The sequence below is a fragment of the Pan troglodytes genome, chromosome 7, assembly GCF_028858775.2.
Source record: "Pan troglodytes isolate AG18354 chromosome 7, NHGRI_mPanTro3-v2.0_pri, whole genome shotgun sequence".
Taxonomy (NCBI): domain Eukaryota; kingdom Metazoa; phylum Chordata; class Mammalia; order Primates; family Hominidae; genus Pan; species Pan troglodytes.
The window spans coordinates 103,962,098-104,079,474 of NC_072405.2; the positions used below are offsets into that span (position 1 = coordinate 103,962,098).

The window sequence follows — 117,377 nt, forward strand, 5'->3', positions numbered from 1 at the left end:
GCCCCCAGTTTCTATATCAAGGGATGGAGTTCTGCATGTGCTCAAAAGTTACATTAAACGTGCTCAGAAGTTACGTTGGAGCAAAATCTCATCAAAGTTTTGTTTGGAGACTACATCTGGTTATAGATTACAGAGGCATAATCATTAATCCTGTCACACGTTATCTTACGTACAGGAAGAGGCAAGAGCTAGGATCACTGACTGTATCTTTTTAAAAAATGAAGTGATTCAAGCAACAGATGTGAAAACCTGTGCTCTATCCTACTTATTGTCTTCAGGGCATTCTTCTGGAGGACTGCGTTCAGTCACTGAGTCAGGGCCTTTGTGAAATTTCGCTGGCAACAGAATGAGCAAACATGGTTTCTTCCGTTTCCTACTTTGTCTCGCATACATGATTTCCTATGCTCAAACCTGGCAGGAAAGTTTTTTTATTTTTTCAGTCTTTGAGCTATAGTAATCCTTCACTGGGTTTTAAGTCAGTGGGGTTTTTTGACATCAAATTGTTAAACTACAAGTCATGTTTCCTTTAACGTGAAAATTACCTAGTCTGAATAAATTCTGATGTAACTATAACTCGACAAATTATGATATTTTCAACTTACGATGGGTTTATTGCGGGGAGGGGGCAGCCCTATCGTAAGTAGAGGAACTCTATACACGTTTGAAAATATCGCTGGGTTCCAGGGTTAACCGGTCTCTAACCCATTCTTTACTGGACCTGCCAACTTCGCGCAGGGTTGGTAACCTAGCAACCAAGCAACACGAGCAGTGAGTTCCGGTACCCGGACTTGGGTTGTCCAATCAGCTCAGCGAAGCCGCCGCAGAGGCTGATGGGGGGCTGGAGCCTGTGAGGCTTCCAGCGTCGGTACCATGGCGACGCGCGGTGGGGCTGGGGTGGCAATGGCGGCTTGGTCCCTCTTATCCGCCCGGGCCTTGACCGCGTTCCTTCTGTTGTTCCTCCCTCGCTTCTTACAGGCCCAGACCTTCTCTTTCCCTTTCCAGCAGCCGGAGAAGTGCGACAACAACCAGTACTTTGATATCTCCGCCCTCTCGTGTGTTCCTTGTGGAGCTAACCAGAGGCAAGATGCCCGAGGTAAGACGGTTTGCGGTGGGCCCTGGCAAAAGTAACACTCCCGCCTTGGTCGGCCCCTAGTCCCTGTAAATGGAGTTTCACCATGTTGATCAGGCTAGTCTCGAACTTCTGACCTCAGGTGATCCACCCGCCTCCGCCTCCCAAATTGCTGGGATTACAGGCGTGAGCCACCGCGCCTGGCCCGAATACATGTATATTGTTTAGTGACGTAGAAATGTAAAATTTCCAGCAGCAGTTAAGTAGTTTAATAGTTTAGTTATACTTGCACTTAAAATGGTAGCAGCATAATACCAGCTGTGTGCCAGTGTAAGACCTCTACGTATAATAACTAATTTTGTACTCATACTAACCCTGTGAGGTAGGTACCAATTTTTTTTCTCCATTTTATTGTAGAGGAAGCCAAGGCAGAGAGTTTAGTAACTTGTTCAAGGTCATGCAACTGAGTAGGATTACTACGATTGGAACTCAAGAAGTGTATTTCTGGATTTGAACCCAGGCAGTACTGCCTCCAGAATCCTGCTGTTAATCACTATACTGCTTCTCAAGATCTTCAGACTTTTTAAAAGTTTCACTATCTTGGAACTTTATTTTTATTTATCAAGGATAAAATTGGCTTTTTTTTTTTTTTTTTAGGAACTTCATGTGTATGTCTACCAGGATTTCAGATGATCTCTAATAATGGAGGACCTGCTATTATTTGTAAAAAGTGCCCAGAAAACATGGTGCGCATAATTTATTTTAAAATAACTTACCTGTAAAAAGTAGTAAGTTAAATATCTTTATTTTTCAAAATATAATTTAATGTTTAATGTTTCCCCACAGACTTTAAAATTACTATGCTAATTTTATTTTTACTAGAGTAAGTTTTGGGAGATCAGCGAAATTTCATGCAAACTTGGAGAAAACAGAAATGTATTTCTTTTAAAATCTGAAATCCAAAAACCACAAAGCTGTAAAAATTTAAGTTTTTGTTTTTACTCGTAGAATAACTCGGTTATGAAGAAAATTAGATGAATAAGGCATATATAGAGCAGTCTGGGATGTGTGCAATTTGGGATGTGTATATTCTTTTGACTGATGCAAGTGGAGTTGTCTTAGACCTACCATGTCAACAGTTTATATGATTATTGATGTTCATAATGATATCTAAGGTGTAATTATTTCATGAAATACCAATTGCATTAATAGATTAAATAATGTCTGTTTCTGTTTTGTTAGTAATTTCATTGTATCGTAATTTTTGAAAAATTAGTAAATAGTTACTATATATAATTCTCAACATAAATATATTTTTCAATCATGTTGGATAATTAAAAGTCTGTGTAACAGTTGTGACATTTACAGTAATGTTTCTTCTCATTGTCATATAAAAAATATTAATTCTGGGAATTTAATATGAAGTTATCAATTGTCCCAATTTATAGCTATCTGTATTACTTGTAAGTCTGATTACCATTTTTTATATTACCATTTATTTTATATCTTTATAATAGATTATAATAGATTACCATTTATTTTATATCTTTGCAAATATTGATCCTAGCTGAATTACCCATGATAAAAAGCTGCTAATAAAAAGTGGTCTCGCAGCAGATTTCTTTTTCAGTGACATTGTTTAAGTTATTGTAATTTTTAAATTGTCCTATATAGGCCAGGCACGGTGGCTCATGCCTGTAATCCCAGCAGTTTGGGAGGCTGAGCCTGGTGGATCATGAGCTCAGGAGTTTGAGACCAGCCTGGCCAATATGGTGAAACCCCATCTCTACTAAAAATACAAAAATGAGCTGGCTGTGGTGGCACGTGCCTGTAGTCCCAGCTGCTTGGGAGGCTGAGGCAAGAGAATCGCTTGAACTCAGGAGGCAGAGGTTGCAGTGAGCCAAGATTGCACCATTGCACTCCAGCCTGGGTGACAGAGCGAGACTCTGTCTCAAAAAAATAAATAAAATATAAATAAATAAATAAATAAATAAATTGTCCTGTATAAATGTATTGCCAAATATAGGAGTATTTCTTGATAAATTCGGTCTTTTCAACCAAAATTTAAAATAATTTGTGGCATTATTTTTGTTCTTTATAAACTTTGGTTACATCTGTGTTTGTAATTATTGTGTTTTTTGCCCCAGGCTTTTCCTAAACCATATGATATAATAAGCCCAATTTTGAATGCTGTCATACTTTATCAAAAACCTTTACTAGGCCGGGCACGGTGGCTCACGCCTGTAATCCCAGCACTTTGGGAGGCTGAGGCAGGTGGATCACGAGGTCAAGAGATCAAGACCATCCTGGCAAATGTGGTGAAACCCCATCTCTACTAAAAATACAAAAATTAGCTGGACGTGGTGGCACGTGCCTGTAGTCCCAGCTACTCGGGAGGCTGAGGCAGGAGAATTGTTTGAACCTGGGAGGCAGAGCTTGCAGTGAGCCGAGATTGTGCCACTGCACTCCAGCCTGGCAACAGAGCAAAGACTCTGTCTCAAAAAAAAAAAAACCTTTACTAGTACAAGCCATAAATGGATAGAAGAAAATATTCTCATAAATCAATTTTAACAACTATGTGTATAATTTATATTTCATAAAATTTACCCATTTTGAATCATAAATGAATTTTTTTTTTTTTTGAAAGAGAGTATTACTGTTGCCCAGGCTGGAGTGCAGTGGCACGATCTCAGCTCACTGCAACCTCCACCTTTCTGGTTCAAGCCATTCTGGTGCCTCAGCCTCCCAAGTAGGATTATAGGCATACACCACCACGCCCAGCTAATTTTTGTATTTTTAGTAGAGACGAGGTTTCACCACATTGGCCAGGCTGGCCTCAAACTTTGGCCTCAAGTGATCCACCCACCTTGGCCTCCCAAAGTGCTGGAATTACAGACGTGAGCCACTGTGCCTGGACTAAATTTTTTATGTATTTGAATTTTTAAAAATTAGAATAGAGTTTTAGAACAGGTAAGATTAACCTATTAACTGACCGTTGATTCAATCTTTTTGTGTTGTGTTGTGTTTTATATTTGTAAATGGAAAAACGAAATGACAAATAATTATGAAACAGGCATCCATTTGAATTAAAGATCCTGAAGAAGAGAGAACTATTATCCAGAGTTAATCCTTTAATAGTTTTCAGGACATAGTGATAATATAGAGCTTCATTTTGGAATATAAGCATGAATTATCTCTCCAGGGAATTTTTATGTGGCTCATATATGTATGATTTATTTGAATATTCACTGTAGTTACATACTCTTATGGCATTTTGAACTTACATGATTAGAAGAAGAAAGTTAATTAAAAAAGAGAAAAGCATTTTTTTTCTTTTAATTTAGAAAGGTGTTACAGAAGATGGCTGGAACTGCATTTCTTGCCCTAGTGACTTAACTGCCGAAGGAAAATGTCACTGTCCCATTGGCCATATTTTAGGTAAGAATTAGATTCCTTATAAAGAAGTAGTGATAAATCTTCATTCTTGTTTTTGTTTTTATTTGAAAAGGGCACTAATTTAAATAGTTAAGTGATTACTTAATATTTTTGCAGTGGCTCAAGCAATTCTCCTGCCTCAGCTTCCTGAGTAGCTAGGACTGCACACATAACACCACTGCAGCTGGCTAATTTTTAAATTTTTTGTAGAGACTGGGTCTCGTTATGTTGCTCAGCCTGGTCTTGAACTCCTGGCCTCGAGAGATCTTCCTGCCTCAGCCTCCTAAAGTGCTGGGATTATAGGCATCAGTCACTGTGTCCAGCCCTTAATAGTGTTTATAAAAATTATTTTTGTACAAATTTAGTGATACTTAAAACATCAGCAGGCATTGAGAAGAAAATACAAAGTTTTGTCTGAGTTTTTTAAAACTCTTAATATTGTAGGATTAGATGGTTATTTCCTTAACATAACATGACAAAATATGTCTCAACTCAAAAGCCAACTTGATGCTTAATAGGGAAAAAGCGTAAGCATTCCTATTAATGTCAGGACCTGGAAAAGGATGCAAACTATGCACTTAAGTAAGAGAAAAAAAATATTTATCATTGGAAAAGAAAAGGTAGGCCGTTGTTAATCCCAGCACTTTGGAAGGCTAAGGCAGGTGTATTGCTTGAGCTCAAGAGTTTGAGACCAGTCTGGGCAACATGGTGAAACCGCATCTCTACAAATAAAAAAAAAATTATTTGGTTACGGTGGCATGCACCTGTAGTCCCAGCTACTCGAGAGGCAAAGGTGGGAAGATCGCTTGAGCCTGGAAGGTCAAGGCTACAGTGAGCTGAGATGGCGCCACTGCACTCCAGCCTGAGCGACAGGGTAAGACCCTGTCTCATGAAAAAAAAAAAAAAAAAAAAGTAAAATATCATTGTTTACAGATGATTTGATTGTATGTTTAAAACACCCAACAGAATGACTAAAAATTATTATAAACAGTGATGGAAGAAAATACCTCATATACAGTAGCAACAAAAAAGAAAAAATAAGTAGGCATATCCTTTTTTTTAATTTTAATTTTTATTTTTGTTTTGTTTTTTTGAGACAGAGTTTTCCCTGTTGTTGCCCAGGCTAGAGTGCAATGGTGTGATCTTGGCTCACTGCAACCTCCCTCTCAGGTTCAAGTGATTCTCCTGCCTCAGCCTCCGGAGTAGTTGGGATTATAGGCATGTGCCACCACACCTGGCTAATTTTATATTTTTAGTGGCTAACAGGGTTTCTCCATGTTGGTCAGGCTGGTTTTGAACTTCCGACCTCAGGTGATCTGCCTGCCTCAGCCTCCCAAAGTGCTGGGATTACAGGCTTGAGCCACCGCACCTGACCTTGGCATATACTTTAGAAGGAATGTACAACATAATTAATTGAAGAAATTCGTGAGTATTACTGAGGGATATGAAGGCAGGCTTTTATAAGTGAAAATGCATTCTTTATTTTTGGATGGGAAGATTAAATATTAGAAAGATGCCAACTCTTCTACCAGTCTGTATATTTTAAAGGACCCTAATAAATTCTATCAGGATATTATTTGTTTGTTTTGGGGTAATATACAAATAGAGTCTGAAGTTTAACAGGAAAGTTATATGAAAAGCTAAGAAAATTCTGGGAAGGGAAAGAAGGAACTACCCCATCAGATAATATGCATGTTATATAGCTACTATAATCACATATATGACAGGCTTATGGATACACAGACTGATTGATGGAACTTAAAACAGGCAATCAGAATAGTTTCAATTCATATGGGAATTTGGTATGTGAAAAAAGTGGCATTTCATATAAGTGGGGATAAAACTGATTAATGGTGCTGGGAAAACTGAGAAAACACCCAGGTTGGGTTTCTACCTTATTTCTGAGAAAATTAAACTCCAAATGAGTCAAATACTAAATATGAATATATGAAAGTTCTTAAAGAAAATGCAGGAAAAATTTGTATAGTTTTGGTGTAACAGGCCTAAGTATGACCAAAAATACTCAGTCACTTTGGAGGCCTAGGTGGGACGATTACTTGAGCCATGGAGTTCCTGACCAGCCTGGGCAATATAGAGAGACTCTGTGTCTACAAAAAAAAAAGAAAAAAAGAAAAACCACAGGAGAAAAAATTGGTAAATTTATAAAATGCCATAAAAATTATAATACCAAAAACCAAACTACAAACTAAAGAAAAATATTAATGCATATAATAGACAGAGGTCGAAGTTCTTCAATAAATGTAAAGCTCCTACAGATAAATAAAAGTAAGATGAATAACCCAATTTTTAAAATAGCCAAGAGTCATAAATAAAGTTCACATAGAAAAAAATATTTTAACATGAGAAAAAAATGTTCAACTTTACTCAGAGTAAGAAAATGTACATTAAAGCTAAAATGAGATTTTATTTTTAACCTACCAGATTTTATTATAAAATTTTTTCGACCAGGCACAGTGGCTCACGCTTGTAATCCAGCACTTTGGGAGGCCGAGGCAGGTGGATCACCTGAGTTCAGGAGTTCAAGACCAGCCTGACGAATGTAGTCACTATTAAAAACTCAAAATTAGCCCGGCATGGTGGCACATGCCTGTAATCCCAGTTTCTTGGAGGCTGAGGCAGGAGAATTGCTTGAACCCAGGAGGTGGAGGTTGCAGTGAGCCAAGATCACGCCATTGCACTCCAGCCTGGGCAACAAGAGTGAAACTCCATCTCAAAATAAAAAAGAAACTTTTTCAACTTTGACAATGTATTTATAAGGATACAGGGAAATAGTTATTCCTGTATTAATGGGAAAAATTTTAAGTTGGTGCAACCTCTGTGGAAAGCAAATTTATGGTGTTTATCAAAATTAAAAATACAGATTATCTTTGCCTGGAAAGCTCTCATCTAGAAATTTCTCATTTGGATACACTTAACTGTATGCCTGAAGAAGTGTTGAATGTTTTTTTCTTGCAACATTATTCCTAAGACAAAAGATTATAAACAAAATAAGATTCTATCAAGATGAGATAAATCAATTAAATTATGATATAGTCATACAATGGTATGGAATGCAATTGTGGAAAAATAAAGAGGCAGTTCTACACATAGTGCTATGGAAAGAAATCTAAGATATATTGAGTAAAAAAGCAAGATATGGAATAATTTATTCATTCATCTACAAATATTTATTGAGTACCTGCTATTTATCAGCACTATTTTATGTATTTGGTATTCCACTATTTAGCTTTTTAAAGACCATTATATATGCATATGTGCTTGTATATGCACAGGTTATTTCTGAAAAGACTCATAAGAAACTGTTAACAATGCTGCCTCCTGAGTGAAGAACTGAGTGCCTGGGAATAGTGGGAAAGAGACTTAATTTTCATTTTAAATCTTTTTTTGCTTGGTGCAGTGTTTCACGCCTGTAATCGCAGCACTTTGGGAAGCCGAGGCGGGTGGATCACCTGAGGTTAGAAGTTCAAGACCACCCTGGCCAACATGGTGAAACCCTGTCTCTACTAAAAATAGAAAAATTAGCTGGGCGTGGTGGCAGGTGCCTGTAGTCCCAGCTACTTGGGACACTGAGGCAGGAGAATCACTTGAATCTGGGAGGTGGAGGTTACAGTGAGTGAGATCACGCCACTGCGCTCCAGCCTGGATGACAAGAGCGAAACTCTCTCAAAAAATAAAATAAAATAAATCCTTTTGTGCCTTTTATTTTTATATTTCATATATTACCCAAAGATTAATTTTTAAATTATCTTTACCTTTTTTTTTTTACTTTTTAACAATTTTTTTTTTTGTGGTGATGGGGGTCTTACTATATATCTCAAGCTGGTCTTGAACTCCTGACCTCAAGCAGTCCTCCTGCCTTGACCTCTCAATGTGTTGGGATTACAGGTGTGAGCCACCATGCCTGGTCTTATTTTTTCAGAGACGTGGTCTTGTTATGTTACCCAGGCTGGATTCAAACTCCTGGGCTTAAGCAATCTACTGCACCCAGCTTCTTAGTAGTTTCATTGGCACTGTTGCCTCCATTGAAAATATTAACTTGATTCTCACGGTATTTGGGGGGTGTATTCTTAGGGATGGGACTAATGAAAGTTTTATGAGTTGGATGGCAATATGAAATTTATTACACTTCATGATGTACTAATTTTGGTGTGTGTGTCTCTGTGTGTGCACATTCAGAATTTTTTTCCCTGTTTTATTATAAGGATCTACATTATATAGCCACAGGAAACATAAGTGGTATGTTTGCATAAATGTTTCATACACAAATATTGTTCTAGCATACTTTTTTCAGTTAACGGTATGCTCTGATGCTCTGTTAGATTTACCTGATTCTTTTTGTTTGTTTGTTTTTTGAAACAGGGTCTCACTCTTGCCCAGGCTGGAGTGTAGTGGTGTGATCTCAGCTCACTGCATCCTCCACCTACCAGGTTCAAGTGATTCTCATGCCTCAGACACTTGAGTAGCTGGGATTACAGGCATGTGCCACCACGCCCAGCTAATTTTGTATTTTTTTTTTTTAGTAGAGACAAGGTTTTGCCATATTGGCCAGGCTGGTCTTGAACTCCTGGCCTCATGTGATCCACCCACCTTAGCCTCCCAAAGGGCTGGGATTACAGGCATAAGCCTCCTCACCTGGCCTTACCTGATTCTTTTTAATATATTCCATAGTATTTTGTAGCATGGATGTACCATCATTCTGCTATTTTAAATATTCGTGTTGTTTCTAACAAATAATGCCTCAGTGAATATCCTTATATACATGTTCAAGTGTTTCTGTAAGTTAGGTATCTAAAAACAAAATTGTGGTGTTATAAGGATGTGAATTTGAAACTTTAATAGATACTACTAAAAGCCTTCTAAGTTGCAGAAACTTATCAGTAATCTATGAAAATACTTGCTTCCCCATCCTAGTGTGACAGAAATGTATAGATAAGAGGTAAGAAAATTTTTGAGGAAAAAAATACTGACTTAATTGTTACGATGACTTGGAAAATGATTTTCTATATTTTACTATGTGAGAATAGGGAAGGCATCACTTCTCTTTTTTTTTGGAGGCATGAACGGGTACGAAGGGATCACTTCTCTACACTTTATTATGGAGATACTTGTTATGCCTTTAATGCAAATAAAGTGTTTTGAGAATTAATAGAATAATAGTTACAATTGGGTTTTGTTAAATATTTTCTGAATATGTAGAAGCTTATATGTTTACTATGAGTTACATCTTTATTTTGTTTCTAAACTGTTTAGTGGAAAGAGACATTAATGGAACATTGTTGTCTCAAGCAACTTGTGAGCTCTGTGATGGAAATGAAAACTCTTTTATGGTAGTAAATGCTTTAGGAGACAGGTAAGCAGTGTGATGGGGGCTAACTTCATTAATATCATCTTATATTAGTGTATAATTTGTACTTTTAAGAGTGTTTTCCTATCATATCACTTAGTTTTCACAATAACCCAAGGAAGGATAGAAGTAGACATTAACAGATACAGAAGCTGAGGCCCAGAGCGTGAGACACACTAGGGTTCAAATTTTGGTCCAGTCTGTTAGTTGTCTGACCTTGGATAGCTCACTACTTCACAATCCCTTGTCTTTAGAATGGTAATGTTACCACCCACTTCATAGGCTGTAATGGCTCAGAAATAATAAGTAATAAAGTAAATAGATACAGTTCTTAGTATAGTGCTACATAGTAACCACTGTACAGGGTAGCTATTTTTGTTTGTTGTTACATAATTTGTATATAATCTGTAATATAATTATGTGCTAAGTACTGTACTAAAGCCCTTATGTATTATAATGTTACATAGAAAAACATAAATGTATGCTAATAATAGCCCAGGTACCCTGATTTATAGTCCCATTTTCTGTTGCTTCCTGTTCCCCCTTTGTGCATGTGTTTGTGAAACACACACACACACACACACACCCCTGCCTGCCTATATACTTCCCTCTAATTTAAGCACATTATACCAATTTCAGCATCTTTAATTTATTAGAGGCCTACATCATGACTTCCCTCCAGGCACAGTTTTTTCTTTAGTTTCCAAGTTTAATATGGAAAATAGTTGAGCAGCTTTTCTGAGGGCTACTTAGTGTTGGATCATCTTTTCTCTAAGGCTGACCTGAGTTATGGCATCCAAATACCGATTTTTTTTGCCCAATATTTCCCCAAGCCTAGTGTGTTTTATGTCATGCCCCAGCCCGACTCCTACCTGCTCTATTTTGCAAGTGATGAATACCCATATATTCACTCATCACTGTCCTCATTGGAGCAGTACCCTCCCTCCCTCTATCTCATTCATTAATGAAAAATATGAAGTATTTTTCTAAAATAAACAAAGATGGTAAATAGAATTTATTTAAAAGTGTTGGCTGTAGGTTTGATAGGAGCTAGAGATACATTTCTCTTCAGGTTATGCTACCTTTTTACTTTGTGGCACATAAAATAAGGAAAGTATATTTGATATAACTAATTGTAAAAATTGGGCTTCATTTATATGAGTTTGTTGCTCTCTTGTTAGTTGAGTGACTTAATTATCTTTCATATTCAGAATTATTCATTATGTACATTCCATGTAGTTAAAAAATGCTCTTCTATTATTGATTAGTTTTACTTACTTTATACTTTGTAACACAGAATGGCCTAAAACTATTCAAATCAGTGTTATTTTAAATTTGTTTAACATATTTACATAATTGCTTACTGAATGAATCTACTCTAATCCATTGTTTAGAAAGACAGCTTTTCTATTAGGTTTAGTATAATTTATTAACATTTTAAAAATTATTTTTGTTATATTGAACAGGTGCGTCCGATGTGAGCCAACATTTGTTAATACCAGCAGGTCCTGTGCATGTTCAGAACCTAACATTTTAGTAAGGCTAACCAAATTGATAAAGTATATATATTTTTAATTCAATTGCTTATGCCTTTTCATAAGCTTCTATTTTTTCCCTCATTTATTTATGAAGACAGGGGGATTATGTTTCAGCAGCACAGGGAATTTTCCTCTACGTAGAATTTCAGCTGCACGTTATGGAGAAGTTGTGAGTATGTTTCAGTTTTTTTGTTCTGTTGTTAAAAAACTTTCTACATTTCATCCATTAGTAATTTCAGGCTAGAATGAGAAACCCTTTTGTGTAAATCATTTTAAGACAGAAAAAAATCAATCTAAGAAACATTAGTCTAATAATTCAGCAGTATAATTTCTAAGTACAGTACTCAGTCTGTACCGTAGCCTGTTTGTTTTTCAGTGCGCTACAGAATGTTTACACCAGAAATATCTGGTATATGTTCTGTATAGGATGCAGTATAATACATTTAAGGGCACCAGAAACGCTAGATTTGAACCCTGGATTTGCAAGTCATTAGTTTGGTATCCTTGGACCTTGAGAAGATTTCAAAACTTCATTTTATTGTCTGTAAGTTGGACATAATAAAAATACCTTTACCACAGTGCCTGTACATGGTAATCATTAGAGAAATCAGGATTATTCTTATTTGGCCAGATTTTTCCTTTTTTTTTTATTTTATTTTTGTTTGAGATGGAGTCTCGCTCTGTTGCCCAGGCTGGAGTGCTGTGGTGCAGTCTCGGCTCACTGCAACCTCCGCCTCCCAGGTTCAAGCGATTCTCCTGCCTCAGCGAGTAGCTGGGATTTCAGGCACCTGCCACTACACCCGGCTAATTTTTTGTATTTTCAGTAGAGATGGGATTTCACTGTGTTGGCCAGGCTGGTCTTGAACTCCTGACCTTGTGACCCACCCACCTTGGCCTCCCAAAGTGCTGGGATTACATGCATGAGCCACTGCGCCCAGCCAATTGTTTCTTATTTTGTGGATGAGAGCATTGAGGCCTAGAGTTAGAGCTTTGGCAGCAGATGCTGGTGATAACCACTTCTAGGGTATAAAATGGAAAGTAAGTAGATGAATTGGAACTAAAGAGGTAACAAATCCAAGAGAATAAGAGTTAGATGACTAGGAGTTACAATAGGAATTAATGAATGAACATTGAAGATGCTTAGTATGCCAGAGTTTGGGGTGGACAGGGTGTGATCTAGTTGTTAATATCATTATTGTTAATATTATTATTGAATATAAGAGTGATTAAGAGGACTGTGAGGATAGCAATGATGAGGGTGGGATCTAGGATCTTGATGAATCAGGCAAAAATTCCTCTACTCAGTGTAGTCTTGTGAGGAAGACAGGCAAGTACCAAGTAGTTACCAGACAACAAAATAAAAGCTAAAATACATAGGTAGCTCTGGGATTATCCCAAAATTGGCTCATCTGTAACAAGATACATGTCTTCTGGGGCATTCTTCTCCAGATTGGAGTGAATATCTGTATATGATTATTAAATTTGCAGGCCTTTAATTTTCCTTTTTTCCTTTTTCAAATAATTTAAGTTGAAATAATTTTGCTGAAAGTCCCAACAATGACTCTTTGTTCTTTCTGGTCTGAGATCCCCAATCATTTAATGGTCATGTCCCTTTAGCTTCCTCCGATCTGGAACTAGGTCCTCAGTGTTTTCCTGTCTTTCATGAATGCAACAGTTTTGAATATTACAGGCCTTACCATCCTACAGATACTTTCCTCACACTTTGTACCTGCTTAGATGAAAGCCACAAAAAAGATGTCATGTTCTTTTCAGTGGACTGCATCACATCCAGGGGCACACAGTGTCTACCTGTGCCACCACTGATGCTGTTAACCTTGATCACCTGCTTTAAAGTCACCATGACTACCATAAAGTTACCATTTTCCATTTGTAATTGATTAGTATTTTGTGAGGAGTATTTCTGAGATTACACTTCCTCACTAACCCTTAACTCACTAGCATTAGTCTCCATTGTTGAACCACTACTGTGATGGTTGCCAAAGGTTAATTTTGGATTTCCATCCACATTTGATTACTTCCATATTTATTAATTGACATTCTATTGTAAGGAAGAACTATCTCTTCTTCCCCATTTATACACTTATTTTTTTAAATTAATGTCCATGTGGATTTGTGGGTTCCTAATTTATTCAGTTAGTTATAATCCAGCATACTCATTATTTGTTTTGATGCTCAAATTGTCCTATATCTGGCCAATAAAAGTCCCTTCAAGTTGGCTCCTGCGTGGTTTTTTTTTTTTTTTTGACATGTCCCCATCATTCTTTGAACATTTGCTTACTTTATGGTACAACAAGATTTCTAGGCTAATCTAGGCTAATCTTGTAATTTTCCTGCCTCAGACCTGGAATCAGCCATTTCTTTTTTCTTTTTTTTTTGAGACAGAGTTTCACTCTTGTTGCCCAGGCTGGAGTGCAATGGCGCAATCTTAGCTCACCGCAACCTCCACCTCCCGGGTTCAAGTGGTTTCCCTGCCTCCGCCTCCCAAGTAGCTGGGATTACAGGTATGCACCACCACACCTGGCTAATTTTTGTATTTTTAGTAGAGACAGAGTTTCTCCATATTGGTCAGGCTGGTCTCGAACTCCCCACCTCAAATGATCTACCCACCTAAGCCTCCCAAAGTGCTGGGATTACAGGCATGAGCCACCACACCCGACTGGAATCAGCCATTTCTTTAATCAGTTTTGTAGGATAAATATTTAGAAACCAAGATTAACACACTTAGTATGTCCTCTCACCAAACGTAGCTAGGAAATATACACATACATACATACACACATCTATGACTATTTCTGTGTCTGTGTATATATATTAAAAGGGCTGGGCGTGGTGGCTAACACCTGTAATCACAGCACTTTGGGAGGCCGAGGCAGGTGGATCACTTGAGGTCAGGAGTTTGAGACCAGTCTCGCCAATATGGTAAAACCTCATCTCTACTAAAAATACAAAAATTGTCTGGGTGTGGTGGTGCCCTCTGTAATCCCAGCTTCTCAAGAGGCTAAGACGGGAGAATCACTGGAACCTGGTAGGTGGAGGTTGCAGTGAGCCAAGATCACGCCACTGCACTCCAGCCTGGGCAACAGAACAAGACTCTGTCTCAAAAAAATAAAATAAAATAAAATACCTCATACTGATCCCTTTAATTCTTAAGCAATACTTCAGGGTTCTTTCTAACCTTTCCCTTTGATAAGTTTTAAGTATCTTCTCCAGGAGTGAGGAATCTGGGGTTCATTATCCTCAATTTATTTATATGCTCAATGTGACCAATCTTCCAACCCCTTCACTTTCTATTCCACCTCCACATTCTCCCTCCTCTGCTAGCACCATGCAGTTGACCCATTATAGACTTCTTTGATAGGTGGGTAGGGAGGAACTGTTCCATCCTTAATGTTCTGATTCAGTTAATGTATTTCATTTAAACATACCAGATTTTTTTTAAAATTAAAAATAATAAAACTAAATTAAAAAAAAAAAAAAACCACCTCGACCCTTCCCAAAACTTTCCTGGTCCCACACGCAGACACTGCAACCGTGACCAGAGGATGGGGCACTGGGAACAGGAACGACACCACTGCCCAGCCTGGGGCACCTGAGGGACAACCTGGAGCACTCCAGGAGCACTGCAAAGGTCTAGCAGAACCAACACTGGCGCGGGCAGGGAAGGGCAGCCTGATGGGCTCGTGGGGCAGCTCCCACCACCTTGAAGAAGGGCTGCCTGCAAGGCAACGGCCATAGGAGGCGAGCAAGGGGTACCTGCTGCCTCAGAGGACCCCCCAGTCCTGCTGATGCCATGAGGCAGAGGGTGGAGGAAGCGAGGTCAGCCGGATTCCATATCCCTGCATCCCACATACTGCCCAAGGGCAGGGAGGAGAGGTGAGGGGCCCATAGGAATGAGAAGAGCGGTTCCATTTGCCATGAATGTCTGTCCCTCATCTGTTGTGGCTCAGACCTGGCCAGGGAGAGCATGACATCACCACAGCAATTGTGTACTAAACATACCAGTTCTGAACACTGATTCTTTCCTAAGGACAGATTTGGAATTCCTGATTTAAAGTCATGTTGCAACTGCTTTTCAGACTGGTTCCGTGTAGCCAGTGTATAAAACGTGTAAGCAAAATCTAGTTAAGATGGTTTGACTACCCTTGCCTAGTCTCAGTTTGCAAGAATAAGAACTCAGTTTTATCCATGTACTTGTAAGTCAGTCAGATTCTAAGGGCTTGTTTAAAGTAATTAAACTCAGACGAGATTAGATTAATTGGTAAACCAGAATACATGTTTATTAGTTTATGTTGAGACTGTAATTGCCAATTAGACTGAAATATTTGTATTGACTCCATAACATACATTCTTCCTAATTGGAAAAGTCTACTTTGAACGTTAAGGTTGGAAGTTTTCTTAGAGAACAAAATTGGTACATAATTCTGTTTGTATAATTTTATAACAAGGCATCCAATCCTACTCATCCTACTCTTGGAATATACTTGCCAATCAGAAAAAAATTTTCACATACATGAGTTAGTGTCTCCCCATTCCCTTTCCCTCAAATACATTAATAGTGAAATAGCTTCATGGTTTTTGGTTTTCCTAACTTTTATTTTGAAACATTTCAAAATTGCAGAAAAGCTGAAAGAATTAGACAATGACTATGCCTATGTCTTTCACCTGGTTTAAAGAATTATTAATGTTTTGCCACATTTGCTTTATCTCTCTGTATATATGTAAATATATACGCAAACACAATGTTTTTTTCCCCTGAGCCATTTGAAAATAAGTTGTAGACATAATGACATTGCACTCCAAATACTTTAGGGTGGATCTCCAAAGAATAAGGCATTTTCCTAGAATCACACCCAAGGAATTTAAAATTAACATAATAGAATTAACTGATATCCATTCATACCCAAATTTTCCCAGTTGTTCAAAAATGTTCTTTATTCTCCCTTCCTTTTTTGGGGGAAGGGATACCTAGGATCCAATCAAGGATCTCACACTGCAGTTAGTCTTTCTAGTGTCCTTTAATCTAGAACATATCCCTGCTTCACTTTGCTTTTGTGGTTTTTCCCCTCTGTATTTTTCTGATTGTTTTCTCATGATTAGACTCAGTGAAACATATTTTCGCAAGATATTATATAGATGTTGTATACAGCTCATTGCATCACAACAAGAGGTATGTAATGTCTGTCAGGTTGTCCAGTTATTGGTGATAGTAAATTTGATTGCTAGGCTGGACGCGGTGGCTCACTCCTTTAATCCCAGCACTTTGGGAGGCCGAGGCATGTAGATCACCTGAGGTCAGAAGTTCAAGACCAGCCTGGCCAACATGGTGAAACCCCATCTCTACTGAAAATACAAAAATTAGCTGGGCGTGGCGGCAGGCTCCTGTAACTCCAGCTACTCAGGAGGCTGAGGCAGGAGAATCGCTTGAACCCAGGAGACAGAGGTTGCAGTGAGCCAAGATCGCGCCATTGCACTCCATCCTGGGCAACAAGCGAAATTCCGTCTCAAAAAAAAAAAAAAATTGATTTCTTGGTCATAGTTGTGTCTGCCACTTCTCTCCATTGTAAAGGTACTGTGATTAATACATTAGTCTGAGACTATGTAAATATCCATTTTAGCAATTAATGAATCTTGCCTGTATCAGTTATTAAACTGGTCATTTCTAATAACAATTCTATTATTCCCTCTAGATTTATTAGCTAGCAATTTTCTGTAGAAGCACTTTACTTTTTCTCTGTGCTTTTTTTCTTTAAAAAAAGCTTTATTATGAACTGTAGAATCTTTGTTTACTCATTGTGTTATAATCTGTTAACTTTTTTTATTCTTCTTTTCGAAGTTCAAGTTGTACCAAATTTGAACTTCCTTTCAGCATAGCTCCTGTGTTGTTTTGACGTGACTTTAGACTTTAGGGATTTCTTTGGTTTCTCTATACCATGTTCCAGACTCACCTTGTATAATTATATTTTTAATAGTTCCATAATATTCTGGCTTATGCACTAAAATTTGTATAATGGTATCTCCAGAGAATATTTAGGTTTTCAGTTATTAACTATATTGCTGTCAACCATTTTATGCACATAAATATGTTTTCCCATTTAGAGGGATTATTGCTTTAAGATAAATTTCCTAAGTGTTCCTAAATTTCTGGGTTAGAGTATATGGATATTGCTTTATAAAAGTATCATGCAACTTTCACACTATCAGTGGCATTGTATGTGGCTCCATTTTACATGCATTTGTCAGTACTGTTGTGTTGCATTTCATTTTTTACCAGTTTGTGTGCATGTGTTCCTCAGCCTTCTATGCATATTTTTTCTTACAAAATAATTTTTGCTTATTAAATATACACAAATAGTACCTCATAGTTTTATTATAGATGTCTCTGATCACTGTGGTGCCATGTTCATATAATTTAGTTATATCACTTACGTGTGTGCCCAGACAATTTTCTCTGAATGGTGCTTCTTAGTTTCTCATATTTTAGCAAGATGTACAGATAAGCTTTAAAGTAATGTTTTTTAGCCAGAGGTTTGTTATCTGTAGCCTTCAAAACCGATGTAATTGCCTTGGTCTCATCTGGAGATACTGATTCGTTTTTGTTTGGGATGAAGCCAGGCATTTTTTGTTTTTAGAAAGTTCTGCAGGTGATTGTGATGTCCACCATTGTTTGAGAACCACCACTTTGGAGATTTGAAATTATTTCCCCCCAATTTTTTTTATTGCTTGCCAATTTGGTACAGTATTTATAATAATTATAAACCAGTAAATATTAACCACTCAATACTAAGTCAGGATCTGTTATTTTTTCTTTTGTTTGCCACTTTATTTTTTATGTTAGTGAAATAGGCATGTAGTATTTTTTGATTACAGACACATTTTGTCTCGTTATATCTTTTGCCTAAGTGTGATTATTTTGTAATGCGGTCCTATTTATAATAACTGACATTGGTTAAAATCAATTCTTGTATTCCTATTAGTAACTGTTTTTCTACTAACATTGTGAAAGTAATGTGAGACATTTCCCATTCAACAATATGCATATTGGAGTCATTTGAACTTAAAAATAAAATGTATCTTTTTGTTTACAGGGCATGTCTTTAACTTCAGAATGGTTTGCAAAGTATTTGCAATCATCAGCAGCTGCATGTTGGGTAAGTTTGAATTTTTTAAATAAATTTCATTTTATTTTGAAGAATTATACCATTTATTTACCCAGATAATAAAAGTTTTATTTCTAAGTAGCTATAGCTTCTTGGTCATAATCTTATAAGAAGAATAAACTCTTTCTTGTGGGCTGAAAGAGAATACATGAAGAAGATGTTATTTAGTATACACAAATTGAATTTCTCCAAGCTTTTTTTAGCTGAAACGGAGTGTTAGGGGAAACTGACTGTCACTTAGTAAATGTTTATTGATGACCTACTGTGTGCCAGGCCCAATTCTTAAATCAGGTTAGATATTTCAGAAAAAGAAAAAAACAGTCCTTCATGGAGTTACAGCCTAAGTAAATGTCAGGTTGTGCTAAGTGCTATGAAGGCAAATAGTTAAGAGTAAAGTACATAGATGGGGTGGGGGGTGCTATTTTATATAGTGATCAGGACAGACATCTCTGAGAGGGTTATAGTTGAGCAAAGAACTGAAAAAAGTGAGAGTGAGCCATGTAAACATCAAGGAGAAGAGTGTTCTAAGCAGAAACCATAGCAGGAGCAAAGATCTCAAAGCAGTTTACTGGCTTATTCATGCTTAAGAGAGAAGGAGGAGGCTGGAGTAGCTGGAGCAGAGTGAGCAGGGAAAGTGGAGTGGAGATGAGGTCAGGGATGTAGGGAGTGGCTATGGCAAGGCCCTGGAGCTTATTTTAAGGGAGATAGAAGGATTTCATGCAAAGGAAGACATGATAGAACTTCAGTTCTTGAAAGGATCATTGTAGCATGGAGAATAGAATTTGTTGGGGTAAGGGACCATTTAGGAGAGTATTACAGTAATCTGAGTGAGAGATAGTGGACCATTGCACAAGGGTGGTCCTGCAGAAATGAGAGAAGCATTTACCTTCAGCTATGCTTTGAAGATTTAGCTGACAGAATTTACTCATGAGCTGGATAAGGGGCAAGAGAGAAAAAAAGTTCAAAGTTTTTCACATGAATAACTGTAAAAATGGAATTGCCTTTTCCTAATAGGGAAAACTGAGAAAGATGGTTGACAGGCAAACTCAACAAATGATCTCATTTTGTTGTTTATAAAGCAGATTACTTAAACAAAATGGATTAGATTTTATGTGTAAGATCTAACATACAAATTATTGTTCTTTCAAATATAGTCTAGTAGGTTTTTTAATGTCATGCTATGAGTTTTTCCTTAGTTCTTCTTTCAGTTTCTTGTCTTTATATTTTAACCTAAAATTTACAATTAAAATGTTTGTGTTATTTCTCTTCCCAAGTGGAAAGTTTATTTTCTCCTTAAGCCAGAGGGAAGGTTTTAACAAGCAAAAGAATAATAAAAAAAATTATTAGTAAAATAGGTTAAAAAAAATTTTTTTTTTTTTGAGACGGAGCCTCACCCTGTTGCACAGGCTGGAGTGCACAATCTCGACTCACTGCAACCTCCGCCTCCTGGGCTCAAGAGATCCTCCTGCCTCAGCCTCCTGGGTAGCTAGGACTACAGGGGCATGCCACCACACTCAGCTAATTTTTCTATTTTTAGTAGAGACAGGGTTTCACCACATAGGACAGGCTGCTCTCAAACTCCTGACCTCAAGTGATCTGCCTGCCTTGACCTCGCAAAGTGCTGGGATTACAGGCGTGAGCCACCATGCCCGGCCTAGAATAGGCAAAATGAAAACAAAATAAACTTTTTTTTCTTTTTATTTATTTCTTTTTTGTATTATACTTTAAGTTCTAGGGTACATGTGCACAACATGCAGGTTTGTTACATAGGTATACATATGCCATGTTGCTGTGCTGCACCCATTAACTCGTCATTTACATTAGGTATTTATCCTAATGCTATCCCTCGCCCAGTCCCCCACCCAAAGACAGGCCCCAGTGTGTGATGTTCCCTGCCCTGTGTCCCACCTATGAGAGAGAACACAGAGTGTTTAGTTTTCTGTCCTTGTGATAGTTTACTCAGAATGATGGTTTCCAGCTTCATCCATGTCCCTGCAAAGGACATGAACTCATCCTTTTTTATGGCTGCTTAGTATTCCATGGTGTATAATATGCCACATTTTCTTAATCCAGTCTATCATTGATGGACATTTGGGTTGGTTCCAAGTCTTTGCTATTGTGAATAGTGCCGCAATAAACATACATGTGCATGTGTCTTTATAGTAGCATGATTTATAATCCTTTGGGTATATACCCAGTAATGGGATTGCTGGGTCAAATGGTATTTCTAGTTCTAGATCCTTGAGGAATTGCCACACTGTCTTCCACAATGGTTGAACTAGTTTACACTCCCATCAGTGTAAAAGCATTCCTATTTCTCCATGTCCTTTCCAGCATCTGTTGTTTCCTGACTTTTTAATGATCACCATTTTAACTGGTGTGAGATGCTATCTCTTTGTGGTTTTGATTTACATTTCTCTGATGACCAGTGATGATGAGCATTTTTTCATGTGTCTGTTGGCTGCATAAATGTCTTCTGTTGAGAAGTGTCTGTTCATATCCTTTGCCCACTTTTTGATGGGGTTGTTTTTTTCTTGTAAATTTGTTTAAGTTCTTTGTAGATTCTGGATATTAGCCCTTTGTCAGATGGGTTATTGCAAAAAATTTCTCCCATTGTGTAGGTTGTGTGTTCACTCTGATGATAGTTTCTTTTGCTGTGCAGAAGCTCTTTAGTTTAATTAGATCCAATTTGTCTATTTTGGCTTTTGTTGCCATTGCTTTTGGTGTTTTAGTCATGAAGTCCTTGCCTGTGCCTATGTCCTGAATGGTATTGCCTAGGTTTTCTTCTAGGGTTTTTATGGTTTTAGGTCTAACATTTAAGTCTTTAAACCATCTTGAATTAATTTTTGTATAAGGTGTAAGGAAGGTGTCCAGTTTCAGCTTTCTACATATGGCTAGCCAGTTTTCCCAGCACCATTTATTAAATAGGGAATCCTTTCCCCATTTCTTGTTTTTGTCAGGTTTGTCAAGGATCAGATGGTTGTAGATGTGTGGTATTATTTCTGAGGCCTCTGTTCTGTTCCATTGGTCTATGTATCTGTTTTGGTACCAGAACCATGCTGTTTTGGTTACTGTAGCCTTGTAATACAGTTTGAAGTCAGGTAGCATGATGCCTCCAGCTTTGTTCTTTTTGTGTAGGATTGTCTTGGCAATGCAGGCTCTTTTTTGGTTCCACAGGAACTTTAAAGTAGTTTTTTCCAATTCTGTGAAGAAAGTCATTGGTAGCTTGATGGGGATGGCATTGAATCTATAAGTTACCTGGGGCAGTAGGGCCATTTTCACGATATTGATTCTTCCTATCCATGAGCATGGAGTGCACTTCCATTTGTTTGTGTCCTCTATTTCATTGAGCAGTGGTTTGTAATTCTCCTTGAAGAGGTCCTTCACATCCCTTGTAAGTTGGATTCCTAGGTATTTTATTCTCTTTGTAGGAATTGTGAATGGGAGTTCACTCATGATTTGGCTCTCTTTTTGTCTGTTATTGGTGTACAGGATTGCTTGTGATTTTTGCACATTGATTTTGTATCCTAAGACTGCTGAAGTTGCTTATCAGCTTAAGGAGATTTGGGGCTGAGACAATGGGGTTTTCTAAATATGCAGTCATGTCATCTGCAAACAGGGACAATTTCACTTCTTCTTTTCCTAATTGAATACCCTTTATTTCTTTCTCTTGCCTGATTGCCCTGGCCAGAACTTCCAACACTATGTTGAATAGGAGTGGTGAGAGAGGGCATCCCTGTCTTGTGCCAGTTTTCAAAGGGAATGCTTCCAGTTTTTGCCCATTCAGTATGATATTGGCTGTAGGTTCGTCATAAATAGCTCTTATTATTTTGAGATATGTTCCATCAATACTTAGTTTATTGAGAGTTTTTAGCATGAAGGGCTGTTGAATTTTATCGAAGGTCTGTTTTGCATCTGTTGAGGTAATCATGTGGTTTTTGTCATTGGTTCTGTTTATGTGGTGGATTACGTTTATTGATTTGCATGTGTTGAACCAGCCTAGCATCCCAGGGATGAAGTCAGCTTGATCGTGTTGGATAAGCTTTTTGATGTGTTGCTGGATTTGGTTTGCCAGTATTTCATTGAGGATTTTTGCATCGATGTTCATCAGGGATATCGGTCTAAAATTCTCTTTTTTTGTTGTATCTCTGCCAGGCTTTGGTATCAGGATGATGCTGGCCTCATAAAATGAGTTAGGGAGGATTCCCTCTTTTTCTATTGATTGAAATAGTTTCAGAAGGAATGATACCAGCTCCTCTTATACCTCTGGTAGAATTCGGCTGTGAATCCATCTGGTCCTGGACTTTTTTTGGTTGGTAGGCTATTGATTATTGCCTCAATTTCAGACGCTGTTGTTGGTCTATTCAGAGATTCAACTTCTTCCTGGTTTAGTCTTGGGAGGGTGTATGTGTCGAGGAATTTATCCATTTCTTCTCGATTTTCTAGTTTATTTGTATAGAGGTGTTTATAGTATTCTCTGATAGTAGTTTGTATTTCTGTGGGATCGGTGGTGATATCGCCTTTATCATTTTTTATTGCGTCTATTTGATTCTTCTCTCTTTTCCTCTTTATTAGTCTCGCTAGCGGTCTATCAATTTTGTTGATCCTTTCAAAAAACCAGCTCCTGGATTCCTTGATTTTTTGAAGGGTTTTTTGTGTCTCTATCTCTTTCAGTTCTCCTCTGGTCTTAGTTATTTCCTGCTTTCTGCTCTCTTTTGAATTTGTTTGCTCTTGCTTCTTTACTTCTTTTAACTGTGGTGTTAACAGTGTCGATTTTAGATCTTTCCTGCTTTCTCATGTGGGCATTTAGTGCTGTAAATTTCCCTCTACACACTGCTTTAAATGTGTCCCAGAGATTCTGGTACATTGTATCTTTGTTCTCATTGATTTCAAAGAACATCTTTATTTCTGCCTTCATTTCATTATTTACCCAGTAGTCATTCAGGAGCAAGTTGTTCAGTTTCCATGTCGTTGTGTGGTTTTGAGTGAGTTTCTTAACCCTGAGTTCTAATTTGATTGCACTGTGGTCTGAGAGACAGTTTGTTGTGATTTCTGTTCTTTTGCATTTGCTGAGGAGTGCTTTATTTCCAAGTATGTGGTCAATTTGGGAATAAGTGCGAGGTGGTGCTGAGAAGAATGTATATTCTGTTGATTTGGGGTGGAGAGTTCTGTAGGTGTCTATTAGGTCCACTTGGTGCAGAGCTGAGTTCAAGTCCTGGATATTCTTGTTAACCTTCTGTCTTGTTGATCTGTCTAATGTTGACAGTGGGGTGTTAAAGTCTCCCATTATTATTGTGTGGGAGTCTAAGTTTCTTTGTAGGTCTCTAAGGACTTGCTTTATGAATCTGGGTACTCCTGTATTGGGTGCATATATATTTAGGATAGTTAGCTCTTCTTGTTGAATTGATCCCTTTACCATTATGTAATGCCCTTCTTTGCCTCTTTTGATCTTTGTTGGTTTAAAGTCTATTTTATCAGAGACTAGGATTGCAATGCCTGCTTTCTTTTGCTTTCCATTTGCTTGGTATATCTTCCTCCATCCGTTTATTTTGAGCCTATGTGTGTCTTTGCGCGTGACATGGGTCTCCTGAATACAGCACATTGATGGGTCTTTACTCTTTATCCAGTTTGCCAGTCTGTGTCTTTTAATTGGAGCATTTAGCCCATTTACATTTAAGGAGTAATATTGGTATGTGTGAATTTGATCCTGTCATTATGATGTTAGCTGGTTATTTTGCCCATTAGTTGATGCGGTTTCTTCCTAGCATCGATGATCTTTACAATTTGGCATGTTTTTGCAGTGGCTGGTACTGATTGTTCCTTCCCATGTTTAGTGCTTCCTTCAGGAGCTTATGTAAGGCAGGCCTGGTGGTGACACAATCTCTCAACCTTTGCTTGTCTGTAAAGGATTTTATTTCTCCTTCACTTATGAAGCTTAGTTTGGCTGGATATGAAATTCTGGGTTGAAAATTCTTTTCTTTAAGAATGTTGAATATTGGCCCCCACTCTCTTCTGGCTGTAGAGTTCCTGCCAAGAAATCTGCTGTTAGTCTGATGGGCTTCCCTTTGTGGGTAACCCAACCTTTCTCTCTGGCTGCCCTGAATATTTTTTCCTTCAGTTTAACCTTGGTGAATCTGACAATTATGTGTCTTGGGGTTCCTCTTCTCAAGGAGTATCTTTGTTTTGTTCTCTGTATTTCCTGAATTTGAATGTTGGCCTGCCTTGCTAGGTTGGGGAAGTTCTCCTGGATAATATCCTGAAGAGTGTCTTCCAACTTGGTTCCATTTTCCCCATCACTTTCAGGTACACCAATCAAACATAGATTTGGTCTTTTCACATAGTCCCATATTTCTTGGAGGCTTTCCTCATTTCTTTTTAGTCTTTTTTCTCTAACCTTGTCGTCTCGCTTTATTTCATTAATTTGATCTTCAATTACTGATACCCTTCCTTCCACTTGACCAAATCGGCTACTGAAGCTTGTGCATGCATCACATAGTTCTTGTGCCATGGTTTTTAGCTCCATCAGGTCATTTAAGGTCTTCTCTACACTGTTTATTCTAGTTAGCCATTTGTCTAATCTTTTTTCAAGGTTTTTAGCTTCCTTCCGACGGGTTCGAACATCCTCCTTTAGCTCAGAGAAGTTTGTTATTACCGACCTTCTGAAGCCTACTTCTGTCAGTTTGTCAAAGTCATTCTCCATCCAGCTTTGTTCTGTTGCTGGTGAGGAGCTGCGTTCCTTTGGAGGAGAGGAGGCACTCTGGTTTTTAGAATTTTCAGCTTTTCTGCTCTGGTTTCTCCCCATCTTTATGGTTTTACCTACCTTTGGTCTTTGATGTTGGTGACCTACAGATGGGGTTTTGATGTGGATGGGGTTTTGATGTTGATGTCCTTTTTGTTGATGTTGATGCTATTCCTTTCTATTTGTTAGTTTTCCTTCTAACAGGTCCCTCAGCTGCAGGTCTGTTGGAGTTTGCTAGAGGTCCACTCCAGACCCTGTTTTCCTGGATATTACCAGCGGAGGTTGTAGAACAGCAAATATTGCTGCCTGATCCTTCCTCTGGAAGCTTCGTCCCAGAGGGGCACCCACCTGTATGAGGTGTCTGTCGGCCCCTACTGGGAGGTGTCTCCCAGTTAGGCTACACAGGGTCAGGGATCCACTTGAGGAGGCAGTCTGTCCGTTCTCTGAGCTCAAACGCTGTGCTGGGAGAACCACTGCTCTCTTCAGAGCTGTCAGACAGGGATGTTTAACTCTGCAGAAGTTTCTGGTGCCTTTTGTTCAGCTACGCCCTGCTGCCAGAGGTGGAGTCAACAGAGACAGCAGGCCTTGCTGAACTGCGGTGGGCTCCACCCATTTGGTGCTTCCCCGGCTGCTTTGTTTTCCTACTCAAGCCTCAGCAATGGCAGACACCCCTCCCCCTGCCAGCCTGCTGCCTCGCAAGTGAGCAAGGCTCTGTAGGCGTGGGACCTGCCGAGCCAGGCGTGGGATGTAATCTGGTGTGCCGTTTGCTAAGACCATTGGAAAAGCGCAGTGTTTAGGCGGAGGTGTCCCATTTTTCCAGGTACAGTCTGTCACGGCTTCCCTTGGCTAGGAAAGGGAAATCCCCCAACCCCTTGCGCTTCCTGGGTGAGGTGATGCCCCACCCTGCTTCAGCTTGCCCTCCATGGGCTGCACCCACTGTCCAACCAGTCCCAGTGAGATGAACCAGGTATCTCAGTTGGAAATGCAGAAATCACCTGTCTTCTGCGTTGATTACGCTGGGAGCTGCAGACCGGAGCTGTTCCTACTCGGCCATCTTGGAACAGACCTGCACAAAGTAAAATTTTTATATCAACTTTTGCATAGACTGTTCAGGTTCATGTTACTTTTCTTTGCCATTGTTCTGTTGTAGGTATATGCCAATCTAACATCTTGTCAAGCTCTTGGAAATATGTGTGTGATGAACATGAATTCTTATGACTTTGCCACATTTGATGCATGTGGACTATTTCAGTTTATCTTTGAAAATACTGCTGGACTGAGCACTGTTCATTCTATTTCATTTTGGTAAGGATATTTTGATTGATGAAATGTTATTTTGACTGAATTCAGTGCAGTTATTAATATATTCACAAATACTAATAATAAGAAATATTTATTCTCCATTATTAAAACAGTTGTAACTGTTTTTAGGAGACAGAATCTTCCTTGGCTGTTTTATGGAGACCAGTTAGGATTAGCACCTCAAGTGCTCAGTTCTACCTCTCTTCCTACAAATTTCAGTTTTAAAGGAGAAAACCAGGTAAAAGTGTCTAATATCATTAGAGGATAACTACATTTTGATTTATAATTTTAAAAGGTAATAAAGTTACAATTCTTGCCTTTTTAGGTTGTTGGTACAAACTCAGTTACTAAACTAAATATAAATGTCAACAACTCATAAGAACTAAATAGTATAGAGTTTAGCTGTCTTACTGAATATGTGGATACTTCTGGATTGTGTGGTTATGGCAAGAAGTTGTACTTGTAGGGTTGGGAAGAGCAGTTTTCATCACCAAATGCAAAAAATCTCTGTCCTGTTTTTTCCACACCTTAAAGAATTGCTTCCAAAGATTGACTGGGGCTCTGTGACATTGCTCAGCACTTCACAGGGCCAAATTCCTACCTGTAACTTTTTGACCTTCCAGAATGAGGAGATACTATTCTCCCACACTGCCTCCTATTTAACAGGTTCGAAAGGAGGCTATCTGTCACTAGTGCTGCCTCTCAATTCTAGAATAATAATTTTCATGCAAAAAACCAGTCCAATTCTTTCAGGTCTATTTAGTCATAGAAATAGATTAATTGAGCCTCAAAATAAAGATAATTGAATGTAATTTTTCAACAAAAAAGATCAGTCAACAATGAAAATTTCTTTATAGGATATTGTATTACTTTCAGAGTATTTGACCTGATTTTGCTCTTGTTTTCTTTAATCAGAATACAAAACTGAAGTTTGTTGCTGCTTCCTATGATATAAGAGGAAATTTTCTCAAGTGGCAAACTTTAGAAGGAGGTGTTTTACAGGTAAGCATGATTCTAGTTAAAGAATTAATAACGTGCATTATTTTTGCCTGAGACAAAGCCAAGAGGAAAAGATTATTGTATGAATAAAGCATCAGTTACATACTACAGTTGATTTTTTTTCTGATGCTTTAAATTAGAATTTCTTAAGTTTTTTGTTTGTTTGTTTTTGTTTTTGTTTTTTTTCTTTTTTTTTGAGATGGAGTCTCGCTTTCTTAACCAGGCTGGAGTGCAGTGGCGCGATCTCAGCTCACTACAAGCTCCGCCTCGCGGGTTCACGCCATTCTCCTGCCTCAGCTGGGAGCTGGAACTACAGGCGACTGCCACCACGTCCGGCTAATTTTTATGTACTTTTAGTAGAGACGGGGTTTCACCATGTTAGCCAGGATGGTCTTGATCTCCTGACCTCGTGATCCGCCCTTCTTGGCCTCCCAAAGCGCTGGGATTGCAGGCATGAGCCACCATGCCTGGCTAAGTTTTATTTCTTTAAAGTTATGACTTTCATTTATAACAGATGTTCCCTTAACTTTTCATATCCTTGATACATTAAATAAGTATTATGTAGAGCATATATCCATGTTCGGGTTTGAGAACTCTTGAGTATAAGAATAGAAAACATTTGTGAGAGATATTTATCTGTTGTATTATTTTGCTGTAGCTTTGTCCAGACACAGAGACAAGGCTAAATGCTGCTTATTCATTTGGAACAACCTACCAACAAAATGTAAGTTTGAACAATATTAGTCTATATTTTAGCTTTATTTTTCAAAATATCATATCAGCAGTAATTGGAATAATACTTAAATTTTTGAGATTGGAAATTTTTTTTTCTTGGTTTTTTTTTTTTTTTTTTTTTGAGATGAAGTTGTGCTCTTGTTGCCCAGGCTGGAGTGCAGTGGTGCAATCTTAGTTCACCACAACCTCCGCCTCCCAGGTTCAAGTGATTCTCCTGCCTCAGCCTCTCGAGTAGCTGGAATTACAGACATGTGCCACCACGCCCAGCTAATTTTTTGTATTTTTAGTAAAGACAGGGTTTCTCCATGTTGATCAGGCTGATCTTGAACTCCCCACCTCAGATGATCTGCCCTCGTCAGCCTCCCAAAGTGCTGAGATTACAGGCATGAGCCACCGTGCCTGGCCGGAAATGTTTTTAATAGTGATGAATAATTTCACTATTTAATATAATTTTTTATTACCTGGGTACATAAAAGCTTAATTTAAGTGGCATAAACAGAGCACCTTGTTATCTATAGAGTTTTTTGTTTTTTGAGACAGAGTCTCGCTCTGTTGCCCAGGCTGGAGTGCAGTGGTGCAATCTCAGCTCACTGCAATCTCTGCCTCCTGGGTTCAAGCAATTCTCGTGCCTCAACCACCTGAGTAGCTGGGACAACAGGCATGTACCACCACACCCAGCTAATTCTTGTGTTTTGCATAGAGATGGGGTTTTGCCATGTTGACCAGGCTTGTCTCAAACTCCTGACCTCAACTGATCCACCAGCCTTGGCCTCCCAAAGTGCTGGGATTACAGGTGTGAGCCACCTCGTCCGGCCTAGAGTCTTAAACATCATATAATATTACATCTTCATAATAAATTGTTTATCTGCTTCTAGGCTTATAGGTCTTAAAAAGTAATGCTTACTTCTGAGCATTTTGAAATAAAGTAAAAATACTACTTTTTTAAAATGACTAATAAAAAGTTACTCCCTTCTTCTACCCCCTCATAACAAATAAAAATAATTCCCTCATCGTCTTCCATTCTTTTCTTTCTCCTTCCTTCTCTGACTTTCCTTACTTTGATACCTATTTTGAAATTACATTATCTTACTAAGGAATATTATGAGCCATTCAATACTTGAAAAACATGCATGTATTAGTCCGTTCTCACGCTGCTAATAAAAACACATCCGAGACTGGGTAATTTACAAAGGAAATAGGTTTAATTGACTCACAGTTCACCATGGCTGAGGAGGCCTCAGGAAACTTAACAATCATGGTGGAAGGGAAGCAAACATGTCCTTTTTCACATGGTGACAGGAAGAGAAGTACTGAGCAAAAGGGGGAAAAGCCCCTCATAAAACCATCAGATCTCATGAGAACTCACTCACTATCATGAGAACAGCATGAGGGTAACTGCCCCTATGATTCAATCACCTCCCTCCGGGTCCTTCCCATGACACATGGGGATTATGGGAACTACAGTTCAAGATGAGATTTGGGTGGGGACACAGCCAAACCATATCAATTCATTAGTCTGTAAAAGTACATCTTGATAAAGTTCCACGCACAACCATAGAACAAAACCATAACAAAAAACACCATTATGGAAAGTAGATTGGAAGAATCTACTAACAGTGGTTACCTCTGGATAGTGGGGTTAGAAATTATTTTTTTCTTTTTTATAATTTCCAAATTTTCTACCATGAACATGAATTTACTTCTTTTGTCAGAAATGATTTACACGTTGTTGTTGCTGTTGTTGTTAAAATAAATGTTATTGTGCTTCTAACATCGGCCAGAAAGATCAACACTTATGTAATGCCTATCTCTGTGTGCTCAGCATTTTATCGTTATTATCCCATTTGATTCATAAAATAACTATATGAGATACATAGTATCTGTGCTTCACAGATGAGGAAATTATGCCATGTAATTAGGTAATTTACTCAAAGACTTGTGTCACATAAACTGTGGAGCCAATGTTCCATCATCAGGTTTAAAAAGCATTTTTATTTCTTTGAACCTGGCTAACTCTCAAGTCCTTCATAGCCTAGTGGGCAAAACAGTTATATAGACAAAGAATTGCAAAGAATGTGATAAGTGTCATTCTATAGGTATGTACAAGGTACTGATTCCTGGGGAAGTATAGAAAGGCTTCACAAAGTAAGTGATACTTGGATTTGTATAATGAATATGAGTTTTCCAGAAGAACACAGTGGGGAAGGAAATATCAGACAGAAATCACATTTGTAATGACAGAGAGACATACAGTAGTATGGCATATTTAGAAACTACAAGTAGATTAGTATGAATGGACCACCATAGACTGATAGGGAGTAATGAGAGATAAGCCTGGCTTGGTTAATGGAAGCCAGATCATAGACATCATTGTACAGCAGGAGAAAAAATTGGGAATTTATCCCGTAGGACAGTAGTTTTAAACCTTTTCACTGATGTACCCTTAATATTGAGAATGAAGGTATACCTCCTTCATCTGAGTTGAAGCTCAAGAAGTTCTCAAAATTCTCAAAGCAGTACTTTACTGTTAGTGTTTTTGGTCCTTATAAAATAATCATAGTATTCATGTTTTGGAAGACAAATGAAAATGCATATAAACAAGGTAGTATAAAGACATTTTGCAAAACTAGAAAAACACTCTGAAGATAATAAATATGCTTGCTAATTTTCAATTGTGATCTTTTATTTTATTTTTTACTTTTTAGTACTTTAAGTTGCTGTTTTATGTGCTTTTATTTTTAATTTTACTTTTCAGTGTGAGATTCCTATCTCTAAGATCTTAATTGACTTTCCCACTCCTATATTTTATGATGTGTACCTTGAATATACTGATGAAAATCAACATCAATATATTTTGGCTGTGCCTGTGTTAAACCTAAATCTTCAACATAATAAGATATTTGTGAACCAAGGTAAGACATCCATACATACCACTCTTTTCCCTGAGCAGAAATCAATAAATAAGTTAACCTACATGATAATTTAATAAACCACTGATTATAAGAAAGGTCATGAATTCTCTCTTATATGGTTCTATACAGTGTGCCAAAAAATGAAACAATAAATTGCTGGTGGACTTAGAAACTATTGCTAATTTTATTGCCAGACATATTGTTAAGAAATTATACTGTTGCTGAGGGTATATCCTGAGAAACATTAGTAGAACCGTAAATTGGGGCTTTTTCGTCAAGCTGTCCCGAATATGCTTTTTTGGACAAATTAGTTTCTTTTGTTGTTATTCATGTTATAAAATTCTGCTTTTTCAGGTAATTTGCAGGGGAAAGCCTTCCAAATTTATGAAAAGTTCAATCAGAAGACATTCAAGTCCAAGGCACGGTGGCTCACGCCTATAATCGCAGCACTTTGGGAGGCCAAGACGAGAGAATTGCTTGAGCCTAGAAATTGAAGACCAACCTAGGCAACATAATTAGAACTGGTTGCTACAAAAAAAAATTTAGCTTGGTGTGATGGTGCACCCTTGTAGTCCCAGCTACTCTGGAGGCTGAGGTGGGAGGATCACTTGAGCCCAGGAGGTTGAGAATGCATGCAGTGAGCCATGATCATGCTATTGCACTATAGCCTGGTCAACAGAGTGAGACCCTATCTAAAAAAAACAAAAGAAGACATTCACATGAGTTAGAGAACGCCATTGTCAGGTGTTTCTTATACTAGTAGCTTTTTGCAGCCATCTTATCTAAAACAATAATTTTATGTTTTAAATTTGTGCAGTAAACTTTTTTCTTTTTATAATAAAAGACAGCAACTCTGGAAAGTGGCTTCTAACTCGGCGCATTTTCTTAGTGGATGCAGTAAGTGGACGAGAAAATGACTTAGGAACTCAGCCAAGAGTAATTCGAGTTGCTACTCAAATATCACTGAGGTAAACAAATGTCTAATGATATTATTTATGGGAAAATATCATAATGGAAGTGTTTGCCAGTCATTAGTAGATGAAAACAATAAGGACAACTGAATTGGAACAGTTGGTCGGGTTATTTTAGGTGTATGTGTAGATTGGCATAGACCAGTAAAAGTGAATAGCCAAGGGGGAAAACTATAACAGAAGAGTGTGAGGAGTTAGGTCAAAATGCACATTATAGGTCCCACTCTAGACCTGCTGAATTAGAATGGGTTGCGAATAGCTAAGTAAATACCAGTGAGCTGAAATTGGTGTTTCAGAAAGAGCTTGCCAGATGATTGTTAATATTTAGGATTCCCCTGTCCTCATTTCTTTCAGTGGCTGTTGTTCTAGGTTTACCCAGATTAATTTTCAACACCTCCCTCTTCCTAGGATAATCTCATTATGATCCTACGTTAGGATAGTACCTCGCCACTTAAATTTCTCTTTCTTTTCCAGTGTGAGATCTCTAAAATCTTAGTGACTTTCCCACTATAATATTTTATGATGTGTACCTTGAATACACTGATGAAAATCAACACCATCATCTCACAGTAGTTTGGTACTTTGAAGTACTTCAATATACTTATTTTTCAGTTATTTCATTTTGATTCTCATAATCTTATAAACAGTGCAGAAACTTTGTTATTTATCATGCTGAAATCCAAATGTACTGTCTTTTCAGCATTTCTTCAGTCTGCTAATATGGTGTTCCTAGTAAAAATGAAAATGCACCTAGTCAGACTTGATGTGTTCTTGATGAAACCATGCTGGCCCCTAGTGATTGGCACTTTCCTTTTTGAATTCACAAACTGTGCAGTACTAATGCATCGAATTTGGCAAAATGAACCTCACTTTGTGCCATAACCATATTACAGCTGACACTTTTTTTTTAATTTAAAAATTTATTTATTTGTTTATCTTGAGACGGGGTCTTGCTATGTTGCCCAGACTGGTCTTGAACTCCTGGGCTCAAGCAGTCTTCCCGCCTTGGCCTCCCAAAGTGCTGGGATTACAGGCATGAGCCACTGCACCTGGCTTGACACATATTATTTTGTTAAGAATTCATCTTTCTCTTTTGAAAATCAAGATCTTATCTGCCTTTCTTTAGGCTTCATGTAGCACTGTACTTTTGATTATTCCTCAAAGATAGTTTATAGTGCTTCAGTGATTTCATTTGTAAACTTCACAGGACTTGGATTGAGCTTCTAATTTATCTCAGATGGTACATTTTTGGTTTGCTTTTTCTTTAATCTTACACCATCAGATGGTATATTTTAATGTTCAAGTCTTGATCACTGAAGATAGCTTTTGTTGTCATCATTAGTTTATGTGTAACCTTCCTTAGTCCTTGTTAACTACTTGGTTCTGAGATCATCAGACAATTCATATTAAATTCAAAAGAAATGGTAAGTTAAATGCATGTTTAAAGGCCCGGATATACTGATTACTATAAATGCATTTTCTTTTAAATAGCGTCCACCTTGTACCCAACACAATAAATGGAAACATCTACCCTCCCTTAATCACCATTGCCTACAGTGACATTGATATCAAAGATGCCAACAGCCAGTCTGTGAAGGTGAGTTCCTGACTTATCAGTGCCCTTGTATGTATAAATAGAGTATAATACTGATTCAGTTTACATTTTGGTCAAAAGACAGTCTTTTTTTTTTTTAAGTTCTAAATAAACCTTTCTCTACATATAGTCAAGTCTTAATTATTTTTTACTAATAATGGTAAGAGGTGAGTTCTTATGGATCCTGAGTATAAAAAAGTAAGAATGGATTATGTTTTTCAGTAGAAGCCTCACCAGCAGTTGAGTATCCTTGTTAGGGATCCTGGGATATGCTGAGATGTTCAATGTCTGCTCCTGTTCTTTTTGGCCACCTTGCTTTTGTTAAGATTTTGTGGGTCACGCACAGTGGCTCATGCCTGTAATCCCAGTACTTTGGGAGGCTAAGGCGGGCAGATCATGAAGCCAGGAATTCGAGACCAGCCTGACCACCATGGTGAAACCCTGTCTTTACAAAAATACAAAAATTAGCCAGGCGTGGTGGCGCACATCTGTAATCCCAGCTACTCAGGAGGCTGAGGCAGGAGGATCACTTGAACCCGGGAGGCGAAGGTGTAGTGAGCCAAGATCGCGCCACTGCACTCCAGCCTGGGCGAAAGAGCAAGACTCCATCTCAAAATAAATAAATAAATAAAGATTTTGTGTCTTTGCCCAATTAAGCCAGGAACTCAGACTTTACAGTGGGCATATGTGTGCTCACCAATCTATGACCCACTTAATAGAGACATACTTCAACAGGCAGAAAGAGATGATGATTATCAGCTTTATAACTAGTATTGCTAACATGAACTAGAGGATGTAGTTTGGACCTGCAGCCAAATAGGTTTCCCACTACTTCACCAACTAAATTAAACTTAACTACAGGACAGAAGGCCTCTCCTGCCTGGGAGGGCCTACGTATGGAAGCGAGACCTCTTAGGCTGCACTGCAGAGAATGAGCCTAAAGAAGGTTGAGCCACACATGCTCAGTTCCTCTTCTCAACTTCTCCAGTCAGATAAAGCATCCCTGCTTTGAGGAGGGGTAAATGAGAGAGGGATAGAGGTAAAAAAAAAACAGAGGTAATTCTTCTGTACTTTTTCCTCCTAGAGATTAAGTGGCTATTCTCTTCTTTCTCTAAAAACATGAGAAGTAGAGCATAAGCATTTCTTACCTCCAAACTCTGTAAGAGCTTTGAATTTCTACTATTTTACTTCTGTATTTTAATATTCTAGTTCCTTCAGCCAGTGCTTTTGGCCTCTTTGTTGTGCTTGTACTTGTACTTGACTGCTATTAGATTCAAACTTTAATTAAGCAAAAATACACATGTAGTATAACTTTTAAAGACTTTCCATCCTCATTTGTATTACCTAATCCAATGCTAAAATTAGTTTCCGTTGACTGAGCTTGTATACACTGTAATGAGAGGAGAAGAAAATCCAAAACATGCTTGGTAACAACAAAAGACTGCCTGGTTTAAAACTTCCTGGAGTGATATTATGGGTAATCAAGAATATATTTATTTTCAGCTTGACCAACATAGTGAAACCCTGTCTCTACTAAAAATACAAAATTAGCCAGGCATGGTGGCGCTTGCCTGTAATCCCAGCTGCTTGGGAAGCTGAGGCAGGAGAATCACTTGAACCCAAGAGGCGGAGGTTGCAGTGAGCCAAGAGCACGCCATTGCACTCCAGCCTGGGCAACAAGAGTGAAACTCTGTCTCAAAAAAATATACATATATATATATATTTTTTTAATGTAAAACACTTCTGAGTTTTTTTCTTTAAATATTATTCTTGTCCAAAATAATTCTAAACTAAGCCTTGATAAATTGAAAAATAACAAATAGAAAAAAGTTAAGTCTGCTGGTCGTAGTGGCTCATGCCTGCAATCCCAGCAGTATGGGAGGCTGAGGCAGGCAGATCAGTTGAGGTCAGGAGTTAGAGACCAGCCTGGCCAACACGGTGAAACCCTGTCTGCTAAAAATACAACAACAAAAAAAATTATCTGGGCATGGTGGCGGGTACCTGTAATCCCAGCTACTTGGGAGGCTGAGGCAGGAGAATCGCTTGAACCTGGGATGTAGAGATGGCAGTAAACCAAGATTGCACCACTGCACACCAGAGTGAGACTCTGTCTCAAAAGAAAAAAAAAAAGTTAAGTCATGAAACTACATTGATGAAGTCCACCTCAAATTATTCTAATTATAAAATATACAATTCTTTCATCATTTCTTAATTTCTCATGGCAGCTGTTGCAAAATTTTACATCAGTTGTAAACATCCAGCTATGTCTCTGCTCTTTATCTGGTCTTGAGCAGATCAGGACCATCTAATATGAATTCCTTAAGATTTCCTCTTTAATGTTTCAGAATCTCTGATTCATTGTCCTTCCCATTTCTTGTTCCTGTTTCTAAGAAAGAAGGTCCCTTCCTCTCTTCCTAAACTAATCTTCTATCTAAACTCATTTACAGTACCTTTTCCAATATCCTGTTCCATCCCTAATGTCTTATTCAGCCAAGTCTCTCTGCAAGTCTCTTTCCTTTGCTTATAAAAACTCTCAGATTGCCTTATCTTAAAAACAAACTAAAACAACCAACTAAACAAACAAACATTTTACTCAGTTCTGCCAGCTGCCCAGCTTGCTATTGTATCTCTTCTTCATTTCCCAACCATTTATTCTTTCATCATTTGCAGTCTGGCTCTTGCCATTTACTTCTTTGAAAACCTCTTTCATGAAAGTCAGCAATGATTTCCACATATAGTGGCTTTCTTTACCTTGACATTTATACAACATTTGACACTGTACTCAACCTCCTCCTCCTTCTTGAAACTCCCTATTCCATGACCATGGTAAGACTTAGGTATCTTCCTCTCCTACCCCTCACAGTCCTCTTCTCTGACCCTTTACTAGGTTCTTCTTTCTCTTGTCTCTTAATGTAGTGGTATCTTTAAGATTTTGTTCAGACCTTTGATTAATCTGTGGTTTAGCAACTGGTGGTTTACCCAATTGCTAAATTCCTGATGCACAAGTTTAGTCAAATTCCTCAGTTACAGAAGTCTATCAGAAAATGAAATATGATTAGTTTGTGCATGAATTTAACTTATCTCCTAATGAGCCCCTTTTTTAATGTGTGTGAAAGGATATTTAAAGCAGCACAAGTAATTCTCAAAAGCATATCTATTTACGTGTAAGTTAAAGGTCAACTCTAGTAATATTGATAGTTAAAAACTATAGTGTTTATGGTAAAACCCAGCTACAAATGTATTTTTATAACAAAAGTAAGTTTGTATCATATAATTTCAGTATAGCTAATTTGTTTTGTTTTAAATATCAGGTTTCTTTCTCAGTCACATATGAAATGGATCATGGAGAAGCACATGTCCAGACAGATGTAAGTTTATTTTAACCTTTTAAAATATATACAGTGTATTTTATAATTAAATAATTTCAGATGTGCAAGAAAGTTGCTAAAACAAATTTGCCAGCTATTCTTTCCCCAGACTCCCCTAATGTTAGCATACAAAACCTTAGTACAATGATCATAATCTGGAAATTAATATTGATGTAGTCCTATTAACTAAACTACATACCATTTGAATTTCACTATTGAATTTTTTTCTGTTTCAGGACCCAATCTAGGGTCACATATTGCTTTTAGCTGTCATATCTCGTTAGTGTTTTACAATGTGTGACAGATTCTTAGTCTTTCTTTGTCTTTCATGACCCTAACACTTCTGAAGAGTACTGGTCCATTATTTTGGCCCTCAATTTGGGTTTGTCTGGTATTTTCCCATGATCAAATTGAGTTCATATAGTTTTGGCAAAGATGCCACCAAAGTGATGCTATAATAATAAATAAAAATAAGTATCTCATGGGGGAGATTCTTTGAAATTATGCAAACATCCTGCTTCTTCTTATTCTCCCCCTCTCATTTTTTTTTTTGAGACGGAGTTTTGCACTTGTTGCCCAGGCTGGAGTGCAATGGCACGATCTTGGCTCACCGCAACCTCTGCCTCCTGGGTTCAAGCGATTCTCCTGTCTCAGCCTCCTGAATATCTGGGATCACAGGCATGTGTCACCACACCCAGCTAATTTTTGTATTTTTAGTAGAGATGGGGTTTCTCCATGTTGGTCAGGCTGGTCTCGAACTCCCAACCTCAGGTGATCCACTTGCCTCAGCCTCCCAAAGTGCTGGGAATACAGGGGTAAGCCACCATGCCCAGCCGGCCCTCTAATTTTATTTTATTTTATTTTAAATGGAGTCTCACTCTGTCGCCCAGTCTGGAGTGCAGTGGCGCTATCTCGGCCCACTGCAACCTTCACCTAGCTGGTTTAAGCAATTCCCCTGCCTCAGCCTCCCTAGTAGCTGGGATTACAGGCACACACCACCACGCCCAGCTAATTTTTTAATATTTTTAGTAGAGACAGGGTTTCACCATATTGGCCAGACTGGTCTCGAACTCCTGACCTCAGGCAATCCACCCGTCTCGGCCTCCCAAAATGCTGGGATTACAGGCATGAGCCATGGTGCCCGGCCCTCTAATTTTATTAAATAGCATCCATTGATGATTTTGCCTGCAGAAAGTTTCACTGTGGTATTTGCCTGATGGTGATTTTCTGTTTCCCTAATTACTTTTTTATTTATTAATTTGGAACTTTACTATAAGGAGAAACTCTCCCTTTGCTCACATTATTTATTCAATTATTTATTTTTAAATCAGTGTGAACTCATATTTATTTTATTCTAGTAATTATAATATATTATTATTTGTTTTCTTGTTCAAATTGTCCCAGATTTGGCCATTACAAGTTCCTCCAACTTGACTCCTGTGTCCTTTCTTTTTTTTTTTTTTTGAGATGGAGTCTCACTCTGTCGCCCAGGCTGGAGTGCAGTGGCGCGATCTTGGTGGCTCACTGCAAGCTCCGCTCCCAGGTTCATGCCATTCTCCTGCCTCAGCCTCCCCAGTAGCTGGGACTACAGGCACCCACCACCATGCCCAGCTAATTTTTTGTATTTTTAGTAGAGACGGGTTTCACCGTGTTAGCCAGGATGGTCTTGATCTCCTGACCTCATGATCCGCCTGCCTCGGCCTCCCAAAGTGCTGGGATTACAGACGTAAGCCACTGTGCCCGGCTGACTCCTGTGTCCTTTCAACATTTCCCACCCCACCATTTTTTTGAGCACTTCCTTACTTTCTGTTCACAGTGTTTTTGAACACCGATGACAGAAATTACATAAATTCTCAATTGTTCTTTTGTTTTTTAGATTGCTTTGGGTGTATTGGGTGGGCTAGCTGTTTTAGCATCTCTTTTGAAGACAGCAGGATGGAAGAGGCGCATTGGGAGTCCCATGATTGATTTACAGGTATAATCTCAGGAGTTTTTTAAGAATATTTTTATCTTTGGACCATTCTGGATCCTTCTCATAAGACACAGCTAGAGGATAAGTAAAAAAGTTGCATTGAATTTTTCTGGGATATGTAATTAGGATAAGTATTGCTGGGTCATATGGTATATGTGTACCTCATTTTCTTCCCACCATACTGTATGCCAGTCTGTATTCCCACCAGCAATGCTCTTCTTATTTCTGCACATACTTGGCAACACTTGATATTTTTCCAACCTTTTCATTTTTTGCCAACCTCATGGCATATAGTAGTATGTCATTGTTGATTTCATTTTCATTTCTCTGTACTCTTCATATACATTTTAATCGTCTGGGTTTCTCCTTCTGTGAACTGCCTGTTTATATCCCTTGCCCATTTCTCTATTATGTTTCCAGTTTTTATTGTTTATTTGAAGAATTTTTTTTTGTATTTTCTAAATAGTAACCCCTTTTTGGTTTCTGATGTTGAAATATATGACCAAATAAATATGTGACCCATCTGTTATTTTTATCCATGTAGTCCTTTGTTTAACAGAAACTTTCAGGTTTGTTTTTGTTTTCATTTTTGTTTTTTTGTTGTTGTTGTTTTTTTGAGACGGAGTCTCACTCTCGCCGAGGCTGGAGTGCAGAGGCACAATCTTGGTTCACTTGCAACCTCTGCCTCCCGGGTTCAAGCAATTCTCCTGCCTCAGCCTCCTGAGTAGCTGGAATTACAGGCGCACACCACCATGCCTGGCTAATTTTTGTATTTTTAGTAGAGACGGGGTTTCACCATGTTGTTCAGGCTGGTCTTGAACTCCTGGCCTCATGATCCGCCCACCTCAGCCTCCCAAAGTGCTGGGATTACAGGCATGAGCCACCACGCCTGGCCAGAAACTTTTGGTTTTGATATCATCATATCTGAATATTTTTTCATGTTATGATACGTGCTTTTGGGATCTTGTTTAGGAAAACCGTCCCTATATCAAGATCACAAAGATAGTCCACATTTTATTCTATTAACTTTATACTTTCACTTCATGGTTAACCTTTTATTTTTATTAAACACTTAAAAAATATTTACCATGTACCAGGCACTTTTTAAAGCTTTATGTATGTAATTTTCTTAATCCGCACAGTAGCTCTTTGAAGTTAGGTTATTATTATTGTTTGCATTTTACACGTGATGAAATTGAGGTAAAGGTTAAATTTTATACTCACTTGATTTTTGCAACTCAGTAATAGGTATTTCCGTTTTGCTGATGAAGAACATGAGACAGGTTACATGGTAGCTTTAACCAAAGTATCTTTCTGATTCCAAAGCCAGTGAGCTAAGGAATCAGCAGGGGTACTTGATTTACTACTTGGGATAGTCCAGAAAGGCTTCCCAGAGAAATGAACTTTAAGTGGGATTATCTGTTCATTCCACAATAGTCACTGAGGCTGTATTGTCTAAGTGTCTGGCACTCTACCAGGAGCTGGAGAATGTGTTAGTGAGCAAAGACAGACATAGTCTGTGCTCTCAGAAATCATGAGAGCTTACCAGAGAGAGGAAGAGAAGAATATTTGGTAAAACAATGCCCATTTTATTCCAGAAAGTATTTGAGATGAACGTATGGAGTGGTTAGTCATTGACTACATGGCTGGAACTGGCAGATGAGGCTAAAAAGTTAATTTTGGCCCATATTGTGAAAGACCTTGTGGATCAGGAATTTATATTGCAGTGAGGAGTTGTTCATTTTTAACAAGGGGAGTGACACAATCCAATTTACATCTTAGAAAACTAACTCTGGTGGTAGTGTGGAGGAGATATTAGAGGGGAGGATTCCCAACTAAGAGAAAATTAGGAAGCAGTTCAATTTTCTTAGATAGTGAAAGATGAGAAGAGTTGAAAGAAGAGGCTACCAGGAATGGCCAGAAAGGTAAGGAGCCAAAAGGTAGCAAGGAGGAGGAAGCAGGTGGTCTTTATAGCTGGATCATATGGGGATATGTGAAACAAGGCTTCAGGCTTAAGAAATGGAGTGGATGATGTATAAAAGTGGTAGTGTTACTAAAAGTGGTGTATACATGGAGTCTTAAACAGCTGTAATTCTTTTTTTTTAATTGCAGACAGTTGTGAAATTCTTGGTGTACTATGCTGGTGATCTAGCCAATGTTTTCTTTATCATCACAGTGGGAACAGGTCTTTACTGGCTTATTTTCTTCAAAGTGAGTGAGTTTCTGAATTTTCCCCAACTGCCAATATCTGAATAGTTGAAAAGCTTTCTTTATAAAGGAACTATTTTTATTTGAGAGAATTTTTGATCAACAGTATTAAGAAAAGTTCCCAACTCCCCATTCCTTGAGTGTGCTGAGCTTATCGATTACATCACTATCTTCCTCTTTTATGCTTTCTTTGGTTTATAAATTGTGCTTAGTAAAAACCTTGTTCAATTGGAAGACTTAGGTGGGAGGATCCTGTGAGTCTAGAATCAAGTCCTGCCCGGGCAGCATACTGAGACCCTCCTTTCCCAAAAAAAACAAAAACAAAAAACAAACAAACAAAACTGTGTGTGATAATATTTAATCAAGTAATTTTTATTATAGGCACAGAAGTCTGTGTCTGTTTTGCTGCCAATGCCAGTTCAGGAAGAACGTTTTGTCACTTATGTTGGATGTGCCTTTGCTCTGAAGGTAAGTTTTAAAGGACAGGTTACCAAATTTAAAAGGCCTGCTAATGAACTAACAAGTCTTTAAAATTAAAATGCTTTCAAAAATCTTTGGCGTGAAATTCACTTTGGTTTTGAAAGAAAGCATTAATTATTTTATGTGGTAAATTTACTTTTATTTATAGTAGATGCTCAGTCTGAAACTCTGCCTTAAATATTTTTTTCAAAGAAGCCATAAATTTGTATGGCTTATTTGATAAAATGATATTTCAGTATATAACTTTCTTTAAAGTCTGATGATACATTCACAATGGGACAAAATGTCTTCAGGCATGAATTTTGTCTCCATTAATCAAGGGTAAAAGGTACCACTCTGGATAAAGTGTTGAGATCTTAAAAGTTGTTTTGTCTGTCTCCAGATTCCTTTGCTCCTTTCTTCCTATGGCCCCCCAATCCCCAACTCAGTGTTCTCCATCAATGTAGGTGAATCTCTTTATATGCCTCTTGGTAGTCCTTATCCTATTTTACTGTGAGTGTTAAGTGTCTGCTTTTTCCACTGACTGGGAGCTTCTTGAGGTGAAGTATCTCATACTTAGATTTTTATCCTTTATTTGATGAATAATGCAGCAACTAGAAAGAATGCCTCAGTTTAAACATATTGCTTCTATAAATAAGAAAGATGTGTTTCAACAGCACATTCTTTAAAAATCAGAAATCTGAATAGCAGAAATAGAAAAAAAAGACAGAACATTCGAAAACTTTAATTAGGAAAAACAAACTATAGTTGAAAATATCTTTACTTATAAAGAAGTCAGCTGATCTACAAAACAAAGTGTGCTTCTAGAATCTTTGGGAAAGAGTCAATTATATAAGTCCCTATGTGAGGAGGAGGAAAAATGTCTCCTCTTTTCATATTCCTATTTTAAAGAAAGAAAAAGGGAAGGTAAATTAAGATGTATATGAAAATTCTGTGAATTTGATGATTCCAGGTTATCTGATGAGCTTCTAATGATTCCTTAGTGGTATTATAACTTCATGTGAATTCACTCATAAAATTATATGTTCTTGTGATAACAGTATGTTTCTTAAAGAGTCAATATTGGTTTTATAAGCAGGCTTAACGCTGGTACTTTTTCAGGTGTTTTATTATATGTCATTCTCAGGCACTACAATTTTTGCATAAGCTCATATCCCAGATTACAATAGATGTATTCTTTATTGATTGGGAGCGACCTAAAGGAAAGGTTCTTAAAGCTGTTGAAGGTAATTGAAATAAAAAATATTTGTACCAAAATTCTTTTGCTACCCTTGCAGAGCAAAGGAGGTAAAACTCTTTTACTCATTTTATTTTCCTGACCAGGTGAGGGTGGTGTACGAAGTGCCACTGTTCCTGTAAGCATATGGAGAACATATTTTGTAGCAAATGAATGGAATGAAATTCAGACTGTGAGAAAAATTAATTCACTCTTTCAAGTACTTACTGTCCTCTTCTTTTTGGAGGTATAAACTGTTTGATGTGATTATATGCGACTTACATGTACCTTATAAATATTAAACTAATATAATTCCAACTAAGTTTTCATGACAGTGGAAGATTTCTCTAAAGGTTGAAATATTGTTGTGAAGCCATTAAAAAGGAGTGCCTTTATGTTATGTATTTTACCACAATTCTTTTTTTAAGTTTATCATCTTAAGCATTTTTAAGTGTAGAGTTTAATAGTGTTAAGTTGGCCAGGCACAGTGGCTCATGCCTGTAATCCCAACACTTTGGGAGGCTGAGGCAGGCGGATCACCTGAGGTTGGAAGTTCAAGACCAGCCTGGCCAACATGGAGAAACCCCGTCTCTACCAAAAAATACAAAATTAGCCGGGCATGGCGGCACATGCCTATAATCCCAGCTGCTCGGGAGGCTGAGGCAGGAGAATTGCTTGAACCCGGGAGGCGGAGGTTACAGTTAGCCGAGATTGCACCATTGAACTCCAGCCTGGGCAGAAAGAGCAAAACTCCATCTCAGAAAAAAACAAACAAACAAAAAGTAGTGTTACGTACATTCACATTGCCATGCAAAATCATCATCACCATTCATCTTAGAACTCTTCATCTTGCAAAACTGAAACTCTATACCCCTTAAACAACTCTGTACCCATTCCCTGCTACACCTAACCCCAGGCAACCACCATTCTATAATACTTTCTGTCTCTGTGTGTTTGACTGCTCTAGGTGTGAGGAGTAGCTTTAAAACCACTGGTTTGTATCAGAATCCCTTGGGGATCTTTTGTAAAATACTTATGCTCAGGCTTACCCTTAGAGACTATGTGTTGATTTAGTAGCTTTGAGGTAACTCCAGGTATCTATATTTTGAAAAAGCTCCCTACCCCCGATCCATATTCTCCCCTGCATTAGAATCACTATTATAAGTTTGATATTTTTCAACAAATTTTTATTGAACACTTACTGTAGACTATGTTCTGTGCTAAGAGCTGGGGCTAAACTGAACAAAACACAACATGTTTGTGATACATTTGCAGTTATTTCATGGATTTGGTTGGAATTATTAAAGGAAGTATTCAGTACTGAGTATAAGACTGAACATGGAAACGGTTTATATGGGAATAGGTTTTCTCAGGAATTATCTGCTTAATTAAGATTGAATATAAATCATTAACTCTTAGGTCTGTCTGTCTGCCTTCCCTCTTTTTTCTTCTTTCTTTCCATTCTCTTTCCCCTTTCCCTTCCTTTCCTTTTATAAAACTAGTAGAAGAATGTTTGTATCCCTAGGGCTTTAAAATAATATGAACAAGACTTCCAAAGTTCACTTGAAGTGGTATTTTGGTTTTTCTTAAATGGACAGATAAAAATTACATTTGTTTATAGTTTACAATACAGTGTTTTGATATATGTATTCATTGTGGAATGGCTAAATCAAGCTAGTTTATCTGTTACCTCACATACTTCTTTTCTTTTTGTACTAAAGTAGTGTGTGTGTGCGTGTGTGTGTGTGTGTTTGTGTGTGTGTGTGTTTAAGAGTTTCCTCAGCTTTAAAAGGTGTTACATGAAAAAGTTTTATGGTCAAGTAAGTTTGGAAAATATTGGATTCAGTATAATCATGTAGCACCTTTTACTGTAAAACTTCTCAGAGCCTTTATTCTACAAGGGTGGGAGGCATGGAGGTGAGTGTAATGGATGGACCAAAAGTATTTAAACATAGATTCTTTTTTCAAGAACTTATGTCCTTTAGAAGACATTTTGTAATATACTGTTTTAAAGTATAAAAATGTTTAGTACAGTGCCTGGCACATGTCAAATACTCATGAAATACTACTTGTTGGTTTCACTCATTGGTAGTTTACTGATGAAAGTTTTATCCTTTTAATTAAATTTTTAGTCTTGTCAGTGTGTATGACAATAAGGTTATATTTGGCCCTTAGTCATATTGAGAAGAATGCCAAATGAGCTAACTAAATATTGTGTAATAAATACTTTGTAGTTAAAATACTGTATAATAATTATTTTTATCTGGATTTTCTACTGTTTATACAAACTTAGATATTTTAGTTTTTCAAGGTGAGTAGGGAGAGGTTTTCTATTTTCAGTCTAGAGTAGTTTTCTTTATCCATGTCCGTTTAAATTATTACTTTTCCTTTTTACTCCAGGTTGTGGGATTCAAGAACTTAGCATTAATGGACTCATCTTCTAGTCTTTCTAGAAACCCACCTAGCTACATAGCTCCTTATAGCTGCATTTTGAGATATGCAGTGTCTGCTGCTCTTTGGCTAGCCATTGGAATTATACAGGTAAGGAATTATACAGGTAATATTACTTCTAAGTAACATTGCTTCTTTATAACTCTGCCTAATTACTGATTATCATCAAACATTGACCACATCCTTCTTTCTGTAGCAGAAAGAAGGTGACAAGAACAATAGCTAATGGTCAGTTCTTTTTTTTTTTTTTTTTCGAAACAGAGTCTCGCTCTGTCACCCAGGCTCGAGTGCAGTGGCATGATCTTGGTTCACTGCAGCCTCTGCCTTCTGGGTTCAAGCAATTCTCCCACCTCAACCTCCTGAGTAGCTGGGACTGTAGGCTCCCACCACTACATCCAGATAATTCTTTTTGTATTTTTAGTAGAGATGGGTTTTTACCATGTTGGTCAGGCTGGTCTTGAACTCCTGACCTCAGGTGATCCATCCTCCTCACCCTCCCAAAGTTCTGAGATTACAGGCATGAGCCATTGCACCCAGCCAGTAGTCAATTCTTATATTGTATTAGTCACTGTGCTAATTAATTACTGTTGGTCCATCACTTCTTGGCCTTTAGGCTAAGATCGAGTGTAATTACTGTTGATCCTCAAATAGTTCAACCCCATGTTGAACTGTTTGACTGAACTCATTGAGAGTAGAAAATACAGTGTTCACAGAATGCAAATTCTGCATCTGTAGAGGGCCAACTTTCTGTATAGATGGGTTCCAGCAGGACTGAATATGGGACTTGAATATGGGTGGATTTTGGTATACTTGGGGGTTCTGGACTCAATCCCAACATACTATAAGGACAATTGTAATTGCTTTATACCTAATAATGTCTTAATCTTTATAATAGCCCTCGGAGATAAGCTCTGTTATTATCCTCATTTTATAGATGAGGAAACTGAGACCCAGGAAGGCTTTAAAAATTGCCTGAAGTCATGTGACTAGTAACTGACAGAACTGGAATTGGAACTCAGGCAGCCTGATTTCAGAGTTCACGTTCTTGTCAATAGTGGGGCTCTGAAGGGCCTTTGAGAGTCCTCAGCTTTATAGTAATAGGACAGACTCTTTGTTTAGTTTATATGTAAATACAGGGACAGATAAGCTACCCTAAATATGTTCTTTTCTTTTGAAACATAACTTATTGTTTACATTTATTTATATCATGAAACCTCACTCAGATTGCTCGTACCCCTTGTGGAGTTTTTCTTGAAATATTTATTAAAATGACTGAAAGTAAAAATAAGTCTTTTTAGCCTCAGGTCCCATGTATCTAGTAGAGGCCATAAAGAAAAAAAAAAGACAAAAGGAAGAAAAGAAAAAGAAAGAAGCAGCAGCAAGCATCTAACTTTCAGATACTCATAAACAGAGTCCTTCTGTTTACTTTAAAATTTCCTTAACTTTTATAATCAGCACATGAAGATAGGACCTCTAGAGAGCAGTTTTAACTTCCTATAGCTGGCTAATAGCTATCTACCTAAAACAGCCTATTTTTAAGGATCTTTTGAGATTTTTGTTTGTTTGGTTTTTGTTTTTAGAGACAGTCTTCCCCTGTCTCCCAGTCTGGAGTACAGTGATGGAATCATAGTTCACTGCAGCCTCAACCTCCCAGGCTCAAGCAATCCTCCTGCCTCAGCCTCCTGATAGCTGGGACTATAGGCACATGCCACCACACCCAGCAATTTTTTTTGTTTGTTTTTTTTGAGACAGAGTTTCACTCTTGTTGCCCAGGCTGTAGTGCAGTGGCGTGATCTCAGCTCACTGTAACCTTCGCTTCCCAGGTTCAAGCGATTCTCCTGCCTCAGCCTCCCAAGAAGCTGGGATTACAGGCACCTGCCACCAGGCCCAGCTAATTTTTGTGTTTTTAGTAGAGACGGGGTTTTACCATGTTGGCCAGGCTGGTCATAAACTCCTGAGCCCAAGCTATCCTGCCATCTCAACCTCCCAAAGTGCCAGGGTTGCACGTGTGAGCCAGATTGAAATATTTTTAAGGGAGCTTATTCTTAGAGAATTAGGTCCAGGTGGTGGTATTCAGTAATCTGTGGATTAACTTTTTAAATATATACTTATTTTAAATTGATGAGACTTACTCAAACTTGAAACTACAGGGATAGAGTTAGTAAAGGACAGCTGACAACCAGAAAAAGAAGACAAACATATTAGAATTGGAAACAAGATAGAATCAAAAGAGTATAGGGTTTGATGTTTATCATCAATGTTAAGGAAATATTTTGTACAATATACCGATATATTTTGTGAGTATATCAGATTCATCTGGATGTAGAGAGTCTAAAGCAATATCATCTGAAGCTTTTCATATTTGGTTGAATATAACACAACCAAAATCAAAATAAGAGTGACTGAAATCAAAGAGAACCTTGTCTTTCCCATGAAAAAGATAAGCAGAGTCCAAAGTTCAGGGCTGGAGTGGAATGGTGGCTTAGTGCTACTGTCAGGACCCAGAAGCCTGTCCTTCTGCCCAGCCACAAGGGACTTCCATCTCCACAGTCCCTTCATGGTCCATAATAGCCAATGAAGTTACAGGAGGGAATTGAAGTAGGTAAGCTCACCTTTTCTTTAAGAGCCTTTTCAGAGGTGCCTTTCAACATCTTCTTGGCTAGAACTTAATTGCATGGCCACACCTAGCTGCACTAGACTCTTTCAGCTGGGCAGCAGTATATCCTGCTCAAGGAAGGGATCTGTTACTAAAGAGAAAGGATTGTTGGGACAGCACCTAGCAATCTCAGACACCACCATCTAACTTCATTCTTTGCTTCTCACTTTGCCATCAGCTGGATAGTAAAGCATTTCTCTCCATGGTAATATTCTAAAATGATCAGTGTTTATATATTTGTCAAGAATCCTTAAGGGTTCCTTTAACAACCTGTTACAGTTTCATAAATTTGTCTAAACTCTCCTTGATTCTAATAATTGTTCACTCCTTTTATTTCCTTAAACCCAGCCTCTTCAGCTTTTAAGTGGTGTCTTTTAATTTTTAAACCTTGAATATTGCCGTTTTTCACATCCTTTAAAGAGGTTTAAAATATGTATATAGAGTATGTAGGAAAACATTTTCAGCAGTCGGCTGGTGTAGATTCATTTATCTATTCATCCACATATTTGAGTGCATTTTATGTACTGGATGCTGTGCTGAGCTTATGGATCTGCTGTTACAGGAACAAATGACAGATTGTGCCAAGTGCTGTGAAGAGAATCAGCAGGGACATGAGATACAGAGTAAATAGAAGGGAGGGGAGTGGAAGATAGGAATGGGGGACAGTGGGGACAGCTTTAAATAGGGGAGTTAGGAAATTTTATCTTTTCCTGAAACATGTCTAAAAAGATGTACCATGTAAAATTTTTATTTATAAAATTTCTGTTTCTAGTATTAAATCTAAGAAAACACAGGAAACCATTCCATATGAATTTTTAATACTTTGTAGTCAGAATACTAGATATATGCTTTTTATGTGCTGTTCTGGCAGAGAAAATTAATTTGAAAAGTAGAGCATTTTCTCATGTCTTGAAATTTAGATGAGCAAAATTGCAAACCCAAACATAAATCTGACCATCGATGCATTGATATATCCTACATTTTTAAAAGACTTTTTCTTTCTTCCCACGTGTTTGTCATAGCTTGTTTTAATGACACACAACAGTTTTCAGAACTCAAAATAGGCTCCCTCAATGACTCAACACAATTCTAAAATCCTCCTCCCTTTGACAGAAGAGTCAGAAATGACAAGTAGGACTTTATCACATAGGAACTGTTAAAGGCCACTGTGCTTTTGGTTGGAACTTTTTTTTCTTAATATGCTACACTGTGGCTGTAAAAGAAAATTAAAATCCTAAAAGCTAATAAGCATAAACTTGACTTAATGTTTCAGGTCGTGTTCTTTGCTGTCTTTTATGAGAGATTTATAGAAGATAAAATTCGACAGTTCGTTGATTTATGCTCTATGAGTAATGTAAGTACTTTCTGACTTCATCTTGCAACTGTTACTTTCCCTTTTTAAAGGTCATGAGTTTGTTAAGAGAGACTTTAAAAGTGATTTGGTATGATTGAATTTTTGGGCCAATTTTCCACTGGTTGTTAATTCCAGAGATAATTATAATGAGTTACAAGTTAATACTTAAACTGCCTTAGTTTTTTCATTTTTTCATTTTTTTTTTTGAAACGGTCTTGCTCCGTCACCCAGGCTGGAGTGCAGTGGCACCATCTTGGCTCACTGCAACCTCTGGCTCTCAGGTTCAAGCAATTCTCATACCTCAACCTCCTGAGTAGCTGGGATTACAGGTGTGCACCACTATGCTGGGCTAATTTTTTTTTTTTGTATTTTTGGTATAGATGGGGTTTCCCCATGTTGGCCAGGCTGGTCTTGAACTCCTGACCTCAGGTGATCCAGCCTCCCCAAGTGCTGGGATTACAGGTGTGAGCCACTGTGCCCAGCCTGTTTTTTTCATCTTTATTTGCAGTTTCTTAATTATGAATTTCTTATGCTACCAAGTAGTTCATTCATTCCAGTACCCCTGAAAATTGTTTGTATGTCAACCCTGTTTCTTCTTTTCTTTTCTTTTCTTTTCTCTTTTCTTTTTTTTTTTTTTTTTTGAGAAAAGGTCTCGCACTGTAACCCAGGCTGGACTACAGTCGTGCAGTCGTAGCTTACTGCAACCTTGACCTCCTGAGTTCAAGCAGTCCTCCCACCTCAGCTTCCCAAGTAGCTGGGACCACAGGTGTGCACCACCAACACTCAGCTAATTTTTTTTTTTTTTTTTTTGTAGAGATAGAGTTTCCCTATGTTGCCCAGACTTGTTTCTCCCTTTCTTGGAAAATATCTTCAATCTCTTTTTCAAACATTTAAAAAAAAAAAAACGCAAACCTTATTATCCTTCATTACTTTATTATCCTCTTTATATATTTCCCAAGAATACAATCTTCATTATTTTGGGAAAAAGAAAGCAATTTTAAGGAAAACTTAATTTTTTATTGTTTTGCAGATGAGTTGCTAATTGCTTCTTTTTATTCTCTTTTTATAGATATCAGTGTTTCTGTTATCCCACAAATGTTTTGGATATTACATTCATGGTAGATCAGTACATGGGCATGCAGATACTAATATGGAAGAAATGAATATGAACCTTAAAAGAGAAGCGGTATGAAAATGTTTTACATCTTTTTGTTTTTAAGTTGAGAAGTGGATTCTTATAAATGCTGGATTTGTTTAAAAAAAAAAAACAGTCTTCATTGATAACTTTTTTTTCTTTTTGAGATGGAGTCTCCCTCTGTCACCCAGGCTGGAGTGCAGTGGTGCAATCTCGGCTCACTGCAGCCTCTGCCTTCTGGGTTCAAGTGATCCTCCCGTCTCAGCTTCCTGAGCAGCTGGGACTGCAGGCGTCTGCCACTACACCCGGCTAATTTTGTATTTTTAGTAGAGACGAGGTTTCACCATGTTGGCCAGGCTGGTCTTGAATCCTGACCTCAGGTGATCCACCCACCTTGGCCTCCCAAAGTGCTAGGATTACAGGCTTGAGTCACCGCGCACCTGGCCTATTTATCACTTTGATAGTTGCTAAGGACTGCCAGGCATGGTGGCTCACGCCTGTAATCCCAGCACTTTGGGAGGCCGAGGCGGGCAGATCACGAGGTCAGGAGATTGAGACCATCTTGACTAACACAGTGAAACCCTGTCTCTACTAAAAATACAAAAAAATTAGCCGGGCATGGTCGCGGGCACCTGTAGTCCCAGCTACTTGGGAGGCTGAGGCAGAATGGCATGAACCTGGGAGGTGGAGCTTGCAGTGAGCCGAGATTGCGCCACCGCACTCCAGCTTGGGCGACAGAGCGAGACTCCTTCTCAAAAAAAAAAAAAAAGGGAAAGTTGCTAGGGACCAACTCACCCTGAACATTCATAAAGGGAAAGAATCTAATTTTAATTTTATCTTGTAGTTTCTGTATGAACTGTATCACAGTAACCAAATAATTCATGAGGGAAAGTTCCTCCTTATAGAAGAAAGTAGAAGGAATTCTAAGTTAGAAAAATTACCATTTTGCAATGACTAATGGATTGATGAATGTAAGCTGCCATTATCAGTGGATGCTAAACGATTAAGTGATTGTTGACAGGGAACTTTATAATGAGGGATCAGGTTGACGTAATTTAGACACACTGTAAATAAAAATAAGGAAAACTGACATAAACACTTCCTGCCGTGATGCAGTAGGAAGTATATAATTTCACCAATGAAGTATTTTTGCCTAAAAAACTGAATCTGAGTATAATCAACCCTCTAGCTCTAATCACCAGTTTATAGGAAATACAAGCGATAAAGGGACAAATTAAATAGCACCATAGGAAGTAACTAGCCAGGTCTGGAGTATAGGCTGCCTCACAGGATAAATGACTCAGTGTCTCCAGACAAATCAATGACATGAAAAGAAAAGGAAGGATGATGGTGGCAGTGTACGAACTATTACATTATAAGAAAGGTTTGAAAAACAAACCAATCTGGTACAATGTGTGGACTTTATTTGGATCCTGATTCAGACAAACCAACTATTAAAAAAATCTGGGAGATTTTTAGTGGACTAAATGTTAAGGAATAACTAATTTTGTTAGGTATGAAAATGGCATGATAGTTATTTATTTTAAAGTCCTTATTAGAAATACATACAAAGCATTTACAGATGAAATGACATGGTCTGGGTTTTACTTTAAAATACTCTAAGAAAAAAGAAAATTTGGGAGGATAGATGAAACAAAATTGATAAAATATTAGTAATTGCTGAAGCTAGGTAATGAGTGGTTTACTATTCTCTCTACTATGTACATTTGGAAAACTTCCATAATAAAATTTTTTAAATAATAAGATGTGCTTAAGTGGAAAAACCAAGAGGATTTAGTGATTAAGGGGCCATACCTGTGACTTGTAAGAATTTGACACATGATAATGGCATTTCAGAGAAGAATTTATTTAATACATTGAACTGGATCACTTGATTAAACAATAGAAATTACCTTGTGATTAAAAAGTTAAATGTAAAACATGAAGCCATGAGAACCTAGAAAAGAATATTTCAGACTGGGAGATGATATTCTAAGGATAAAGAATAGAAATCATCAAAAAGGGAATATTAATTGATGTTACTTTATTAATATAATACATTTGCATATCAAGCAATTATAAAAGTGAATTAGAGTAAAATACTTTTAACAAATATGACAAAGAAATTGATAAGAATATTGAAAGTTATGCAAATCAAGAAAACACTAAATTAAAATCTCAATGGAAAAATGACCAATAGATACTAATAAAGCTCTAAAAATATTTTAACTCAAAATCAAAGAACTGAATATAAAAATAATGATTTTCCCCTCTTCAAATTAGCAAACTTTTTTTGAAAAGCTAATACTTAATAGCATCAAGGACACAGTGAAATGGGCAACCACAAAGCTACTGATGGCAGGTTGAATTTATGCAGACCTTCTGGAAAGTGTTTGGGCAATGTATATACCAAGAGCTTTTTAAGGTTCATAATCTTTGATTCACTGATTTTATGAATGTTAACTCAAGGAAAAATTAACAATATGAACAGCTACTTAAATTCAGGATCTTTATCACAGAGGTTATTTGTAAGGGGAAAAGTATGTAAAAATTGGAGAATATTAAATAAATTGGTTTACCTTTGCGGTGAAATCTTAAGTAGATGGTAAAATCATATTTTGTAGAATATTTGATGACATGGAGAATTGCTCAGGCTATAACGTTAAGTGAAAAAGGAGTCATTGTGATCCCAATTTTATGCTATTTATATGTACATGCCTTATAAAAAAGACTGGAAATGAAATTCCTTAAGATATCTATATTTCTGGGTGTTGAGATTTTAGGTAATATTTTTCTTTTCTTTTTTGTATTTCTCTTTATTTTGTAAATTTTCTGCAATGGCATGAATGTTTTTAATCAAGAAAAAAAATTTTTAAATAGAGAAGTTCACTACATGTATTCTTCCTTTAAGTGTATAGAAAGCCAAGTGCCATATTATGTTTTCGGGTTAGATTTAGACAAAGAAGGAAAATATTAACCTGTGGAGTAGGTAGACAGGCTTTATGAAGGCCAGAGAACTTGAGTCGAACCTTGAAGCATCAATCAAATCAAAATTTTTTTTACATATTTGTGGTTGTCAGTATCCAAGTTGTGTCAGGGAAACCCAAAATGGATATGGATATCTGGTTCATAACATTAACTGTTTGGTCATGTATCACTATGTTTTATTGGAATTAATTAAGGAAGCATCTTAAAAATGTTTAGAAAACAAAAAAGATCATTTGCAATTATAAGACTAGTTAACTCCAAAGCAAGACCTTTCAGCATACATTAAAAGAGCAATAAGGTCAATTATAAAGGAAGCTAAGAATATCAATATACAATAAACATATATATGTCTTTATATCATCTCCTTTACTCTGTTCTACTTAAATATATATATATGCTCTACCTAAAAATATATATATGCTCTACTTAAATATATAAATATATGTGATAAATATATAAATATATATATACCTATTATGGATTATATATATTATCTTATATATATTATAGACAATATAGACAATAAATATATATATTTATTATAGATATATATTTACCTACTATATATAATATTTATATATTATATATAAATCTATTTCTCTATTATAGATATATATTTATCTATTATATATTATATATAAATATATATATCTATTATATATTATATATAAATATATATATTTATCTATTATATATTATATATAAATATATATATTTATCTATTATATATTATATATAAATATATATATTTATTATAGATATTTATCTATAATAGATCTATTATAGATCTATTATAGATATTTATCTATAATAGATCTATTATAGATGAATATATATATTTATAATCTATATATATCTATAATAGATCTATTATAGATAAATATATATATATATTTAAGTAGAGCAAAGGAGATGATATAAAGACCTGCAAGGGAGTATGAATTAGAATAAAGTAGAAATTAGCAAAATCTGGGAACCTTGGATAATGGTAGAATCTGTTTCTCAAATACAGTTTCAGTGAATTTCACTTAGCACCTGAATCTTGTAATATGTGATAACAGCTAAAAAAAAGTTCTGTATTTTCTTTTTGAGGCAGGAAATTTTTTATAATTTTGATCTTAACTTAAATTCTTTAACTTTTCAGGAAAATTTGTGTAGCCAGAGAGGTTTGGTACCCAACACAGATGGTCAGACTTTTGAGATTGCAATTTCTAACCAGATGAGACAGCATTATGACAGAATTCATGAGACACTAATAAGGGTTTGTATAAAGTACAGTTCAGATATATTCTGTCAATATTTCATGTTTTTTAGATACCAAGAACATAACACTTTGTATTCATTTCTCTTTTTTACATTAGAAAAATGGTCCTTCTAGACTACTGAGTTCATCAGCAAGTACTTTTGAGCAGAGTATAAAAGCATATCATATGATGAATAAATTTCTTGGCTCCTTCATTGACCATGTATGTATGTCAACATTTATATTTAAGCTGGGATCAAATGCAATTTTTAAAAAGTTAAGTGGGAATGTCAGTTATTTCTTCAAGTCAACCAAGTCAGTAAACTTAGAACCCCCACCTTAAGACCTTCCCTTTTTTTGTCTGTCACATTCAATACTTAGGAATAATATATTTTTAAAAGACATTTCTAGCCATTAACAAACTATGGCTTAGGGATAGAATTAGGTTACGCAAAAGTAAAATGAAATTTTATGTGTCTGTTAACATAATCATGATTCCCTTAAACTATGTCTGCACTGGAATTTTGTTAGCCAGTTACCAAAATATTACTGTATTATTCATTATTGAAATCCTTGTGTTATGCTATGATTGTATTTCTAAAAAGCATTTTATAAATTGATTTTCAGTATATCTAGCCCTAAATACTACTAAGGACATTTAAAATTTAAAACATTCCTGTAGAGAATTTTGTTACAGGTTTCAATGTAGTAAATTCAGTCTTTTTGAAGAACAGATTTTCTTTATATACTATTCATTTTTCATTTTCTCTCCTGCTGATTTTACATTAATTGCAAAGCATTTATTTCACTACTGTTTGTGAAATGATGCTGTCTTTTTCTTTATTAGGTTCATAAGGAAATGGATTACTTTATAAAAGATAAGTTGCTTCTTGAAAGAATTCTTGGAATGGAATTCATGGAACCAATGGAAAAAAGCATCTTTTACAATGGTATCTTCTAAATCCCTTTGTAGAACTTGATAACTGTTTTCAAAGTTTGAGAAAAAAGTGCTTGTAGATATTTTTCTTTTTTTCTTTTTTTTTTTTTTTTAGACGGCGTCTTGCTCTGTTGCCCAGGCTGGAGTGCAGTGGCACGATCTCAGCTTACTGCAAGCTCCGCCTCCCGGGTTCATGCCATTCTCCTGCCTCAGCTTCCCAAGTAGCTGGGACTACAGGCGCCCGCCATCACGCCCAGCTAATTTTTTTTGTATTTTTAGTAGAGACGGGTTTCGCCGTGTTAGCCAGGATGGTCTTGATCTCTTGACCTCGTGATCCGCCCACCTCGGCCTCCCAAAGTGCTGGGATTACAGGCATGAGCCACCGCCCCCAGCTGATATTTTTCTTTTGGTTTAATAATTTTTTGGCTAGGTGCGGTGGCTCATGCCTGTAATCCCAGCACTTTGGGAGGCCGAGGCAGGTGGATCACCTGAGGTCAGGGGTTCCAGACCAGCCTGGCCAACATGGTGAAACCCGTCTTTACTAAAAATACAAAACTTAGCCAGGCATGGTGGCAGGCACATATAGTCCCAGTTACTTGGGAGGCTGAGGCAGGAGAATGGCTTGAACCTGGGAGGCAGAGGTTGCAGTGAGCTGGGATCACTCCATTGCACTCCAGCCTGGGCGACAAGAGTGAAACTCTGTTTCAAATAATAATAATAATTTTACATAAAAACAAAGGAAACGTAATGAACTCAGTTAACCTCATGAATTCTTTTCTGTGTTCTATTTTATTATGTCGTGTAGCAGGAAACAAATACATACAAGATTCTATAAGAAAGTATTCAGGTGAATTTCAGAATCAACAGTCCACATGGAAGAGATAGTAAAACAAATAAAATTCAGATTTTATTGGACTGTTTGTTTAATGCCAAACTATGAAACACTTAAAAGAATAACATTTGTGATTAATCTTTAACATTTAATTTTTTATCTTATCCAAGTTTGTAAAAATCACTATTATTTGTGACAGGAGTAGTGATTAAAACTGGTTTCATATTAAAAAGATAGTATACATGTCATTTGTAGTATGACTGATAACCTATTGTATGAGTAAGAATGGAAGTGGTATAACCAGTGCCCTGGCCTAGATATCATTTACCCATATGTTATTGCATGCCAGATACTGTGTCAGTCTGAGATACACAGACGAATGATCCCTACCTTGGGTATCTTGTTTAACAGACTATAGAAGACAGACATGTGAATAAGTAGGGTGGTACTGGCACAGAAGTCTGTGCAGGCACAGGTTATGCCAGGGACAGAAGGGAGCATAGAAAATCTAACCAGATATGAGGTAAAGCCAGAAGAGGCAACCTGGAGAAGTTTGAACTGGATTTTAAAAAATCAGTAGCTGTTTGTCAATCAAGAGGATCAAGGTAAGAGAAAGAGGCAAAGACATTCATGCAGACAGGGAAAAGGGGATTCAAAAACAGTGCGCAAAGTGCATTATGCACTTACAAACTTTATAAAGTCTGATATGAAGTGGGACACAGTGGAAGAGAGTACTTGAAAGATAAAGAAGGCAGAGACCAAATTCCAAAGTCCTTGCCTGATACACTAAGGAATTTCACTCTATCCTGTAAACCTGTTGTTTCCAAAAAAATTTTTTTTTATTTTTTTGCCCCACAAGATGTATATAAGTTGATCACGGAGGTGTGAAAAGAAAATATTAAAATGTCTATTTGTATATTTGCAGTTTAATCACCCTTAATCTATTTTTAAGTTTATATTATATAGAGTAGTAATTAATAAAATATTTCTATTATATCTATTACGGGTTGCATGCTCAACATCTTATTCTGATAGAGATGCATGATCAAAATGATTTAGAAACCACTGCTAGTGAGCGCCGAGATCGCACCACTGCACTTCAGCCTGGAGGACAGAGCAAGACTCCGTCTCAAAAAAAAAGAAGAAACCACTGCGAATGGGGCCAGGTGCGGTGGCTCATGCCTGTAATCCTAGCACTTTGGGAGGCCGAGGCAGGTGGATCACCTGAGGTCAGGAGTTCGAGACCAGCTTGGCCAATATGGTGAAACCCTGTCTCTATTAAAAATACAAAATTAGCCGGGCATGGTGGTGCATGCCTGTAATCCCACCTACTTGGGAAGCTGAGGCAGGAGAATCGCTTGAACCCAGGAAGCGGAGGTTGCGGTGAGCTGAGATCGCACCACTGCACTCCAACCTGGGCAACAAGAGCAAAACTCTGTCTCAAAAAAAAAAAAAAAAAGTAAAGAAAAAGAAACCACTGCCAATGAACATGGATATCATTGAAGGGTGCTAAGCAGATCTGATTTGTAAATTGGAAGAATTACTCTGTCAGTAGGTTACAAGTTGAGTTGAATAGATGGAAAATTGTAACAGCATAATTTAGACATTAGGATTATAGCTTTCCTCCAGGGCATAGTGGCTCACATCTGTAATACCAGCCCTTTGGGAGGCCAAGGCAGGCGGTCACTTGACCCCAGCAGTTCGAGGCTGCAGTGAGTTATGATCATGCCATAGCACTACAGCCTGGGTGGCAGAGCAAGACCCTGTCTCTGTAAAACAAAAACAAACAAACAAAAATATTGTAGCTGTCAAAGTCTTCTGGTCTTGGATTCAAAACCTGACTCTACCATTTACTGGCTTTGTGAACTTTGAGAAACTTGCCTAGCATTTCTGAACTTTAGTGCCTTCTTTGTAAAATTGGTTACAATCCTCTAAAAGTTTTGTGGGGTTATTATGTGTTAATATAAAGAACCCAGTAAAGTATCTGTTATGGGTAGGCACTCAGAAAGGAAATGTTATTATTGTTATTATTTTTTTTGTTTGAGATGGAGTTTCACTCTTGTTGCCCAGGCTGGAGCACAATGGTGCAATCTTGGCTCACTACAACCTCTGCCTCCCAGGTTCAAGCGATTCTCCTGCCTCAGCCTCCCAGGTAGCTGGGATTACAGGCGTGTGCCACCACACCTGGCTAATTTTTGTATTTTTAGTAGAGGCGGGGTTTCACCATGTTGGTCAGGCTGGTCTTGAACCCCTGACCTCATGTGATCCACCCGCCTCAGCCTCCCAAAGTGCTGGGATTACAGGCATGAGTCACCGTGTCTGGCCCTATTATTTTTAATAATACAATCATCACCTTCTTTCTTCCTTCTTCCTGCTTTTTTCTTCCTTTCTCCTTTGTTCCTTCTCCTGCAGTCTTCCTTCCTCTTCCTCCTATCTTCCTCTTCTTTCTAAGTATGTTCTTCCATTTCTCTATCTGCTTTTTTTTGGAGATGGAGTCTCGCTCTGTTGTCTAGGCTGGAGTGCAGTGGCACAATCTCGGCTCACTGCAACCTCCGCCTCCCAGGTTCAAGCAATTCTCCTGCCTCAGCTACCCAAGTAGCTGGGATTACAGGCACCTGCCACCACACCTGGCTAATTTTTGTATTTTTAGTAGAGATGGAGTTTCACCATATTGGCCAGGCTGGCCTCGAACTCCTGACCTCAAGAGATCTGCCCACCTCGGCCTCCCAAAGTGCTGGGATTACAGGTGTGAGCCACTGCGCCCGATCTCACTACCTTCGTCTTCATCAAGAGATGATGAGACTATGAGCTAAGGCAGTAGCAGTGGGGCTAGAGAAGAAGAAAGGATTGCCAGAAATGTTAAGAGAAAAGAGTAGTCAAAAATTATCCAGACTTCTGGCTGTGTGATTAAGTGGGTGGTGGTGCTTTTCAATAACAGAGGCAATACAGAGGGAGGATCAGGTTTTGAGGGAAAGAGGATGAATTTAGTTTTCAGTATGTTGCATCTTGAGGTACTTCAGGACATCTAGGAAGAGGTATCCAGTAGGCATTAAATATAAGGGACCAGGTTGTAGGAGAAAGTAGAAGCACACAATAAATTGAGGAGTTGCTATCATACGAAGTCATTGCTGGAGCAATGTTAGTAGAAAATCACCGAGAGAGCATGTAAAACAGGTTTTTTAAGATTATATATGCAAGTGTAATGTGCATATTTTGTAAGGATATAACATAGATCAGTGAATTTTCACAAACTGAATATACCCCTGTAACTAGTACCCTTTCAAGAGAGAACATTACCAGCACTCCACATGCCCTCTTGTATAAAGCAGATGTTCCTAACTGGGTGTCCATGGGCTGCTTCAGTGGTTCTCTGGATTTCCCTGAAATTGTTTAATTGTTTGCAAGAGTTGTATATGTATACTTTTTTTTTTTTTTTTTTTTTTGAGACGTAGTATTGCTCTGTTGCCCAGGCTGGAGTGCAGTGGCACGATCTCTGCTCACTGCAAGCTCCGCCTCCCAGGTTCATGCTATTCTCCTGCCTCAGCCTCCTGAGTAGCTGGGACTACAGGCGCCCGCCACCATGCGCGGCTAATTTTTTGTATTTTTAGTGGAGACGGGGTTTCACCGTGTTAGCCAGGATGGTCTTGATCTCCTGATCGTGATCTGCCCGCCTCGGCCTCCCAAGTTTATGTATACTTTTTTTTTTTTTTCCTAATGGAAGGATCTATAGCTTTCATCGGGCTTTTGTTTTTTTGTTTTTTTTAGAGACAGGTTCTTGCTCTGTTGCCCAGGCTAGAGTGCAGTGGTGCAATCATATTAATAGCTTGCTATAACCTCAAACTCCTTGGTTCATGCAGTCCTCCCATCTCAGCTTCCCAAATAGCTAAGACTACAGGTGTGCACCAGCAGACCCACCAGACCTAGCTTTTCTTTCTTTCTTTTTTTTTTTTTTTTTTTGTAGAGATGGAGTCTGACTATGTTGCCTAGGCTGGTCTTGAACTCCTGGCCTCAAGCAGTCCTCCTGCCTCAGCCTCCCAAAGTGCTGGAATTACAGGCATGAGCCACTGTGCCCGGCCTCATCATAATCTTTTTAAAAGGGTGTTCACATCCCAATAAGGATGAAACTCGCTGGTGGAGTGAGAAGAGGTCTTAGAGCAAAACCTCAGCGGGACTATTTGAGATAAATTCTTGAACTCTTGAACACTATGTACTTACTCTATGCGTTGCTGGTTTTTTCTCTGATTTACTGTATCTTAGGGAATGTTTGTAAGACTAATTTAGCTTTTAGTTGTATAAAGAAATAGAGAAAGGCTATTTATTAAATGGTCTTTGAAACTTACACTACTAGCAATTACCAACCATTGGTCCTAATGTTAAAATTGCTTTTTAGGAGTTTTTATGAGTTTTTTAACTAACCTCTTTTAGATGAATAAATCTTAAAATGTTTGTTTATTTTTGTGTAAGCCATGAAGTATTGTATACAGTATGTTTCTAATATGCTGTTTTTAAACATCTAGATTTTGTCACCAGAAGTTTATCACAGACTTGTTCCTTTTTTAAATTTCTAATTTATATTTTCTAAATTTTTTTAATAGATGAAGGTTATTCTTTCAGCAGTGTCCTGTATTATGGCAATGAAGCTACTCTTCTTATTTTTGATCTGCTGTTCTTCTGTGTTGTGGATTTGGCTTGCCAAAATTTTATTTTAGCATCCTTCCTTACATATCTACAACAAGAGGTAAACTTTTAAAATTTTTCTACATTTTCCTTCATTTTCTTGAGAGAAATATGTTAGAAGTAGATATTTTCATAGCAGAGAGTAACAATGTCTACTTTTACTACAATTTTGTAAAGGTTTAGAATATGACTAACCCCACCAAAAGAAGGAATAACATTTCAACCAACTGTACTCTGTCCTTTAGGGTCAATGAAATACTGGGGTCTAGTGGAGGGCATAAGTTGCTTGATTATACATGGAAGAGGAATCCTATAGGAAGACACTTAACTGCTAGTCTCCTAGATGCTACAAGTGAACAGTAATTAGAGTCCCATCCACCCTCTCCAGATGTTAAGTAACAAAAAAACAAGCACTGGAGAGCTAGCTCAGGGCTCAGCACCAAAGGGAAGCCCCCTTTAGCTTGCAGCTTTGACACCTCCCCCACCTGTGTGGATAAAAAGCAACTTCATGTATGAGTGTGGACCCGGAAATAGAGATTTCAAGAAATGGCAAATCTGTTCTTGAAATGGTGTTATTATCAACTAAATATTCTCCACTATGTCAAAGAAGTATATATAAGTAAGATGCAATTTATTAGTCCTTGACAGTGATCTAGAATTGTGAAGAAATTCTATCTCTAGTGAGTAGATTCTTTTGATGTTTCCGTAGTTTTAGACTTAGAAGAAAGTTGCCTTTCTATATATTTTAAAGTGTATTTCTGTGAACATGAGAGAATTTGTATTATTAATTCATAAGAATTTACTCTAACTGGGAACATACTATGAAACTATGAAAGAAATTATCATCTTGAAATAATTTTATGTATCACCATGGGATTCAGATACCTGATATATGAAAATAGTTGAGAGAATTAGCTAATTTAATCTAGATATTTTAATCGACGTGCATATTTAATTTTGTTTATATTTCTTTTCATTCTGAATTGTTTTAATTTTCCAGATTTTTAGATATATCCGTAATACAGTAGGACAAAAGAATTTGGCATCCAAAACATTGGTGGATCAAAGATTTTTGATTTAACTTCCTGAATAAATAAAGACTCAGTATAATCATGGCCAAAAAAAAGTCATGATATCAGGTTAGTTTGCCATATTTTTTAAAACTTATAATGCAGACTATTCTGGTTTTGTTTTTTATTTGCAGAAAGATTTATTTTTATAACTTGGGAATATATAACCTGATATAATAGAAAATACTGTTTTCCCATTGTGTGTAGTATTTAATGCAGTAAATAATAAATTAATACTGACAGTGAGGCCAAAAAAAATCTAAATGTTGCTTTCAGCATAATACTTTTTAATGATAATTAAAACAGTCCCCATCATTTGTCTCTGTAGATTATTTTATAAACTGAGAGCTGCCTGAATCTTCTCACATTGACAAAGTAATTTGATTCCAAGTTTAAGACTAGTTTTCAGTTTGATATTTTCATGTTTTGTGTGCTTATGGTTAAATAAATGTTGAAAGATATTTTCAAGTTTACTTAGAAATTTTAAATTGTATTATTGCTGATTCAATTTGCATCATTCTAATTGCTCATCCTATTTAGCAGTGGATTAATTCACTGTTGGGTTAATATGCATCTCATGAAATGATATCTTTTCATTCCTTTGTATACCTGTATTAGGTCAGTATACGCTTTCCATGAAATATATTTGCATTTCTAATATAGTTTACATTTATTAAGTTATAACGTATGACATTTTTCCCAATGTCATTTTTTATACATTTTAATTACTTAATGTTTTAAGAGTTCTCTTCCAGAGTTTTGCTTTTCAATTACGTTTAAAGACTGTAAATAACAAACAGTAAGGCTGGGCGCTGTGGCTTACGCCTGTAATCCCAGCACTTTGGAAGGCCAAGGCACGTGGATCACTTTAGGTCAGGAGTTCAAGAACAGCCTGGCCAACATGGAAAACCCCATCTCTACAAAAAATACAAAAATTAGTTGGATGTGGTGGCCTGTAATCCCAGCTATTTGGGAGGCTGAGGCACGAGAATTGCTTGAAACCAGGAGGTGGAGGCTGTAGTGAGCCAGATAGCACCACTGCACTCCAGCCAGGATGACAGAGCAAGACCCTGTCTCAGAAAAAACAAAAACAAAACACTGTAAATGTATCATGTTTCTCACTGCTTTCTATGTTAATGCTGTGTAAATACTTAAAATGGAATACTGTATAAATATTATTTATATTTTCTCAGATGAAAATATATACTAAAACATTTGGTATTTCTGTTTTCTGTTTCATTAATGTATATCTGATGGAGTAGCATTTAGGAATATAACATTATTGGGGCAGAGGTCCCAGCCATTGCCAAAGTTGAATCTTTTACATTTCCCTGAATCTTGAGGATGACTGAAAAGGAAGTCTTTGAAACTGCAGTTTCTGAAGGATCACAGTACAGGAATGCCTTTATAAAAGCTGCAGAGATAAATACATGTACTTGTATGGCATGGATATTTAAAACCACTCACTCAGAAGCATATGAAAGAAATTCAACCATCATTCAACATAGAAGAAGTTAATTTTAGTGCAAAAGTTTTTAAGTATTAAATTTCACAATAAGGGATCAATTGGCTTACTTGCTGATAAATTAAAACAGAGAAAACATTTAAAATCATTCTAAATTAATTTTGTATGATATTTTTATTTTGGCTAGGTGCATAAAAATGTGTTCAGATTTTCATACACTGTCGACTCCTTTGTTCACATTGTCACAATTTACATTTCCTGATCATGTGCATAATTATTCACTAGATTCATTACCCTTTGTCTATTTCTGTAGTACCCAATCACTATACTTTGACTCTTATATCCCTGATTTTACTGATTTTCTAGAAACATTTGATTTCTCTTCATTTCATAATGAAACAAAACCTAGAGAGGTTCTTTATAAGCTGTTGTGTACTTTGTATGCTCCTTAGAAACATACAGGCCCCTAAAATACTTCTGTAGACCAGTGCCTCTGTTATGGGAGATTTGTAAATGCTTCCTTCTCTGGCATTGCTGTCCTAACTGCCTTTTCAGAAGGCTTTGCTGATTACCTACATTGAGGAACATTCAAAATGATCATTAACTCAGCACTTGCAAGCATGAAGCATGTATTTTTTTTTGTAAATATTGACAAATATAAGCTGAGGGGAAATAACTGTAAATCAAGGAGCAGTGAGGAGTGTGGCTTAATGGAAAGTGCTCCAAATTTAGCAAAAGAAGCCCTGGATTCAAATTAGAATTTTGCCCATCACTTATAAGCTTTGGTATCTTGAACTAAGTCATTTGCCATCATTGAGCTTCATTCTACATCTCTGCAATGAAAATAATATCCTTTGCTTACCACTTGTTGTAAGGATTAGTTTCGTGTGTGTGTGTGTGTGAGACAGAGAGAGAGAGATGGGGTCTCACTCTTATCACCCAGGTTGGAATGCAGTGGCACGATTTTGGCCCACTCTAACCTCTGCCTCCTAGGCTCAAGCAGTCCTCCACCTCAGCCTCCCAAGTAGCTGGAACAACAGGTGTGCACCACCACGCCCAGCCAATTTTTTGTATTTTTTTTGTAGAGACAAGGGTTCACCATGTTGCCCAGGCTAGTCTTGAACTCCTGATCGAGAGATTCACCCACCTCGGCCTCCAAAAGTGCTGGGATTACAGGTGTGAGCCACTACACCTGGCCAGGATTAGTTTCTTAAAATGTGCTTTTAACATTGAGTAAACTATGAATGCTGGAATTTTTATTTTTAGTTTAAAATATCTGCCCCAAAATATATTTTTTCTTGCTAATAAATTAATAATATGATATTAAAACTCAGATTACTGATCTCAATAACTGACCAATGAAAATTCTGAGCCTGCCTTCTTCCTCAGCCACCCCCAGCTCTGCCAGGAAGAGGCCCAGATAGAGGTCACCGATAGATGTAAAACATAAAAGAAGACAACACCCCTGTGGGAGACACAGTTTGTGATAGAGGGTGGAGAGAACAGGAAGAGTGGAGTATTGTCTCTGGGAGGGAGGGTTTTTTTCATTTGCTCATTCATTCCAACAATGTTTCTACCTCTTCCCACTCCCCAGCCCCTCAGAAGGGTCTTATAATTTGTAAGAGAAAGAGGTAAATTAACCAGTAATTACAGCAATATGAAACGTGCTGCAGTACCGGGGTGTGATATAAGGAAAGCTCTTAACTGTACTTCTGGGTCATCAGGGCTTTGACCTCAGAGAAGTGGATTTGATCTAAGATTTTAAGATAAACAAAAAAAAACAAGTGCAACCAAAGCATGGAACAGTATGTGCTCAGAGACAAAGCAGCACATGGCAGTTTGGGGCACTACGGGCAGTTTGAATCAGAGTACATGTACTGTTTATATTTTAAAAGTTGTCTGTATAAGATGTTTTGTCATTTTAAGAAACCTTCCCTTCTGGGGAGTGATTGTCCCTCCTGGGGCTCCCCAGTTCTTTTACACAGCAAAGAACTCAGGTGGGAGCATACCTTTGATATACAAACTATAGACCTGAGCCACACCTCCTCTGTCTGGCCCTGAAACCCTAGGAGGCAATGTTCCTCTTCCTTAAATCATCCCAGGACCAGGTAACGGGCAACTAGGGATAGTCTCTGTAGTTTAGAGCACACTGAAATTATTCCAACGAGCCGATCCCAAACTGTTGACCCCACCCTGCCTTGCCATTTCCTCAGAAACTCCAGTAAGCACCTAGGCTCTGCCCTGGCTCCTGGTGCTCCTGCCTCCTGACTGGTGCTTTCCCCCATGGCTGTGCATGGTGTGCCGTGCCATCTGTTTCTAGGACCTGTGAGTGTAAGAAACTTTCCTGTCTCCCCTTGTCATTCCTCACTCATCACTACATAAAAGGACACAGAACAGTATGTTTGGGGGCTTTGGAGGGTGATGAGGTTGGAAAGGAAAACAGGAGTCACATCATTAAAGGTTTTTATGTTGGGCCACATCTCCATCACGTGCATGGAGTGTTTAACCAAGTTGGAGATAAGTGTTCCTGCTCTCTGTTCCTTGGCTGCATGTTGTGGTTTGCAAGAAAATACATTGCCCCACTGCCCATAAGAGAGGCACCAAGGGTAGTAGTTGAGAGCACAGACCCTGGAGCCAGATTGGCCTGTGTTCAAGTCCCGGCTGCACCACTTACTGGCTGTGCAATTTGGGCAAGTCATGATTAAATTGTCTCATCTGTAAAAGAGATAAATAGTACCTACCTCAAAGACTTATTGGGAAGATTAAATGAGTTGTTGTGTACAGTGCTTAGAAAAGTGCCTGGCACATAGTAAATGCTATGTGAATATAAGCTGTGTAGTAGTAGTAATAGTAGTAGTAGTTCCCATTAATATTTAGTGCAGAAAGAGAGAACCAGATTAGACCCACTAGAGACTACATTAAGACACTGTCTGATTGCTGGGTGTGCTAGAAGTAGCAATAGACAAACTGCCTGCCACACAGTTGTCTATGGGTTTTAAAAAATAACTGCTTCTGTTATTTTTATAATAATCATTGCTTCCATTGTAATTATTATTGTTACAAGGAATACATGGCTGTGGCCCAAGGATAAATAAATAATCACAGATGATCAGTAGAATGAAGTCCAGGGACAAGTCCACAGGTGTGTGGATATGTATATACACACACATGACAAGGGTAGCATGCAGTGCAGTAAGGGAAAGGTGTTTTTTAGATGTGCCATTGAATATCCCAGTGGAAAAAATGCATACCTCTATGTCACACTTACACAAAAATCAATTTCAGGTAGATGCTAAATTTAAATGTGAAAGGGTAAATGGTAAAGTTTCTAGAAGATAAAAGGGGAATGTATTCATGACTTTCATGTAGGTCTTTTAGTTTTTTATTTTGTTTTGAGACAGGGTCACTCTCTGTTGCCCAGGTTTGAGTGCAGTGGCACAATCATGGCTCACTGTAGACTCGACCTCCCAGGCTCAAACGATCCTCCCACCTCAGCCTCCAGAGTAGTTGGGATTACAGTCACATGCCTCCATGCTTGGATAATTTTAAATTTTTTTGTAGAGACAGAGTCTCATTATGTTGCCCAGGCTGGACTCAGAGACTCCTAGCCTCAAGCGATCCTCCACCCTCATTCTCCCAAAGCACTAGGATTACACACCTGTGTGTGAGCCATTGCACCTAGCCTGCCAAGACTTCTTAAGACCCCAAAAAGCCTAGGCATGGTGACTCATGCCTGTAATCCCAGCACCTTGGGAGGCCAAGGCGGGTGGATCACTTGATCTCAGGAGTTCAAGACAAGCCTGGGCAACATGGTGAAACCCTGTCTCTACCAAAAATACAAAAAATTAGCCAGGTATGGTGGCATGTGCCTGTAGTCCCAGCTACTCAGGAGGGAGGATCACTTGAGCCCAGGGAGGTGGAAATTGTAGTAAACCGAGATCACACCATTGAACTCCAGCCTGGGTGACACAGTGAGACCCTGTCTGTCTCAAAATAAGACCCAAAAAAGATGAACCATAAAATAAAAGATTGGTAAATTGGACTTTACAATTTGTGGTAAATTTATACTTTTGTAAATTTATATGTGTAAATTTGGAATTTACATTAAAATCAGGAACACTGTACATCAGAAGACCCCATTATAAGAATGAAAAGGCAAACCTCAATCTGAGAAAAAAAATTGCAAACAGATTAGACAAAGCACTCCTGTCATGAATAAAGAACTCATCACATCAATAAGGAAGACAGGCAACACAATAGAAAAATGAGCAAGGCTCAAGTAGCCATCCCTCAAAAGAAGGTTTCCAAATGACCAATAAACACCTGTGAAAAGTGCTCAACCTTGTTAGTCATAAGAATGCAAAATAAAACCGTGTGATACCACTACAAAACCAACAAAATGGCTAAAACTTAAAAACTTAAAATACCATGTGTGGGCAAGAATGTGTGAAGCAAAAGAACTTTCATACTGTTTACTGTGTAAAGTGAGGGGATTCGCGTTAATCTGTAACTTTTGGTTGGACTATCCTGAATCTTAAAGACAGGAAGACTCAAGTTTGTATTTGACCAAACCCATGGCTGACAGCAGATGGCAGTGGAGTGCACAGTAACCTTTTCAGGACCAGGCTGGGGCCCTTCTGACTGTAGCTCAAAGGTAGGTGTGCTCACAGGACGGCGGAGGCAAGAGGAACGCCATTCTCCCCATCTTCCACTTCACTCTTTGTCCCCCTCCTAACTTCTGTCGTCTCTCCCTTTACTGCACCAGAGTGCTGGGCAGCTCAGATGACTACAGTGCATTCTAAATCTAGTGCTGAGTTTTTAAAACCCAGGTTAGGGAATTGAATGCTAAAATAAAGATGATATACTTTCATCTATCTCCTAGGGAATAGGATCACAAAACAGGTCATGCTTCAGAAAAAATTTAAGAATGAATTATCTAATTATTCAGGAATCTTCCTTCATTTTAATGAAATACATATTACATTAAAATCTCTTTAAAAATCAAACTCTTATCTAAAGTATATAATGCCCTTTTTCTATATACAATTTCCCCAAATGGGACACTAGGTGCTAAGGATATGGAGGTAGATAAGACATTGCCTCTACTTTTACAGAGCTTATAGTTAAAAGACAGAACAACAAATCAATAAAAGCATAGTAAGTACTGTGTTCTTATCCTATTGCTTCTGTAACAAATTACCAAAATTGAGTGGCTTAAAGCAACATAAAAGTATCATCTTACAATTCTGGGCGGCAGAAGTCTGAAATGGGTTTCACTGCACTGAAGTCAACTTGTCAGCCTGGCTGGGTTTCTTCTGGAGGCTCTAAGGAAGACCCCCTCTTTGACTTGGAAGGACTTCTGTGATTACATTGGGCCCACTGGATAATTCAGGATAATTTTCCCCATTTCAAGATCCTTAGCTTAATCACATTGGTGAAGTCCCCTTTGCAGTGTAAAGTAACATATTTATAGGCTCTGGGGATTAGGACCTGGATTTTTTTTGTGTGTGTGTGGGTGGGTAGGGGTGTGTGGGGGCGTTATTTTGCCTAATATAGAACACTATCTATCTGTAGGGTACAAGAACATAAAACTAGCATACTTAGGATAGTTTGGGTAGTCTGGAAAGGCCTGTGAAAGGGATACTTTAACTGAGACAAAGCAAGAGCAGAAGCTGGCCAGGACTATAGGATGGTAATGAGGCTGAAATTTTCCAGATAGAAGGAACAGCATGTGCAAAGGCCCTGATGTGGGGGCATCCTTGTCTACAGTGGGTCTAGATTGACCATTTGACAGAATTGACCAGATTCGAAAAGGGATTTACTTAGAGTCAAGAATATAGTTTCAAAATTAGAAGAAAATTAAGTGCCTTATTCCATTTTATTTGGGTTTTCAGTTTTTCCCATTACAGCAAACAGAACAAGATCTTGTCTTTTTTTTTTTTTTTTTTTTTTTAGCTAGCTGAATGTCTTTCAATCCACTGAACAGTTCTCATTTTTTAGAGCCTCTCTCAAAGCCATCATTACACACAGTTTTCAAAGGATTGTTACCTATGAGGGTGACAGACCAAGCTCAGAACACAAAGCCAAAGTCAATGATCTAATCCTGTTTGGGAAAGGTCTGCTCCTTGCTGGGGTCAGCTGTTATTCTGATCTTGTTTTCATGTTGGCAGTTTTCTTTTGCAGCTGCTCTCATTGTGAGGAGTTAAGGGACAGCTGGTAGCAGACCAGGACTTTTAAAAAAAGGTTTTAAAATGAATAATAGAGCACTTTTCCTCTTATGTCACTTATTGAGCTTTGAAACTCAAGCCAGCTGATTGGAGATAATCATGGCCAGTGTTTGCATGGTGCTTTGATTTTTGATATTTTAATAAGATCTTAGATGGCTTTCCATATATTCTTTCTAGCTACCTTGTATCACACAAGCACAACAATGCCAGCTGCCAGGGAGACTCATTAAATTGACATTTTAAATATTTCTGTAAATTACTAGAACATTTTAGCTTTAACTCCCGGAGGGTGAAAGGCTAGAAGATTTTGTGCACAAGAGTATCTGTCCTGTTCTCTAAAGAAAATGGAACTCCAAACCCATTCCTCTTATTCTGTCTGCTCTCCTCGGTTATAAAGCTGCAGGAAGAGCCATCATTTAATCACTTTTTTTTTTCTGTGTGCTTAGGATAAAGAGGCACAGTAGAATTAATAGCTAAGAGCAAAGACTTTGAATTCTGACAGGCCTGGCTTTGAATTCCCAACTTCTCTATTTCCTTTGCATATGATCATAAGCAAACTCTCCCACCTCTATGAGTCTCTTTTTTTGTTGTTTTTGTTAGTTTGTTTTGAGATAGGGTCTCACTCTGTTGCCCAGGCTGGAGTGCAGTGGCACGATCTCGACTCATTGCAACCTCTGCCTGCGGGTTCAAGCAATTCTCCCACCTCAGCCTCTTGAGTAGCTGGGATTAACAGGCATGCGCCACCATACGCAGCTAATTTTTTGTATTTTTAGTAGAGACAGGGTTTTACCATGTTGGCCAGGCTGGTCTCGAACTCCTGGACCACAAATGATCCACCCACTTTGGCCTCCCACACTGCTGGGATCACAGGCATGAGCCACCACACCCAGCCTATGAGCCTCTTCTTTATCTGTCAACCTGGGTAATATCTGCCTCAAGACCGTTGTCATAAGGATTGAAGGAGATAATAGAAGTACAGTTGTTAGCACGGTGCCAGGAATAGGTCAGTGTACAAAGAATACAGTACATCATTATGACTGAATTATTAATTTGACAGCCACAAAACAAATTCATGTGACACATTTACTTATTTGACTGCTTCTGTGGTATGTCTGAGGTGAGTATAGGTGCGACATTCCAGAGAAGGAGAGCTGGCGCAAGGACAGTGCTCCAGAAAAAACAGTAATAGTTTCAACTGACCACAGGCTCAATATGGAACAACACTGGGATGACACTGTTAATGTAATTTAAGGCCACATTAATTGAGTGTCCAAAATAAAGGAGGAAATGGCCCCATTGGGTGCTATTCACACCTTATTCATGGTATTGTTTCTTTTTCTGAACATGTCTGGGTCTAAGTACTTTGATAATTGGAGTTTATTGGGAGGGTGGTGATCAGGATGGTGAAGGATGCTGAGATGCCCATGAAGCATAATAGAAGGAACTGGAGAAAAAATGAACCAGAACCATGATGGTGTCCTTCAAACATTTGTCCCATGGAAGAAGGAGTTGATATCCATATAGCTCCCAACTGCAGAACTAGGCTCAATGAATGAAAGCGATGAAATGGTGAATTTCAGGTCAAGAGGGAAGAATTTTCAGATAATTTAGAGCTGTTCAAATATGAGTGGCTTCGTGACATTTAGGTCCTTCTGCATATGCGTTGTAGAAATGAGACAGGGATGCTGAGAGAGGTTATCTCTCTTGGGGGAGGGACAGACCACATGGATTGCACCATCCTTTCCCAATTGACCATTTGGGTGTACACATACAGCCTTCTCATACAAAGTTACAACATTGAAGGAGGCTGCCTACTTGGCCTCCTATGATGGTGAGCTCTGAGAACTGAAATAAGAAACCTTAAAGCTAACTGCCTTACAGGCAGAATAACCGGATCATAATAGACTCATTTCTATAGTTGTACTATCTTGGGAAGTATAACTTATTCCATAATGATGTGTTCAGTAAGTCCTAAGTAACAAGCATTGTTAATCATGTCTTTTTTTTTTTTTTTTTTTTTTTGAGTCGGAGTCTCTTTCACCCAGGCCGGACTGCAGTGGTGCTATCTCAGCTCATTGCAAGCTCCGCCTCCCAGGTTCACGCCATTCTCCTGCCTCAGCCTCCCAAGTAGCTGGGACTACAGGCGCCCACCACCGCGCGTGGCTAATTTTTTGTATTTTTAGTAGAGACGGGGTTTCACCGTGTTAGCCAGGATGGTCTTGATCTCCTGACCTCATGATCCGCCCGCCTCGGCTTCCCAAAGTGCTGGGATTAGTTAATCAGGCCTTGAGGGACTCTGTAAATAAGTGGGTTAGGAAAGAATCTGAAATGATGGGGATAAAGTGAAAGCTGTGTGACTCAATTCTTCCTCCTCCCAAAAGAAATGGTCTCCAAGGTTAGATACATGTTTAATTGGGTAGTGGAAAGTACACTGAACTGGAAGTTCAAAAGTTTAGGTTTTAGTCCTATCTCTGTTGATAACTAGACCTTGGCTAAATCAATTACACTTTCTAGGCTTCTGTTTCATTTATAAGCCCAATGATCTCTAAGTCCTCTTCTTTCCCTAATGTCATGATCCACAATTGATAACCTTCTACATGTAAATGCTGGATGAAGATGATTAATGTTAATTAGAGCCCACTTGTTCTTGGACATGTCATTTATCCTAAAATTTAGTTTTATATATTTTTATGTTTATTTATTTATTATTATTTTTTGAGATAGAGTCTCGCTTTTGTCGCCCAAGCTGGAGTGCAATGGTGCAATCTCGGCTCACCGCAACCTCTGCCTCCCAGGCTCAAGCGATTCTCCTTCCTCAGCCTCCCAAGTAGCTGAGATTACAGGCACGTGCCACCACGCCCAGCTAATTTTTTGTATTTTTAGTAGAGACAAGGTTTCACCATGTTGGCCAGGCTGGTCTCAAACTCCTGACCTCAGGTGATCTGCCCACCTCAGCCTTCCAGAGTGCTGGGATTACAGACGTGAGCCACCCCACCTGGCCAGTTTTATATATTTTTAAATGGCAGATAATAATCTTGAGAAGGTGAGCATGGCAGAATTTATAAAAAGTACATCAGTTTAAACTGAGACAACATATACGAAAAAATTGTTATGACCTTGCCATTTAAACATGACCCATAGTATGAATTATGCTGCAGCAAAGCTCTGAATTATTACCTCAAAATAAATCAACCTGTAGGAGGATGCTGATAGTTGCCTATGGAATATCCATTCTCCCCTTCTTCATTTTATTTTATTTTATTTTCTAAAAAAGACACAGAGTCTCATTCTGTCATCCAGGCTGGAGTGCAGTGGTGCAATCATAGCTCGCTGCAGCTGCAGCCTACCAGGCTCAGCCTGGGAGGGTGGCAAGTGATCCTCCTGCCTCAGCCTCCTGAATAGCTGGGACTACAGGCATGTGCCACCATGCCTGCCTAATTTTTGTATTTTTTCTTTTTTTTTTTTTTTTTTGTATTTTTTGCCTAATTTTTTGGCTGCCTAATTTTTGTATTTTTTGTAGAGATGAGGATCCCACTGTGTGGCCCAGGCTGGTCTTGAACCCCTGTGCTCAAGCAATCTTCCTGCCTCAGCTCCCAAAATGTTGGGATTACAGGCATGAGCCACCGTGCCTGGCTTCCCTTCTTTTTTTTTTTACTATGGAACACTGGTTTCATTTGGGATGGAATCTGCTAAGTTTCCCTTGTGGCTAAGAAACCCTGTTTCATGGTGGCCAATGAGAGGCAAGCAGAAGTCTGCTGATGGGGCATCTGAGAAGGCTATTGATTTCCTCATAAAAAGGAATAAACGTACTGGTACACACTTTTTGCCCTTCTTCTGTCTTCCTGCCTGGAATGTGTTCATGATGCCTGGAGATGCAGGAGCGTGAGGATGCACAGCAGGCAGGTAGAGAAGCTGGGTCTTTGACCACTATCTTGAGCAGCTGTGCCAGCCCCAGGCTGCATCCACTTCTTGTTATTGGGAAGGACAAAGCCCTATTTACAGACAAGTCTCTATTCCATGCAGCTTAATGCAATCCTGACTCATAAAGTACCTCCAAACCACCGCTCCCCAGTTGTTCCATGTCAGGTGCCATAGTATGAACTTATTTCACTTGACACCCTCTGGAAGGTCCTACCTCTTAAAAGAACATGTAGCCATATGCATTCAGTGTTTTCAGAGAAGACACCACCACCATCACCACCATCATCATCATCACCCCCAACAACAACAAGAACAACAAGCAAGTACTAAGTATTTACAATGTGTCTTAAGGAACTCTTGATTAATTGACTTCAAGCAGCACTACTTAATTCAGGAACACTTACCAAGAGAAAAGAAGCCAGGGGCAGTGGCTCACGCCTGTAATCCCAACACTTTGGGAGGCCAAGGTGGGTGGATTGCTTGAGGTCAAAAGTTCAAGACCAGGCTGACCAACATGGCAAAACCCCATCGCTAATAAAAATACAGAAAATAGCTGGGCATGGTGGCACATGCCTGTAATCCCAGCTACTCAGGGGGTGGGGCTGAGGCAGGAGAATCGCTCGAACCTGGGAGGCAGAGGTTGCAGTGAGCTGAGATCACACCATAGCATTCCAGCCTGGGTGACAGAGTAAGACTCTGTCTCAAAAAAAAAAAAAAAGTATTAACTCACTTTCTTGAATAGCCCTTTTAAGAGTTATACCTATATGTTGTGCCATAAAACTATATTTAACTGCTAAGAAGGCAAACGAAAGTATCGTTAGTCAAGTGTTTAGTTCATTTTTATTATAACATATTTCATGTTATATTTATGTTAACACTAGTTGTTTTAATGGCTATTCATTTTATAGCATATTGGAGTCTCTTGTAACATTATGTGTATATTACATTTATGCCTATTTTATAGACATTAAGAAATAATTTTACAATTTGAGGTAACTGTATAAGTTAATACTTACCTTTGCTTTTATGACATGCGGTTGGTTCTATTTATGGCTTATGTGATGCTGAGTTGTTGGTCAGGATGCCACTCTGTTATCATCATTGCCCTAGGAGGAAAATAGGCTCTTCTTTGCGGTAGTACACCTGTCGGTCGCACTTTCCAGGAATGCCTGCACTCCATTCAAGGGCAGAAATAGGCATAGTTTTCTTCTTCCTGTAAGGATTTGTCACCATATGTCCCAGATGGACAGAATAAACTACTTTCTTGAACTCTCTCACTCAAGTCTTTCCTCAAAATCAGGAGATTTCCTTTATGAGTGTTCTCTCTCTCTCTCTCTGTGTGTGTGTGTGTGTGTGTGTGTGTATCTTTTCACTAATCAGCCGTGTTCACTTCCCAAGCACTAACACTTGCTACAGCACCTCCACTCCTGCTCACTGGATCTACTCCTCTAACTCCCTCTAAGCATGGCCATATCCCTCAAATGCAGCCAGGGGCCTCTTCTCCCTGTGATCACATAGGCTTAGAGCTGGTTGGCTCCTCAGATCCTCTGTGGTTCCCACAAGAAATGCAGTTTCACCAAGCGTTCTGTGACTTTTTTTTAACTTTCTGAGGATTCGGGAGGCCCCATTATGGAACAGCACAACATCTCCTCTTTCCCTTTCTTCTTCTCTCTCTTTTTCTCTCCCCTTCTCTCCGTGGTATTTTTAATATATGGTGGATGAGCCAGTTCCTGGCTCATAACTCCCATAGCCCTTGTTACAGTCTTTTGTTATAATCTTGGGGGGCACTTTAGGCCTCAGAATCAGGCCTCAGAAAATAGAATCTTTCTCTGACCTTCCCCCACCCTTCTTTCTTTCCCCAAGACAGGAATCTTCCCCTACTTTTCCGTCTTGGAGCTGACCATAAATTCCCTGAGCTACCTTGTCTGATTGTAGGCCATAAGACCCCCATTTCAGAAGGGGTCCTGCCCTATAACCTGGAGGAAGGAAAACTGCACCAAGAAGCCAAGGAGAACCTGGACAGACAAGGCTTGCTGGGTCTCCCCACTCAGTCTATTAGCATTAGATCATATCCCTTTGTCCAAACACATTTCTACATGGTTGTCAATCATGCCTATCCAAGGACGTCTCCATAAAAGGCCCAAGAGGACAGCATTTGGGGAGCTTCCGAATGGCTGAGCACATGAGATTCCTGGAGGGTGGAGTGCCTGTGGAAGCCCTGCACCCTTCCCCCCATGCCTCACCCTACACATCTCTCCATCTGTATCCTTTGTAATATCCTTTATAACAAACTGGTCAATGTGTTTCCCTGAGTTCTGTGAGCTACTCTAGCAAATTAACCCAACCCAAAGAGTGGTTGTAGCAACCCCAAATTGAAGCCGGTCTGTCAGAACTTCTGGAGGCCCTGACATGTGACTGGTATCTGGGAGCGGGGGTGATCTTGGGGACTGAGCCCTCAACCCGTGGGATCTGACACTGTCTCCAGATAGATAGTGTCAAAATTGAATTGGGGTACCAGGTTGGTGTCCGCTGCAGAACTGATTGCTTGTTTGGTGGTGGGGAGAAACTCCCACACATTTGATCACAGAAATCTTGTGTGTTGATTGTTGTAAGAGAATAGGAAAAAGCACACTGAGTGTTATTTTATCCACACTTAGACCCTCCCTCTGGGTTCACCCAGGAGCTTCTTGTAATATAACAAGCCAAGCCCAGCTTCTGTAGACTCAGCTTTTACCTCAGGCAAGATGGTATTTTCCTAACACAGGCAAAGCTCTCCCTGGTAGGAATTCTTGTTATAATCATCATGCACAAAAAGCATTTGCCCACGTATTTCCATGAATAATCAAAGAAAGTTCTGCCTTCGCAGAATCATTTCATGATCTTGTACTTTGATTTTAGAAGTGACAGTACAGTGAGGGTCTGGACCTTCCTCAGCTTGTGATGATCACGGACACTAACAGTAAATCTGGATGAAGCCAGGTCCTTGAGACCCACAGCACATCTGGTATACTCACTCCTGTTACACTCACATGTTCAGTGCTCCCACTTTCACACACGCCACATGGGGAGCATAGAAAGCACCCAGCACTAAAATCATTTCCAGTTTTAAAATCACTATGACAAGTAAGAGGAGACAACCCATGTGAGTGGACCAGGCCTTTCTTTGAGCCCCTTTAAGTGAAAGTTATCTTAGAAAAGGCCCAGGGAAGACAGGGGGCCTGGAGAATGAAAGAATGGCCAGGTTAACAAGCACATGTGAGTACAAGGTTTGCATTTAGCTCAGCTGATGAAGCAAGAGATTAAAACAGATATGGAACTTGTTGAAAATTTTGCCAACAATTGGGCAAAAGATTTCTATTACAATGGACATTTTGACTCTCTTTTAAAGAAAAATAACAGCTGACGATGGTTTAATATTACTAATATAACAGGACTATTTTTTTCTGTCATTTACATTCAAGTGAAAGCCATTCGCCAATCTTCCAACCTTTTGAGAATACCCTGTCATATAATATCCAAGTGAAATGGTGAGTATCTAGTCCCCAACCCAAATATTATGAAAAGCCCTGCCTCCTTCCAGGTTTCTGAGGATTCCTGGGAAGGTGTGCATGAGTGCATGCATGTGCTTGTGTGTGTGTGCATGTGTGTGTGTGTTTGTGCTTGTGTGCCTGTGTGTGTGGTGGACGTCACAGCAGAGGAGCTGAATGTGCAGAAGGCATGGTGGCTTCTGTTCATCAAGTCACCTCCCCCTCTGAATGGTTCTGCTGAATTCCTGTTTCTCTTGCCCTGCAGCTATTGTTCTTCTACCACTTCACCTTTCCTTCATTTTCCAAAGCACCATTAACATTAGACAACTGCAAGTTTTAACCTTTGCTGAAAGTCGGGGGTAATGGAGAGGGGCACTGCTTGGAAAACAACTTCAAGCTGGACATCAGGTCTTGCCATCCTCCAAGTCCTTCAGCCAACTCTCCAGCACAGGAAATTTACATTACTGTCTTTCCTTTTAGGCCCTGGCCTGCTGCTGTGCTCCTAGGGCCAACTTTCCTCTCTACCCTCATTCCTCTGTATCATCTTCTTGGAGTCCCCAGGGTTCCTGTACCTTTCTCCTTCACCAGCAGTGACTCAAAAACTCTCTATACAGAAGGAGGAGCTCATTGAGAACAGCCTGATTGGAAACTGGGGCTAGAGGTCTTATCTCAAAGTCTGCTTTGCTTTGAAGCACACTGTTTTTACTTAGATTGTATGCTACTTGGATTGGGTAGGGGTACCCATGGAGGCTACAGGAAAGAGCTTAAGCCACTTCCATTGATACAACCACCCCTTATTTTAGCATTGCAACTCCACCATCTCTCTACTTTACCTACAGAACAATTTCCTTATCTGCCAGAACTTCCTCTTTCCAGAATATGCCTTGGAGAGATCACCTTCTATAATCAAAAGACCCCTCTAGGTATTTTTCAAGCAAAAGAGCAGACTTGTTTCTTCCACCTTCCAGAATGTGAAAGCAACTTCAGACATTTCTTTTTAGAATAGCAATTGGGCCGGGCAGGGTGGCTTACACCTGTAATCCCAGCATTTTGGGAGGCCAAGGCAGGCGGATCACTTGAGGTCGGGAGTTTTTTTTTTTTTTTTTTTTTTTTGTTTTTGTTTTTGTTTTTTTTTTTTTTAGCATTTATTGATCATTCTTGGGTGTTTCTCAGAGAGGGGGATGTGGCAGGGTCATAGGATAATAGTGGAGAGAAGGTCAGCAGATAAACACGAGAACAAAGGTCTCTGGTTTTCCTAAGTAGAGGTCCCTGCGGCCTTCGGCCCTGTTTGTGTCCCTGGGTACTTGAGATTAGGGAGTGGTGATGACTCTTAACGAGCATGCTGTCTTCAAGCATCTGTTTAACAAAGCACATCTTGCACCGCCCTTAATCCATTTAACCCTGAGTTGACACAGCACATGTTTCAGAGAGCAGGGGGTTGGGGGTAAGGTTATAGATTAACAGCATCCCAAGGGAGAAGAATTTTTCTTAGTACAGAACAAAATGGAGTCTCCTATGTCTACTTCTTTCTATACAGACACAGTAACAATCTGATCTCTCTTTCTTTTCCCCACATTTCCCCCTTTTCTTTTCGACAAAACTGCCATTGTCATCATGGCCCGTTCTCGATGGTCGCTGTCTCTTAGGAGCTGTTGGGTACACTTCCCAGATGGGGCGGCCTGGCAGAGGCGCTCCTCACTTCCCAGACAGGGCGGCCGGGCAGAGGCACACCTCACTTCCCAGATGGGGTGGCGGCCGGGCAGAGGCACTCCTCACTTCCCAGATGGGGTGGTGGCCGGGCAGAGGCGCTCCTCACATCCCAGATGATGGGCAGCCGGGCAGAGGCGCTCCCCACCTCCCAGACGAAGAGCAGCCGGGCAGAGGCGCTCCCCACCTCCCAGACGAAGAGCGGCCAGGCAGAGGCGCCCCCCACTTCCCAGATGGGGCGGCCGGGCAGAGGTGCGCCTCACATCCCACAAGGGGCGGCCGGGCAGAGGCGCTCCCCACCTCCCAGATGAAGGGTGGCTGGGCAGAGGCGCTCCTCACTTCCCAGGCGGGGTGGCTGGGCAGAGGCGCTCCTTACCTCCCAGATGGGGCGGCCAGGCAGAGACGCCCCTCACCTCCCAGACGGGGCAGCCAGGCAGAGGTGCCCACTTCCCAGATGGGGCAGCCAGGCAGAGGTGCTGCCCACCTCCCAGACAAAGGGCGGCTGGGCAGAGGCACTCCTCACTTCCCAGGCTGGTAGCTGGGCAGAGGCACCCCTCACCTCCCAGACGGGGCAGCCAGGCAGAGACGCCCCTCACCTCCCAGATGGGGCGGCCGGGCAGAGGTGCCCACTTCCCAGGCGGGGCGGCTGGGCAGAGACGCCCCTCACCTCCCAGATGGGGTGGCAGCCGGGCAGAGGCACTCCTCACTTCCCAGATGGGGTGGCAGCCAGGCAGAGATGCCCCTCACCTCCCAGATGGGGTGGCAGCTGGGCAGAGGCGCTCCTCACCTCCCAGATGGGGCGTCCGGGCAGAGGCGCTCCTCACTTCCCAGACGGGGCAGCCGGGCAGAGGCGCTCCTCACTTCCCATTCGGGGCAACCGGGCAGAGGCACTCCTCACTTCCTCCCAGATGGGGCAGCCGGGCAGAGGCGCTCCTCACTTCCCAGAGGGGGTGGCCAGGCAGAGGCGCTCCTCACTTCCCATTCGGGGCAGCCGGGCAGAGGTGCTCCTCACTTCCTCCCAGACGGGGCGGCCGGGCAGAGGCGCTTCTCACATCCCAGAGGATGGGCGGCCAGGCAGAGATGCTGCTCACTTCCTAGACAGGGTGGCGGCCGGGCAGAGGCACTCCTCACCTCCCAGACGACGGGCGGCCAGGCAGAGACGCTGCTCACTTCCTAGACGGGGTGGCGGGCGGGCAGAGGCTGTAATCTTAGCACTTTGGGAGGCCCCAGCAGGCGGCTGGGAGGTGGAGGTTGTAGCGAGCTGAGATCACGCCGCTGCACTCCAGCCTGGGCAACATTGAGCATTGAGTGAGCAAGACTCCCTCTGCAATCCCAGCACCTCGGGAGGCCGAGGCGGGCAGATCACCCGAGGCCAGGAGCTGGAGACCAGCCCGGTCAACATGGCGAAACACTGTCTCCACCAAAAATACAAAAACCAGTCAGGAGTGGCGGCGCGTGCCTGGAATCCCAGGCACTCGGCAGGCTGAGGCAGGAGAATCGCCCACGGCAGGGAGGTTGCAGCGAGCCAAGATCACGGTGGTACAGTCCAGGCTCCGCAAGAGAGGGAGACCTTAGAAAGAGGGAGACGAGGGAGAAGGAGACCGTAGAAAGAGGGAGACGGGAGAGGTAGAGGTAGGGGGAGAGGGAGAGGGAGAGGGAGGTCGGGAGTTTGAGACCAGCCTGGCAATGTGCTGAAACCTTGTCTCAACTAAAAGTACAAAAATTAAGCTGGGTGTGGTGGCATGTGCCTGTAATCCCAGCTACTTGGGAGGCTGAGGCAGGAGAATTGCTTGAACCTGGGAGGCAGAGGTTGCAGTGAGCCAAGATGGCGCCACTGCACTCCAGCCTGGGCGACAGAGCAAAACTCTGTCTCAAAAAATAAATAAATAAATAATTAATAAAATTAAATATAATAAAATAGCACTTGATCAATTTCTGTAAAACTTGTAAAATATGTGGGACAAAGTAGCAAACATAAGAAGCCGTATTTCTTCATTTCTTCCTGGCACCACAATTTCAAAAAGTCACTGACTCTGTGGGACAGGCAGCTCTCTGGAAAGATGCTTTGAAGACAAAACAGGAGAGCGCACATAGGCCCCCCACATCTCTTGCCTGAGTCACTATACTCCTTAAAAGATAAATGACCTGGTCCTTGCCTTGTCCTACACATAAGATAATGTCAGATGGGGTTAGTGATTATGCCTCTGTAATTTTTAACCAGATGTACTCTTACACCCAAACCTTGATGTGATTCTGCTTTAATGTAACTTCTGAGGAAGTTTGATGTGATTTTGCATGTACTGAACCCCCATCACCTGTATATAAGCAGTGAGATGAAAAACTGTGCCAGAGCTGAGACTGCTCCCAGGCTCTAGACCTTGGTCCATAGTCCTCAGGAAGACTTCTAAATAAAGCTAGCCTTAATTCTTTAAAAGCGTGATGGTTGGCTGAGCACAGTGGCTCATGCCTGTAATCCCGGCACTTTGATAGGCTGAGACGGGCAGATTGCCTGAGCTCAGGAGTTCGAGACCGGCCTGGGCAACACGGTGAAACCCCATCTCTACTAAAAATATAAAAATTAGCCGGGCATGGTGGCACGCGCCTGTAGTCCCAGCTACTCAGGAGGCTGAGGCAGAAGAATTGCTTGAACCCTGGAGTCGGAGGTTGCAGTGAGCCGAGATCATGCCACTGCACTCCAGCCTGGCAACAGAGCGAGACTCCATCTAAAAAAAAAAAAAAAAAAAAAAAAAAAAAAAGCCTGATGCTTTTTCTTTAGTCAACAAATGAAATGAAAATTATTAGTATTCAAAGAGGGTTGGGTCTTCACTCTGTTTTTAGGATGTTGTCAAGTTTTACGATGGGAAAGAAGTCCCGAAATCATAGAATTTAGGCAACCTTAGCAATCGTAGCTTACCTCGCTCATTTGTGGTTCAGAAAATTGGAGCCCAAAGCAGTTTTGTGGTAGGTCCAAGGTCACTGGCAAGCCCCTCAGTGGAGAGCTAGCGCTAAAGTCTCCTCAGGACAGCCATAGCCAGGCTGAGAATAGTTTAATGGAGAAATGATCTAATTTAGGTGGCTCACCTGGCTTGTCAAGTACGACGAATGTGGCACAGAATTCTTAGAAACAGGACTTAAAAGTTTAAAGCATATACAAATGGCATGCTTAGGCATGCAAAAATATGTACATACATATTGATTGTACTGGTGAAACCTATCTGCCAATAGAGAAATTTATGTCATGCTGTCAAAAAATAGCGCTTCCTTTAGTGCAGTTCACACTACAATTCAAACTGTTCCAGAAAAATGCGAGTAAAATCTCATGCAAGTAAAAAATGTTGAGTCCTGGAGTCCCATCCAGACTTCAGTGTTTTTTGTTATTTGTTTTGGTTTGTTTGAAATAGGGTCTCGCTCTGTTGCCCATGCCCAGGATTGAGTGCAGTGGTACAATCACAGCTCACTGCAGCCTTGACCTCCCAGGATCAAGCGATCCTCCCACCTCAGCCTCCAAAGTAGCTGGGACTACGGGCATGTGCTACCATGCCTGGACAGACTTCAGTGTTGAGCCTATTTTTATCCCCTGAATAATTGCCTATAGGCAAGGACACTTGGTGATGTATAACCCTTAGGGCACTGCTCTCTGTCCCTAAAGCACACTTAAGTATTTTTTTCTGATTATAAAAAGAGTATATATTCATTTCATTGTAGAAATTTTGAAAACCACGGAAAACAAAAGAAAACAAAAACTACCTGTAATTCCATCATTAGAGGTAACCACAGATTACATTTGGTTTTAGCATATTTCCCTAAGACATTTTCTTTGCATTATAAATAACATATAACATATTTATACTTTTTTCCATAAGGGGGTTACCATGTATACTATACACATTGTTTTGTAGCCTGCTCTTTAAGCACCACAGCATAAGTATATCTCCCTGTAATTAAATATTCTTCACAAATGGGTTTTAAAGATACTATTATTTAAAAAATGGTTCCTTCCTAAAGAAGTACACACTAGGGCTAAGTTCATTTACTGAGCCCTTGAACTACTTGTAGTGACCTTTGAGAGATCACTCAAGGTCAAGCCCAAGCCCTCTTTAACATGGCTTCATGACCTACTTCCCAGGCTTCTTTACTCCTCATTGCTCCATCCATGCTCAAACCCTAAGTGCCACAGATACCAGAATGAATTCCTGTAATAAAGCAGTTGGTCATTCAGCCAGTCCGTGTGTCTGTCTGCCCTCCTTCCTTCCCTCTCTCCTTGAGGTCTGAAAACCTACCCTGGTCTCTCTCTGGAAAGCTCTCTCTTATTGCAACTGCCTTACTCCTTACTCATCTTTTGGCTGTTAGCCTGGACTTCCCTCCTCGGGAAGCCTTTCCGGATCCCTCATGACCAGGTCAGGTGTCCCTTTCCTAGGTCCCCACAGCCTCCTCACTTCCCTATTCATAGCAGACAAGAAAACTTGTTAGGACAGGGACCATAACTGCCTAGTGTGTTCACAAAGTTGTATCCCCAGAACTGACAACAATATGTATCACATATTATATATTTATTTATTAGCTTATTGTTTATGTTATCTATTTCCCTATGAGAATAAAAGCACCATGAGTAGGGGTCTTGTCTGTCTTATTAGCTACTGAATCTAGCCCCAGTACCTAGAATTCTGTTAACACCTCAAAGTATACTATTAGTATTAGTCTGTTCTCACACTGCTATAAATAAATACCTGAGACTGGGTAATTTATAAAGAAAAGAGGTTTAATTGGCTCATGGTTCTGCAGGCTGTACAGAAAGCAGGGAGGCTTCAGGAAACTTAAATCACAGTGGAAGGGCAAGAGGAAGCAGGTGGCCAGAGTAGGAGCAGGAGGGAAGAAGAAAGGTGCTACACTCTTTTAAAAACAACCAGATCTCATGAGAACTCACTCACTGTCACGAGCACAGCACCAAGAGGATGGTGCTAAATGATTCATGAGAAATCACCCCCATGATCCAATCACCTCCCACCAGGCCTCACTTCCCACACTGGGGATTACAGTTCTACATAAGATTTGGGTAGTGACACAGATTGAAACCATATCACCATTCCATATTTTTTTCTGTTTGTGGCTGTACATATATATGTGTGTATGTATTGTTTTTTACAGAAATGAGATAACTTTGCATACATTTTTTGTAACCTGCTTTTTTCACTCATCTATATATTGTAAATATAATTTCATGTTAGTAAAATCTTCTATAAGCATTTTTTTCTATCCATCTTCCATTGTTGGACCTTTAAATTATTTTCTGTCATAAACTTTAAAATAAATCCTAACCATCAGTACAGCCTATGAGCAGAAGGGAGCCTTTCTATTTGATTTATACACACATGGGGATTACAAGGTGGCACAAGAGAGCTTTCCTTGCCCCCAGTCTTCTTGGTGTTCTGGAACCTGCCCCTTCAGATGGGGTCTGGGAGTAGGTCTGACCTGGCCTCCTTTCTTCCTTTTCTACCTTCTAGCTTTTTACTGCTCAGCTTGCAAGATGCTCAGTTTCCTCTGGTTTGTCCTGAAATGGAGCTGGGGAAGGGATAAAGAAAAGTGGCCTTTACCTCCCTCCCGCCAATGGTTCAGCCTCAGAGAGGAGTGATTACATGTTTCTTCTCTATTGTGTGTCCAGCCACACAATTTTTACAGAGCAGTAGGCTCAAATATCTGTCCTTGCTTGTTTGGGAAATGGTACTTCATTCAGTTTGCAAGCATTCAAAGAGCTTTTCTTTTCTAATCAAAATGCTGCGAACCACCATTTAGCTAAAGCTTTGCATCTATTTTCAATGATGGTTTTAGGAGAACATTCTAAAAGAGTAAGTTCTGGCTTAAAGGTTATATGCATTTTTATTTATTTTGTTTTAATGAGAACAATTTTACTTTTTATTTTTTAAATTTTGTGTGTACACAGTAGGTGTATATGTTTATGGAGTATATGAGATGTTTTGACACAGGCATGCAATGTGAAATAAGCACATGGTGGAGAATGGGGTATCCATCCCCCAAGCATTTATCCCTTGAGTTACAAACAACCCAATTATACTCTAAGTTATTTTAATATGTACAATTAAGCTATTATTGACTACAGTCACCCTACTGCGCTATCTAATAGTAGGTCTTATTCATTCTTTCTAACTATTTATTTGTACCTATTAACCATCCCCAACTCCCTTCCAGCCCCCACTCCCCTTCCCAGCCTCTGGTAACAATCCTGCTACTCTCTAGTCCATGAGTTTAATTGTTCTGATTTTTAGATCCCACAAATAAGTGAGAACATGTGATGTTTGCCTTTCTGTGCCTGGCTTATTTCATTTAACATAATGATCTTCAGTTACATCCATGGTGTTGCAAATGACTGGGTCTCGTTCTTTTTTATGGCTGAATAGTACTCCATTGTGTATATGTACCACATTTTCTTTATCCATTCATCTGTCAGTGGACACTTAGTTTGCTTCCAAATCTTAGCTATTGTAAACAGTGCTGCAACATAGAAGTGCAGATATCTCACCAATATACTGATATTCTTTCTTTTGAGTATATACTCAGCAGTAGGATTGCTGGATCATAATGGTAGTTCAACTTTTAGTTTTTTGAGGAACTTCCAAGTTGTTCTTCATAGTAGTTGTACAAATTTACACTTCCACTAAGAGTGTACAGGGATCCCTTTTCTCCACATCCTCACCAGCATTTCTTACTGCCTATCTTTTGGATAAAAGCCATTTTAGCTGATATCTCATTGCTATCGATGACGTCTCATTGTAGTTTTGATTTGCATTTCTCTAATGGTCAATGATATTGAGCAGCTTTTCTATTTATTTATTTATTTTATTTGTGAGATGGAATTTTGCTCTTGTTGCTCAGGCTGGAGTGCAATGGCATGATCCCAGCTCACTGCAACCTCCGCCTTCTGTGTTCAGATGATTCTCCTGTCTCAGCCTCCCAAGTAGCTGGGATTACAGGCTTGTGCTACCAAGCCCAGTTAAATTTTTTTGTATTTTTAGTAGAGACAGGGTTTCTCCATGTTGGTCAGGCTGGTCTCAAACTCCCGACCTCAGGTGATCCACCCACCTCGGCCTCCCAAAGTGCTGGGATTACAGGCATGTGCCCAGACTTGAGCAGCTTTTCTTATGCCTGTTTGCCATTTGTATGTCTTCTTTTGAGAAATGTCTATTCAAATATTTTGTCCATATTTTGATCAGATTATTAGATTTTTTTCCTTTAGGGTTGTTTGAGCTCCTTGTATATTCTGGTTATTAACCCATTGTCAGATGGGTGGTTATATACTTTTTTCTTTTTTTTTTTGAGACGGACTTTCACTCTGTTACCCAGGCTGGAGTGCAATGGCACGATCTTGATTCACTACAACCTCTGTCTCCTGGGTTCAAGCGATTTCTGGCTAATTTTTGTATTTTTAGTAGAGACAGGGTTTCACCATATTGGCCAGGCTTGTCTCAGACTCCTGACCTCAAGTGATCTGCCCACCTCAGCCTCCCAAAGTGCTGGAATTATAGGCATGACCCACCGCACCCAGCTGTTATATGCGTTTTTAAGTCTGGTGCATACATACTGTCAAATTGTCTTCCATGAAAATTGCACCAAGTTACATTCCCACCAGTGGTGTACAATAATGCCTCCCAACACCAGGGATAATCATATTTTTGGTAGGCAATTTGTGGTATCTCTTTTCATTAATGTGCATTTCCCTAACCCATATGTTTTTAGGTAATAGATTAAAAAGTGGTATCTTGTTGTTGCATGAATTTGCATTTTTCTAAAGCTTATTTCTTTTAAAAACTAATAATTTCAAAGTACATTTTTCTTTTTAGTAAATCAATAGAATTTTAAAATTTCCTCTATTAATTCTGAGATCACCTGAGACAAGAAGACAGCAGAGTTTTTAGTCACATCTCACAACCACACACTACAGGCAGTGGAGTTGAAAAGAAAGTGCTCATCTAGGCAACCTTACTGTTTTACAGATTTAAAAAGATAAGGCTGGGCGCGGTAGCTCACGCCTGTAATCCCAGCACTTTGGGAAGCTAAGGCGGGCGGATCACCTGAGGTCGGGAGTTCGAGACCAGCCTGGCCAACGTGGAGAAACCCTGTCTCTACTAAAAAATGCAAAATTAGCCAGGCGTGGTGGTGCATGCTTGTAATCCTAGCTACTCGGGAGGCTGAGGCAGGAGAATTGCTTGAACCTGAGAGGCGGAGATTGCGGTGAGCCAAGATCGTGCCATTGCACTCCAGCATGGGCAAAAAGAGCGAAACTCTGTCTCAGAAAAATAATAATAAAATAAAAATAAAAAATAAAGATAGGTCCGGCGTGGTGGCACATGCCTGTAATCCCAGAACTTTGGGAGGCCAAGGCGGGCAGATTATGAGGTCAAGAGATCAAGACCATCCTGGCCAACATGGTGAAATCCTGTCTCTACTAAAAATACAAAAATTTGCTGGGCGTGGTGGTGCACGCCTGTAATCCCAGCTACTCAGGAGGCTGAGGCAAGAGAATCGCTTGAACCCAGCAGGCAGAAGTCACAGTGAGCCGAGATTATGCCACTGCACTCCAGCCTGGTGACAGAGTGAGACTTCATCTCAATAAATAAATAAATAAATAAATAAATAAATAAATAAAGGTCTAGTGGTTAAACAAAAATGTATCTTAATGAAAGCTGTGATCGTTTAATCAAACACAAAATGAGGTTATTTTGTAGCTGCAAAAATTTCTGTATATTTCAATTTAAACAATATTATGTAGCATGTACTGTACTTGGAAAAAGTTACTCAACAAGGTGCAGCAAGAAAACACAAAGATAAAACTCCTTTCAAGGACTCTATGTACAGAAGTAAGGGATTAATATCAACAAAGTGCTTGATGAAAAGCAAAGGGTTAACAAAGAAAATGTATAGAATGAAACTAAATTTATGAGGACAATTGATGACATAGTCGAATTTATAGAAACTTGTCAGCATATAATGGAAATTTTTTTTTTTTTTTTTTTGGAGACAGAATCTCACTCCATTTCCCAGGTGGGAGTGTAGTGGCGCGATTGTGGCTCACTGCAACCTCCACCTCCCAGGTTCAAGCAATTCTTCTGCCTCAGCCTCCTGAGTAGCTGGGATTACAGGCATGCGCCACCATGCCCAGCTAATTTTGTATGTTCAGTAGAGACGGGGTTTCACCATGTTAGCCAGGCTGATCTTGAACTCCTGACCTCAGGTGATCTGCCTGCCTTGGCCTCCCAAAGTGCTAGGATTACAGGTGTGAGCCTCTGTGCCTGGCAGGAAAATAATTTTTTAAGACTATTTTAGGGGTTTTTTTTTATATTATTCTGGTGGGGAAAAAAAACTTCACATATGACCACAGTTGTATGTACCTCCCATTAATCTGAATGTGGTTGTACAACAGCAGTTTCAGAAGATTGTGCTATCAGATGCCTCTATGTGGAGAAAGAATAGTCTATTCAATCAACAAGTACTCACTTATTCTAAACCTGATGCTATGAAGGATCTACTAAGATCAAGGACAAGGTCTTTCTGTCCTGGAAGGGTTTAGCCTAATGGACGAGAAAGACAAAGAAATAACACGAAACAGTGTGATAAGAGCTATGATCGTCCCATCTGAACCATTGTTGATTGGTCTCTGGGAGTTGTCAGCTCCAGGAAAGCTAGAAACAGGACAGACTGAGGTCAGATGCCAGAGACAGTAGGACCAAGATGCCAAAGCCTTGCCCAGAAGCACAGCACTGGTGTGGAGCTGAGGTCAGATAGCTGCCACGACGCTGGGGCCAGGCAGCTGGCTGGAAAGTGGAGCCAGGGCAAGCCTAGGGGACACATCTGAAGTCAGAAATGGCAGGGGATGGGGGAGAGGCAGAGCAAGGAGATGGGAAGCCTAAAGCAGGAGGCCAGCAAGAGTTTGTGGGAAGAACATTCTGTTGTGTGGGGGACTTTCTCAAGGCCCTATTGACCAACCCCAGGAAACAATCCACTGCTGACTTAAAGGCTATACTCACCAACCAAGTATCTAACTGTAGGGGTGGTATAAAGTGGTCGGGGAGTCATCAACCTGAATTTTTGAGGCTTCAAAGAAGAAGTAGCAGAGAATATGGTCTGGTCTGTTTGAAGGGTGGAAGACAGAAAGGAAATGGTGCAGGATGAGGCTGGTAAATCGGTACCAACAACCAACATTCATTGAGCACTTTCTCCGGGACAGGCCAAGTGTGAAGGGCTTCACACTCATGACCTTATTTAAGCCCCACAACAACCTTGTAGGATAAACTCTATTATTAGCTGCACTTCACAGATTAAGAAACTAAGAAACTTTGCAGATTAGAGAGTTTACATAATTTCTCTAAGGTTTCACACTATAATGTGAGTTCTAACTCCAGAGCTCTATTATTAACTACTAAATATGCTCTGTGGGGCATGACTATAAAGAGGCTTTCTCAGACTACAAGGTCTGCACTTTCTCTTTTAGGCATGGTGATGCCTGTTTGGAGGTATAGCTTAATGTCATCAGAGTAAACTTTAGAGTCTTTGGATCTGAGTTCAAATCACAGTCCTATGACTTGGTGAGACTCCTTGTTCAATTTTCTTAGGCATCATTTTCCTGTTCTGAATTAAGAATAATAACAATGTCTTTTTGTTGAAATGTTGTGAGACTTAAATACGACAATGTACATGAAAGCATCGGTTGACTACAAAGCTAAACGTAAATGTTAACTGTTATGCGTTCTACTGTATTTTATATAAACCCTCAAGGCAGCCACGAAGCAGAGTGATATGAGAGCCATCTGGAGACTATTTTAATGATCCAGATGAAGGATGATGACAAGGGCCTACGCCAAGGCAGTGACAGTGAGGGCGGAGAGAAAGCACATATTTAAAGGATATTTAGGACGCTTTACAAAACAGAACCTAATGACAGATTGGATATAGAGAGAGAGAGGAAAGGGGGTCAGAATGATTCAGAGTTTTATGTTGAGTAATCGGGTGAATGGTGATGTCATTAATTAAGGAAGAAGAGTAGGCAGGATAATACGTTCTATTTCAGGAATATTGTGACGAGGTGTCCATGAGACATCCAGTAAGCGGAGATGTGAAATGTGAGTGGGACTATGAGGGGGGTGCTCAGAAAAGAGATGTGCCATAGATTCAGATTTGGACATCACTGGGCATTTGTGAGACTAAACCTCTGACAGTGGATGTGATGTCCAGGTAAGACATGAAGCAATGGTTTGTAGCCCTTTAAAGCCAAGGAACCTTTCCACTCACACACAAAATAAATGCTTATGCTAAAACCCAGTTTGCAAAACAGCTCAAAATGAAGCTTTTCTGGTTAAATCCAGAGTGAATTGCCTGGAGCCCACTTCTTGAGACAGCCTCTGAACAGGTTTAACTGAGCCCAGTTTGAGAACCACCTACATGAAGAACAGAAGAGGGTGAGTTAACCACTAAATGGAGTCTGAAGGAAAGCAGCTTATGCAAAATCAGACTGGAATTTTAGTTTTAGATTTTTTGTGAAGAGCTTTTTTGAAACTTTAATGATTTTGGAAACTTCACCCAGTTATTCGCAGTACTAACACTCATCCTGGCCTGCTCTTACAGATGTCTGACCCTGTATTTCAATGTCTATATGTGCCCACCAGAAGCTGCAGAGCCATTCAAATAAAGACAGTTGGCTGAGTTTCCAAGTCTCTCCTTCAAAGTTCATGCACATTAGTTTTCCTCCTTATCAGCAGAGGCTAGATAAATGCTCATCCACTCAAGCAGTTGTTTAATAAAAGTTATCTCAAATATTTAACTTGTAAACTTTTTAAGAAGTCGAATTGGTGAAACCTTTTCTCTGAATTAAATCAATTGAGTCTGCTTATTATTTCAACACCGTTGAGGGTTTAATCCTAAATCCACTAAGGGTATTTTGATTTGGTTATTAAATCAGAAACACCTAATCATATGATAAGGAAAGATAATAGGAGCAAGAAAAAAGAGCAGAGGGAGGCCAAAAGAAAGAAGCAAGGACATCGGGTGATTATATTAAGAGCTAGTTTAAAAACAAAAACAATAGCACTCTAACATATCACTGATCTAACACAATAAAAATTTATCTCTCAAAGTTCAACGTTGTGGATATTTATGATTGGCATGTGATGGTTCATTCTGTGACTTGGGTACCCTTTTAGAGCCTCTACTTCTTTGCCTGGATCCTTTGCCACTCAGCGAGTAGATTGTGGACGAGAAGACTGGCAAGGGAGAGGTTTCTATGGGCCAGGCTGAAGGTGGGCGCATCACTTCTGTGTATGTTCCCTCGGCCAGAATGAGCCACAGAGCCATGCTTATCTGCAAGGGGAGTTGAGAAGTATCTAGCTGTGTCCCCAGAGCTAAATGGAAGTGGAGAAAGTGAGCAGCAGCTAGTCTTTGGTACAGATGAAACAAAAAGTGCCCGTGCACAGGTTTTGTAAAAATTAGGAAAAATGAATCCCTGGTACATAAAAATTTTCAGCCTGGGATTCTTCTTATATGGAAACCTTAGTCCCAAGGTCTGAGAGAGGTGCATATTGAATACTCCCAACCCTGTCACAAATATCAGTTAATTCCTAGATAGGAGGGAATTACTATGTTTTTCAGATGTACCAAAGAAAATGTTCATCAATTTTATAGATAAAATCCAATTCTTAAAACATTAAGAAAATATTTTATTTCAAATAATGAAATAAAATGTTTGTATTTGATGCAGCTGAGCATTATTATATAAACTTTTCCTTTACAAACTTATAAAAACTTGTTCACATTCTTACCCCAAAAAAAGTTTTCAAAAAGCTAAACACTTACCCACTGAGTCATAGAATAATTGGAATTCTGACAGGAAGATAACTGTAAAGCAGTTCTTTAAAGAGGAGCAGCACTCTGCTTTATTTAAACCGCACAAAGTAGGTAAGCCTTTTGTGGGTCGTGGATTTTCTAATTCAAGGTGTTATGCAATATGCAGCTGGGCTTTGAATGGCTTCCTCCTTTGTTCTTCTTGCACGCACATGCCATTTGGTGACATCCTGAGGTCTGGGAGGCTATTGGATTAGACTTTCTGAAAAGGAAAGGTTATTCTACGCCATGTATAAGAAAAAGCTTTGATGATTCACAAAATTAAAGCTTTTTACTTCCCAGCAGGGGAGATTTCCCAGCCAATATGTTGAAAGGAAAGTGGCTGTATTAAAACTTGCTCCCTGATAGAACCAGAGATCCCAGCTGGCTTTCGCAGGAGGGACAGAGCATTATGATGATGTTGATTAGACAGCTTTTAAACAGCACCAGTAGACAGACATTTTCAGCCTCCAAAAAAGAAATGGAATGAGTGCCAAGTCTGCATTTTGTGGAGAGTATAAGGCTTGTTCCAGCAAATGTTTTCTCATTATAGAGTAATGCTTGAGGAAGCACACATCAGTTTCGTGCCCCTTCATGATTTGTCCTGTACCACTGGTTCAACCCATTGAGGGATATCTGATAAGAAAAACTTTGCCTGAAAAAAAATTTTTGCCTTAGAAAACATAGGTTAATTGTATTTGACTTAGCTGCGAGTGACAACAGGGTCTTCCATCTCTTTCTTGTCACCTTTTTAATTGCACTTAGTGTTTTTGCTTCTTCTGCTTGAAGAGAGCACTGAAACAATGTGTATTGGTTTGTACTCAGCATCAGACTTGATTACTTAGTAATTTGTAAAGAGCTTTAAACTCAGTAAAAGAAGGTCTTGGTAGATGTTTCCTTTTGGGGGCATATCAAAAGAAAGTTGTCTTTTTCTTTTCTTCCCCATTTTATACAGATTTTTTAATGCCAGAATTCTATCCTTAATGTATTTTGATCTATAATCATTCTGATTAGACAGCCATTGCAAAAATATCCATAAAACAAGCAGTTCTCCAATTGTGCCTGCAGCATGGTATTTTATGGAGTATGTTAAGTAGAACACCATGGTTCCCGAGGTAATTATAGGTGCTATGTGAATGCAGAATGTATTCATTAATAACAGAATTAATTATTCCAGAATTTATTATATGACTCACATATAACAGAAAAGTCACCCTGTTTCAATTCTCTTTGAATCCTTTTGTCAAGGAGAAAGTTTCAACTTAATGACATTTTTCCAAGCACTTTTTAATGAGACAAGTTTCAGGCTGAGCGTCATCAGCAGACAATTTTATCTACCTCGAACTTAATTACATTTTATTCTCCTTACTTTTATTTTTATTTTTCATCTATGTATAGCAGGTGAAACAGATTGCCCAGTTATCAAATGATACACAGTTTTCTTATAAAATAGTTATAATGCTTAAAAGGGAGTCAATTTAAAGGAAAATATCAAATGGTAAGAGTAAGTGATTTATAGAACTCAACAATGAAGCTATCAGATCCTGGACTTTCATTTGATGAGAGACTATTTTTATTACCGTTTCAATCTCTTTACTGGTTATTGATTTGTTCATATATTCTCTCTCACCTCTCTCTTGTTTTTTTTTTTTTTTTTTGAGACGGAGTTTCACTCTTGTTGCCCAGGCTAGAGTGCAGTGGCGGGATCTCAGCTCACTGCAACCTCCGCCTCCCACGTTCAAGCAATTCTCCCGCCTCAGTCTCCCGAGTAGCTGGGATTACAGGCATGCTTCACCACACCGGCTAATTTTGTATTTTTAGATGAGATGGGCTTTCAACATGTTGGTCAGGCTGGTCTTGAACTCCTAACCTCTAGTGATCCACTCACCTCGGCCTCCCAAAATGCTGGGATTATAGGCATGAGCCACTGCGCCTGGCCATATGTTTTATTTCTTCATGATTCAGTCTTGGTAGGTTATATGTGTTGAGGAATTTATCCATTTCTTCTAGCTTATGCAATTGTTGTCATATAATTTGTTCAGAGTAATCTCTTATGATCCTTGGTATTTCTATGGTATCAGTTGTAATATCCCCTCTTTCATTTATTTAGAGAAAGTCTTCTTTAAAGAGAGTCTTTCTCTTTTTTTCTTAGTCTAGTTAAAGGTTTGTCAATTTTGTTAATCTCTTCAAAAAGCAAACTCAATTTCATATAAAGAAGAACATTTGAAGAACTAATACTTAATGTTTCTCAAACCCTTTCAAAAAATTGAAGAAGAGGGAATACTTCAAACTCATTTTGCAAGGCCAGCATTACCCTGATACCAAAGCCAGACAAGGACACTATCAGGAAAGAAAATTATAGGCCAATGTTCCTGATAAACATAGATGCAAAAATCCTCAACAAAATACTAGCAAACCGAGCTCAACAGTACATCGTAAGAATCATTCACTATAATCAAATGGGATTTATCCCAGGGATGCAGGAATGGTTCAACATACACAAATCAGCAAATGTGATACGTCATATTTAAAGAATTAAGGACAAAAATCATATGATTATCACAATAGATGAAGAAAAACCACTGGACAAAATTCAACATTCTTTCATAATATAAACTCTCAACAAATTAGATATAGATATAGATATATATAGAAAGAATGTACCCCGATACAATAAAGGCCATATGTGACAAACTCACAGCTAACATCACACTCAGTGGAGGAACAAGAAAAGGATACTCGATTTCTCACCATTTCTGTCCAACATAGTACTGGAAGTCCTAGCCAGAACAGTTAGGTGACAGAAAAAATAAAAGGCATCCAAATTAGAACAGAAGAACTTAAGTTGTCTCTGCAGACAACATGATCTTATATATAGAAAACCCTAAGTCCTTCACCAGAAAAATGTTAGAATTAATAAACAAATTCAGTAAAATTACAGGATAGAAATTCAAAATACAAAAATCAGTAGAGTTTCTATGTAGTACAATGCAGTATCTGAAAAAGAAATTTTTAAAAATCCTATTTACAGATAGCGGCAGCGAGGGGCTTGCTGACATGCTTGGATTCTCGTAGCTGTGCTGGGATTTAACCACCATGTCAAGCAAAAGAGCAAACACCAAGACCACCAAGAAGTGCCCTCAGCACATGACATCCAATGTGTTTGCTGTGTTTGATCAGTCACAGATTCAGGAGTTCAAAGAGGCCTTCAACATGATTGATCAGAACAGAGATGGTTTCATCGACAAGGAAGATTTGCAGGATATGCTTGCTTCATCCGGGAAGAGTCCAACTGATTGGTATCTGGATGCCATGATGAATGAGGCTCCAGGCCCAATCAATTTCACCGTGTTCCTCACCATGTTTGGTGAGAAGTTAAATGGCACAGATCCTGAAGATGTCATCAGAAATGCTTTTGCTTGCTTTGATGAAGAAGCAACTGGCACCATTCAGGAAGATTACCTGTGAGAGCTGCTGACAACCATGGGGGGATGGGTTCATGGATGAGGAAGTGGATGAGCTGTATAGAGAAGATCCTATTGACAAAAAGGGAAATTTCAATTACATTGAGTTCACATGCATCCTAAAACATGGAGCAAAAGACGAAGATGACTGAAAGAACTTCAAGTTCCAGCCAAACATTCCTTGTTGCCACTTGGGGTATTTCTGAGATTTTTCTCTTGCATGCCCTTAGCTTTACAGCTTTTGCATTTCCTGTTGTATTTATTCTCAGCCATTTGGGGCACCTGTATCTTTATACTCAGACTGGAAATGGGACTTTCTATTAATATCATTTTCAGAATAGAAAATAGGGTAATTGGCCAGGCACGGTGGCTCATGGCTATAATCCCAGCACTCTGGGAAGCCAAGGCAGGTGCATCACGAGGTCAGGAGTTCAAGACCAGCGTGACCAACATGGTGAAACCTGGTCTCTACTAAAAATACAAAAATTAGCCAGCATGGTGGTGCACACCTGTAATCCCAGCTACTTGGGAGGCTGAGGCAGAAGAATCGCTTGAACCCAGGAGGTAGAGGTTGCAGTGAGCCAAAATTGTGCCACTGCTCTCCAGCCTGGGCAACAGAGCGAGACTCCGTCTCAAAAAAAAAAAAAAAAAAAAAAAAAAGCCAGGCATAGTTGCTCACGCCTGTAATCCCAGCACTTTGGGAGGCCGAGGCAGGTGGATCCCAAGGTCAGGAATTCAAGACCAACCTGACCAACATGGTGAAACCCCATCTCTACTAAAAATACAAAAATTAGCTGGGCGTGGTGGCATGGGCCTGTAATCCCAGCTACTCAGGAGGCTGAGGCAGGAGAACTGCTTGAACTTCGGAGGCAGAGGTTGCAGTGAGCTCAGATCGCGCCACTGCACTCTGGCCTGGGCGACAGAGCAAGACTCTGTCTCAAAAAAAAAAAAAAAAAAAAAGAAAAAGAAAAAGAAAATAGGATAGTTAAACCTACCAGCCCCTCCCCACTAATAACTGTGATCTATACAGAGTCAATATATTTTTTCAGAGAAAGTTATTTGTTCATTTTTTTCTGAACCATAATTAAATTTTATGATAAAATTAAAAAAAATTTTTTAAATCCTATTTACAATAGCTACCAAAAAATTTAAACAGGAATAAATTTAACCAAGGGGGCAAAAGACTTATACACTGAAAATTATAAAACATTGATGAAAGAAATCGAGGAAGACACAAATAAATGGAAAGATATCCCAAGTTTATGGAAAGGAAGAATTAATATTTTTTAAATGTCTATACTATCCAAAGTGATCTACAGATTCAATGCAATTTCTATCAAAATACCAATGACATTTGTTCACAAAAATAGAAAAAAAATCCTAGAATTTATATAAAGCCACAAAAGACCCCAAATAGCCAAAGCAATCTTGAGCAAAAAGAACAAAGATAGAGGAATCATACTATCTGACTTTAAAATACACCACAGGCTGCTATTCTGGGCATGCTGCCTATGGGGTAGTCCTGCTTCACAAGGAGCAGTAAAATATATTTTAAAATAAAATACAGTACAAAGCTATAGTAATCAATGCAGCATGGTACTGGCACAAAAATAGACACAGAGTCCAATGAAACAGAATAGACAGTCCAGAAATATTAATAAATCCACGTGTTTATAGTCAATCGATCTTCCACAAAGGTGCCAAGAACACACAATGGGGAATGGAAAATTTCTTCAATAAATTGTGTTGGGACAATTTATTGTGTGTGAGAACAACCTGGCCAACATAGTGAAACCCCGTCTCTACTAAAAATACAAAAATTAGCCAGATGTGGTGGTGCATGCCTGTAATCCCAGCTACTCAGGAGGCTGAGGCAGGAGAATCACTTGAACCCAGGAGGCAGAGGTTGCCGTGAGCCAAGATCATGCCACTACACTCCAGCCTGGGCAACAGAGCGAGCCTCTGTCTCAAAACAAACAAACAAACAAACAAACAAACAAACAAACACCAAAATATAAGGAATGCTGTCTTAATCTCTCTGTGTTGCTATAAAGGAATACCTGAGGCTGGATAATTTACAAAGGAAAGAGGTTTATTTGGCTCATGGTTCTGCAGCCTGTACCAGAAGCATGGCATTGGCATCTGCATCTGAGGGCTCAGGAAGCTTACAATCATGGCAGAGGGGAAGGCGAGCCTGTGTGTGCAGAGATCACATAGTGAGAGAGAGAGAAAACAAGAGAGAGGGAGGAGGAGGTGCCAGGCTGTTTTCAACAACCAGTTCTCTTGGGAACTAAGAGTGAGAACTCAGTCACTTGAGAATGGCATCCAGCCATTCATGAGAGACCCCTCATGACCCAAACACCTCCCACCAGGCCCCACCTCCAACAATGGAGATCAAATTTCAACATATGACTTGGCAGAGCCAAACTATAGGAAACTCAAACAACTCAACAGGAAAAAACAAATAACCTGATTTTTTAAATGGGCAAAAGGATCTGAATAGACATTTCTCAAAAGAAGACATACAATGAATGGCCAATAGGTTTATGAAAAAATGCTCAAAATTACTAGTCATCAAAGAAATGCTAATTAAAACCACAAAGAGATATCACCTCACACCTGTTAGAATGACTCTTATCAAAAAGACAAATGATAACAACTATTGGAGAGTGGAGAAAAGGGAACCTTTGCACACTGTTGGTGGGAATGTGACTTTGTATAGCTATTACGGGAAGCAGTATGGAGGTCCTTCAAATAATTAAAAATAGAACTATCATAGGATCCAGCAATCTCACTACTGGGTGTATATACAAAGGAAATGAAATCAGTATATTGAAGAGATATCTGAACTCCCATGTTCATTGCAGCATTAATCACAATATCCAAGATGTGGAATCAACCTAAGTGTCCATGAATAAATGAATGGATAAAGAAAATGTGGTACAGTCATCCCCTAGTATCCATAGGACCTTCCTCAGATACTAAAATCCGTAGATGCTCAAGTCCCTTACATAAAATGGTGTGGTATTTGCATATAACCTATGCACATCCTCCTGCACACTTTACATCATCTCTAGATTACTTATAACTCCTAATAAAAGTAAATGTTCTGTAAATGGTTATTATATTGTCTTATTTAGGAAACAATGACTAAAAGTCTGTACGTGTTCTATACAGATGCAACTATTCATTTTTGAATATGAATTGAATATTTCAATTCATAGTTGGTTGAATCCACAGATGCAGAACTCACAGATATGAAGGGTCGACTGCATATATACATAATAGAATAATATCCAGCCTGAAAAAAGAAGGAAATTGTGTCAACAAGATGGATGGAATTGGGGGATATTGTGTTAAGTGAAATAAACTAGACACAGAAAAACAAATACCACATAATCTCACTTATATGTGGAACCTAAAAATGTTGAGCTCATAAAAGCAGGAAAAAAATGGTGGGTCCTAGGGGTTGAGAGCGGAGCTGAGATATTAGTCGAACAGTACGAAATTTCAGTTAGATAGGAGGAATAAATTCAAAAGATCTACTGTACAACATGGTCATTATAGGTAAGAAGAGTGCATTCTTGAAAATTGCTAAGAGAGTAGATTTTAAGTGTTCTCACCACAAAAAAGTACGTGAAGTAATGCATATGTTAATTAGCTCGATTTAGCCATTCTACAATGTATACATATTTCAAAACAACATATTGTATGCAACAAATATATACTCTAAAAATGAATAAAAATAAGTAAGTGGGCCAGGCACAGTGGCTCACGCCTGTAATCCCAGCAATTTGGGAGGCCCAGGCAAGTGGATCACTTGAGGTCAGGAATTCGAGACCAGCCTGGCCAATATGGTGAAACCCCATCTCTACTAAAAATACAAAATTAGCCAGGTGTGGTGGCACACGCCTGTAGTCCCAGCCACTTGGGAGGCTGAGGCAGAAGAATTGCTTGAACCAGGGAGGCAGAGGTTGCAGTGAGCTGAGGTCGTGCTACCGCACTGCAGCCATCTCAAAATATATATATATATGCATCTGAAGTTGAAAACCACTGCACTAAATCCCTTATAAGGCCTATATAGCTGTAAGCTTCTGTCATTCTTTTTTTTTTTTTTTTTTTGAGATGGAGTCTCATTCTGTTGCCCAGGCTGGAGTGTAGTGGTGCAATCTCGGCCCACTGTAACTTCTGCCTCCCAGGTGCAAGTGATTCTTGTGCCTCAGCCTCCCGAGTAGCTAGGACTACAGCTGCATGCCACCATGCCCAGCTAATTTTTGTATTTTTAGTAGAGACAGGGTTTCACCATGTTGGCCAGGATGGTCTCGAACTCCTGACCTCAAGTGATCTGCCCACCTCGGCCTCCCAAAGTGCTGGGATTACAGGCATGAGCCCCCACGCCCAGCCACTTCTATGATTCTAATAGGCCATGTAAAATATTGTATTGACATAATCAAGAAAGATATCTTAGCATTCCATGCAACTAGTTAAATGAAACAGCTTAATTGCCATCATTCATGGATTTAGATATTCACATCTGTATTGCATGCATATTACAATTTGACACAAGAACTGTACTGGGGATCTGATGGTGAGCAAGACAGATGTGGTCTCCTCTCATAGAACCAACAATCTCATGGAAGAAGAGTTAAATAAACACACCCCAGTGTTTCTATGCCGGAGATCGTTAGGGTAAAATGGGAGTACATAGAAGGGGCATCCTCAGTAAATCTTAAATTGTATTATTCAAATTCTCTAAATAAAAATCAAAACATCCTTCTGTATGGTTGGTATTCTATTTACCTGGTCTAGCAGCTTATGATAATGCAACATGTGCCAAAAAGAAAAGCTAGAGGTTTGAAAATTTCAGGTTTGTGTTTGCTGTCTGTTTGTACACACAAATAAATGCTCAAGTTGACACTGGACATCTGTGTAGCCCCAAAACAAAAGCAAGAATGAAATTCCCTCCTTTCACCCCCTTCCTACCCGGAAGGCACTTTTAGAGATATTGCATTGCTTGTATAAAATTTAGACTTTCATTTACAATCTGCTTGAACTCAGAATAGCAATAAGATGGAACCTATCTCAAGGATTCAACTAATGATGCATGCCATTTCATTTAAATAATAAATGGACCACATTCTGATGTTCTGGCTCTTTGGAGAAATTATCAACACTGTGATTTACATAGAAATAGACACGATTTGAAATCAAAAGAAAATCTTCACTCACAGAACAGCTCTTGCATTAGGTAATTTTTGCTGAAATAAGCTTTTTTTTTTCTAAAAAGCTAAGAAGGATAAAATCATGTGATTGTTAAACCAAATTAATTCCATTTTAATTTTCTAAAGCAATGGGTCACAGTTAAAAGTACTGGGTGGCCGACATGAACTCTTTCAAGTAATATATACTGCAGTGGTCTTCAATAGTATCCTAGCAACCTAGAAATGTTCAGGAAATTTCCAATAGAATATATATTGAATGCCAGCATCACCACACGAGGATCAGTGCTGTTGTATTAACTTTGCATTATATTAACTGACACATGAGGTATATATAGACAAAAGATCGGAGTTCCCCAGCAGTGAAGACATGCAACTTTCCATAAACATGGGCTTCCCTCCTTCAGCCATAGCATGGACCATGAGCCACTCTGCCTGGTGCAGTACTATCCACGGACTAGGTAAGAAAGGACAGCCACTCAGGTCTCGAGGTGCCAGGGGCTCTGTGGCTTCCTTCTTAGTCAAACAAGTGCACGGTCTTTCTGCCACTAACTTCAGGCAATGAGAACTTTTTATATGAAGAGTGTTGTTGTCAGTTCACTCCCCAATCCACTCTTGCTATGTTCTCTCGAGCACTCTGATTTTTCCCCATATACTCTGGGTCAATTCCAACTCACCCCATGTATAAAACAAAGTGGGTTTTATTTTATTTTAATGTCTTATCATCCTACCAAATTCAACATGCCCAGAATTGAGCCCAACAGCTTCCCTGGGGCCTCTGTACTTCCCAGACAATCAGCTCTCCCTCCTTATTTTTAGTGTCTGACACCAGTAGACACCATTCTCTTCCTCATCATTCTTACTAGAAAGCTTGGCGTTGTTTTGGACTTTTTCCTCTGCTTAACACTTTACTTCCAAGCCCCAGCGAGCTCCGCCATCTCTCCCTCTTCATTCCAGTTCCTCCCACCCTGCCTCAGCCCCTTGTGGTTTTGTGTCCCAATAACCTAAGAACTTCTTCCTAGTCTCCTTTGCCTCCCACATTACCCTTAAGCCATCCGGACTACATTTTGTTGCTAGACAAGTTTTCCTAGTCAGCCTCTCCTGTTTTTAGGAACTCCCAGTGCTTCCCTACCAACGAATGCACTGCTGAGGATAACAGTAACAGTGATGGCAAGTGATGACAGCAACAACCTCTACCACGTCTGAGCATTCTGTACCAGGCCTGGGACAGACACTTTATACACACACAATCACGGATTTTTACAAAAGCCACACGGAGTAGCTATGATCATCCCTAGTTCACAGGGAAGGAAACAGAGCATCGGAGCGTTTAAATGACTTGCCCAAGATTCCACATGGACAGGGCAGAGTTCCAAGTCCAAGTCTAACCCCATACTGTATGTGTTATGCCATGTTGCTTTCAAAAAGCTTGGATTTCCAGTTTGGTTCAAATGTGAGCAGAACCTTCTGATCTAACCTTATTGCTTACTGCTCTCTGACAGGCACCTACTACTTAGGAAGGTCCAGTGTGCGTCTCTCAAGTGCTGTCCTCCCTAACTTTGCCTTAGTGTACCCCTCACCCCAGGAATGTTCTCTCTTCTACCTTCTGTTTATCTAAATGTTACTCATTCTCCAAGGTTCTGATCAAGTTCAACCTTCACCACAGGCTACTCTCAAAGCAGTGTATTCCACCCTGGTATTCTCTCTTCTAAGAGTTAACATGTGGTCAGTCCTCCACACTTTATTTGTTCACAGTTTTGTCTCTCCAGTTAGACATGATACTAGAGTATAATAGGCAGGGTGCAATGGCTTCACATCTGTTATCCCAGCACTTTGAGAGGCCGAGATGGAAGGATCGCTTGAGCCCAGGAATTTGAGACCAGCCTGGACAATATAGTGAGACCCAGTCTCTACAAAAAATACAAAAATTAGCCAGGCATAGTGGCTTGTGCCTGTAATCCCAGCTACTAGAAAAGCTGAGATGAGAGGATCTCTTGAGGGCAGGAGTTTGAGGCTGCAGTGAACCATGATTGTGCCACTGTACTCCAGCCTGGGCAATAGAGCGAGACCCTGTCTCAAAAACAAAACCCTGTGTTTTTGTTGTTGTTGTTGTTGTTGTTTTTGAGACAGAGTTTCACTCTTGTCACCCAGGCTGGAGGCAATGGTGTGATCTCAGCTCACTGCAACCCCTACCTCCTGGGTTCAAGTGATTCTCCTGCCTCAGCCTCCTGAGTAGCTGAGATTACAGGTGCCCGCCACCACGCCCAGCTAATTTTTGTATTTTTAGTAGAGATGTATTTTCACCATATTGGCCAGGCTGGTCTTGAACTCCTGACCTCAGGAGATCCACCCGCCTTGGCCTCCCAAAGTGCTGGGATTATAGGCATGAGCCGCCGTGCCCGTCCCAGACCTGTGTTTTGATTCTATTTTCTGGCTATGGGAACTCACACTACTTGCCTTCTTGAAGCTGTTTCCTCATCTGTAAAAGAAGATAAGAATCCTTATTTGACAAGGTCGTTACACAGTATAATGAGATAAAAACATGTAAAGCCCTTTCCAGAGTACTTGGCAGCCTCTACATGTGAGTTTCTTTCCTCTTTGAGGGTAAGGCTATGACTCAGACTTTCAGAGCGATCACATTAGCAACAGTTCATGGGTTTTCAGTTGTATAACAGGATACTGAGTTGCTTGTTCCAACTGAGGCTTTGAGATGCAAGAGAAAATATTGCAAGTATCCAGAACCAATTTCAGGACACCTCTCACTCCAAGGGGAGAGAGAAGAGAGTGAGAGCGAACTGGGGAAGTGAATCTGTGATAAGAATTTCCCTGAAGGGAAAGCAGGGACTCGAACAGGTACTTGAATATCCACGTTCATGGCAGCATTATTCACAATAGTCAAAATATGGAAGCAACCTAAGTGATCACTGACGCCTGCATGCATAAACAAACTGTGGAATGTATGCACAGTGGAATATTACTCAGCCTTAAAAAAGAAAGGCAATTCTACCACATGCTGCACCATGGATGAACCTTGAACAGATTATGCTGCTAAAGAAGCCACTCACAAAGGTAAAATATGTTTCCTATAAGTACCTAGAGTAGGTACTTATATGAGGTACTTGGAATGTTGTATGGAATGTTGCATGCTTCCTGTAAGTACCTATTGTAGGTACTTATATGAGGTACCTGAAGTAGTCAAATTCACAGAGACAGAAAGTAGAATGGTGGTTTCCAGGGGTGGGGAGAGAAGGAAATAGTGTTTAATGGGAACAGGGTTTAAATTAGGGGTGATGAAAAATTTCTGCTTATGGGTGATGGTGATGGTTTCATGAGAATGTGAATATATTTAGTGCAAAGGAACTATACACTTAAAGATGTTTAAGATGATAGATTTTATGTTACATGTACTTCACCACAATAAATAATTTAAAAAAAAGAAAGAAAGAAAAAGAAAGGGTGGAAAAGTGATGCAGCCTGCCCAAATTTTCACCCAGTGGCAAGAGGACAGCCCGCACTGAGCAGGTTTACAAGGACATGAGGGACACAAGTGAAGTCCCATTTGTCTTTACAGCACCTGAGTCCACTGGTTCAAAGGGCAAGTGACACAAGTATAGAAAAACTGACTCAAACGGGCTTAAACTATAAAGTGAATTTATTGGCTGAGACAATTGCTCTAGATCTGTGGTTATCAAACTTTAAGGAGCAGGCAAAGCTTGTGAAAACACAGCTGGCTGGACCCCACCCCATGCTTCTGACTCAGGAGGGCTGGGGTGGGACACGAGGGCTTGGCTTTGCAGCCACAGCTGTGGGACGCTGTGGCTGCTCTGAGAGCCCTGTGTCCTGGAACGCGCATGTGTCACGGGTCTGGGGCTCTGCTTCCCCAGTCTCTTGCTTCTCCCCTCCATCTTCCAATTTACCGGCAAGCTGATTATCCCCACAAGAGCTGAAGTGTCTGCCCCAGCTCCAGGTCTCACCTCTGCATACCACATCGTCTAGAACAGGAGAAATGCCCTGCATCCCCAGCATTCCTGGAACAAGCCGAACTAGATCACTTTAGCTCTGAAGCCCCTTTCAACTAGTTACCCTGGTCAGGTGTGGAGGCTGTGGATTGGCCTCTGCTTGGTGCTGGGGGTGCCTCCAACTTCCCTAGAACCACTGGATCCCAAGGGGAAGCATGGAGGGAGAAATAGATGGTGGGGGCCGGGCGTGGTGGCCCATGCCTATAATCCCAGCACTTAAGGAGGCCAAGGCAGGCGGATCACCTGAGGTCAGGAGTTCCAGACCAGCCTGACCAACATGATGAAACCCCAACTCTACTAAAAATTAGCTGGGAGTGGTGGCTAACGCCTGTAATCCCAGCTACTCGGGAGGCTAAGGCAGGAGAATCACTTGAACCCAGGAGGCAGAGGTTGCAGTGAGCTGAGATCACACCATTGCACTCCAACCTGGGCAATAAGAGTGAAACTCCGTCTCAAAAAAAAAAAAAAAAAAAAAAAAAAAAAAAAAACAGAAAGAAAGAAAGAAATAGATGGTGGGGAGGAAGTCAACATGTGTCTCCAAACCCAGAAGAGAAGCTTGAGGTTGGCAGAGGTTAGACCACGCGAGCCATGCTCAGGGGCTTAGAGCTGAGCCTGAAACCAGAGGACAACCACGGAATGATTCGAATCAGAGGAGGGACATAATCCATTTCAGCAAGATGGCTCAGGCACAAGTTGGAAGAAGGACTGGGGAGGAGGACTTGGAAGGTTAAGGATAGCGGCAACGCTGAGCGCTCTCCCTGACGCTTGCATCCTGCCCTTTAGAGGCCTGAACCTATCCTAGGCATTCCCCACCCCACACCCTGCTCTATTTTTTCTTTATTCCCTTTCTTCAGACACTTCGCACCTAGCATGCCGCATTCTTCACTTATTATGTTTATTATTTCTTATTTGTCTGCTCTGCTAGAATATCAGCTCCATGAAGACAGGAATCTTTGTTTGTTGGATTCAGTGATGTATCCCCAGTACCTTGAACAGTGTCTGGCACATAATAGATGCACAATACAAGTTTGCTGAATGAATGAATTTCATATGAGAACTCACTATATTTGTCTCTGTGTCTGTCTAAGCTGGTCCTTTTGCCTCAATTCTCTTATTCTATTTCACCTTCAGACTTTCCAGATTTAACAAAGGCTTCAGCCTGGGATTCTTCCCTGATTACAAACCTTGAGCTGCCACCACCCATTCCCTGTATTCCCTTGACATTCACTTGTCACAGTGCATTGTATTCTCCTGCCTTTCCCATAAACTGGTGTCTCCAAGAGGGCAGGACAGAATGTTATTGGTCTCTACATTGCAAACATGTAGCACAGTGCCTGATGTGTTGGAGCAGCAATAAGTTTGTTGAATTAATGAGCCAATGAACAGTTACATAAACAAATAAGTACTGCCCAATTAGTACTTGTTAAATGGAAGAACAAGAAACAAAACACAAGTGGCTCTGATAGTTGGTTTTCTATGCAACCATTCTCATCCCTGATATTAACAAATAGAAAAATGATTTTGCTTGCCTGAGCTCTACTTGTTCTAGTTCTGCTGTGCTCATGATAGCTTGCTCTTTGAATCCATTAATGGCAAAGCCTCCCTTCAGAAACTGTCATTTTAGAGTCTCTGTCATAAGAACTGAGCTCTTATGTTTAGCAGCAGGGATGGATTTGACTGAAGGATGGAACAAAATCAATTTTCGCTGTGCCTGCGGCACTGCCACTACTGCAGAGCCAGCTACCAAACCCAAGTTAGCAAGGACAGCCTCAGCAGGGCCACCCATCCTGGAGACACCGACAGCACAGCAAGGACAGAGGGGGCTCACGAGGGTCACAGAGCAGCTCAAGTTGTCCTGAAGACAGCCTGGCTGTGTTCTCTTCCACGTAGCTGTCAGACTTGGTTTCCTTCCTCAGGCAAGGAAGAAAATACATTGACAGACCTATCTGGCAAGCCAAGATCTCTGGGATCTGTCCCTCTCTCAGGAAATTATCTTTTCTTATATAATTGCAGATTTTTTTAATAGCTGGAAGGAATTTTCAGCATCATCCCAACCACAATTTGCCACATTTATAGATACAAACATTGGGTTAGGGGCTTAATCGTGGCAGCAAATGAAAGGCTATCGTTGATGATTCTGACAACGAAGAAGCTCTCTAACTTGTGGCTTAGATTCTACCCAGCATCCTAACAAATGTCTGGAATGGATCACAAAGAAAGGGGTGGTCCCACACATGGGATGCCGTCCTGACAGTCCTGCCATGCTAAAGTCATTCTTCCTCAATTGTTCTGATCTGCAGGGATCCTCTTGTCCCTTGATTTCTAGAACACTCAGTTGGAACCAGTTTATGATGTAATGCCTGGTATCTCAACATTCTTGGCTTCATGTGTGCCTCTTCTCTGTTGTCTTCTGAATTGAATCCTGGGCTTTTTGAGACAGAAGCCATATTGATGTTTATTGTGTAATCCTCAAAGTGGACAACACAGCTCTAGACACAGGATAACTGCTCCATAAATACATGTGGATTTATTCTTGTCGGGAGAGTAAAACTTCGTGTGACGCCACAACTTACTTATGATGGAGCAGTCCCACCATCTTTGCACAAAAACAACATTTTAATAAGTGGTGGTACATTCAATACTGAAAATGATCTGCATTCAATACCGAAAATAATCTTTAAAGTAATCTGTGAACAACTTCCTCCACTCTTTCCCCGGTATTTCATATATAATTTTATTCTCCAAGAAGTCAGACAATACTATTTGCTTTATTAAAAATAATGACATTTTACTATTTACATTAACAAGCATTTATTGAATGCCTCCAATGTGCAAAGCATGGTTTCAGGTAACTTGGGGTTACAAAGAGACACACAAAATAAACTTTTCTCTCAAAAAACTTAATCTACCAGAAGAGACAAATAAATATATAAATCTAACACAATGAAAGGCAGAATGAGATAAATTCCATGAAATAAGTTGACCGAAGTACATTGAGAACACAGAAGAATCATAGAAATGTAGAATTCAGGGTGGAAAGTCTTTAAAAGTCCTCCAGTCCAAGTCTCCAAAGATTCCTACAATCCCCTCTACCATGACATCAAACGAGCATGTATCATAGCTTATGTTCGAACAGCTCCCATGACAGGAACTCATTATCTCCAAGCCTCCTATTTCTAAGCTGTGTATTTTTCTCCTATCAATTGATGCATGTGAGATCCCATGCCTAATTACTGGGGCAATCCACTGTCCTTTCCTATGTGGCACTGGGCACACCTGTCAGTAATCTATTACATGCTAATATGCAGGAATACTTCTTCTATATATGTCTAGAGTTCTATATAAGTAATATCAAAACATTTACAAAAACAGAATTTTGCTGGGCGAGGTGGCTCATGCCTATAATCCCAACACTTTGGGAGGCTGAGGTGGGTGGATCACCTGAGGTCAGGAGTTCAAGACCAGCCTGACCAACATGGAGAAACCCCGTCTCTACTAAAAATACAAAATTAGCCAGGCAACGTGGCGCATGCCTGTAATCCCAGCTACTCAGGAGGCTGAGGTGGGAGAACTGCTTGAACCCGGGAGGCTGAGGTTGTGGTGAGCTGAGATCGTACATTGCACTCCAGCTTGGGCAACAGGAGCGAAACTCTATCTCAAAAAAGAAAAACAAACAAACAAACAAAAAACCCCAGAATTTCAGCCTGGCCATTACGGTGAAACCCTGCCTCTACCACAAAATACAAAAATTAGCCAGGCATGGTGGCATGTGCCTGTTGTTCCAACTACCCAGGAGGCTGAGGTGGGAGAATCACCTGAACCCGGGAGGCGGAGACTGTAGTGAGCCAAGATCATGCCACTGCCCTCCAGCGTGGGCAACAGAGTGAGACCCTATCGCAAAACAACAACAACAACAACAACAACAACAAAAACAAAACAAAAAAACCCAGAATTGAAATGAGGAGATAAAGATGAAATATATAATACTTATGAAATGGTATCAAATTTTATTTTGTTAACATTATCCACCCCCTTTGCCCTCATTATAATTATACTATTATTAATAATGTTCTAAATGCTTAATCATGATGGCCTCATAGTATGATGGGCTAATATCTCAAGACATAATATTCCCTTCCAGCTTGATTTATTGCTAATGATAGCAGATGTAAATTCATAGTTCAAATAGTCTTCCTGTTCACTTCAACTGTGTTCAGCCAACTTCTAAGCAGATTTGAATTTATCTCATAATGTGGCTGACAAAGAGCTAATTCTCAGTGCTGGAGACATGCCGGCTCTGCCTTTTCCTTGCTGCTCTCTTGTGCTTAGATGTTTTGCAGTCATCAGTTTTTAGACGTTTAGCCATTTTGTTGGAACTATTTAGTTAAATCAAGACAATATCCTCACTGGGTCCACTTACCTGCCACACATCACAATAACTCTGAAAGCCAGCCAAGGAGTGCAGCAGTCTTTGTCAGCCCTCCACACTGTGGAACCCCTGCTCTTCCCTTGGGACACCTCAGGTGTGTAAGGGACAAAAAGACCTATTTGCTTCCTGCGTACCCCAGTGGATCATCGTGTCCTGGCTCCCTTAGGATATCACTTTTTACAGGGATCTACATTTGGTTTTCTGCAAGCTCTGAGGGTGAGAGAGCTCTTCCTTTCATTGAGTTAAAACCAAGTTGTCTGATAGACAGCCAGTCTGCTCCCTCTCTGATATGACCTCCATGGGCCTTGGGTCTTTCTTTTTTCTTTCTTTCCTTCTTTCTTTTCTTGAGACAGAGTGTCTCTCTGTTCCCCAGGCTGGAGTGTAGTGGTGCAAACATGGCTCACTGCAGCCTCACTTTCCAGCACTCAAGCAATCCTCCCATCTCAGCCTCCCGAGTAGTTGGGACTACAGGTGTGTGCCAACATGCCCGGCTAAATTTTTAAAAATTTTTTGTAGGGATGGGGTCTTACCATATTGCTCAGGCTAGTCTTGAACTCCTGGGCTCAAGTGATCCTTCAGTCTCAGCCTCCCAAACTGCTGGGATTACAGGTATAAGCCACCGTGCCTGGATTCCCCTTGGGTCTTTCTGCCATACCTGATGTCCCCAGACAACTCCTTGTGGGTCTAGCCCTGGGTGTCACCATAATGTCTGTAGCGCTCTGTGTTCCTTAGCATCTTTTTCTGCCAGATATACGCTGCTTACAGGATCTCTGACTTGCCCTCCACCAGTCAGTCCTGATGCCACTGGTATTCCAGCCTGTCAAAAGAGAAAAAAAAGATAGAGATAGAGATGGGGTGGGTGGGTACTAGTTAGTTTGTAAACATAATTCTTGTTTTCATGCAGAAAATCTGAAACATAGTGAATAACAAAAATTAAACATTGAAATCATCCATCTGGATCTGACATCCCAGATCACAGTCATAGCAGCCAATCTCAGAGATGAAACACTGAAACATTTTGATGTATGCCCTTCCAGATTTCTTCTATGCATATAAAGTCAGATATTTCCTTCCAGCCTCTTTTTTTTTTAATCATTAGGCTTTTCAAATGTAGCAAGCACATCTATCTGATGCTGAATTAAACTAGAGACTGAAGGTGGCCTGGTCCATATCATTAAGCTGAAATGTCTCTAACCTAGACATTCCTCTCCTCTACAGAGTAGGTTTTGAGTCTTTGAGTCTGTGTGTGCCTGCGCTAAGGCATACTGGAGACAATGTCTTCGTTTCGAAAAGAATAGTCCAGATCATATAATCCAAACTCCAGTAATAATTAGAATGCCTGCCCCACCATCTCCTGAGTGGGATCCAGCCTCTTTTTTTTTTTTTTTTGAGAGAAGTCTCGCTCTTGTCCCCCAGGTTTGAGTGCAATGGCTTTATCTCGGCTCACTGCAACCTCTGCCTCCTGGGTGCAAACAGTTCTCCTGCCTCTGCCTCCAAAGTAGCTGGGATTAAGGCGCCTGCCACCACACCTGGCTAATTTTTGTATTTTTTAGTGGAGACGGGGTTTCATCATGTTGGCCAGGCTGGTCTCGAACTCCTGACCTCAGATAATCCGCCTGCCTCAGCCTCCCAAAGTGCTGGGATAACAGGCGTGAGCCACTGTGCCCGGTCGATCCAGCCTCTATTTTACACTTTCAATCTGGGAGGAGGCTCAATGCTTCCCAAGGTAACCTGTTCCAGTCTCCCCTGACCTCCACATCCTAATTGTTAGGAAGTCCATACTGAAAACAAAAGGCATTGGTACACCTGAGGCCTAGAGAAGACAGTGAGGATCCAGGAAAGCTAAGAAGAGAAAGTAGAATTATAAATGGGCAGTGAAGGTGAATAAAAGATGAATTGTTACAAGCAAGGTTGGAAAACCTTGAGGATCTACTGTGGGAAGCGGAGGAATGAAGTATTCGGAAGGGCCCGTGCCATTGGGTTTCAGGTAAATTGCAAGATAATAAATGACATTTCATTGAGTGGTCTGCCAAGTTTTATTATTGTTCATTCCTTTGTATTTTTGGATATTGCCTGAATTTTTTCTGAATTACATCAGGTATGGTCCGGAAACTTTCTTTAAATGTTATTACAGCTTCAGTAACCTGACAATGAATTTCTTTGAAATGCAGATAGTTCAAGGTGGAAAAAAGCATACCTTAATTGATTCAAAGAAGCAGAGGCTTGGATAATGATATCATTTATTTAGTGTAAACCCAGACTAATATTCCTGTCTAGGCTGGGGCTTAGCTAGGAGAAAGGACTTTAAATCTGAGAACCTCAAAGGAACTTGGAGGCCATTTTATTCAATCTCTGAATTTACTTCTGTGACCCATAGGGACTCAGCATGTTTCCTACAAGAATACTGGCCAGTCAGGTGGGCACAGTGGCTTATGCCTGTAATACCAGCACTTTGGGAGGCCAAGGCAGGTGGATCAATTGAGATCGGAGTTTGAGACCAGCCTGGCCAACATGGCAAAACCCCGTCTCTGCTAAAAATACAAAAATTAGCTGGGCATCATGGTGCATGCCTGTAGTCCCAGCTACTTGGGAGGCTGAAGCGGGAGAATCCTTTGAACCTGGGAGGCAGAGGTTGCAGGTTGCAATGAGCTGAGATTGCGCCACTGCACTCCAGCCTGAGCCACAGAGCAAGATTTAGTATCAAAAAAAAAAAAAAAATGATACCTAACAGTCACAGGACATGGCAGTGAACGTCCCAGGTCACAGTTGTTGGAGCCAATGTTTTGGGCATTCCTGCTGTCTGTGGCCGTACAGTACAAAATCCCAACCCAGAGACTGACTTGTCTCAGCAAAGGAAAACAAACAAACAAAAAATACAAAAACCAGTAAAGATTAACAAGCTTGTTTAGTTAAAAACAAAAAGGTTTGTATAGGAAAAAAACACAATATAAATAGAAGTAGAAAAGACAAAGAAAATAATGTTTGTAAAATATAAAGGAATAGTGTTCATAATATGTTTTAAAACTTCTAAAAATCGATTTAAAGTGAATAAGCCAGCAGGGCGTGGTGGTTCACGCCTGAAATGCCAGCGCTTTGGGAGGCTAAGGCAGGAGGATTGCTTGAGGCCAGGAGTTTGAGATCTACCCATGCAACATAGTGAGACTCCATCTTTATCAAAAACAAAAGAAAAAACTAGCTGGGCATGATGACACACACTTGTAGCCCCAGCTGCTGGGGAGACTGAGGTAGGATGATCGCTTGAGCCTAGCAGTTCAAGGCTGCAGTGAGCTATGATCATGCCACTGCACTCCAGCCTGGGTGTCAGAGCAAGATCCTGTCTCTATTATTAGAGAGAGAGAGAGAAAAAAAAAAAAAAAACCAATAGAAATGTAGGCTTCTACTTTCCCACAAAAACTTGAAGATAGGGACACTATTTTTCTCAATGATTACATTTTTTGTTTGTTTGTTTCTTGAGACAGAGTCTTGCTCTGTGGCCCAGGCTAAAGGGCAGTGGCATGATCTCGAATCACTGCCAACCTCTGCCTCCCAGTACAAGCGATTCTCCTGCCTCAGCCTCCCAAGTAACTGGGATTATAGGCGCCCACCACCACGCCCAGCTAATTTTTGTATTTTTAGTGGAGACGGGGTTTCACCATGTTGGCCAGGCTGGCCTTGAACTCCTGACCTCAGGTGATCCACCCACCTTGGCCTCTCAAAGCGCTGGGATTACAGGCGTGAGGCACCGTGCCCAGCCAAAACAATGATTACATTTTAAAATGATGGCTCCCAGTTCCTTGGGAAAGTCATTCCAAGGCCAAAAGCTGACAACAGGCTTCTTTAGCTTTTAAAGCAGTTTACACACATCTCAGAGTGGGAAAGAAAGAAAGTGGTCACCCTAATTTAATTCCCAGGTGAGTTTACAATGAACTCTGTGTGGCAAATGGTGCTGTCAAGCCCTCTTACTTGAGGACTAGTTGCTGTTCATCTTGAGAACACGCATGGACCGGGTTGTATCTGCTCACCTGTATAAAGTTTAAGGCTTCTGTCTGTCTCTGCTGTCTTTTTAGCAGTTTGCCTGTGATGTGCATTACATTCTGGTTTAATGTTTGCTGAATAATGAGACAGTTTCCTTTCTCCTCTATTTTGTGGAAAGGTTTTCTAGGTTGGCAGGAAGTTTTGTTTTTAGGAATATTTCACTAACACAAATCATTCATTGACAATGAGAAGTGCTCGTTGCTTGGTCCCTGGATTCTCTCCATGTAGGAGAATCTTCAGGGAAGCCAAATTGTCTCTAGAAGATTCCTTGGTGTTATGGGATGAATTGTGTTCCCTAAAAATATGTTAGAGTGCTAACCCCCCAGTACCTCAGAATATGAACTTAGGTGGAGATAGGTTCTTTACAGAGGTAATCAAGTTAAGTGAGGTCATTAGTGTGGGCCTCAACTGATGTCTTTATTTGGATTTTGGTTGCAGGGTCAGGCACGCATAGAGGGAAGATGATATTAAGAGACCCGGAGAGAAGGCAGCTATCCACAGCTATCTAGAGAGTCCTGGAACAGATCCTTCCTTCACCGCCCTCAGAAGGAACCAAACCTATTGACACCTTGATTTTGGACTTCTGGCCTCCAGAACTGCCAGAGAAAAAATTTCTGTTATTCAAGCCACTCAGTAGACTTTTCGTGTGTGGGTGGTATTTTGTTATGGCAATCCTAGCAAGCTCATACAGTGAGCGTGGAATCAGAGCAAGGAGATACGACTGTATGAGTTAAATCCAAAATGGTGTTGGCTGTCCAAGGCCCTCCCCTCCATGAGAGAAATGCCCTTCTCCTGAGAACAAGGTAGTTGTGCATCAGCAACCACCCCATCCCCTCCATTCCCATCTCCACAGGGCCGGAGACATAGTGTCCCATCTTGGCCTATGAGTTTCTTTCTGTTTTCTTTTTTTTTCTTTTTTGGATAGGTCTTTCTCTGTTGCCCGGGCTGGAGTGCAGTGGCGTGAACGTGGCTCACTGAGTCTTACCTCCTGCCTCAGCCTCCAGAGTGGCTAGGACCATAGGCATGTGTCACCACGCCCTGCTAATTTTTTGTATTTTTTTGTAGAGACAGGGTTTCGCCATTTGCTCAGGCTGGTCTTGAACTCCTGGGCTCAAGCAATTGTCCTGCCTTGGCCTCCCAAAGTGCTGGGATTACAGGCGTGAGCCACCGCATGGGGCGTAGGTTCCCTTTTCTAGCTTTGTGCAGACCACTCCCAGGTCACTACTCAATTACGTGAAGGCCTGAATGTTATTAAGTTCAGTGCAGAGCGATGATGATCAAAGTAAATAACACATTGACAGTGAGTTCAGTTATATGCTTAGAGATTGCAAGAAGCTTTATTCTAAGGTGTCTCTGTCCCCAAACAAGATAATTCGGTCTGATGGTCTTCCCTTAAGTGCATTTTGGGGAGTATACTTTTAAATTTAGTTTAAAATATTTTAGAAATGAAATTAAATTGCAGTTCTTGGGGATTTGCAGCATGCAAAGGCAGGCCAGGACTCCCACAGTTCCATGTTGGGACTTTGTGAGGGAAGCAGCCCTGCAGGTGCCTTTGAGCAAAGAGTGAACCTCCTCTTCCGTCTGAGCAGGTCAGCCCCACACCTGGGCATGGTGACCGAGATATGGACTGGGTTTCCCCTCCCCTGTGTGCCCCTACCACTGGGATGCCTTTGTGCAGCACATAAACTATACCGCCTGTCCAGGGAACGCAGATTGGAAACCAGTGGTATCTGTAATCAAACTCCATGTTGTTCCACTGTAGCAGCAAATCCTGCTGACAGTAATAGAATTGTGGGAAGGGGAGGGTCTCAAGGCAGGTCAGCTTTGATGTGTTCCAGGCCGGCCACGTGGCTTTTGAAGTTAGGTCATTCCTTTGTACTCTGTAGGCCCTATAGGTATTTGAGGAGATTCCCAGGCCTGTCCCCCCACCCCCAACTTCTCTTTCCTGGTCCTGTTCTCCCTCTCCTTTTGCTTTGATCTCATTCCTCTTCAACAACCAGCTCTTCTGTGCGACCCCTTCACTTGCCTCCACTGCTGGCCCCTCTCCACTTACTGTAGGCTCACACACTTCCTGATTTGGGGCTTGAGGCTTTCTCCTGGGTACTGTGGCTTGACACCTTGGCTGGGGTGGGAATGTTCTCAGCCTCAACCTCCACAATCCAAGACCAGCTCTGGGACGCTCAGCCGACGTCTGGCCAGCCCAGCCCTGCCGGCCTCCCCTTCTCCCTTCTTCCCTTCAGGGTGAGAAACAGATGCAGCTCATCTCTGAGAGGACTTGCAGTGGTGTGGAACTCCCAGGAGTTCTGCCCAGTGGCTGGGCATGCTGGAAATGTGCCTGCTCTGTGAAGCTTGTCCAGCCCTGAGATTCAAACAGTATGCAACAGGGCCTCCTATTTTTGAAGCTCCCCCACTCTGTTAGTTCCAGCATGGTTGCTATTGTATTCTGTTTTATCTTTTACATCAAATAGGTTGATATTTGCTTACTGCCCCCAAAGCCCTGTAATAGTAATATACTTCGAGAATTGAAAGGTTTTACACACACACACACACACACACACACACACACACACTTAATTCCCATAAAATCTCTGGGAGGAAGGTATCGTTCTTCCATTTACAAATAAGAAACCAATGCTGGGGCAGGGAATTTATACTCCTACCTAATCTGAGTTTGCTGGTTTATTCAGTCATTGTTTTGAACTAAAATATGGGTCTAATACCCGCGACAAAAACAAAAACCCCACACGTCACTGGCAACGTGGCACCAGGCATTTCATTTAGTGGAAGAAATGTATCAAGTTGTACTTTCTGAATAACAAAGCTCACTTTTATGGAGGAGATATTTCAGATGAGTGAGGAAAATGCAGTGTCCAAAGTCAATTTCAAAGGTTTCTTCTTAATTATTATTATTTAGTAAATGTCAAGTTCATTCCAGAGGACAAAACACAGAGCACATGTTCTCATATGAAATCTACTGCTTTGGTGAACTAGCTAAACACAGGGCTGTGGGTACCCTACATTGTACAGGTACAGTAGCTTCTATCTGCCTAAGGAAACAAGGTCCAGGCAATATGTAAGTTGAGAAGAGCGGAAACTTAATTGTCTATCTCAAATTCATTTCCTGCCTTCTTCCTTAGAAATGGAACTTTCACTATTCTGGTACTTGATATTCTAGATATTCCACCCACTCCAGAATTTTACAGTTTTGTTTGTTTGTTTGCTTGTTTGTTGTTGTTGTTGTTTTGAAACAGAGTCCCACTCTGTCACCCAGGCTGGAGTGCAGCAGTGCAACCTTGGCTCACTGCAACCTCCACCTCCCAGGTTCAAGCGATTCTTCTACCTCAGCCTCCCGAGTAGCTGGGACTACAGGTGCCCACCACCACACCCGACTAATTTTTTTTTGTATTTCGGTAGAGACAGAGTTTCACCCTATTGCCCAGGCTCGTCGTGAACTCCTGAGCTCAGGCAATCCGCCCGCCTCAGCCTCCCAAAGTGCTGGGATTACAGGAGTGAGCCACCGCGCCCAGAATTTTACAGTTTATACCTTGCAGCCAGGTGTGTGCTCCTGTGACTAAGTTTAGGCCAATGGAATAGAAATGGAGGTGTGATGGGCAACTTCCAGAAAGTGTTGGGGTGGGGTGAACACATATGCCCCACACCGGCTCTTCCTCCTGCCAGCTAGCTGGAATGTAGATGCAATGGTTATGTTGGACGGTGAGAAAGCAAGATAAAAAGAGCTGGGGCCCTTGGTGATCATGGTTTGGCTGTATCAGCTGCGGACACCCTTATCTGAACTCCTCTATACGAGTAAAAATCAAATTTCTATCTTCCTGAAATCTCTGTTATTTGGAAATTTTTGTTTCGTTTTCTTAGGTATCCAAGACTATTCCTGATATGTCTTAGAAATCTATATAAATTGTGCTCCTGCCAAGGAACGAAATTCTTTGTGCACTATTTCCCCTTAAAATATTTATTTAAAAAATGAGTGACGGTTGATTGACTTATGAACTAATTTTGTGAGTGGCTCATTCTAGTAGGCCTGAAGTTCCCAAAGGCAT

At 39.9% G+C, this 117,377-nt stretch overlaps 1 protein-coding gene and 1 pseudogene across 11 annotated transcripts; both read left to right on the plus strand.

The window, feature by feature from the left end:
- Positions 1-820: 820 nt before the first annotated feature.
- Positions 821-64,103, plus strand: TMEM67 (transmembrane protein 67). Of its 11 annotated transcripts, none has more exons than XR_001720315.3 (29): positions 821-1,093; positions 1,727-1,815; positions 4,414-4,507; positions 9,776-9,875; positions 11,336-11,405; positions 11,502-11,576; positions 18,514-18,576; positions 26,475-26,629; positions 26,756-26,864; positions 27,542-27,628; positions 28,284-28,349; positions 31,116-31,272; positions 32,117-32,240; positions 33,735-33,840; positions 37,149-37,205; positions 39,082-39,180; positions 41,290-41,388; positions 41,767-41,853; positions 42,992-43,091; positions 43,189-43,328; positions 45,482-45,622; positions 49,462-49,542; positions 50,612-50,728; positions 54,810-54,926; positions 55,027-55,131; positions 55,756-55,858; positions 61,273-61,415; positions 62,355-62,493; positions 63,687-64,103. XR_001720315.3 is itself a non-coding variant. In XM_528307.6 (28 exons), the coding sequence occupies exons 1-28, from the start codon at positions 871-873 to the stop codon at positions 62,433-62,435; spliced, it is 2,988 nt and encodes a 995-aa protein (XP_528307.3). In that variant the 5' UTR covers positions 821-870; the 3' UTR covers positions 62,436-63,645. The 11 variants fall into 11 exon arrangements, 7 of the variants coding, with proteins under 7 accessions (XP_528307.3, XP_009453929.2, XP_009453928.2 ...); XR_010159633.1 differs by lacking the exon at positions 63,687-64,103 and adding an exon at positions 62,753-63,645; XM_528307.6 differs by lacking the exon at positions 63,687-64,103 and having other exon boundaries at positions 62,355-63,645.
- Positions 64,104-94,339: 30,236 nt separating this feature from the next.
- Positions 94,340-96,517, plus strand: LOC129135745 (myosin regulatory light polypeptide 9-like; annotated as a pseudogene).
- Positions 96,518-117,377: the final 20,860 nt, after the last annotated feature.

Excerpts from the sequence above, each read along its gene's own strand:
- TMEM67 (XM_528307.6), top strand. The coding sequence starts at position 871 with ATGGCGACGCGCGGTGGGGCTGGGGTGGCAATGGCGGCTTGGTCCCTC. Across the intron at positions 18,577-26,474 it reads CATCAGCAGCTGCATGTTGG|GTATATGCCAATCTAACATC; the intron begins GTAAGTTTGAAT and ends GTTCTGTTGTAG. Across the intron at positions 26,630-26,755 it reads GTTCATTCTATTTCATTTTG|GAGACAGAATCTTCCTTGGC; the intron begins GTAAGGATATTT and ends AACTGTTTTTAG.